This window comes from Hirundo rustica, chromosome 2, assembly GCF_015227805.2.
Source record: "Hirundo rustica isolate bHirRus1 chromosome 2, bHirRus1.pri.v3, whole genome shotgun sequence".
Lineage (NCBI taxonomy): Eukaryota > Metazoa > Chordata > Aves > Passeriformes > Hirundinidae > Hirundo > Hirundo rustica.
This window is the reverse complement of record NC_053451.1, coordinates 38651024-38795202: the sequence shown is the minus strand read 5'-3', so window position 1 is coordinate 38795202 and position 144179 is coordinate 38651024. Positions and strand designations below refer to the sequence as shown.

Genomic DNA, 144179 nt, shown 5'->3' with positions numbered 1-144179 from the left:
CCTCCACCCACCCATCACCCCAGGAAAACAGTGACTGCAGCGCTCTGGCCCTGCGAGCACTCAAGCACTTGCCCTGCCTTGCCTTGCTTTAATTTCCCCCTCTGGACTGTCTACGAGGACAAAAGCCTTGGGTTTCTGACTGCATCTCCGAGGCCGGTGGGATGGGGATGCTGAGGTGCCATGACCCCAACCCACCTGGGTCGCCCCCAAGCAACTGGGATGCACCTAAGGTCCTTGCCATAGGTTTCCTGTGGCTGATGCTGGCTGGAGAAAAGGGTTGATTCAGACTCAGGAGCAAGGTCTTGTTCCTGCTTTCTCCTCCTGCAGCAGCAGCAGCAGCCAGGCAGCACTTTGACAGGGAAGCAGGGAGAGACAGGGAAGGGCACCACACCCTCCTCTGGCAGCACAAGGACTGCTGCAGTATCTTGGAAATATTTTCTCCTCCATCAGATACAGTTATGGTAGAGCATTTGGGGTGTTTTTGTCAGTGTTGGAGGATGAATATATGGAACCACAAACAACATGATTGTTTCATTGAAACAGTTCATCATTTCCTTAGGAAACCGCTAAAATTACAAAGCAGAGTAAACATGAAGTAAGAAATGTGATACACTGGGGAAGTAAGGACAGAATAGGAGAAGTACCTAAAATTAAAGCAATCTGGAAATACTAAGGGCAGAAGTGACAAAATCCAGCACAGAAAGGAGTCCATTTTCTCCAAGGAGGTGGAAATCTGGTGCCGTATTAGGAAAGTACCTGCTGCTGCAGTTGGAATGGGTATCAGAGACACTGCACACCAGCATTAGACACCCTGGATTGCCTTGGGCTCTGTATGAGGATGAAAGGACAACTACTTTTTCCCTCTCACCCCACAACTTGTCTCTGAAATTAGGACCTGCTCCATAAAATTTGTCCCACTGCCACAGCAGGCATGGCTAGGTCAGGCCATGGAAGAATGGCAGGCAGGGTTTGAGTTTACCACTGATAGCATTTCATGCACACCTGCATTAAACAGAACACATTTTTATTTTTGTTTCATCTCCTAGAATTAGTAAGATCCATCCTACTCACTAAACCTGGAGAGGGATCTGTTCACTGCCCTTGTGTTACCTTCATGCAGAGTCAAGGGTACTCCTGGCACTGCTGGACACGTGAGGACCAAGTGGGTCAGGAAAAAGGGGAAAAACATCTAAATCCTCCTACAGATTTAGTCGTGACAATGGATTTCATTATTACATTATGTCCTCGACTTTCCACCCCCCCCCCTCCTCCTCCACAAACGCGTAATCACATCTCAGATCTCGGCAATAATGTCTTCGCCACGCTGACAAACACAGCAAAGAAACGGCGTTTGTTGAGGGCTAAGAAAGCTCTGCAACAACCCTGATTAGCCAGATCTCCCAGCTTGGGAGTGAGGGGCAAGTTCAGCTGGAGGTGATGGGGAAATATCCATGGAAAAAAAAGAACTAAAAGTAAGATCAGACTTCATAATTTGTTTTTCGTTGTTGTGCTGATGTTTGAGACACACGGTTGCTGCTTGCCTTGATGGGATTCATAGGTATAATCTTCACCTTTGCATGAAAGAATTTGGCTTTGCCTGTTTGAAACAGCCAAAGGTGCAGACGTGCCTGGGGATGACGGAGGCTCCATGCTGGGCTTCGAGCACGGGGCTCTGCGGCACAAGGCACGTGCATTTCCCAGAGGGCAACACCTCCCACACTTCAGCTGCCTTCACGTTCTCGTGGAACACATCACGCTAACACCAACAGCACGGTGCTTTTACAAAATGAGCCCTAAAACTGCTGGTGTGTGCACGAGGGCCGGGTGCAGCCCTGCTGCTGGCACCCTGTCCCACCATGGTGCCTGGGGCCAGGCTCCTGGGGGACAAGGAACACCGTGGGGCCAGCCCTCGCTCCACCAAAGAGCTTACACCTAAGGAGCTTACACCGCCGTGCAAGGCGGCACCAGGAGCAAGGGTTTAAGTTAAAAAGCAGGCACCGTGTGGGTCCAGAAACCCCCTGAGCTTCAGTGGGGTCATTTTGTTGTCACTTTCCACTGTTATTTCCTTGTCCCATTCCCCGCACCCTAATTTCTAAGATTCTGCTGCATCCCTCTGAATTCCGCTCCCTTGTTCCCCTTGTCCTCTCAGCTCTGGTGCTTCAGAGACACTGTTTTCCATGCTGCAAAAAGAGCTAAGAATAGCAAAAATGAGCAAACAACCCATCTACAGATCACTGCACTCCAAAAGCTGATGACTTTCAGGGGGTTTATCTTCTTGCCTCAGCAACACAACTGGCCCCTGTCATCTCGTGTCACCTTCTCCTGCCAGCTGCAGCCTCATGCAGCAGCTCCTCTTGAGCGCTTCTCTAAGCAATGGGATGAATGTGGGGAAAATCACCAAGGTTATGGTGCTTGGGCACTTTATGGTGCTGGATTCTTCAGAAACCCCTCAACAGGGCTGGGGGGAAGAGTCTCTCTTTACGAATGGTATATCTGCTGTTACAGGTACCTGCTCAAACCACAAATCCATCCTTAAGAGTGTGTGCGTCAGGAAGAGAGTATAGGTGAAGTGGGAAAGGGCTGACTTCCACCTGACTGCATATGATTATCTTTTCCAAATTAAGGAAGAAAAGCAGATTTTTTCACTGATGGACCAAGTCAGTAGAACCGTCTTGTTCAAGAAGCATGCTGCAGACTAAGGCTTTAGGATGTCATCCATTTTTTTAATCAATTATTTTTTTCCAAAGAAAATTCAGGTTTTCAGTTCATCAGAACTTTCACAGAAAGTTCCTTCTTTTTCCCTTAAAAAGGGTCTGCTTTGTGAAAGGGCTGATCATCTGCTTGGGCTGTGGCTCTTTGTGGCACCGCTCTTTCCCAAAGCAAGGTGGACACCAGGCTGGGTGGTTATTGATCTTCAATGGCAAATCAATGAGTCCCAGGACCTGAGTGCACTGAGTTAACTATGGTAGAATCTAAATGCTATCACAAATCTCTTTCTCAGGCCCAGGTTTGTCGCAAGATCACCGTGTCTCAAAAAATTTAATTCACGTCAAAAATGGAGATGATTTTCTCTGACCTTTGTGTAGAAGGTTTTGAGGGTGCCATGGCCATTGCTATCGACCTGAGCACATTTTCTGTGCTTGCCTGCATGTCTCTGTCCTCCACCGGGTCTTGGCACATGCACTGTCCCTCTGAGGATGGGCACACATTTTCCATACAGCCCCAAACAGAAGAGGATCCATGTCTGTGAGCAAACACTCAAAAAAAAAAAAATTAATCTCACATCTGCTGCAGGGCAGAGGTAACAATCATTTTATTTTGGGTCTTTAAATAGAATGCTACCTGAATGTTGAGACTGCAGAAGACTATTTCATGAACTTATCCTCTACTCTTTCTAAAAATGTCCTTCTACGCATCATATTCCCCTTTGAAACAAATGGTCAGCAGCAATAAAATTTTTTACTGAAGCAGCAAACCTCCACGCAAGGTTGGAACAATATCTGTGTTATTTACTCCAGCGTGAGTTATGATCTGCCTACTCCATACGCTGTTTTCTGTGTTTCCCATTGATGCAAATCAAAAGCCTGTGTTGTCCTTTTGCTGATTTAGTGCTTCATACACTCACTACACCAGGACCCATTTATTCTTTTTTTATACATATGTATAAAAAAGAATGTCACAAAAGAACCCATTTCTGAGTGAAAGATCTGACAGTGTTTGTGGCTGAGGGCTCTGCTCTGTGCTGTCCAGCTCCTGCACTGTGCAATAAGCGTGTTTCAGTGGAAATAAACAAATCCATAACACCCACGAAATGGGAGTAGCAGGTCCAGGAGGTACAGTAGGCTTGAAAATTGAGCAGGTCCTGAGAGGAATGGTAGCAATGAGAGGGGTTGATGCAAGGCCCCGTGTAGGACAGGGGACATGGCATGCCGGTTACCGAGACACACAAAGCAGTCACACGGAGAGAGAGGTTTCGCAGGGCAGAGGTCCTTCTCCGATCCGGCTCAAGGCTGAATCCAGGTGGAGAGAGAGCCTCTTTGTTTTATTTCTTCCTTTTTATACATTTGTGGGTCTAGCAGAAGATTGGCTTTTAGAGTTTTCACCTCTCAAGCCTACTGGCCAGACCAGCCATCAGTTACAATTGTTTTCAGGTTAGAAATATGCAAACAAAGGACAGAGAATGAAAAACAAAGGATTTGTTTATGTTACATATGTGGGAAAAAGGTAGAACTGCTTTTAATATTGTACCATAGCTAAAAGATCTGACTCCATTTTTATGAAAATTCAAAAAGCTTTAAAAACTCAGAAAAACCAGGGTAACACATGCCCACACCCCTGTGCCGAGGATCACGGTACTGATGCAGGTGCCATCACACAGGAGACCTCTTCTCATGGAAACATAGTATGATTTGGGTTGGAAGGGGCCTTAGACGTAATTTAATTCCAGCCTCCCTGCCACTGGCAGGGGTGCCACCCACAAGACCAAGCTGCTCTGTTCTTGTCAGCTTTCTTTGCTTGTTGTCTCCTTTTCCACCCAGGAGCTCCTGGGCAGCCTCAGGGAAGAGCAGGGAGGCAGTGGGACCTTGGGGACAGACAGCAGTGATGCAAGGACAGGGTGGGGGGCACAGCACTGAGCCCAGCAGCTTCTGCCCAGGCACAGACATTGGGAAACAGCTCTCGGGACTTCTCGGCTGACAGGGTGATACAACACACAGATCACTGTTGCTTCAGTCAGCGCAGTCTTACGGGGGCAATGTCCCAAGGCATGATGTTGATGGGACTGCCTAACTCCCATTGGAAGTAAACTGATCCTTCAGGCACCGGGAGGTCTGTGACAGTTGCTTGAAAGAGTTTTTCAGTTAGGGGGATTAATTCCCTAGTTATGTAATACTCCATTGCATGATTCCAGTGGGATTATGTCCATGTACTGCAAGTGAAGGCAAGCTCGCACCCAGCAGGGTGAGTTGATGTAAATCTGTGCTTTGGTTCCATGTGCCCCAGACTGCTTGAGACCTCTCATATGTTAAATGAGTTGAATGATGGAATGTTTTATGTGCAGCATGACTCAGTACTGCAGATCTGTCTCAGAGCAGTTCAGCACACCTATAATGTGACAGAGCAGAAGAAACAGTGGATTTACCTCATCAAAGCACTAAGGAACATCGTCTGTAGGTACTTTTGAGTCTAACCTACCCACAAGAGGCCTTTAATTTGTCATCCACTCACCACCAAGCACCACCACCAAGATCTCTTGACTTTTTCTCCTCCAGCCTGTATCTTGACAATACAGACTGCAGTAGTCATACTGGGTTTTGTCCGTTATTAATTTCAAATGGCTGAGAAATCCATCAAAGGCCAAGGCATCTACCCACATTCTCACCAGAACATAAAAAATATTTCCCACTGGTAATATGAATCAGTTTCCAGTTGTCTGGTAACAGTAACATTACAAACAAAGATTTTTGGAAACTTGTAGAGAGATAAATACCGCTAGGACTGTTTGCGTTATGTGAATTTTTCCCTTTTTACACACACATATAGATGGAAGGACTAATGTTACAAGTAATGGTGGTGTCTGGGTATACCACGCAGTGATAGCCAGCGGGGTTTTTTTAATGACATAATCATTGAATCAAAAAAAGGCATTGCTATTTTAGCTTTTTTTTTGCTTAATGGTCACAAAAATCTTAGCCTATAAATGCGTTCTTGGATAGAATAAAACCAAAGAGGCCTTATCTGAACTTCATGCAAAAGAAAAAAAAAAAAAAAATAACATAAAATTTGCAATTTCATAAGGGCAAATTAATTTCAAAGGAAACAAATTAAATTATCTCAATGACTTGGACATCAATGAAGCCTGAAATGTCTTTACATAAAAGGTGCAATACAGTTCTCTGGAGTACTGAAAATATGTGCTAGCGTTAGAAAGGAAAAAGGGGAATTTACAAGAAAAGCAGTTGATTTAGACCTTGCACAGGTTGTTAAAAAAATAGTAAAGTTCTTCAAATGAAAAGACAATTGAAAAATGAACATCTGAAAACAATATTAAAGGTACATAATGAAATTAATTATTTGCTGTCGTATAAGAAAAGCTGGTGTTAAATATAGGAAGAAAAAAGGATAATACAAAAGTGTGAGGACAGAAATGTTCATACATGATCTAGAAAAAACTTTTAAAACCTATGTGTCACTCAAAAGTTATGGTGTGGTGTCTGTGCCTAAAGGATTGAAGAGCCAGCATATGAAACTGCACAGGCAGAGCAAAGGAGACTTGCAAATTAGTCAAGCTGAAAGTAAGAGCAAATTAGTGCCTACTCTCAAGAGGGAAAAGCAAAGTAAAAAAGGCAACTGCAATGGCCTTGCTTCACAGCAACAGTGTATGAGGCAGGAAAATAAACTACATGGGTAGAAAAAAATTTAAAAGGGACATAGAAGGAAAAATGGACTAAAAAGCATTCAGATTTGTAAAAGTCATGCCAGATGAACTTCATCTCTGTCTCTGCTGCAACTGTTTTCTACACAGGGATCTGCAGGAAGTCTACTATCTGGTGTGATGCCACAGGAGAATTCATTATTTGGACCGGGGAAAATAGGGATTAGGCAAAGAATAGTAAAGCAGGGAGAGAGCTGATCAAAGAGGAGATAGCAGAGAGTAGTCCTGAAAGACACAACATCTGCAGGGAGGAAGGTCGTTACCAGGGTTCATCACAGATGATCCTTTGAACAGTTCTTACTGAATATTTCATCAATAACCTCAACAAAAATAAAGGAACGCATCGGTGAAATAACCTGATGTCACAATGCCAAAGAAGAGTGTTGATCAATAGGAGGAGATGAGTATCATTTGGAAAGACTAAAATCACCATGAGAACAGGAGCAAGAGAGGCAGAAATATGATTATATAGAATTGGAGGTCCTACACTCAGAGTAAGGAAGGATCTTTGCAGACTCGTACGAATTTTCTCTGAATCAGCTCAAAATCCTGTACTAAGGGAAAAACATGGATGTGCTAATCAACTGGAATAGGTGATAAATATAGTAAGGCTTTGAACAAGAGAAGTAAGATCAGATGCTGCTGCTGTGGCACTTCCAGTAGAAGGGGAGAGGTATTTTTACTATCTGGGAAATAGTGTAGTCTTCTGGCAAGTCATGTTCAAGAAAATGAAGTCAGATATGTGGAGGTGTAGGGGACTGCTGCTGGGAAGAAGACCCAGTTTTATGAGATGAGCTCAAAAATGTAACCTTAGTCAGGCTGATTAGCAGTACAAAAGCTCACTAGAGATTTGTTTGAGGTAAATGTGGGACGGAGCCAGAAAGATCCACTGAATTTAAAAGAAAATACTGGCGTAAGAACAAATGGGAACAAAATGACTGCAGAGCTGGAAATGCGGTTTCTCCTCAGAGGCATGAAGTTTTGGAACAGCCTTCCAGGAGAAGGACTGAGTTCAAAAACACAACTGCTTTCAGGGCAGGGTTAGTCCAGCCCTTGGAAGGGGTTGTAGGCCACGGCTGCTCCTGGTAGCAGAGAGAAGGCAGGGGTTGGATTTGGAGAGGCAGAAAACCTGCACTGCTGCTGCAGAGCTGATTACCAACCATTGCAGCGTTAACAGCTCAGTTTCAATGGGAATACACTCAAAAAAGGGAAAAACCTTCACTGAGTGTGTGTGTCAGCATCGTAAAAGTGCCTCTCTGTGCGTGTCTGTCACTTCTGATCCCAAGCAGCAGGGTGATTTGTAAGGTTTCCTGCACAAAAATTCTGGCAAAAAAATGGTTTCTAATAACTGCTAATAAGTGTTGCAAAATCATTGAAAAGAGCTGGTTTTTAGTGGTTCTTCCTTAAAATGCAGTTCACCAAAAATGCCATTGTAAAGGAGTGACAAAAGAAGTATAATTAGACATAAGAAAGGATCACAAGCGTTACTGGTACAGATTTAACAAGGCATGAAAATTAAAAGATAGTAATTTTGCAACAAGAAGAGTTAACACTGCAGACTGGGGACCCTTGTTCACGGAAGTAGTGATGGGGTTTTACAAATAGGGACTCTGAACACTGTGCTCCTGTTCGCATGACCATACTGAGAGAGCCACAGCTGAGAGCAGTCCAGCTACAAACAGCTCTGTTAGTTCAGCTCTGCTCACCTTGGGAATGCAATTTAAAGCACCGACCATGTCTAACAGCAAGGTTTAATTCAGACTGAAGACATGTAATCAAAATGCCTCCCTCTTGTCAGCTGAGCAGCTCTCCAGACTAATGAGCTCACCAGTTCAGTTTCCCCTCCACCTGGAAATTTGTTTGCTGCTGGCAAGTATCTGCTGAGGTACCCAAATATAGGATCAGAGCACGTGGGCAAGTAGAGACCTAATAGAAGAGTGTTGCCTTCTGGATAGATTGTAATGCTTAGGTGGGATATTCTTTACTGTGAGAGTAGTAAGGCATTGGAACAGTTTGCCCACAGAAGTTGCGGGTGCCCCATTCCGGGAAGAGTCGAAGTCCAGGCTGGATGGGGCTCTGAGCTACCTGGTCAAGTGGGAGGTGTCCCTGCCCATGGCAGGGGGATGGGAACTAGATGGTCTTTTCCAGCTCAAACCATTCTGTGATTCTATGACATGGCTATTCCAAGCACCTCACCTTGTCTGTGTGTGGGCCACTGACTCGAACTCTCATTTCCACCAGCCACAACAGGACCTCAGAGACCCACCTTGCACAGAGGCACCTTCAGTTAGAAGGGGTCAAACTATCTTCACCTAAACAAAGCTGTTCAATAATCTGGATCTGGCATCTACCCAAAACACCACCGCACGGAGCAGAGGAAGACAGACAATCTTTAGGCTTTGGAGAGAAAAATAAAACTTGTAAAAGTGCAACATTACTCTAAATACAAAAAATAATTTAAAAAAAAAAAAAAAGGAGGCCTGTTTAATAGGTTTGGTAATACTCAGAGTCAGACTGAGTCCACAGATCTAAAAGGTTTAAAAGCAAATGGAAGCCAGAGTCATGATATTCCTGGCAATCAGTTTTTACCACACTGTTAACTCAGTAGTTCCAGCTCTCGCAATTTTACAGTGATTATCCCTGAATTCCAGTTTCATAAGTTCCAGCTCCCTGAGTCTTGGGAATCAGCTCCTGAGAGTGCCAGCTTCTGTTTTTAACAGTTACAGGAGAAAAGCTCGAAAGTGTGACTTGAGCATATGCCAAAGATTGAAAAACAAAAAGTAAATAAAATGAATGCCAAATATTAATGCTTGTTTTTTATAAAAACCTAAACCACTCTCTATTTTAAAGCTAATCTCATGACTTTGGGGGCCTGGCTCCTTATTCCTGAAAGCCTGATATTGGCACGCTGTTAGCTCAGACACTCTTTCAAGAGGATTTGCTGAAACAGGCTGAAAGAGTTACAGTATTCTAGAATAATGGATCCCCGAGGAAAACTCAAGGAATGCTTATGCTCTGTAGAAAAGCTGGTAAATGGATAATTCTTGATCTCCTTCTTTCCAGATTAAAATAGCAGAGGAGGGAAAACAAAACTATCAGGAAGATGTGCCTGGACATGTAAGATGCAGAGCACAAGTAAACAGGATACCTGTCTTTGCAGCAGCTCAGAATATTGACACCACTCAAGGAGAAACAGCGTTTCTGGTTTTTGGTCTCCCAAGGGAGCTGGCATTTGAGAGGAGGTGCGTGGAGCAGGGTTGCAGGCAGAAAGCATTCTGAAGTGAAGTATCCTTCTTTGTTTCCCCTGCAAACTTGAGTTTGACACATTCAGAGGTAAGGTAGAGACCAGCAGAACAGTAGAATTTTGTGTCCCCATCAGTCTCCACATTTTTTTTTTCTTTGCCAAGGCAGCTCTCTGCCTTCAGAAGGGATTTCTGTCTCAGGCTTGTTATGACAAGAGCTCTGCAGAGGCTGTACAAAGCTCTGAACAAATTCTTTTCCAGTGCAGAGGACACCCCTAGGACCTGTCATGGACTGAGGGACATATTCCACCTGTCGGGTCATACGGAGCCACAACTCTTGGTCAGGGAATGGCCTGCTCTCAGGGCTCCTTTTAAGCCTAATGACCCCTGATGCAGCTTGTCCCTACCATCTACTTTCCTCTGCTCCAGAAGCCCACATACCAGATGCCACTTGTCATCTGCCAAACCAGCTGCAGAGCAGATGGGGCCACAGAGCAAGAGAGAGGTTCCGGCACTCTGTGAGAGGTTCCAGAACTGTGCTCCAAATGCAAGAGTGAGCCCCTCTTAGAGAGAAAGTGGGGAAGGAGACAGCAGCATGAGTCTCACACCGAGTGAGATCACACGGATAAAGTCCTTGGAGGGTATGAGGTGGATGTTCATGCCAGACCTGGAGCTGACTACAGCCACCGCAACTGAGGAGGAGACTCAGGACCCCATCTCCAACCCACATAAGCATCCCAGGATGCTTAATATGGATCAGATGGGGAAAGGGGCTTGGATGTGTTCCTTGGAGCAGTCAAGCCATGGAATATAGCAGGAAGCCTTCTCAACATGCCTGTGCAGAGGACAAACTTGACACTTCTGAGTTTGTAGCAGAGCACTAAATGGAAAACAGAGGCTGGGGAAAGACTTTTTTTTCCACCTCTGGTTTTGCGGAGGAGAAAACTAAAATTTTGTTCAAAAGCAGATTTGTGCCTGCAAACAGGATTTATTTTTAGAAGATTTTATAAGATTTATTTTTAATTTCATCCAGATGTTTATTTATAAAACAAATCAAGACTTATATCTAAACAGGCATCAAAGAAACCTTTTGGGAGTAGCTCTGTCAGTAGCAAAGGGTTTTAATGATCCACGAGGCAAGTGAATGGGTTTGAGGAGAGTCAGAGTGCCTTGGGGGAGCACATGCATGGATCCAATTAGGAGCCAATTCCAAGGTCACCCAGACACAACAGAAAAGGTGACTCCTTTGGGAGCAAGCTGCCAACTATTCCACATGGTGTGATGTGGGGAACTGTAGAGCATACACGCTTTCCCAAAGACAGTAACAGGAGAACTTCTGTCTTAAAGAGTGCCACGTGAGATACGCACCAGGGCAATTGCCTTGGATCATTTCCAAGCCCTGGAGAAAGTGTATGCCCTGGGCAGAACACACAAGGTACAGCTGTTGCCCCACGAGGATGAGTACTTGCTGCTGCCAGAGCCCCCATGCCAACACAAAGCCAGGGCTGTGTCCTGCTGGTGGGAGCCAGAAAGGGACAGATACTCCCAAGTCTTTCCATGATTTCCTTAATTCCCTTTCATGTAACATGAAAATTCCACCTGTCCTCACAGGAGGTGATATCTACTGCTGTGGCCCAACCTGAAGATACATGGACAAATCCTATTATCCCTCTGCAAATTTAATGGGACAAGTACTGATCTGTCACCTGAGCACCTATTCACATCATATGTTCATGAATGTATGTAATGGTCTGCTTGTTTTTTGGCTATTTATTTTTCCATTTCTCTTTTTGAATGTTTATTTACAATGTTTAAACTTTTCACCTTTCTGAAACTGGTTTCTATCCATTCTATCTATTTTTGTATCCAGTGGGTCAGGTAAGTCAATATAAATTAAGTCTTAGTTGCACAAGGTGTCTACTCCAGCTTGTTAACATACAATTAAACAGATCCTTTATCAAATCTGTGCATATTTGCTCATATGTGTCTCTTTCATTGACATCAAATTGACTGAGCTAAAAGGTGCATGCTAGTGTCGGAGTCAGAGGATTCCATTCAGATCTGTGCCTCAGCAGTTAAGGCTTTGGCTTTTGATGAAAAGTCACAGCATTTAGGACTTTCTGTGTCCTCCAGTGCTGTGCCCCGTGCTGTGGAGTAGGCATGATACAGGAATGAACCAGACTCCTCACTGATGGATCTTGTTTTCTGTGAGTGGGAGGCAGGAAGAGGCAGTATCTCTTTAAAAGGAAACAAGGAACACCCCAAGCTGGAGCAGAACTCCTCAGCAGCACGGGGTTTTCCTCTGAACATCTGCATCCTCCAGGGCAGTTCCAAGCAGCACGGAATGGCATGGACAAAGTGACAGCTTCCAAGACAGACTTTCTGGTGCCAGGGGACCAGGACCTCCTCTGCACCACATCCTCAGGGACATAACCAAGGAGCTGGCATCTGCTAGCTCATCTTCGCTTCATGGTGCCGCAGGAGTGTGGTCAAGCTGGCTGTGTCCTCACAAATAACCTTCTCCTGCCTGGCTGGCCCTGAAGTTGTGGGGAGGGGAAAACACAGTGTGGAAGAACTCACTGCTTTTGAAATGGGGCTGCTGGCAGGCCTGGGCACTGCAGTGCTGAGAGCAGCTGCAGGAAGTGTGGTTGCATGTGAAAACAAGCAGATTTGAAACAGTATTCACTCTGAGGGATTACACAAATAATACCCCAGTGACAATGGAGTTATTTACCCAGTTGACAGTATGAGGAAAGCATCTCCTTTTATCTACTTATGGTGGTTAGTGGGTTCATCTCTCTTACAGCCTCTGTTGCTACTTGCTGCTTCCCTTGATGCGACTCTCTGCTAGTTTTGTTCCAGCTTTCTTTAAAAAGATGTTTATTTGAGGAGGGTGTGGGCTTTGTGCCACAGAAGGGCAGCTGCAGAGACGCACAGAGAGCAGACCCACAGATGCTTGAGTCTGTGCACATTAGCTGCACAGTGAACAAGGAAAGCTCAGTCCGTCAGCCCACACTGAACAAAGGTGAACATTCCGTCTCGAATTTGCAATATGGGAGGAGCTGGGAGTATCTTCCCATTAAGAGTTGCCTATCACCTGCTCTGGTGTCTGGGATGACCACACCAGCTTACTCAGAAGGTTTTTGAAGTAGCTTCTTCATGTCCTCAATATACAGGGCACAGGCAGGAGTGTCTGAGTACATGCTAGGGATGGGACTGAAGTGCAAGGCTGTGGCTGAGCAGTTTGCAGCAGTTTGGATCCCTACAGGTGATGCTTCCTTTGGCTGCAGTGCAGACCCATACCCTGCCCAAGAGGTTGCCTGGGCATAGTATCCTGTCCCAGGGCTGAGGCAGTGGGAGGGGAAGATGATCCTACAAGCTTCTGAGAGATGTGAGAGCAAAACTGGGGGGGAATCTTCCTCAAAGAGCTGAAGTGCCCAGCACACAGGCTTCCCTACACCTTCAGGAGATATTTTTGCTTCTTTTGTTCGCACGTGTCTATTCTCGTCCATCCCCTATAAGTGTCACATATTGCCCGTGGTGCCTCACAAAGGCAGGCTTTGTAATGTTGTACAAACAATGACAGCAACAGATTAGGCTTCAAAATCTGCACTTGGGGGATCACTGCACAGTACACAGCTCTGCCACAAGCACCCTACAACTATGTTTATGGGAGGCTATCAGATCATTCACAACATCTGAGATGTAAACCCAGAAAAAGCCATGAGGCTGGAGCTCCTCCCTCTCTTCAGGGGAGGCACAAGGTAGACAGATCTGGAAGCTCTTACATTTGGTGGTAAAAACTATCCCATCATCTTTACAAAACACAGATATTACTGAAATGCGCAGACACTGGCCATTATCTATCCAGTTCAAGGATTCACCCCAGGCAACTAATCCTGACCACTGACCAGCTGGTGCGCCTGGTTTGCATCTCTCCTCCCCAGACCACACTCTCCCACTCACAGACATAGAGCTAGTTCAGTTTCCATGCAGCTCAGATGGGACCAGCAGCCGGGAAGGACTTTTATAATACGATCCACTGCAGCACCAATTCAAAGCCACCAAAACAGTCGTAAGGCAAACAGAAACCTTGGCCACTACAGGTCTGGGTAATAGGAGCAGTATTTATTACACTAAATTTAAGCCATCTGAAAACTAAAGATCAAGGCTAGACTAGTAATTCCGGATTCTTCTCTAGACAATTTGTAGTTACCTTCAGAGAGAGGCTCTGTGACATCTATGCTGAATTATACTTACAGAGTGCCTTTCTCCTTTGCCCAAAATCAGACCCTAAAAGTCTTAGAAATTTTACGCCAAACTTCTAATTTTCAAATAGGCAAAGGTAGATAAAATGAGTTCCAGTGACTTCCAATGGAACCCAATGAAATGTAAAACATTCAATCATCCATTCATTGAGTACATCGTCATGCCGTTAATTTTGTCTGAGACAACCTCTTTGCAACTGACTTTCTCATTGAAATTATCTCCCAATATCTTAAAAGTCTACTTCTAGAAGCCTTTTTATACTTTATTGTTGATTATTTAATTAATGACAAAGGAAAAAAAGAAAAGACTAGAAGCACCAAAATTTAAAAGGAAGGGCATTATGGTTGTTCCACCAAACTTACATGAAGCCAAGGCAGATTTTACTGAAGTGTCTTCTTGTCCTTCTGCACTGCTGAAAGGATTCATTGAGTGTTCTCTGACAAGTAATGACCTTCTCTCACCCACTCTCTGAGTTAGAGTCCTGGAGCCAGTTATAGGTTGTACTGGGGAGCTGTAAACACAAAGAAGTGCTGCTCTTTCAGTTACTAGAGACAAAAAAAAAAAAAAGAAAAAAAAAAATCTCATGACTTCCTGCTAACAGAAAGGAACATGTGTTTTCTATCTCCTGATAAAGAACCCAGTGATACCAAGCCTTGCTGGAGGAACGTCTGTGTTTTTTAATGGACACTTAAAACCTTCTCTCCACGACCCGATATTAATTTCACATCTAATATGTAATTCCACCAGTCTGCAGAGAATTCTTCTGTGGCTCATTAAATATTTGGTATGTATTTTTCAATTCCAAAAGACAGATCGAGAAATGAAAAATTTCTGCTCCCCAATCTACTCCCCAACTACCCACGAGTAGTTAGGGGAGCAGTGGGTATGGAGGGGGAAAGAGGTGAGCTGCAGAGCATCATGGAGACATGGAGCACCAAATGGAGAATCCTCACAAATCTGAGCTGAAAAAGCATAAGTAAAAGGGAATGAAAAAGTGGGGCCCTGCCTGGATAGAGAGAGAAGAAAAACTCCGTCTTTAATGATGGGGTAACTTGTCAACTTGTCAAGGAGAGAAAAGGAGCTGAGACCCCATCCTGTTCTTGCACACATCCAGAACTACCCTGCTAAGGATGATTGGAGATGGTTCCTGGAGAACAGGACAGTGTGTTTTGAAGTTCAATAAGTTTTTGGACAACACTCAGGCATGTGATGTAATTCTTGGGGTTGTACACTGCAGGGTCAGGATTTGAAATTCGTGATCCTTTGGGGCCCTTTCCTATTCAGGGTGTTCTATGATTCCAAAATATCTGAAATAGTGCCACTCAAAGGGATGTGAATAGATATGTATGCTTGGCAGTAACTTAAGTTGGAGCCACGACTCGGGTAGAGTTTCTGGGATAAGAAATGCACATTGAAATGAGAAATCCTTTCTCCAAATGGGAGTGACTGACCAGAAGTATTGATATGATGAGGAGATGACTAATAATATGAGATGGGCCCAAACCACAAGTATTAGGACTGAATTCAGATCTGGATCTAAGCGCAGTGACAAGAACAGCCAGCTCATACTGGGCAGGACTGAACTGTGAAGGCTGGATACAAATGAGGTCTTCTACAGTTTCAACCCAGAGATTTTGGATTGGCTTCTCCTTCACTTTACTAAAAGTGAAATTTATTAAAATAAATGGTGGCTGAATCTCCAAAAGTCTGAGGCTGAAATATGTTCCCACTACTGGTATGTTTACCTTCAACAAAACTGAATACCTGAACTTGTAGCACGGCTCAAGAATCCCACAGGAAAAGAAAACTTCTAGTAAGAAGCAGAAATATGCAGGAAGCACAGCTTCTTTGACAGAAATAGGCTCTTTCATGATGAATCCTATTAAACTCTAATATATAAAGGCAAGTGGGTAAGGGCGGAGACTCTTCTAAAGTTCACCTCAGGGTCACACTTAAAATGATGAAAGGGTGGAGGAAGAGACACTCCATTTTAGCTAAAGATTTTATTCTTTAATACATACCTTACATTATATATTCTCAGTGTCAGATGCAGGAAAAACATCCCCTATGGCTTCTTCCATATATTGAGTTACAGCTCATTATGTGGAGGAGAGGAGCTGCTAGCCTACAGCAGTCTCCAACTAGCCATATTGCAGTGGTGAATGAATTAGGTGGTCTCATTCTCTGACTCTTTAACCCTGAGAGGCATGTTGTCATGAAAGAACAAGAGACATTCTTCAGCTAAATAGTTGACACAGTTTTAATTAAAGAGAGGTCCCTACAGAGGAATCTCAATCAACGTCTGAGCCTTCTGGAAGCTCAAAGAAATTGGATAATCTGACTTTGAATTGGAATTTGACTTTGAAAGCAACTGGCTATGTTTCATTGAGTACCTATAGGAGACGGCTGCCTTCTGCATAACCAGGCAGATATTCATTTCATCGTGCATTATTTTTATTGCCAACTTCATGGCTTTTGATTGCACAACACAAAAGTGATAACAACACTGCAGGGCAGCAGGATGACTCATTAGGCATTACTGCTCACTGTTAGCAAAGCCTTTTCTATTTACCTAGGTGCTTATGTGGCCTTCATCTCCATGGTGTTTGAGTGCTTCCCAAACAAATAAAACTCTGTCTGTGCCCCTGCTCCCTCTGCAGACCCAGCTGCAGTTTTTGGCTGCCTCACAGCAGTGTGCAGAGATGTGGGGTGATCTGGGACCCATTGCTGTGTCCCAGGGTGCTGAGACTTGTACAGCATAATGCATGTCCTGTCCCTACTAGACATTTGCCAGCTGTGAGATGGAGACTGGGAGTACAGGCCCCCAGCAGAGAGGTAAATAGAGAATTCACATCGTGCCTGTTGGTGGCACTCACAAACATAAATAGCCTGTCTCCTTATAATTTTTTTTTAGGCTAATAAAGCTGATGTGTTCAGAAAAATCTTCCCTCGGCACAGATTTTACAAAGGGGAAGCGCCAAACTTGGCTCCTGACTCACTGGACATTAGGTATGCCTTGCACCTCATCCCAGGGCAACAGCAGAGAAAGCAGTGCATTTTCAGCCTCGTTCTGCATGGGCACATTCCTGGATCATGGGTCAGCAAGGAAAAATGAGGGTGGTAGCAAATGGGATTCCACCCACCTTGACCCTCGGGACCTGGCAGGAAACAGCTGCCTGCTGACTGCTGAAAATGGGGACAAGCTCTCTGGGGACAGCCTCTCACAAATGTGCATATTTGCCACCATGCCCTTGGGATGCTGGAGGAGAAAAACATCACCAACCTGCAGTCAAAGGAGAGGACAATATTCTCGAATCCAGGCTCGCCTGAACCCTGACAGCCCAAGCAAAAATCAGGTCTTGATGCTCATCTCTTGACCCTCAGCTTATAAAATCAACACTGAGCCTGAGGCATAGTTTTCAGGCAGTTTGGAGCAGTGAATTTAAATCCCCACTGCAGTCATGTCCAAGTACACGCTACTGCAGCTGAGTCTGGACCAGGAAATGTTGGCACAGAGGCTGATCTGTCACTCAGGCCAACCCTGATCCAACCCTGAGCTGTCCTACAACTCCGTGCATTTGATGCACGGCTGAGTTCAGGCACTGCAGGGGCAATCCTAAATCTGCAACATAGTCTTCCCAAAAGGCCAGATCATCCAGGTAACACCCACCTCTGGCAAAATGATGGCCCAGAACTCCTGATGGCACTAACATGTGCCACTAGGGCTGATTTGGACAGCATAGGACATGCTTTGTCTCCTCAGCCTCCTTCAGATCTGTACACGGGGACTGTGACAGTGTCAGGATGTGGCCAGTAGTGGTTCTTTGTCTTTTTCAATTTAAAGCCATTACCCTTTGTCCTATCACTACATGCCCTTGTCAGAAGTTGGCAAGATCTTCATAGCTATGCGGCAAGGATAAATAGCTTGAAGTTTCTAACCAAGTTTTATACCTCCCAAGTGCCTGCCCTTGAATTGCGCAGGGCAGTTGTGCTTGGTCATGTCATATCTGTCTCTGCAATGGACCGGAGCCATCTCATGAGGCTGGTCTTAGCATGGGGTTCCATTTGAGTCCTTGCAGAGGAGAGTGGGCAGCAAGAGTCAGTAATGTCAGCTCTGCAGGACCCCATGGACCTGCACAAGGACTGATGTCACCCGATCCTGCTGCCGAGCCACAGATGAATTCCTTCCTACGCAGGCATCAAGGAAAATAAAGCTCCTTAATTTGCAGAAGGAAGAAGATACCGAGATGTCCATGTCCTCTCCAGAGAGGCAGTAGTCTACACTTACTTATAAAGTTCAGGAAAGAACTGTTTTGGTTTGTTTTTATGAGAAAATAAGGTTTGAGTTTATGGGAATTCCATTAGGGACAATATCTCACAGTAGTAAAAGATTATAAAAGGGAATTACAGTTCAAACCAGTAAGTGTTACATTATGCACGGAGACACGTAGACTGTAGGGCTTAACAATACACCAAAGCCGCCAACACCGGAGCAAGGCAAAGGGCCTCCTTTTAAAATTCAGTTTAACAGTGCCTGACAGAGAATGAGTAATAATGTTAAGCAACGCAGAATGGACCATAAAACACTGCTATATGCAATAGCTATTATCCTGTGCTAATCTTCATATCGCATTATTTCCTCAAATAATCATAATATTTTGCCAACAGTCCCCTTATTCGTGCTCATTATTTCTCAGGCTGGCTTCCTTCACAAGGAATAGGGCTTGCACTAACAACGCCCTCGGGGTTTGCAAGCGAAGCCGCACTCAGCATAGCCAGAACAGAGGAAGTCTTTTCTTGGTCCGTTTCTTCATGCAATTACAATGCAGTAGAGAGATTTTCATGGAATAGAATAAAGAAATCCCTTATTATTACAAGCCTTTCAGGCACTGACCATTCTTCTGGTTTGTCCCCATCACATGTTTACTCCTCCTGTTCTCACTTCTCGTCAGTTGGGTTCTCTTGTTTGCATCTCTCTCGGTGCAGTCTCTGCTCTAACGTTGTACAGCGTGTTCCCGCTGAGAACTATCAGCTTTGACTTTCTACAAATAAAAACCCCTCTTGTTGTTATTTTGTCACACTTTCAGCTTCTTCTAAGTAACCAATTCACAACAATAAACCTCCTGGTTGCCATTACAGGCTGGCTGCCAAGCAGTTTAGATGCAATCTTGTGTTATGTTGTTTTTATAAAGGTTTCCCAAAATCCAGTGTGAATAGACTTGGGGTTTGTGACTTAAAGTAAAATATTTGCTTAATTTTGTATTCAAAATGTTACTATCCAGAGCTGGAAATGTGAATGTAATGATTTGAAGATCCTATGCCAGCACAAACAAACTTCTCGTGGAGCTCATGCACAAACTCAAATATCTTTTGTCTACATGAAGTAAGTTAAAATAAATAAGATCATCTAGTTCTTAGCATCTCCCCATCTACCCATGCATGTTCCCTACTCTCTGGCTTTACATTACAATTCCTGGCACAGGATCTGGGGGTTTTTGGATGATTTTTACAGCACCTAGGACAACAGGAGGGGAAAGTAAACAACAGTGAAGTGGCCATGTGAGACCATGATGGGCATGTGCGTCTTCCCTGTGGCCTGTGTCAGGGCAAATGCCTCATTTCTGCCCCACAGAAGACAAAGCCCTGGATGTTGATCAGACATGAGGGCCAGGCATAACACTGATAATAAGGCAGAGGGAGGAGGAGAGCCCAGGGTGGGAGCTGAGCAGCCTCTGACTGGGTTGAAGGAAGTAAAAATGGTCTTGAGCATTGCCAGGAGCAGAATGCAAGGTGTGCTTCAGAAAGCACTTGCTTGAAGTGGCCTCAGAAGGTAAAAGAATCCCTTATGTTTTCCTACAGCCTACTTTATGGCTTCTGTCACAACAGTGTCCAATCAATGAAGAAAGAATTGTTCTAGCAAGATTTTTCTTCCACTTGTACACTAACCAATTTATTGACTCATACGTGTTCCATCCATCTAATGACAACTCCACAGGTCTTTGTAGATTCCACGCAATAAATGTGTCAGCCATTAAGTTTCCCTCCTGTTTGGCTTTTGAGAAGATAGAAATTCCCACTTTCTGCAGTAAATTTCTGCTATAAATCCACAGATGTAATTGCACACAATGTAATTTCTGGCTCCTGGGCCTACATTCATCCTTGTCCAGCTATTCCTCTTGACTGAGTTGATTAGATTACAGACAAGGGCAGGCGCTCTAAATGCAAGGTCATGTAGCTTAAATTAAATCTAAGGAGCTGCAGTAACATATATATGTAATAGAACTTGGACATCTTTACTGTTGAAGAGGTGGGGACAAGGAGCTCAGCTGCCTCCGTCTGGTGTCATTTGGCCTTGAGAATGGTAAGGTGTCCTGGTCCTCCTCTGGAAATCCTTAGGGACCTGGTTCATACTATGGTTGCTCCCACAAGTCAGGTTGCTGGAGCCACTTGATGTTACCACAGGTACTGTGGAACCCGTGGGTGACATGCTGTCCCCAGCACTGCCACTGAGCAGCCAGGTAGAAGGAAAGAGAGTGACTGAGGAGCAGGCAGCAGCGCTGCCCTCTGTAAGTCACACTGCCTCTCACAGGACACCGTGTCTGGGCTGGCAGGTACCGTATTGTGTGGGGTATCACACTGGATGTGGAACAGGTAAACTTGGGCCAAAATCCAGAGGTTTCTTTCATACACTGAGCTCCTTGCCTACTGCAAAACAGGTTTAAACCTGTTATATTTTAAAAGGCTTGTTAGCCTGGTGTACCATGCAGTTATCTTACGCTACAGACAAAGCAGCTTGCAATTTTCTGGCTATTGTCTTCTTTTATTCCTTTAGAACAAATGGATGACAGAGTTACACAATATGTGACACACGCTGCTTATTTACCAGGAACAAAAAAGGCCCCTATTTCCCAACACACAGAAGAAACAGAACAAGCTTCTGTTTCCAGCCTTGGTCTGGCCAGCCATCATCCCAAAAGTAGTTTCTCACAAGTGCTCCTCTTCACTGCATTGTTTGCCATCCTCTCTGGTGTTTCTGCTTCTTCTCACCCCTCTGTATCTTATCCAACCAATGATTTCCACTTGGATCCAAACAATATTGTCCATGTTAACAAAAACTAGAAGTGAAAAACTGAGATTCATGGGAATTAGAATGAGAATGAAGCGATTTGGCAGAACTAGAACAGGGCTTCAGCTGAAAAGCCAACCTGACAAAGCCAGGGGAACAGGGCAAGAATGGTATGGAAAGGGTAGCTAAGCTGCATTTTTCTGATCTGATCTAGACAAAGAGCCAGGAGAAACAGCTCCTCAAGCAGAACAAATGCTGAATGCTCAGGCATTTCTTAAATGTCCTGCCATCCGCTTACAGCTCAAAACCAGAACAGTTCTGAGTATTTAACAAGAGCAACTAGAATTCTAGAGCTGGGTGTGAGATTCTGCTTCCAGGTAAGAACTCAGGCAGAATTAGAGCTGGCCTGCTGCATGAGGAGTGGAATAAGAGCTGTAACAGATTTGCTGCTAAAATAAACTGAATTAATGCTGGAGCCCCACAGCCTTGCCAGGCACCCTGGCTCAGCCCTCACCCCAAAACAGCCTGTTTTGGACAGCTACTGCCAATATTCAACTGCACAGAGCAACTTCACCATCAGTCAGTGTGGTTGATTCAGCAAAGGAAAAAAAGCTACCTGGCACTTAAGTCCTGGGAAGAAGCCAGGACCTTCTCTTTCTGAATCAAGCTTTTCCTCCAAGAGCACAAGTGCAGAGAAAGCTGCATGGCCTTTTACAGACTGGGAAAGTGGTGAGCAGTAGCAGACAAGCTGGAGTTAAAAACTGAGGCTGCTCACTCAAGAATTTGAGCTGAAGCAGAAAACATTGAAGTGGGTGTTACCATGGGATATGGGATGCTGCAGCTGGGCCCTGTGGAGTTAGGGGCACTGATCTCCCTTGGCAGAAGTCCCAGGGTCTCACTAGAGCTATCTGTGGGGAGGCAGAGCAATATCAGGCAGCAAGGCAGTGTCCTGGTGCTTCACCAGCCACCTGGGCCTGTGCAAGTCCAGCAGGTACAAATGCACTGGTGCTGGGGCGATGCTCTTCAAAGCAGAAAGGAGGAGGGCAAACTGGGAACATGAGGTAGGGAGGGAAACACCAAAGACAAGGGACAGAAGAATTAAAGGGGAAAAAGAGCTGAGGAAGAGTGGAGAAGAGCTGACACACATAAAAACAAAGGAAACATGATATCTAAACTAACAAACGAGGCGGGGAAAACCTGCCTTACAAGTGACTTTTCTTCCCTTTCACCTGCATGTGTCTTTTGACTACCATTGTTGGTCAAGATCAAGATCATAGTCACAAAATTTGCAGAGGAACATATCTGGGTTTTTATTCAAAGTCCACTCAGATCAACAAAAATCCTAATCAATAACCACAATTTTATTTGATCCAGGTGTAAAGGTCAGCCTGAATCAGAGCCCAGGTCAATCAAAGGACACAGCACAAGACGCTGCCAAAAGGAACATATTCATCCCAGGTGACTCATGCACAAGGTGGCTTTTTATTATTATCGTTGTTGTTGTTGTTGTTATTATTATTATTATTTTTCACACCCTTTATGGGATAAGACACACATTCTGTCTTGGGAACAGCTAGTAGCTGCTGATATATTGCTTAATGCCATGTCCCTGCTTACAAAATCGTGCCAGCTCCAACCCAGCCAGCTCAGCTCCCACCCCATGGATGCAACCTCACCCAGCATCAAAGTTCTTTCCTCAGACACACTCTTTATGCCTGTGGAGATTGGCCCTGAATGGTCCTATTCATTTTTCAGGAATGCTCAATGACCATCCAAAATATGCAGTTTATCACGCACCAAACCCATCCATATGACTGCTGGGAGGATTTGTTTGCAGGAATTTGACTGCTGGCATCCCTGTGAACAGAGTAGGGCAGAGATGCCTCTGCTTGGGACACCCTGGTGAATGTTTATGTCCACATAACTCTCTGATGATGGCTCTGTTCATGGATCAAACTTTCACAGGGATTGCAGGGTGAGAAGGGTGAGTGTGAGGATCAGCAGAACTCCATGGAGCTGGGCTGGACAAAGTCCTGGAGAACTCGTGTGGAAGCCCAGCTGAGTGCCAAAAGTCAAGGGCCAAGGGAGGGTTTGTAGCCCCCAGGAGGGGGACAGGGACCGGTTTTGCCAGAGCAGAAACTGCTGGGGTCAGGACTGGGTGGCCACAGGAGGTGACTGTCCACCTCCAGGTAGGAGTGATGTTTTGGGTGCGCAGAACAAGAGCAGAGATTGTATTCTACAGCAAACAAACCCTGGATGTGAAGAGAGTCAATACAGATGTAAATGCTCTGCCGTGCAGCCGATGCATGTCCACAAAGGTGGGAAGGGGCTGAACTCCCAGTCTCACACAGGAGATACAGTTAGGGGCTGTGCTCCTGAACCTTTGCTCACAGGATGTGAAAAAGAGAAATCTTGGCACCACCAGAGGAGAGGTAACCTGGAACAGCCTGGAACAAAATCTCTGCGTTTCCCATGCAGGGAGTAACTGGAAGTTTGACTACTTAAACTGAGGCAAACAAGGCAGACCCAGTGGAGGGACACGGGGTGTTTGTTGCCACTAGTGGTTTCTTTTCCCACAAAGAGCATAGACATGTTTCCCACCCCTGCACACCTGGGGCCAAACACCAAAGGACTGAGCCCCTCCTGTTCTCTGCACGCCACGTGGGCTGTGTGTGCCCTTGGGGCACTGGGCCACCCCCAGCTGCACCCCAATAGCCCCCGACAGTGGTCTGGCACAGGCACCCAGAGTATGCAGCACCTACAAGCTGCTAAAACACAGTTCCTCTCCAGGCCTTTCCCTGCTGGGACTGTCCTGACAAAAACAGCCTTGGAAAGGTTCCTGTTTGCAGCTTGAAATCCTTGATCAACTGCAAAACGAGATGAATTTGCTCTCTTGTGCAAAACTGTACCCCTCATGTGGCAGGTCCTCCTCCTTCTGTCACCCCCCGGCACTCACCCATCTTAATTCAGGTTAAGGCTGGTGGGAAATGACAAATCCTTTCCACATAAGTCTTAACACTGGCTGGAGTTTGTTGAGAAACGGTGGTGATTTATGGGGGATTAGCAGATCAGAGTCGAGGAATGTAAAGAGGTTTAGGCTAACTAAGTGGAACACTTAGAGCTGGGTCACGGAGAATTTGATGCAGGCTTAGGCCTCTTAAATGGTGTGCAATAAAAAGTGGAAGAGGGAAGCATGCATTTCCAATGCTCCTCGTAACATGGGAAGTTGTTTTCCTGTGTAACAATCTGGAGAAAAAGTTTGGCAGCCTTTTGTGTATTGCAATATTGTAGGTTCCTGGTTCCTAAATGCTAGCATAAACAAAACACTAAAGCTAAACAGCTTTTGTTTTGTTTTGTTTTGTTTTGTTTTGTTTGTTTGGTGGGGTTTTGTTTGTTTGTGTATTTTTATTGCTTGCAATCAGTCTTCCAGCAAATGGGAGACTAGTATGGTAGAAAAGGTAACAAAATCAGAAGGCAGCCAGTCTCTATGAGATCTTAAAAACAATGCAGTAAAAAAAGGGTTAATAGGACTTTTCTGTGGGATAAGAAATAGGAAAAGTAACCTTTTTTTGAGTTAGGATGTGTAAAGCAAGCAACAACCACCTTGTGCCTTGCTTTGATTTTTTTTTTTCTCCTTTGTTTTGCGGTTCTTGTAATTTTTACAGAGCACTGCATTGTAAGTAAGCACATGACACTTCCCGAAGCTTAGAGCTTAATTTCAAATCCCCAGACTCATAAACCAGCAGCCCCTTGCTGAGCTGTCAACAGCTGCCTTCTGCTTTTGGCTCAGCCCAAAACTTCCAGGCACATCACCGGCCCTGTCCATGGCCTGCACATCCCATCCCGCACAGAAGCAAAGTCCTGGCCTATCCCTGCACGGGACAGGAGAGAACAAGTGGTGAGTATCAGAGCAGCAATCAAATGCTGAGGTCCAGCAGGCCAGGTGAATAATTACAAATAGGCCAGCTCCAGTGAAATTATTTGAAGTGACGCAAGTCGGTGCAAAATAATATTCTTGTTAGAAGCCCTGACAAAGCCAGTGGTCTCACTGCAATTACTCATGGGAATTACATTACACAAAACAAGACCCTACTTATTGCAAAACATTTATATATTTTGCTTCCCTGTATTAAAATAATCTATTTATCCAGCTAGAGATGAATATTTCTTATGCGTTTTGCAATAAAACTTCAGAGCACTCCCAGATGGTTCTCTTCCTGAATAACCCTCTTTATTTTTTTGTAAAGCCAAAATTTCCTTTAATTTCACCAACTGCAAGACAAGAAGAAGAGCAATTAAGTTTAACCATATAAACTTTTTAATGTGGTTTTAGGGGATTCTTTAATGTTCACATGTTAGCAGATAAGCCACGCATCCACCCATCCACTTAATTACAGGCCTAGTACCTCCAGTCACTGTGTTTTTTAATTTCATTTGCTGCCCAGTTAGAATCTGAGGAAACCTTTGCCATAACATGCCTACCACCTGCAACTTCGGCTATCTTCACTATAAAGCTCCAAAATGAGCAGTCCTTTACCACTGTGAGACACTTTGAGAAGGTTTATTTTACAGAACGTCATCCTTTATCCTAACCTAGAGGACAAGAAGCAGCATTTTTGTATTCTGAATTTCAGGCAGAGATAAATACAGAGAGTTAAACAATTACCTTTTACCTCCACTAAATGCAATCAGCACTTTCAAAAGTGCCCAGCGATTCTCACTTGACTTTGCTTCCAGGTGCACAACTCAAGACAATTTGAGAGGACTTATTTCTTGAGACTGGGGTGGGAACTCTGAACTTCCCAACCTGGACACCTTGCTGATTCACACTCATCTGAAGAAAAAACTAGACCCAAGATAGACACAGAAGGGCCAAGCAATGAAATCCATCATCCCAAAGGAAGCCCTTCCTTCCTAACCAGGCAGGGCAACACTTCTCATTCCAGCCCTTTGGATCATTAATTGCAAATAATTCAGTCAAACTTTACTGGCTACAATATTTCAAGCCATCCTTCAGTGACAGAGCAATGTGTGCTTGCATAACAATCTTTAAATTACCATGGACTTGACTGAGCAAGGCTTCTGTAAGTGGACATTAGAAAAAGCTTGAGCTCAGTGTAATGGGGTGAGACATTCACCAGCTAGATGTGAAGGTGAGTGGCAGCAGCACAACCAGAATACTAAAAAAGAAATAGATCTAATTAACATGTGGCTCTTGCGCTCACTTATTGGGCCACTGCTGGAAATGTCAGGGATCATTTATCTGACCCCAAAGAGGGCAAACACAACTTGCTAAAATGAGTTTCACTTGGGGAAAAAAAAAATTATATTAGCACAAGTCATTAAAACTGATAGGGCTCAAATGCAGGGCCTTAAAGAAGCTGATGAATGCTCATCTGTGATGCCCCATACAGAAAACTGCGTGTCCACCACACAACGAGAATTTTTGCCGTTTGACACCAGTGTCAGTAGAACCACGGCAAAGATGAGAAGGTGGCCTCTGGCTCCTTGGCTGCTTAAGACCAGTGCCATGCTGAAGCAGATACTGAAAGCCTTTTTCCTCCCTCTTCACCACCAGCTCCCACGGCATAAATGCAAAACTGACTTAACACAAAATCCATCCGGGGAAATCCATACAGCTTAGTGCTTCAGACCCAGGGACTGCACTGCCAGTGACATCGGCATAAACCTCAAAGAGGGCGTCACTGAAGCTTTTGCTTGGCCTGCGACAAAGCACCGTGCAGGAAGGATTAAGCACGGAACTGGATCAGGCAAGCAGCAGTGTTTAACCTCAGTTTGGCAATAGAGTGGATGGGGTGGGAAGTGCGGCGCAAGGTATGATGCTTTTGTAAGAAACCACAGCTGGTGTCACTGCTGGAACATGCAGAAGGGCTTGGAGGATGGACACTCCTACCCTTGGGGTGCTATGCTCCAACCAGAAACCACCTCACTCCTGGAATCTGGACTGGGGGAGAAGAAAGGCCTTCATAATGTTCCGACATGACCCTCAGGGCACAGCAACCCAGACTTGGTAAAAGAGGTGCTTTGCATTAGGAAAGGTGAATGGTAATGATACAGTGAACACAGGGAGAGCAGTCCCAGCCCTGGACCTGCTGCAAGCACTGGCAAACATCACCTCACAAGATAAGCTGCCCCCAAAAAGCTTATTTGAACACACGGAACCAGGACAGAGTTGGCAGGAGACCAAGTCTGGTACCCCATCACACAGGTTAATTTTCCATGCGCTAGAAACACTTTCACTTTTAGGCTTTCTCTACCACTGTGCCTGGCAGGCTGTGGTATTTTCTCCTTGCACCCACGCTGTGAAAGGTACAGTGTTAATACGTTCCTACAGAGATAATTTTGAGGCACATCTATGCCAAAAGTCCTCCGTCACGGGTATTCAGAAGCCCAACACCTATGGACAACTTACGCAAGGTCCCACAAGGAGTATGTGGCAAGACACAGTTGGGGACTTTGACCGGTACCAGCCAAGCCCTAGCTTTGTAGTGACTGGCCAAATTGCTGCCCCACGTGCTGCCTCTCGGCTAACAGGTACAACTGTTGCAAGTCTTAATTAATCAATATCTGTTAAGACTCTCAGGTGGAAGTTCCTCCAGATGTAAACAGTCCAAAATCAATCCCATACTTACTCATCAGGGCAAGGACTATGGTAAGATGGATGTGTTTGCACTGCTCTTAGTGACTAGAGCCTCAGCTCCAACTTGGGATCAGGGTTCTACGGCAGTATGAACACAGAAGAGTAATGATTACCAGGAGTGGGGTTCTTGAAAGGCTCCATCTCTCACAGCACAGGTTTTTGACAGTCAGTGACTCAATGTTCTGTCTTTCATAACCATAATGACTCACAGCCCCAGGATGGAGAATGAGTGCAATACAGTGAGTGCTATTGTTTCCAGAGCCCATCAAAATAAGCAAGGTCATTTTCAGCGTTTAAAAGAAAATGACAAGCTGATGGATTACTGTGTGGTGGGGGAAAAATGCATGGGAAAAATAAGAAGAGAGATGGGTAAATTTTCAGATAACAAAGTTCACAAGGATTTGCAAAACACAAATTTTATAACCACAAGCAAGACAGATCAGAAGTTTGACTTTGATACCATTTGCTCTGCTATAAATCAAGATTACCCCATGTGGATATATAATGGGGTAAGTCTGGCATAAAACAAGAGAAGGATCAGGCTTTGAGTGCCAAGTGCATCTGGGTACCTTCTGCATTACCTAACACTGTGAGGATGAGAGAGACTGTGCCTCACCACTGTGCTGCCTTACAACTTAGACACACATCTTTGGATAAGTAAATTATCTCTGAACACGTAGGAAGGATGACTTGGATGCAGAAGGTAGCTACAAGCTGTAACAATCCCTGGGTTACGTCCCAAAACATCTGCAGCCCCTCAAATCAGATGTCAGGGTTAGTGGTTGAGATGGCTGATGCAACATAGTCTTGAATTAGTAAGGTAGAGCTTACATAGCTGAAGAGCTATGCTGATCTCTGAACAAGGGGGGCTGTGATTTTTTTATGTGTTCCAAAAACAGAAACCTGCTTGGCTAAGGGGTCTTGTTTCTCAGAATTTTTGATTATCTGCCAGGAGGTCACTGGGTACTCAGTACACCTGAAAATCAGACCATTTGAATGATGCCATCAGGAAGAAGAGCCTCTTTAGTGGGACTGATCCTGTGGTCTTGTCTGATACACAAGATTTCTGAAGATAGCTCCCACAAGAATGAGTTTTATGCATGGATGTTACACACAAGTGAGTCTCATCCCTCTCTTTCGCAGAGTTCCTGTATACAATTTGGTTTCTGTCTTTCACATGGTAAGTCACAGCAGAAGAGACAATCAATCCATCTCATCTGATTGACAACTGGACAGCATTTCTATCCTTCTTAAGAGGACACAGAATACTCTTTCCCAACAGAGAAGCATTTTGGCCAGTAGCATGCCCAGATCAGTTTCTTAGATCAGAGGAAAGCTGCTCCCTTCTGTTGGTGTCATGTGGCCTGATCCTGGCTGCCCCTGCTCATGCAAAATGCCACTGGTGGATATTCCACCGTGCTGGGGCTCCTCAGGGGAAAGGGTCTGCTTTGGAACACAGTGACAAGTGCTGAGGGGTGAATGCTAGCTAAAGCTTTCCAGCCTGGGTGGAAGAGCAAGCATAGCCCAGCATGCCACAGAGGAATCTGTGATTTGGTGAGAGGCAGCTCCCACCCAGACCCCAGCCACTGGAAAAGGCTTGTCTTACATCCTGTTTGCAGAGGGGGCACTGATATCTCAGAGAGAAGACCACAAAAAGTTGTGAAATGCAGCCTGTACGGTCATTGATGTGTGATGCCTTTTAGCGTCCCCTTGTGCTGCATGCAGAGCCACGAGCCTTTTGCATCACCCTTGGGAAGAGGAAATAGCACCTACAAACTTTAAGCCTGAAGAAGAACAAGGGACAAATTTGACATTTGACTCTCAGTGATAGGCACTACCTAGGTAAATATTTGTAGAAGATAGCTCTGGCTCTTTGAACAAGGAAGGGAAGTGGAGGGACAGGGACTTGCCCAAGGTCAGCCAGGCAATCTGCAGCAGCCCCAAAGACCTTTGGGTTCCAACCCTCACACTCCAGACAGGGCCATGTTTCACCAAGAGCTTCACACCTCACTTTGACTGTCTCATGTTTTCTTCCTCATCTGTGCTTGGAAGAAGCTTGCTTTGAAATCCTGGATGTTATCCCAGTTTCTCAGATCATGTTTCTGTTGTTGTGAGTAGTGCTTCTGGGTGCAGTTGCTTAGATCACTGAGTCCAAAGAATCTGAGATATGGGAATAATGTCAGCCTTCAAAACATTTAATCAGCAAGTCATTGCCCTCACCTATAGAAAATACCATAAACCTTGTACAGTTCTTTGTGTCTGATTCACAGATCACCAAGAACTGGCATACAAACAAGTATTTAATGGAAAACTAGAAGTTACTTCTCCATAACATTTGGAGTAGGTCACTGGGATTTCCAAGGCATAGTGTTCTACCTGGAATAAAAGGAAGGGCACACATTAATACCTGGTATATTGTTGGCTGAAGTTTCGCATCCACCAGAAGAGAGAATGAAGCTAACTAACATTTGGATGAAGAAGAAAGTAAGCCATATTTTCCCATGGATAAGTTCTGCTCAGAGGTCGAATATGACTTAACACTGTGCTTGTCGACAGCCAATGACAATTGTCATTGTCTCCTCTGGTCTTTGGGCAGGCACACAGTCTGGAAGGACCAAAATGGCCCCAGCATGATACAGACATTTCAAGACCCCACCAGGGAGATTTTACTTTTGGTTTTCAGTGTTTTCTAAGTGGGAACCAGGTGTTACAGTCACAGTACAGAAACCTCATAAAATCCCACATCAAGCCTTGCTTATCTAAATATGAAAACCAGCTCCTGCTATGTGATACTTTGTGATCTACATTTTACCTGAAGCCTGTAGATAATTTGCAATGATGTGCTCAGTCTGCACACCAGCCACCAACACTCACCAGCCCACTCCTTACACACAGGAGCAATGATCAGCAGAGGGAGAGAGGAAGGAGAACTCCATTCTGCTGGGAGAAGCTCCCAGAAACCTGTCTTTTACTATTAAATAATTGCTGTTAAGCACAAGCCTCCTTGTCCCATCAAGAGTCCTCTTTTTTTCCAGATATGAGGTGAAGAATGTCAGCAATGTTGAATCAGTTAATGCACCCACATTGTTTTCCTAGAGTTTCACATCACCTTTGGGGTTTTACTGTATCCCTGGTGTGTTCACTTTGTCTTCTGCTTGGCCTGGGAGGCTCCTTGAGGCACGGAGAGTATCTGGCTGCTTGCTGCGCTCCTTCCCTTCTCACCAGCACCAGAGCTTTGAGAAGTTCTCTGCATGCCATGTTTCTGTGGTCCAGAGCCTAGCCAAGAAGCCAGACACAGCTCCTGCACCTGTGCTGGTGCTGCCTCGGACTGCCAGGCGGCTTCCCACCGGTGCTGGGCATGACCCACTCTGACAAACACAACACTGGAAACAGCAGGGACAAGTGCATTTCTTCTCAAAACTTAGGTCAGGTTTTGCCTCTTCATATTTGGAGCTTTAATCTGTGGACATCTGAGCCTTTTCTGACTGTATTTCACTTGAAATCAATAAAAACAATCAAGACACTTGAGGTTTCCAGGGTGAAAATTCAACACGGGGAAGGGTTTTGGTTTTTTGAAGCAAAAAGATTCAGTGTTGGGATGGAAAAGCCTTGGGGAGCTAGAAAGTTTTGTACACCCCTTTCCAAAAGGTGTAAGCCTGTGAATATAATGTGGAGAAGTTCATTTGTGAGAGGGCTCCTCTGGTAACATCAGTGGCTTTATCCAGGTCTGCCAATAGCTAATAGACACCACCAGGAAAGCAGGATGGATGTTCAGCTAGCGACCCAGTGGGGCCATCAGCTGTCTGGAATGAACCAGAAAGGCACTGCTGATATGGCATGTGGGTGATCCAATACAACCAGAACAGTAAATAATGAGACCATTACACAAAGAAATTAGGATCCATTCAAACAAAATATGCTTTAATAAGGCCTGATTTGTATCTGCCAGTGTACAGAGAAAAGCTCAGATGATTCAGAGCATTTAGGACCAGAAAAGAGAAGCATCCCTCCAAAGCATGGAGCGAGAGGGGTTAAATGACCTTTGGATATTTAATCAAGAGAATGGTGATTACAACAAGGAAGGTGATTTTACCTCTTCATATGAATTTGATAAGTACCATAGAACTGCATCTGAGTTAGATGTCAGCATTTTCAAAGGGCTTTTGAAAAAAATTATAGAGGTGGCAAAAAATACTAACATAAACAATGTGAGGGTAAGGAGAAGATCCTGCAAGGAGAATTTTGTGAGTCTTGTGCTGCACAATTTATCAGGAAGAAAATTGAGAGGCAGCTCTGACTGGAATGGTTAAGGACCTTTGCCAAGAAAAATGGGGGTCTGGGCTGTTGTGCTCAGCAGGACATGGAAAGACATACAGAACTGGAAACCCCTGTTCAGAAGGATCAAAAGGGAGTCAAAATGTGTGAGGTGTGCTTTATCCAGATGTCAGTAACTGGCCTCAACAGGGAGGTAGCAAGCTGATTGCTCAGTGGCCTGGGACTATTTGAAAAAATGCTAGACAAAATTTAAGCCCAATTAGCTGACCTGCATTCCAGAACATCAGGGATTGCTCTGTGCAGCGACAGGTGTTGCTGCAGTCTGTGGAAAGGGAGGAGAAAAGTGCGGAGCAGGGTCAGATGAGCCTTCATAAGAACAGCTTCACATCCAAGACACAGCATCAGTTCTCCCAGTCTTGTAAATGCAATTAGCAACACCTTGGCAGCAATTAGCAATGATTTTTATTTTTGGTTTAATCCTTAAAAAAATAATAAATGTATTTTATATCAAGTAGCTAAAGGTGTTACCTACCTGGCAAGAGGATGAATTACTCATGCTCTGGTGGAAAGGGAACCTCAGTAGCAAGGGCAGAAGGGGAATTTGTCGTCTGTCAGCAATGGGAAGTATAGGCATCTGTGGCTTCTCCAGTATGCCCTGTACTGCTCTTCTGGATTACTTCTAGCATGGTCTCACAGTAGAAAACCTCTGAAGAAATTGTTAGACAGAAATCAGATCATGAATGTAGACGGAACTATTGATGAGACCTGAGTGGTACAACAGGACTTTAGGGATACTTCAGTGGAGAAAAACTAGATACCTAAGCTGATTCTGAGCTGGCACCCTATGTCTCAGAATAGTGGGAGTTATAACCCAAGGGAAAAAGCAGCACTGACAACAGCTTGGGGAGTTTTTCCACCAATTAAGCAAAGATTTTGCTGTGTGCCCCTGTGAACAACTTCATACACCCAATCTGGAAGATACCCAAGCTCTTGAACAAGAATTGTTTGTTGTGTTTAATATGAAAAAAACTCACTGGTGAAAAGTCCAGTGTAGCCCAGTAAAATATCTGAAACAGCTGAACTGAGGCATATTCTTCCTGCCTGCAAGTAAATTCCATTTTGCCTGAAGCTGATGGCAACAGGCAGTATATGTTCTGCTATGAGAGTTTAGGAGGACAACAGTTCAAAAAGTATCCAAAGATTGATTGAACTCAGAGTTCAAAAACTTGAAGCAGCACAAATAACACCCTTTCTGCTTCTTACAAGCAGTTGGTTAGGATAGCAACTGCCTCTTCCCTAACACACAGCTGTTTTGGGGCTCCAGGTCCAAACTACTGGCACACAGTTTAGGAACCAGGTCCTCTTGCTCCAGCTGAATATGTCTCCTTCCATGTCCTGTTCCACCTGATTGCCTCAGGAGCTGGGCAGAGCTCAGAACTGATCCTCCACCACAGCTGGCTGAATTTGATCATTAAAAGTGGGACATTTAGGGTCCCTGACTAGCTCCCACCGGTTACAGCAGGCCATCTAGTCTGAATCTGTGCAGGAATGAGACAAATATTTGAAGGACAAGTTAGTCCTGTTTCAATGAGAAAACAATGGTTTCTTACACAGTTCATCACATATGCTTGCAGGTTTGGTCATCATCAAAACTATTGTGACCAGCCTGGATGGACATGGCCATCCTGCACCCTGCCAAAATCCCTTTATGTTTTGTGTGGCAGAACCTCACTGTTTACACCTCACCACCCTGTCCAGGAGAGCTGGGTCGACTTTAAGCAAACTGCCTGGTAAAATCAGACATTAGTGTCACACTACTTAAAAAATCTGCTTCCAGCACAGGCTGATCCCCACTGTGGCTGCTTCCACTTTCTCAGGCCCTAAATGACCTTATTTACTTTGGTTCCCCTTTCTTCAGGTGTTGGTCTTTGATTCTTTATGTCTGCTCCAAAATAGAAACACTGCTGGATCTCCCTCTTCACTGTGAATCCAGGAAATATTCAGCTGTAAGCATGAATTTTTCTGTGGCAGCTCGCAGGAAACTGAGTTCATAGCAAGTCCCAGTTAGTATCAGCCACACCGCAGTCTAGGATTGCTTTCATTATTCTCACAAGTGCCATCTGCAGATGGAGAATGGCTTCTTGCTCTCTGAGCCCTGAAATGCTGAATGACTACAGAATAGGACTACAGACTGATTTTTTTCCTTCAGTTCCTTCATTTTTTCCCTTTATCCAAATTTAGCTGGGATCATCTGTTCTGGGACCTTGCCTAAACTAGATGACATTGGCATTGGTGGTTTTTACTTGGTCCACTCCTCAAGATCTTTTCACAACTGCCTTAAGTGGACATAAAGAAGTGACAGATTCGGTGAATGGGCTTAGGAAGCTTCAATTTTCTTAACAGATCACATCAGTGATGTGATCCTGTTCATATCTTCCTTGCTTGCCTCCAGTTCCTCTACACTGTCTGTTAGACTTAAGCCACTTCCGCGGCTGACTTTCCCCCTCTTCACCACAAATCAATTAATGCAAAACCAGCACAAGATGGGAGCTGCTGTGAGTTACCAGGGAAACAGGAGATGGAAAACCATGGAGCAGTTTTATGCCTTTCCCCAGACAAAGTTCCACTCTGCAGACTCTTCCTTGCCAAGTGACTCGGTGCAAGGAAGTTCCTGTCGCTCCAGGAGTATGGAAACACACCACTTTCCTCCTTACTAGGGCTGTCTCCACAGGCTCACCCATGCAGTTTACTCATGTTTAGGTCTCAGAGAAACAGGACCATTTCACTCTTGGCCCTGTGTCTTCAACAAACCCAAACCAGGGATGAAATGAACTACAGGTGTGTGATAGAAAATGACAAGTGTAGCCACAGCATGGTTGTCTGCTGAAATGTAAGCGCTTGGCTCTTTCATATCTCACATTCAACACTAAGCACCAGAGCAGAACTGGTAAAGTGAATGTCCTTCCAGCACTGTCCTTCAGAATGTCCTTGACCCATCTGCATCAGTATTATCCACTATTTATGGCAAACAAGCATCTGCCATTCTGTCCAAAGCAGAGATAAAGAGTACTCTGAGAGAAAAGGAGAAAGAGTAAGAGCCCACGTGCGTGATGCCTTCTTTACCAGAGGGATTTGGGGCTTTGGAGGAGCACAAGGTGAAATGCACCAGCATAAGGCAATGAGCCAGTTTGTGTAATCCATATGTTTCAATGCCTGAATGGCTGCTGTCCTTGACCCAGGGGTACAAGCTCCAGCCTTCATCTTGGTTTGTAGCTGTACCAACGAGCCTGGACTGGACAGTCCAAAGGGGATGCACAAGATGGTAACACTCTTCTGGTGCCAACATGTCTCCATCACATTAACTCATTAACCATCTAGGCTTGGCATATCCATTTGACCAATCAGACAGTTGGTATAAACAAACTACTGTTTCAGAAAGCTTAGAAATAAGCTTTTCTCACAGTCAGTTTGTCCAAACAGGATTTCTTATACCTTCTTTTGAAGCAGCTTAAGTTGGTCTTTCACTGTTGTTCCCTCACCTGTGCCAAAACCCCAAAGTGAGAGAGACCAAGTATTCATATAGTTGGCAAGCGGGACTACCCAAAAGGGGTGATGTTAATGACCTACAGCCCCTTCTCACCTCTAAACTGCCATGCCAGTGACTGCTGCCTCTTGGCTGCTGTCACCTCACTGTTGTCCTGGGGGCTTAGCAGAGGACCTAATGGAGGACCCAAGAGCACCACAATCACCTGAGTCAGTAGGATGAGGCACCCACCCAGACACCCTCAGATCAAAGAAGATCCAGGAAAGACCTCACATTTCTTGTGCTTCCCCCCCAAGGTTGCTGGACCACTCTGTTCATTCCCTCAGGGTGGAAGGATGCAGCAACCTCAAATCTTATTCCAAATATTTCTCCACTTAAATACTCTTAAAAGCAAATAATAACAGCTAAGCACCAAGAACCAGATCCTCTATGAGGATTTACCTGAAGGAATACCAGACATGTAACAGGATCTCTAACTGCAGTCTGCAAAACATTGGCACGCTATGCTCAGATCCTCAGCTTCTGTTCTCAGATTGCCACAGCATAATGCACCCCATTTTGGGGTTTTTTTTCCTGTAGTGGAGAGACAAACCCTGTTTGTAAGAGTTGTTTTCACCACTTAGCTTTGCACAATGGTGATAAAACCAAGTGGGAGTCTTAATTTCTTGAGCCAAACCTGAACTCCCTAAAATCAAATTTGGACTGGCAGTGTTTACATAGGACAACATGTGGTCCTTCTGCTCTGGTGTGTGAGGCAAGCATCAATAGTTCTCAGCTCTGGAGAGAGAAAATAAGAAGTACTTTAATTGCATGGGTCTTAATTGCATGGATCTTACTTTCATTTCCTTTACTTTTTTGGTTTATTATATGTGTCAAACCCACTACAAACCACAGAGTTTTACATTTGTTACAGCCTGCCACTTCTAGAAGAGATCTAGGCTTTCAATATTCTCCAAAAATTTCTTGGAATATTTTGGTTTTCTTATGGGTTTCTCTTCCTGCAGGTGAAATTCAAGCATATATCTTCAGTGGCTTCACAGGGGCTCAGAACTGCATCTTGCTCTCTACGTCTCATTCCACCCCACAACTCTAAGGCTAGAGCAAGTACCCCAAAGGTCAACACAGTTGACCTTTAGTGGAACTTGGATCAATATCTGTCCCTCATATGCACTTTCCACCTTCTGTTGAAAAGTTCTTTATGGACTGCCAGGGTCTCTTCGCTGGTGGGCTGGCTTTAAAATGTTTCTCTTCTTGGTAGTAAACTGCCTTTTCCACCGTTTCCTCTGGTAATATCTAGATTTTGTAGGCTACCTTCATAGGTGGTCTAATTTAGGCCAGATGTGCACAGTTGTTAACAAATCCATGGTGATGTATAAAAGTACTACATTTAGAAACACCTAATAGGGTATTTGAATAGCAAAAATAAAAATTAAAAAAAAAGAAAAAAAAAAAAAAAAGAAAAAAAGAAAAAAAGAAAAAAAAGAAAATTAAGCTCTGTTCTGTAAGTCCATGCAATGCCAGTAAAATACTGGGGGGAAAACTTGGGAAAAGGTGGCTTTTTCTGGCTGCTGAAACCAGCATCAGGATTTGGGTAAAACAAACAAGTGGGAAGTAACCCTGATAGTAAATCATCCCAAACACAGATGCCCAGCTGAATGTTATACAAGCTCAGAGGCGCTTTGAGATCCAAGCTCAACAAATCACTCCAGATTCAGTTGTCATATTCTTTGGGATAACACCTTAGGAAACCTAGGTGAACAGAGCAATGCATTTTTTCAATCCCATTTGAAGCATTCCAGCTGTAATCCTAAAACTCCTTTTCAGACAAGCATTTGCTGACCTCCAGAAAATACTTACTGCAATTGCTGAAAATGCTCAGTAGTTTTCCTGAGTCTGCATCCCCTGGGATGATGGACTAAATCTGGCCTCAACCTTAACAAGAAAAGAGTTTGTGAATGCTGACTAGCAAGCTCACCTTTGCATACCTGTTGAGGCTAGCTGTCTAAAGAGACTCTTCCTCATAATGGCACAGGATGTGAGGTGCACAGCTGTTCAAGAAATGCACAAAATTCATTAAGCAGCGAATGCTTCCCAAGCTGTAACCACCTGAGCCCCCAACATACACACTTAGAAGGTGAAGGTTGATGTCCTATAATACCAGAAAAGAGACATTTCCCTAAACTGCCTTAAAATCTTGGAAAATTTGTGTTGTCCTTCATTACACGAAGTTTGTTGTGAATGTATTTGAAAGAAGCCAGAAGAAGGGCAGAACATGGGGCCACAGCCCACTTCAACATTTTAGTGTTTTTTCCTTAAAGGACATAAAGACTGAACCCAAAATCTAGGTAAGGATATCCCGGGGTTAGCAATAGTTGAGATTCCTGTAAACTTTGCCAATTAATTCTTTCCTTCTAAAGTCAGGAAATAAATCACCAACCTTCGAATCAATCTTTTTTACCTTACCCCACCTCCAGTGTGATCATCTAAACTTTTATCTGGAAAAAGCCAGTAGGTGGTTCACAGGTAGATTTCTTTTTCTTGCCACTGCTCTATCAGCACATGTAGAGAGCTAGAAACAAAACCAGAATGCAACCATGAACCTAATTCAGGTTTGTGAATTAAACTAAAGAAAAGGATGAAAATACCACCCGGCTGGCTACTCAGCAGGGACTCTCTGAGCTAGTCTTCATGAGCTCTCAGCATATGCTTTTTCCTTAAACTGGTCTTGAACTGCCATAGATGGGAGCAGCACTATCTTAATTTACCCCAGATGGACATTTTCATTTCCACCCCTCTTTCTTTCTCTTTTCTCTGCACCACAAATTTTAACCAAGTCCAGACTCTGAGAGCCTCTGGCTCCATTCCTACAAGCCTGAAAAAATTTACAATATTCAGAAGCTGCAGTAAACAGAAGCTGAAGATAGTGATGTTCACTGCTGATCCAGAGAGGATTCGTAAAATAGCAGGAGCCTTATGACAAAAGCATGTGAGCACAAGCAGATGACTGTAACAGCACTGCATTCTGATACTATCTATGATTTGTTAAATACCCAGTTGCCCAGATGGCTCACAGAACCAAAAATACATTTTCAGGATTTTTAAACCTAACTAGGAATTTTATGCATGCCATAATTTTTATACCTTTGATTTTTCCCTTCCCCCTTCCAGGTCCTAGTAATTTACTGTACATATGGTACATTACTGTTATTTTAACCGATGCTGTTTGTCAAATTAATCTTGAAATCATTCTCTCAGCTTAAGTGATTTTGCTGTCTGTGAGCTGAAACAGTGTAAGGAGGTAGTACGATAATTTGAATATTTTGTAAGCTTTCGGTCCCACATCTTCCATAATCCTGTAATTACTCAAACTGCATGGTCAAAGTGCTACTGTGCCTCCTGTCCAAGAGGCTGAACGTACACCTGAAGTCCAGCACCTCTTGTGATGGTATTTTTCACACGTCTTACCATAGACATGTGGACTAGCACCAATTTAATGGTGATAACACTTCATGCCTTTGCAGTGTTCTGCATTTCCAAAGGACTGCCTAAGCAGCAGTTAACTCGGTGCAGCATCAGAGTACAGCAGGTGGGTCGGTATGTGCTGTGATTACCTGACGGAGGGGAAAGTGCAGCACTGGGGCTGAGTGAGCTGCAGCAGTGCCCCCAGTCCTGCTCCCACGGGCAGGGACGGCTCCACTGAGCTGCTGAGCAGAGCTGTGTTTCAACAGCATTCCCTGGGAAGCAAGAAGAGCCAGCAGTCCCAGCAAAGCCCTGTGAGGATGAAGCTCTCCATTGCCACCCAATTCAACTTGTGCATGACAAGGTGTTGGCCCATTGCTGTCTTCTCCAGAAGACAAGGAACGAGATTATCCTTATTGAAGAGGAAAAGGCACCAGACAGCGTAAGGATTCCTTCCCTCGGGATACTGTTACATGAAATATTGTGACAAGATATAACTTGCTAACTTTTATTGGTGGAATCACAGGTTGAGTTGATAAAGGCTGTAAGGCTCATCCAAGAGATTCCCAGAAAGCATCAGAATGGCCTTATACATGGCACTTTGACTCACAGACTCAAACAACGGGAAAAATAGAACAACACATGGTTGGACAAGGGTTAAATGCTAGCAATGATAAATTTCAGATCAAAGGATAACCAGGGAAACATCCTCAGATCAGATCCCATGATATTTAACTTTCTTGACTATGACATGGAAAAAAATTATTTTAAAAAGTTGATAGCATAAATATATGCACAATAGCAACTAATGAGGACAGTACATCACTGACAGAGTAAATATCTAACAACAAAGACTATTGGTTTTATATAAAAGCAGGGAATGCTAAGGAAAACAATTATTAAGGCCACACGTGGGTACATAAAAACTTGCAGCCAAAAGCAAATGAAGCCAAAGTGATTGAGCAAACATAAAAATGCTGAGTGCCTCATGCAGGTATTGAAACAACAAAGTGTTGGCTATTCTCATGGGCAAACCTACCACAAGATCCAATGTCTATAAGCTGGCGTTCGGCACACCCAGAGTAGAAAGGTTTAATAGTGAGAGGTCATTAATTGCCATGGAGAATTCTTTGTCAAAGGAAAGTTTAAACTCAGGGCTCGTGTTCTTCCACAGGAGTCATGCCTTAGTTCTGGTTGATTCAGGGAAGTCAAAGATTTAAATGTTCTGGCTTCAGTGAGTGACCAGAACTTGTAATATGCCCTGGAGATCAGGGACTAGACGTAATTTCTAAACTTTGCAGACTCTTAATTCAGAAAACCAAGCAGATGAGTGCTCTCCAGTTATGTGAGCGCTGGGTTCGTAACTGTACCCTGAATTGCAGCTAACTCCCAAGGTAAGACCTGGGTGATAGCGTAATAACTCTCTTCCTTCTCAAAACACTTAAAAGCATGAGAAGTTAGAAATTCAGGGGATCCTGTGAACTAACATGAGGACTTTAAGGTAAAAAATCCATTTTAAAAGTGGAATAAATTTCTTATTTTTTCCATCTAAAAGTTAGAAGTGAAAAGAGTTGCAGATTGAGACAGCTTCATGAGGATGTCTGCCACATGAGGTGCACATCTGAGCTGCGTATCAAAATTCCTCCATACCCACTGAGATCTAGAGATCTAGATCTTGATTTACATGGTGCAGGGGTTTGGTACATCCCAGGGTATCCTGCCTACCCTCCATCTTCTACTCCAGAAAGTTTCAGGTCAAGCTCCAATCTGCCCACCCTGTATATGAGTATCTTGATACCCAAATCATCTCCTATACCACTACATGTCATGAGTAGACAATCAGGTCTTACCCCAGCCAATGGAGACCAGAGACTAATTCAGGTTTCCTGTAAGCAGCTATCTGTATGTGCCCATCTGAATCTCTCTCTAGGCTCCATTGGTACAGGGATTAGGTCTTCCCTGATTACAGTTAGAGTTTGGACACCCCATTCACGTAGTCAATACCTAAAAGCAGGTGTCTGAATCAGCAGCTGCATCCCACTCTCAAGGTTAAATTTTATTGCCCATCATAAATATTTTGCTCCATGTGATGCGCCCCTGACTGTCCCGCTTCCCCCCCAGCCATCACTCGTTGGGGCACTCATATCCACCAGACTCTTGCCGGTGTCTCACATACCCTCAAGGGTCTCAAATGACACAAAATGCTGGTTTCAGATAGCCTAGTAATGACTTTAGTGATCACTTAGTCCTCAGTGTAAGGTTGTTGTCTAGGTCTTCTGGGCCACTGAGGAAAAACAAGAAATAAAATCAGAAGATGATCAATTCCATCTGCTTTAGGTATCTTTTTTGGTATTACTTGTTTTACAGTACACCAGCCTCACAATATGTTATTGTTTTAATCGAATCTTGAACACGCAAAACCTTTTGTAAACTCCATTTTCCTCAATTCCTATCCGTGTCTTCTTGTCTAAGAACCTGCCTCGCACTGACAGAACAATTTTCTATAGTCCAACAATCAGCCAAAACAGACAAATAAGAGTTGACATTTGAAACTTTCTTCCTTTTCCTTTTCAGCTGGTGGGAATTATTTGCTGACCACACAGAAATGGATCCAACCATCTTATAAAGGAGGTATGAGAAAGGGAAACAACTCAACAAAAGGCAAGCATTTAGAGAAATATCCATTTCTGTGGTTAAGCCAAAGCCCTCTCTTAAAAGCAACAAAATACAAGAAATAATCGTTCATCAAAACAAAATGGAAAAGGAACCCTGTAGCAGATTCCTTCATCTCATGATGGGCCTTCATGCAGAGACTTCCCAGTGCTCCAGATGCCTTCAAGCCATGCCCAGTGTGACATGGGCAGAGGGAAGGGGGCAGCAATGGCAATGCCATAGTGGCCCAGGGACCATCCATTAGCACAGCCAGTCATCATCCAGATCATCCAGACCCCCATCCAGGGCTGGGCTGGGCTGGGTGTGCTGAGCAGGCACACAGTTGAAGCCTTCTCTAGCTCATTTTGGAGCACAGACATGCCCTATGCCTTCAGTCCTGGCCCTAGCACATGGAAATAATGCTAACAGCACTTCCATTGTCCTCAGCCAAGAGTTATATCATTCTAGTCTTTTTAACAGGAAATATATGTCTTTCTTCATTTGCTTGCTGGCATCCAATATTTTAGAGCTCCTCACTTTGTAAGCTTCATCTCCGACTTTAAAGATCAGACGTTCTCTTAAAAGGCAATGGTTGATGTTAATGCAAGATCACTTGTCTCCTGAACAAAAAGCTTTAATGCTTTAAAGCAGCAGATACTCAAGAACAACCCGCAGATTGAGCTCTGTCTGCCAAGCATCCACTGGTGTCGGTGTGGAGGAAGGATGACAAGAACTCGGTCCACAGTCCTAAACCCAGGCATGGGCCCATGTAAACAGCATGTCCATCTGTAAACAGCAATTTTCCTGTTCCTGTGTTACCTCTGGAGCTAATGATACGTTGAACCTGTTTTGGCTTTAAACATTTCTAAAGATCTTACATGATAAAGATCTTCGTGTTGGAAATGACAACATTTGCACTACTAATACTCTGTGTGTGTCTAAATATTTGAAACAGATACATGCATTAATGAAAGAGAAAGGGAAAAATAAAATTTCCCTCCTGCCCTGTTGCTTGAGACTAGTTTTTCATTATTAATAAAACAAGGTCTTGATGAACTACAAATTGCAATGATTGGGACTCTGATAATCTGTATGCTGAAAGTTGCACACAAAGCTATAAATACAGAAGGGGCAAAACCAGTGATCTCAGCAAGGCAACTGCCAGTAGGTGAGCTAATGAAGCAGACACAATTATTAACATCACTTCTGCAGTCCTGTTGAGTACTGGTTGAAATAGGAAAGACCATTATCACATTGACATCATCTCAGTCCTTGCAAGCACTCTTCTAAAGAAAAATAAGTTGGAAGGGTCTGCCAAGCTTAATGGATCTTTGTTCAGGAGTCTTTTTGGTGCATAGATGGACTTCTTTCTAAATTATAGGGGTTAAAAGCGGGTAATTCTGAGAATATATCTCTGAGGAACCTTTCAGACTTTTGCTCAGACACTACTTGAAATCCACTCCACCTGCAGGAGGCATAGCATTAGGATTTTACTGCACAAATGCTTGATGCCATGTGTCATACATGGCAGAGCCATGCTTGGATCCAGTCTCTATAAATCAGTGTAAACGCTTGGTTAATACAATAACCAAGACCACCCCTATGAGGAGCAGCTGAGGGAGCTGGAGATATTTAACCTGAAGAAAAGGAAGCTCAGGGGGTACATTATTGATCTCTACAACTGCCTGAAAGTATGTGTGGGTCTTTTCCCAGGTAACAAGTGCCAGGACAAGAGGAAATTACCTCATGTTGTGCCAGGGGAGACTTAGATTAGATATTAGGAAAATCTTCTTCACTGAAAGGATGGTCAGACTTCGAAATAGACTTCCCAGATAAGTGTTGGAGTTGCCACGCCTTGAAGTATTCAAAAAGTGTGTGGATGTGACATTTGGGGGCATGGTTTAGTGGTGAACATGGTGGTGCTGGATTATTGTTGGACTTGATGAACTTAGTAGTATTTTCCAACATAAATGATTCTATGATAAGCTAATTGTGGGAGGAAACCTAAAAGGGGCCAAACCACTTTATGTCACTCAACTCTTAACACGCATTTTGTGCATCTTCCTTCAAAAAGAAAATCCCTAGTGCAGTAAGAGAAGGTAATATTAACATAAGATATTCCTCAAAGGCCCTTTTTTCTTAAGTTAAATCTTTCTTTCCTTAAGTTCAACTGCCCAGGACTAAAGGAAGACATCCAGTTAATGAATTTTCAACATCTCTAGCAATCATGTAAATTACATTTGCTGGAACTAAAAACGTCATGACTTTAAGGTCTGCCATGCCTCAATTTGACAGTCAAAGATGATGTCAGTGGTCTTTGAAGAAGGCTGAGAATTTACCTTTTCTGGTCACATAAAATTCCCTTTTTTCTGTCCCGCATGGTCAAACCTCATTGGACCTCAACCTCGTATTTGCTCCATAATTCACAATTTTGTCTAGTCTGCTTTTCTGTGTGTAATTGTATGGGTGAGTGGGAGAAGCATTTCTGAATGTGGGGTAAGGAGTGAAGCAGTTTTGTGTCAGGTTGATCTTACTTCACTGACTGGCTCCTGCTGACAGCCTCACAGGAGGTTTGGGAGTGAGAGAGGCACCCTTAGGAGATGAAATTGTGTGGCTGAGCAGAGCAACGGTGATCAAAGGTACACAATGAATTTATAAGGATCACTGCCTCTGATTTTGTGTGTGTGTAAGGTGTATTATTTATATCCATGCACGGTGTAATACATGCACATTGATGGTTAAAAGGATCATTGCCATGTAGCCTATATTTTATAATTTTTTATGGTCTGCTCAGCCTTGGATCAGTGTATACATCGAAACATACGAGTAAGTGCTGTCTAATAGATTGCAGACCTCTGTGAAAAACCACTATCAGTGTTTCAGCAGCGCATGGTACATGTGTCAGAGAAGTGCACTGTCAGCAGGACAGCGTCTGGGCATCTATCCACATTTTCCTTAGTTTTAAAAGAGCCAGAAACCTTTTAGAGGCCTTGATCAAAATAGGATAAATAAAAACTAGGTTAAGCATTGTAGTTCTCGGTGCAGCGTCTTTCATTGTGCATAAAGTGTCTATTTGTGGGCATGGAGACCGAGCCTGAGCACTTCTTGGGCACTTAGTGGGAATTCATCCCCACAGTCTCCTACCCTGCTGCCAAGAGCAAACTGTACCTCCTGCGGCAAGCTTCAAGGAAAAGATCTGCAAAGCTACAAAGCAAACAAGTGAAAAATAAAATACACCTCCAAAGCACAATACCACAATACTCTTCCCGCATATCCAGATTGCTTTTCACTTTTGTTTCCTGCTCCCTTCACACTCCTACAGCCTTGTAGTGCAAAGGTATGGGCAGAATTTACCTGCTGCTACATTTGGGGTGTGTTTAGACCAGCCTGCTTCCACAAGATATAAAAAGCACTGGGTGCAGGGGGAGAAGAGGCAGGAAGTCAAACAAGGAGGCTGAGAAGATGCAAAGTAAGGTTAGATGTACCCTATATACCTGGCATTGGGTGCTTCCTCCCAAAACTGGGAATATGGTCAGTCAACAGCTGCCAAAACAGATGCCATGTTATCAGCATTGCTGAGTAATGAGGTATGCTGGGGGCAGGGGGAGGGAGGACAGAAAATGGACCATGAAACAATCCTTTTAGGTCTGAAGTTCTTCAGACCAATGGAAATTCTGTCACTGATTTCCCTGACCTCTGGATTAGGATTTCCATCCACTGAGGAGCACCAGCTGTGTCAAGGTTGAAACAAAAGCTGCAAGATTTCTCATTAAGCTCAGCTGGACAGATTGCTGTACCAGAGTGGACCTCCCAGCTCCACCAGGACTAGCTGAGCTTCTCAAATTAGCCCATATATTTGCCCAAGTTTTGCCCAAGTGTTAATGACTCAGGGATCACCGGGGAACAGAAAGGCTGATCAGCGTTAAAAATCCTGCATCCTGTCTCGGCATGAGGAACTGGTTCCATCTACCCTTGGTGAGTGAGGAGGCATCAGAACTCAAACCTCTTGCTTCTTGGTCTTATATCTTGCTTCTGGGATCTGTCTTGTGTTTGTTCTCACATGGTCAGCAGCTCTGCCTGTATTCCAGCTTGGAAAGGAGGCTCAACCACCCCATCCTGCTATGGTAACTCAGTCTCTGACCTGCTGCTGTCAAATGTCTAGATAGTGACCGACCTTCTGGTGAAAATCCAAATACACCTAGCTGCTTCCTGCGTTGTGCTGCCTTGCTGCTTCTGTGGCTTCTGTCCTACCCTGTAACACATGCCAGGCATGGACTGGATGTGGGACCCCTCTGGGGTGTCAGCATGAGTGCCAGGGACAAGTAGGGAACAAACATGTCTCCTTCCAGGACACCACATGCAGTGATCCTTGCTCAAAGGCATCCTCCACATCCTAGCACTGTGGCCTCCCCTCAACGCCTGGTTTAAAGCAGCAATCCACACAGGGACGGGTGACAGGCTCCGTGCAACACCAGACAGAACTATTCACATCCCTTCAGTGCCTTTCTGAGGTGTACAGACTCCTTGGTGGCTGCAGGAAGAAACACAAGCAGAGGGAAAGAGCTGCAAATGGCTCAAAGGGATGTATTGCAGCCAAAACTGAAGAGATTCCTAGACTTTTTTATGAGGCAGACCACGCTCAAAGAACACATGGGGTAAGGGGTTCTTTGCTTTGGAGAAGCTCATAGTATTGTTAAAATATAGATGATAAATGCAGTTTTCAAAGCTTTCTAATGAAGTTGGAAGCATGGGAGCAGGCAGGGTCCTCAGCACATTGCAGGGGTTAAATTATATTTTCACCAGTAAATCCCAGTGTTCTTCAGGACAATAACACCCACTCATGGAGAGGGAAATTGAGACAGCTCACAGCCGCTCTGCAGGGTGCTGAGCATAAGGAGGGGACACAGGGGACTACCGCACTCTAGCCTTCTGCTAGGATTTATGAAAGCAAACCCCGGAAATTCTAGTCTGTCCCATCCTAAAAGGGAGAGCACCTCCTTGGATTTAAACACTAAGATTAAACAGATCCTTCCTGCTCGCTGTATCCCAGCACAGAAAAACAATACTCATTTTGCAAAGCCATTAGCTCCAGAGGCTGCATCAATAAAATGATAAAATGTAGCAGAGTTGCTGGCAGGTACAGCATGAGGTGCCTGGGCTCCCTGAGGCACCAGGATTACCTGCAGTCCCCAAGGAAAAGCTCAAGATGCTACTGGAATGAAATCACCCGACAGGGAATGGTGACACACATGGCTGCAAGGAAGGGAAATTTAGGAACTATGACTTAGGCTGCAGGTATGGTAACACCCAGTTTGTTTGGTGCCCTTTAAAGCACACTCTGTATGGAATGGTAAGAAGAAAATAAAGACTGAAAAGTCAGAGGTTCTTTCAGAGCAGGAGAGGATGAATCACAGGTCAATAATGAGTGGTGCAGAGCACATGCTCCCGAATGCTCTTTCCTGTGTATTGTCAATCAATGGTTCCTGTGCCCTGGTGGGCCAGGCATCGCTCCAAAATGGGTTTTGTACTCCCAGAGGTGTCAGCAGTCCCTGCTGGGCTCCGCTGGGCTGGTTAGCTAATGAACCACTCTTGCAACTCCAGGAACATAGGAAGTTGGTTGAAATAAAGAAGATGGATATTTTTCAAAGGAATTGATTTTTTCCAATGGCTAAGCAGCCTGAAGAACTTAGAGATACCATTCTGTCAATACGCTTAGCAGAATTAAAAATCACATAGCGGTTGTATTGATAAGAGCTCCATCTGCAATTAGCAGAACAACTGCAATTACTAACAGGCACAAACTGCCTTCACTTCAGGATATTGCAGCCAAGTTAAGGTAGACCTGGAAAGAACAGCTGCTTTTTTTTTTTTTTTTTTTTTTTTTTTTTTTTTTTTTTTTTTTTTTTTTTTTTTTTCAGAAATGACTAAAATGTCTTAAAATTATTTTGTCTCAAATTGGTTATAAGATCAAAATCTCAAATATATTACATCTGAACAACTCATTCAGACTACCTCAATGGAAAAGCTTGTGTCAAGGCATCCTGCACAGTTATTTCTTTAATATTGATCATGATTGTATTTATGTGTTGAAGCATACCAGCATAAATACAGCTTCCCTCCAAATGCTGAGGAGCTTTTTTAGGACTGTACTAAATAATATGGAAGGTATTCCATGAACTGGACTTAGCCAAAGAAAAAAATTACTTCAGTATATACCTTGGAAAATCAACTTGGAAAAGGAGGTCCAAACTCCCTGGAGAGATGCCTCTCGCCATTGATGTCCATTGGGACTCTGAGTTGTTGACCACTATCCTGTGGATGTGACCATCCAACCAATTCTTCCACCAGACAGTCCACCAACCAAATCTTTCTTTCTCCAATTTAGAGAGAGGCCGTTGTGGGAGACTGTGTCAAAGGCTGTGCAGAAGTCCAGGTAGATGACACCTCTAGCCCTTCCCTTGACTACTGTTGTAATCATTCTAGCACAGAAGGCCACTAGGTTGGTCAGGCAGGTCCTGATCTTGATGAAGCTATGAAGAAGAAGAAGAAAAAGATCTTGAAAGTCAAACAAAGTATTTCAAATTACATTTGAAATGGAAAATCCAACTTCCTACTTCCAAACATATCTCAATCACCATTTAAAAAAATCTCATCACATCCTCATCAGAGGCCGCCACCACACAGCCTCTGCTGCTGTCTCACCTCTTCATTCTTCTATCTTTCTCTTGGTGTCTCCTCTTCAATTCTCAGTCTCTGGGATCACACAAGTGTCCCCACTCAGCTTTAGCCATTACTTTGTCACACTCTCCCCATTCTGCCCCTCCTGGGTGCTACCATCCCCTGCTACCCAGCCCTCTGCTGATTCCCTCTCCCAGCGGTGGGGTTCTGGGCACCCTGGGAGGACTCTGACGCACTGTGTAGGTGTGTACCTCTCCTGGGCACTGGGCCCTGCCACCCATCCCTCACAGGGGATGCCAATATGATACTCGAGGGCAAAACAGGACATCATAACATGAACACCACAAAGAAGAAATCAGGAGGTATTTTTGCCAGTGCTTTCTTCAGGGTAGGGATAGGCCTGTCACATTTGAGCTGTCTTAACTCTGTTTTCTTGGAATGCTGCTTTTCAGGCAATTCTATATTCTGGCTGTAAACCTACAGCAGCAGATCTGGAAAGATGACTGGGGTACGTGCTCCTGCAGAGCTCAGCGATGCCAGGAATCCCTCCACCTTGCAGAGTTTATTTCAGTTTCTGTCTGACAGGCGGAGTGCCATTTGCTCTTTTTCAGTGAAAGAGGTTTAGAGGTAAGCTATCCTTTCCTGACAGCATGCTCTCCTTCCTCCCCCACGCTCCCCCTTACCCCTGCCAAACTGGATGAACTGGATATCTTCCCAAGATACACCCCGAATTTTAAAGCACTGTGCTGCTGACACGGTCTAATTCACATCTCCCTTCAGCTCCTCCATGTGCAGCGACACAAACTCTCATTGACTTGCAGAAGGGTGGGCATCCTGGCTGGCCTGAGGTTTTGCACAGCCCAGGAGGCAGGCTGTGTGCCAGCAGGAGCAGCTGGGCAGATCCAGGTAGATGTTTGTCTCCGGGGCATGAGCCAGCAACAGAACTGGAGGCAGCACTGCCCTGTCTGCAAGCTTGTGCATTCTTCATGGGAAGCTCGTTCAGGCTATCAGTCATATTCCTCTTCTATACTCACAGTTTCCACCAGCATCATGAGAGGTTTATGGTATATTGTCAGAGGGAGCTGGGGGCTGGAAATCACTGTAGCAGGAAGAGCGGCCCATATCCTTCCAGGATGGGTTTGGTGCCCTTGACTGGGAGAAGACGAATACTTCACACTGGTGTGGGAGAAAATTGATTCAAATTTAAATAGGGAGATCATGAGGACCAAAGACAGGCTGCTCTGCAGCATCTCTCCCTCCTCCTCTTGGGGTCTGGTGAAAGCCCTGCTTTACTCTCATCCTTGGAAACCCTTGTCCCCTGCACCCAAACCTCCTCAAGGACAGGACAGCACCACCTGAGGTTTCGAGGCCCTGCACAGGCTTTGGTCTCTGGACCAAATATACAAGAGATATTTTTGTCGCACAACCTCAGTATTAACTTACTCAACTGATGTGGAAAGAAATAGGGTCATATTTTGAGAATGGTTGTGCAAATAACAGCTCTGAAAAATCTCATTAATTATTTTAGCTTTTACTCTATTTGATCTGTGATCTGCCAGTACCCAGTCTGAACTTTAAAGCAAATGAGTAAGTGTACTTTTTCATACAACACATAATTAAATTGTGGCACTTGGTGGCATGAATGTTGGAGGACAATAGTTCAGACAAGTTCATAAAGCACAGATCTACCAAGGGCTGCTGAAAGTAATGTTCTGGGTGCAACCTCCAGGCCAAGATCTTGGCTTTGCTTTTATCTCTTTGCTTTTATCTCTTCGCTTGAACTCCTGCTATGAACTAGACTGAGTGTGGACTGAGCTGTGTGGACTTTTGCTCTGGCTGCAGAAGATGGTCCTTCCCTCCACACACACAGCATCTCTGCTATGAACATAAAGGTCATTTTTCTCCAGTGCACCTTACTCTGTAGAGCCACACTTTAGGTCTGACATTACCTTGCTCTGGAGGGGTATTTGTTTGCTTAGGTTTTGGTTGGTTTTGTTTTGAAGAGTAATGCAGTTAAATAAAAAGAAATGCAGGCTGGACTCTTCCACTATTCATCAGAGTTAAGCAATCCCAAGCAAAAGCCAGGTTGGCCTTAGTGGGAGTTTCACGTGTTACACGTTCCTCAAGGAAAACTGCTCCAACAGAGCCAATCTGTAGCCTCAACACCAGGAGCCCATGCCTCTGACTCTCCCAGGGGTGATGACATGGAACTCACCTGTGGCGGCTTCAGCCACTGTCCAGCACGCACTCCCCTCTGCCACGGGCTCAAGGTGGGGCATGCAGGAGGAGTAAGGCAGCTAACCCAGGCACAGCACAGGAGGGTCTGCAGGCTGCAAGAAAAAGGAGAGGAAGGTCAGATGGAAGAGTGGAATCAGAATAGGAAATGAGTACATTAGGTTGGATTTTCTCTTCACAGACAGTTGTACACAGCAAAATGTGCAGGGACACAGGGATGGTGATAGCCCAGCAGAGAGCCCATGGGGCCAGTGGAGATGTGCTCAGCCGTGCCAGTGACATGCTGATGTGTGATGCACCCTGGGGCTGACTCATCCCCGTGGTACTTTGGTGGATCCCCTTTGTTGTCACAGGAGCAGCATCAGCACAAAACAAGGAATCACACAGCAGCAATTTTGGGAGCTGGGGAGCAGTGTTTCCACTGGAATTGGACTGTTTGCTATGGTCTTTGCCGTGAAGAATAAATAAGACTGTGACATGAATTGAACTTTTAAACCCAGACCATTCAAGTGGTTTGAAATTAGGGCTGTCTTAATTAAATATGAAAGGCTATTTACACCATTAAGCTACCCTTTGATGCAGTTAAAAGTTATAAGGTAGAGAAACCAAAACCTGTAAGTTTGGAGATGTAGTTGTTTCACCTCAGTGGAACACAAGTTGCCTACAAAATTGATGTTTACAATAGGAACAAAGCACCCTCAGATAAAGGCAGAAAACCCTGTATACCTGTGGAGAGAACTGGTAACAGGGTGCTTGAGTAAAAATCCCTAATTCTGCAGGGCATACCAAAATGAGGTTTTTTGTGCTGCTTTCTGTTGATTTAAAATGAGGTGACACAGAGACAGATTAGCTCAAACCACAGACATTGTAAATTGCAATTTGGTCTCAAAAGCTGAAATGCTTTGATCTGTGATCCAGTTGGGGCCAAAGTGAAGATAATTTAAAGAGGGGGAAACACATACAAGGGAAAAAGAGATTTGACATAAACAACTTTTTCTCAAATTACAGTAGCTGACCTGAATAAGTCTTTGCCATTATTTTCATCAGATTTTAATGATGTCCACCAGGGAAGTTGTACAGCGGCATCCCCACGGGGAGATTCTAAGACAAAACGTGGCAGTCTCTGTTATGTTCATTAAATACAAGTATAGAAAGAATTCCATCTTTGCTGCCCAGTTGGAGGCTCGTATTTGTACTGGTCTCTCTGTGAGAAGTGTGGTAATAGATTTTGTAGCTGATACATAAGGATTTTTTTTTTTTTTTTAATAGAGCAAGAAGATCTAAGATTTGGCAGCTTGGAAAGGCCTTAAGGTTTAAGAATATGCTTAAAGTTAAGTAGGTGAGTTGATGTGTGCTGAAGCAAGAGAGAAACTCTCCTGCTCTCTGGAGAAAAAGATTATCCATTTCTCCTTTGGTCCTTTTGGAAAGGTTTCTACTCCAGACAGCCCACCCCCCCAGTTCACACAGCAGGTTGTGGAGTAAAAATCTGGCTCATTTTCTCAGGGACGTGATCTCCTCTCACTGCTCTTCATGCAATCTTCTGATCTTATTAAGTCTTTTGCAACATCTGTCTTTTAAAATAATGTTTTGTTTTCACCTTGTGAGCAGACCACCTTTGTGCCCTGACACATGTTTCACAATTCCTGCTTTTGCCAATGTGACAGGGTGAGTCACAGCAGGGGAAGTTTTCTAGTAAGGGGCTGAGCCTGACCACCCACACAAGCTGGGCTGAGGCCGGGAAGTGGCCCCTGAACAGCTGGAAGTCTCTTCAGGCAGCAGCTCAGGCGCTGGGGCGGGAGCTGCGCTGGAGGATGATCCACATCTTTCCCAAACATTTGTGTGAGCCGCCTCAAGGCCCCACTTCATCCCAACATCAGATTACATCCAGAGGAGCTTCGTCTGGAGCAGAGCAAAGATGTCAGATTTGTTTTGTTTGCCACAGGTGGTTTAAAGCCAGAGGGTTTTTCTACTTCTCCGTGTGTAAATAAAGTGCACCAAAGCCCTCGTCCCACTGGCCTCGCTTCTGCCTAGCAAGCATTAGCACAGCCATGTGAAGAACTTTTCCAGATCCATCAGTGCTACTTTTTCCTTTATTGGAGGCACAGTCACACCTGTATTCGTTTGTACTGCTTTTCAGAGGCTTGCCAGCACAGTGTTGCGTTGCCTTGCATCACAAGAATGTCCTTTCAGATGAGAAAGGAGCCCTGGACTGGCTGGGATTATCCCAGGCGGGGGGCAGAAGGTTTTTGGCTGATGTTCCTGGTGGCGGCATTCTGTGATACAAGGTCTAGTCCCGTGTCTGTCACGGAACTGAGTCGACGCACATCGCAAATCACTTGGTTGCTTTGTCTCAGCTTCCCTTTGGCAAAAAACCAGCGCTCATATATCCCAGGATAATTGCACTGTTTAATGAGACATGGCCCTTGTCTCGCTCCTCTTTCTTTAATTGCTCCTACTGAGGACAGACTCCCCTTAGAGTGGGATGAGCAGGATTTAGTGCAGTATTTGCACAGACCTGTGGAATGAAATGCTGCTAGCAAAGTGTTTGGGTGGGAGAGTAAAGATTAACTATTTTGAAAAAGGCTCAATTTGGAGAGATTGATAATTTAAATTTAGATACCAATCCAACATATTGCTGAACTAGATACCACTCTTTTGTGTGCAATTCCACTCTTACCACTCATGTGCTTAAAATTAAGCGTACGCTTAAATGCTTTGCCAGAGGAGGTCTTCAGAGCTCCATTAGCACTGTATGTTTTTGCTCTAAATTCACTGTAATTGTTTCCCATTGAATAGATGCTTACTGAGTAAGATATAAAAAGAGCATGGGAACAAAGGGGCCCCCAATCTGAGACTTTGATCCGCATATTATTCAAATACATAATGACTGCTTTGATTTATGGATTTATAATTCTATTGAGGCATTCCGGAGATTACCCAAAACATTCCAGCTCCAATCTATGCTGAAGGGTGATACCAGACCCCCTGCCTGGAATTAGATGGATGAAATTTAGTTGCTTGTTTACTGCTGAGATTACATCACAGATTGCAGGATAAGAGCGAACTGCATGGCCAGGCACAAACTTATATTTGGTGTTAATTAAAAGGTTTTTTCCCCTGTCACCCAAGAAAAGCATCTGAAAGTAGAGACTATTCTACCCACAGTATATAGAGTTTTGGCAGTGTAACAAGACAGCAGACTACGTGGTGGGTGTTTTGAAAGAAGGAGCAGATGGCGGATTGCTAGCACAAAGATTTAGCAGTGCATTTAGAAAACAGATTATTTTGGAAGATGAGAAATTATGAGCATGATTAGCCCCCTCCCTCCCCTTTACTCCCACTCCCCTCCCCAAACATATCCCCACAAGATGTTAGGTTGGCCATGCGCTGTAGGAGTGACTCAGCTCTGACACTGAGTAAGACTTTTGCAAGAATTCAAATAGGTGACAGCTGTTAAAAAAAAAAAAAAAAAATAATAATAATAAATATCCCTGCTTTTCACTTGCATCAATACAAGTTTGGATTTTTGAATTCATTTCACCTTACACAGCAGACCCACCTTGCTGGTAACAGAGAGGATTACTAGTAAAGGGACATGGCCTGCAAGAGGGTCTCTTCCCAGACAGTGGGGAAGTACCACACAGCTCAGAACATTGTCTTGCTGCTTGCTCCCCATCTACCACCACTCCAGTGGGTAGAGGAGCTTCTCAGTCAGTGGGAACTCAGATCTAGGATGGGGACTCACTTTCATACCTCCCTGGCTACAAAATTTCCTTTCTTCCAGTCATTATGTTTGGTTATATTAAGAGACTCAGGTGTGGGATGGAGTGTGGCAGCTCTGCTGTGTGGGCAAGAGGAAAGAATGTGACTTCATTAAGTGCTGAATCCCTAATGCAATCCATAGAGTTTGGCTTCTGTGAGAGAAAGAACAGCATCAGAAATGGGGGCAGCTGGTACTCATATACTCTAAGGAACCTTCTAGCTGCATAAGGAGTCCTCTCTTTCTTTAAAGAGATGGTCTTATCATGGGGAGAGATGAAGGGCTTGTACTGCAAATGGATGAAATCCCTGGCAGCTTGAGACAAACCAATTTTGACAACTTCCTCCCCAATTCTGGGACTCTGGCAGCAGGACTTAGTGGTTAGCCAGAGACCAGCCTAAGGAGTGACTGCATTCACATGTACCACTGTTTGGCCACAGTGACAAAAGGGGATTTAAGAAGGGCGTAAGAGGGGCAGTAGTATAATGCCTGGACAGCCCTTCAGTGTGAGACAAGGAGGAGGACCTGGGCAGAAAATATGAGTTCTTTTCTGGTATGGTGATACAAGGTCACTCCTGTTACCAACTTCTTTGCTTATCAGCTGCCTCCCATCAGAGGCTGCTGTCACTGGTGCAATTACAGGGACCCAAGATGAACATCAGCCACAGAGTCTTGTGTCTTCAGTCCCAGTGGCACCTTGAAAAAAAGGTAAGGGAAACCACAGAGACAATGCATCCTGCATAAAGAGTTTTATTTTGGTTCTTTATAGTTCATCCTCTCAGGATCTTAAATCCTTGCAATACAAGGATGGAATTCACCTAGAGACTTGGAGATCACTTTGGATTGTTTCAATCCTAAATAAGAATTTTAAAGTAAAACAGGTATATTGCATTCTGAAGGTGCCTGTTTCGTCCAACAAGCATCAAAAGATTCCCAGAGAAATCAGCTCAGATATAGATTATTACTGTAGACTTTTAAACGGAGTGAGATAAATGCAACCCAAAAATCCTCATTAACTACAAGAAATGTTCCCTTGGTGGAAAAATCAGCAACCTACAATCCAAAAAATGAAAGTAGTGTGCTACCTACACACAAGAATGGTATTGAATATGCCTGTCATTTAGCAGTAGACCAGGATTTAAGACCATTAGGGGGAAGAGGAAAACTGTACTGATCACTGAAGGGAGATTGTCTTCAGAGATGAAAATGTCTACTTCAGCATGAAATGACACTGGATTTAATGTGTTGTTTCCCCAGGTGTACCATCTGCTTAGTTCATGTCACTTCATATCTTAAATGAATTCTTTGGTGCAGTGACACTGGACATGGTCACTTGGGGCAGTGGCCACCTGCCTGGAGATGAGAGACCTGGGAAGGCAGTTCTTAAAAGGCAGTGTGCCCTTCTTAAAAGGCAGCATGAATATTCTGTTCAACAAAGCAGCTATGCATCAGTGATTAGCAACCCCTGAATGTTTGGATCTCATTTTCAGGTGGGGAGTGGAGTGTAGTAAATTAGATCTTACATTGTGCATGAACCACTATCACAGCATTTCAGAGGGGAGGCACAACTCTCACACTATGGCTTTGTCCTTCTCAATATCCAGAATTCTGTCAGAAGTTTCTTCTGATCTTAGATAGACCAATAAGTCTGGATGGTCTTGCTCTCGCAGAAAAGCCAGGCTCTTATAATGAGGAAAGGAATTGCTTTTTTTGTGGATAGGACTGATTTGGTGGTGGAACAAACTCACTAAGTAACACAGTACTCATCTTCTCCTGTAAAGTGTGGACAACAGTTACCCCTTAGATAGTGTAGATGTTGGGGAAAAAAAGAAAATATCTTGCATCTGTATCATCTGTGGTAGATGAAAGCTGGTGGAGAACATCAGGTCCTTGACTTAGAAATGGTCAGCATTGTTTTTGAGCAAGACAGTCTGATTTTGCTTTGAAGGAGTCAATAAAGTAATTTTTGCTCAAGAAGTCATTGCAGAGTATTTGTAATCCTGGTCACACTCAGAACATTTTCTTTTTGGGATCAGATTGTGAAGAAGCAGGTCTCAGAGGAGCCAAGTGCCTTTGCTCTCCTTCACCCTCCCCAATCTCCTTCTGGCCCTGTGTAAAATGCAGAGCTGGCTTAGAAACCTGCTTTTGGAGATTTGTGAACACTAACAACATACAGCCATTGGGCTGATTGCTGGTTGAAAACTTTCCAACTATTTTTTTGTTGCTTTCCTTGGGCGTGGGGGTGTTGGCTTTGGGTTTTTTTACCCTGAAAATGCTGACCTGACACAAAGAAAACATACTTTGAGAATGGGATGATTTTGACAATACTTTGACAGAAACCAGGCAATTTTCCAATACTTGCCACTTGCCAGGTGGGTTTCCAAACCCTCTCTGCTTCTTGTCGGCTCATGCACAGCACCCCTGGCAGGCTGCCCTGCTGAATCCCAGACACAAGGATCATGGGTACGCCAAGTTCCTGGAGCTTCCCTCTGCTGCATAGAAAGACCCTGGCAAAGGTGACTGATCTCAGGGCTGCCATGCTAAGAAAGCCATCCTCCCCGAGCCTTCTCTCTCAGAGTCTTGGGAATACTTGTAGATGGTTGACACACAAAATACTGTCTAAAAGTTTTCTCAAATGACTTTCGGAATTTCACCATTGCAAATGTTCATTTATTTTGGAGTAAACTTTTTGTTTGTTTGTTTGTTTTTTGGGTTTTTTTGTTTTTGTTTTTTTTGTCTCATCTATGAAGCTTAACATGTAATAAAATGTAGATCCATCTGTTCAAATTACTGGTTACTTCTGACTCTATCAGCAGTGAGGTATTGCTGCACTGCCTGCAAACGCTGCAGTGACAGCAGATAGACACAACCTCTTCTCAGCAGCTTCATTCTTTCTTCCTGGGAGATCTCCACAAACGGTCCCACTTCCCATACATCCTCCCAAAGGGCCCTTGACTGTGGGACATAACAAGATGTTAATCCTGACAATCTCCCTTGTTCCCTGGGACCAAAAGGAAAGGCTGATCAGCAAGATGCAACATTCTTTTCTTTTTATCAGTCTACAGTGGCCAAAGTCCAGGTGCTGGACCAGTCTCTGGTCTGGAGAACACAGCGCAGCTTCTACATGGGACCCACTGGTACACTGCCAAGGATAATCCAAAGGGAACCCAGTGGAGGCAAGGTGAGGGTGATTATGGCAACATGGAGGTGTGGTGAAAGCCATGACGGCTGCTTTGACTACTCTGTTACATGTTCTCTTAACTCAGAGAAAGCATGCAATCCAGAACTGATTTTAGACTCCCTGATTTTTCCTTGGCGGTTTGAATAGAGCAGAGGCACAGACAGATCTGCAGTTAGGGTCTGCCCAGCAGGCTGTGAAAAGGGGCAGCCCATCTCTTCCATTCTTTTCTCACCTGTAATCCGGTGACTGCAATGCCCCACAGTGTTTGATCTATGCTGCAGTCAGAGGCCTGCAAGAGCTTGACTCTGCGGCGCGGCATCTTCTCTCTAACCAAGTGTGTGAAACACGCTGCTTCCCAAGAGGAATTTGAGGGGAAAAAAAAAAGAAAAAAGAAAATGCCTCAAAAAACAAAGAAACAAACAAACCTACATTAAAAAAATCTTAAGCCAGCCTGATATTTTTGTATTGAGGGAGGAGGATCTTGGGGACTTCATATGCTGCAATGCCAAGCCAGGGAGCAGCCAGGAGTCGCTCACTGGTACAGGGCTGGGCTGGCAGCTGATTGAAATCATTTGCTTCACTCTTTAAAGAAAAACTTGAAAGGCTCCACCACGGGGGAATAAAAACACAAAAGCGGTGGTATGAGGAGCTGGCTAAAGGGACAGAGACAGGCTGCAAGCTGGGGTTAGGCAGGTGAAGCCTATTAAATGGGCAGATCAATCAATACCCCTTTTAATGGGAGGGAAAGATCAATCTTTTTCTCTGCAAGAGCAATGAATCTGTTGAAGTTTATAGAGCACAGCTCTGATGAGGAGTGCCTGAGGGAGCTGGGGCTGTTTAATCTGGAGAAAACGTGACTGAAGGGAGTCCTTATTGACCTAGGAAAGGAGGTTGTAGTGAGGTAGGGGTTCAGTCTCTTTTCTCGAGGGACAAGCAATAGGGCAAGGGGAAATAGCCTCAAGATGCACCGGGGAGATTTAGTTTGGATGTTAGGAAGAATTTCTTGACCAAAAAGGTTGTCAAGCACTGGATCAGGCTGCCTGGGGAAGTGGTGGAGTCATCACCCCTGGGGCTATTTAAATGATGTGTAGATGTAGCACTGGGGACATGTATAGTAGTGGACTTGGCAGTGCAAAGAATTCTGTGTTTCTATGATTCTGTGGCTTACTCCTACCCCAGCCTAGCCAGCTGGTACTTACAGCCCCTACCACAGTGCCTGGGGCTCTGCACCGTCCATGTTTCTTGGGGCAGGGAGGAGGAAAGTGACTGTCAGCCATGCTGGTGGAACTTGTTAAAAAGCTGTGCTCTTAGACAAACAGAGTTAGGTACAGCATCTGGTTTTCATCAAAATCAAGTGAAAGCGAGACATCCTTGTGATTTATACCTGAATTTGAGGAGGCCACTCTCCTGTTTCCCACAAGAGTCAAGGGCTTCTTTCAGTAAGCAGATGTGGTCTCTCCTAATTGGAGATTAGCTCCAGCCCTGCCACGTTGCTTCAGAGATGTTCCTAACGGTGTTTTGTGAGGATCCTTGTCCATGGGCAAGCAGAAAGCCCATAAGCCTCAGGAGACTAGCTTTCAACAGTGGCTCGTTCTCAACCTACTTAACTCGGAAAGCTCCCGGGCACAGGCCAGTGTGCCCGCCTGCTTGCACAGCCCCCACAGAAACGTGCAGTGCTCTAGACGTGATTTTTATTCAGAGTCATGAAAATAGCCCATCCAGTCAGACAGGCACAGCTTTGTATTGTTAGGAGCTGGTTCCACTGGGGAATTTTTTGAATTCAGATTGCCCAACTCCAGCTCGGCAGGGCTGGGTGCCAAGGTATTTGGGCACAAAACGGTCAAGTGAGGTTTCATTCTTTTTTTGTAGACAGACAATATTTTTATGCCCCGTCATGGCTGGGCAATCAAAACAGCAATTAGGTTGCATCAGCAGATGTGCTTGCTTTTAGTGACTGTCGGTCTCAGCAGCGCACAAGCTATATTCTGTTTGGTACAAAGATCTTTTCATTTCCAAATAAAACTTGGGCCTTTACAGCGCTTTGTCAACCATCTGAAAAGCTGAGCAGGGGTGGCATTTGCTTTTAGCACTCTCAGCCTAGGAAAGTGCAGATGTTTATCTTTAGAACTGCTGTAAGGTGAGCAGAAAATGGAGACCTTGAACCTGCTCGGCAAAGGCAGAGCACAGCGTGTGCCCTTGCTCACAGCTCTGGAGAGGAACAATAGAGCAGATTCTGTTTTTACATCAGCAGAAAAACAGCCCAGCTTCCTAGGTCTGGCCAGCACAGCTCCGTTTCGTTATTCTCTCTCCTGGTGTGGTCTGGCCCAAATTTAAGCAGCTGCTCTGAGAGTCACCTAACATCCCTCTGTGTCTGGGGACAGTGATGGTGCTGCAGGACGAGTAACCTGCCATGGGCCCTCCAGATCCACAAGAGAAATGGTGACTCACATGGTCCTGAGCATCTGAAACAGAAAGGGATAAACCATCTGCTGAGGACTCCTGCTTCTGCAGGTGACCGGAGGAGATGGGCCACCAAAATGCGTCACTTGGCTTACAGATCACCAAATTAGATGTCAAGAATCCTATCTTCTACCTATACCGAGCATCTGCACCCACAATTTCCCAATCGCCTTGCATTCCCAAATCCACCAAGCAGCAATGAAACTTGCTGGTACCTGTCACTTTGGAAAGCTAAGTTTCAGCCATGCCTCAAGCTTCACAGGAATTTTTGCAGGTTGGAGCAGCTAGGGGATTAAGTGCAATAATACACATTAATTTCACTCAGATTAGCTGAGGTGCAGCAATGAAGAAGTCTAGGAGAGATATTTGTCTCTTGTTGGCTCAGGTCATCATGGGTGCAGCCACATGTCCATCCTGGCACCAAGGGAGCAGAGGAACATCCACCAACCAACACAGGCACCTTGTTTTACAGCTCACCACCCTGGAAAGATGGTGCAAGGAGGCAGTGCAGGAAAAACCTCAGCTTTGGAAAGCACAAAGGAAAATGGAGCTCCATTTTCATTTGAGCTTCTTTGGCATTATTAGAACATGAACAGTTTTAACAGCATGGTAATCTTTGGGTTGTCTGTAGGCTGCCCATGAGGGAAACAGTTTCAGCTCTTCATGTTATGTCATTTCTAATAATGTTTGAAATTAAGTTATAAACCTTATTTTTTTTATATTGATTTACTTCTGTTATATTCATTTTATTATTTTTTCTGCCTATCTCTCCTCCCAGGTCTGTGTATGTGTTTGAGGTGAGGATGGTCAGCTTGTACAAAGTATATCCTTCATTGGATGCTAATGGGACTGGCTCAAAAATGAATTTCAAATCTGAGGTGCGAACCAAGGCAAGGTAAGGTTACCTGAGAGTTTCTTACTGACTTCAGAAGAATGCTGGATACTTCTTATATGTAAGAAACAAAACTCTGAGCCTTCCAGCTTTGATCTTGGCCCATGAATTAATCACTGCCTGTTGCAGTGGCCAAATCACCAGCTTTGTGGCGAACATGGGATGATCCAGAGAAAGGGTTCATGAACGCTGAGAGGGCAGAGACTTCTCCATGTGAAGATGAGGGCTCAAAGCTAGGGATAATGGAGTGGGTTGTGACGTATGAGCCCAGCACTGAGAGCCAAAAGCGGACTTTCTCACCCATGTATGTGGCCATTGCAGGCAGATTTCATCAGTTGCAATTTAAAAGGTATCAAGCTCTTTCCTAATATCATCTGTCTTTATAAGTAACTACTGCAGTCAACAAAGGGCCGTTCTGGGATCTCAGAAAGGATAGGAACTAGAACTCAGAGCTGGAAATGGCAGGACAGACTTGAGACAGCAGTCAGGTTGGCTGTCTGGGGCACCCCTTAAACTTCTGCAGCACCCTGAATCCTCATCACCTCCTGCAAGGCTGGGGCAGTCGGGCCAGGTGCAGGGGCTTGGGTGAAGTTCTTCCATTTATTAAATGGATGGAGGATCTCAGCTGTTCAGCCTCCTTTGGGTAGAGTGGTGTTTGGGACTCCCTGCTTGAGGATTTTTTTTAGTATAAATTCAGTTTTTAAGTTGCCTAAGCTTTTTGGTGGGTTTTTTTGGGTTTTTTTGTTGGTTTTTTTTTTTTTTTGGGGGGGGGTGTTTTGGTTTTTTTGTTTTTGTTTTTGTTTTGTTTATTTTGTTGTTTGGTTTTTTTTAAATCCTACCTCATTCTTGTGTGATGGACAAATGCAGAGAGTAAGCAGAGGAATTGCAGCACCCTCTAAATACTTTGTGAGTCATTTGTGCGCCTCTCCACCCTCTATGTACCAACAGCTACAGCAGGAGTGACCAGAGGCCAGCCAGAGGAGCCGGTAGCAAGGTGCTACCTTTGCATACATTCAGTAACAGCAGCCATTTGAACACCTATACTCCATTGTGGATTTTTCAAATAAGGTTTACATCCAAGGAGCTGCTTTATTTGCAACAACTAGGCAGAAACATGGTCAAGAAGGGCTTCTCATAACAGTGGTTGTTACAAAAGTACTGCTGTTCAAAGTCTCCATCTCACTTGTCAGATATTATCCCTTTAGATGATGATTTTGCAGCATCACTGGTATATCCTGTGTGATACCCTAAACTAAAAAGCGTCTCTGCTGTCAATTGATTTTCCTGCTGGTGGGAAAGAGCTCACAGTACAACCTAAGTAAGGGTAAAGTCACATCAAGTAGTTTCTAGAGTGCACCACTTTAGAAAGATTCAAAAGTTCAGTTTTGAACTTTTGTTCAAAAGTGCTGTGACCTGTGCTGTGACCTGTGCCAAGTCACTTCATCTTCTCATGTTTCTTTTTCTGTTCCAACCTTTTTGCATTTATCTCTACAGCTTGTGAGCTGGGCAGATGAGTTTCATTATGTTTGTACAATCCATACTAAACCAAAGCCGTCAGCCTGATTTGTGCCTCTTGGCACTGCCAACATTACTAGTTCTTGGGGATTTACTGAAGGTCTGCATGTTTGGAGGCCGTCATGAAGTCTCCAACATCTTGGGATGTTGCACTGAATTAATATTTCATTTAAAAGAAAAGTGGATTTTCAGGCAAGCTTGAAAATGCATCCACTAGAAATTCATACTTGAGAATGTATGCAGAGGTGAGGTGTTGTTATTTTTAACATTTGGTGCTAGCAGAATGGCAGCAACACAAAAAGGGCACAAATGACATAGCCACAGTAAAAGCAGTAGAGTCAAAATGTTCTGTTGCAAAGGCACAAGACAAGCAAACATCTAATTACCATGTTTTAACAGTACGGAAAACCAGTGAATTTACCAGGAATTACATAATATATCTGCATATTCTGCTTACAAAGGAGGATGCTGCCATACAAAGGCTGTGGGGTTGTCGGTGGGGTTTTTTTTACCCTTTTTATCAGGCCAGCCCCACGCTTCTCTGCACTCTGCCGCACATGATGCTGGCGGCCCAGCACACCTCCCCTCCTCCAAACAGCACTGCTGAGCCAAAATCTGCCTGGTCCCTATGTGCTGTGCAGGGCAACCCTCCAGAGAGGAAGAAAAGGGGCTGGCAAGGAGGAAACATAGACTTTCTATTTTATTGTAGTTGATTTCATGGCTAGCTTCTCATGGAGTGCGGTGGCCTGCTAGCCTGCCGCCTAAATGGGGATAATGAGTCATTATTCTGCTAACAACAATGTGCATCTTTATTTAATTCTCCTCCTAGAACCCTGGATGCCAGCAGGTGTTGCAGACTGCCCAGGGTGGGTGACAGGGAGCGACCTCCAAGCAGCTGGGGTCAGTGCTGGGTGCCCTGGGAGGGTGTGCGTACACCACGCCAGAAAGGTGACAGAACCCAAAAGCCACCTCACATATGGACCTTTTGGATAGCTTCTGGGAAGGGAATCACCACCCCTGAGGGCTGACCACAGTGCAATGCACTTGGGAGATGTGGGAAGCCCAGGGGCAGGGGTCCGGTCCACAGCCAGATGCCTCCCATTGTTTTCATTTTCATGAATAAAATACAAAAGCAGGTTTCTGGAATTGCCCCTCCCAAAGAGAGAGGTGAAATTAGTTGCCCTAGGGTGACTCTTGGAACGTGTGGCAAAGTCCAGCCTGCAGGCAGGTTTGTGAAGGGAGAGAGATGAGACCTTCCCCAGATCTTATCCACCTGCACATTGTACCTTGAGACTACAGAGGGGGAAAAAAATTAACTTACAAATAATTTGATAAATTTAATCTTGAGGTAAGCAATTCAGTAAATTCAGTCTTGAGGCAAGCAAGTCAAACAGCTCACTTTGGTAGCTTTGTGCTCATATCCATCCTTGCTCGGTAGTTCCTGAGTTTCCCATTTTATCTGATGCTGAGGGGGTGCCCAGTGCAGCTCCACAGTGCCAGCCACAGCTGTGCTGTGCTCCACAAAGGACACCTGCTCCCGTCCCAGCACTGCTGCAACCTGGCATCAGCCCTCGCTGTGCTGCCGTGCTGCGTACAAACCATTACATGCAATAACAAGTACAGCGCTGCTTGAACCTTAGCACACAGAAGCAAAAAACCAAAACAATAAATGCATTTTCCACAAGGGCAGAGGCAGCAGCCTTTGAATAGGAATTGCTGGATCGGCTTATGATTCAGCTGGCTGCTCCCAGAGCACTTCAGCACGTGCTCAGCCTAGGATGGCGACTCCGTTGGCTTTGTTGGCCTCCGAGCGAAACGCACGCAGAGAAGCATCGTAAAGGCGTGGGACACGGGAGAGGCCTGCAGCGCTGGCAGGGCAGGGGGGATGTGTTGCCCACACACCCTCTCCACAGGCGATGCGGTCACCCCAGCACGGGCAGCCCCTCCAGTGTGATGTGGCGGGCCAGGGGCGGCCCGTGCCGCTCCCAGGGCTGGCGTGGCGCGGGGTGACACGCACGGGGCTTGCGGGATGCGTTTCGCCACTCGGGTCAAGCCCTGCCTGTTGGAGTGGGAGGAGGGAACCAGCCCAGGCGCCAAAATGTCTCTGACTCGGCTTAGATCATAGTTATAATGTTTTTCTGCATACAGATCTACGTAAATAGAAAGAAACCATTCATCTCAGCTGAGAGGACTGGCAGTCTTTGGAGTCACCCTGTCCACTGATATCCAGCCACCTTATTTTTTGCCCACTCTTTGATTTCTGCCCTCCTCCCCCCACCAGCACTGTTCCCAGGGCATCATCTTCATGAAACAGCTCTTTGTTCGTAGGTGCCTGAAGCCAACGCGCCTCTTTGACTGGCTGCCTCATTTCACACCGACACCCTTAACTGCTGGTTTCATCTTCCTGGTAGCGATCGTCTCAGATGGAGTTTCAGTATCACTGCCTCTCATCTGCGGCTTGAGAGTCCCATTTTCACCAGCCAAAAGCCAAAAGCCTTGCACTTGCCTGACCTCTGCAATTACCAGCAGGACTCTTGCTTCACGGCGCTGCAGCCTCTGGCCATGGGGAACCTTTGGAGCAGGAGCCATTTGGATAAGCCGCAGGAGAGCTAGAAACAGCAAAGTTTGCTTAAAATGTCTGGTTCTTCCGGCAGTTTCTTTCAAATTCACTGCTGCGACCTCACTTGCTGTGAAGTACAGTTTTGATTACAGTGTTATTTGAATGCTGCCTGTGATAGCAGAATGCCTGTCCTGACCTCTGGAGGATCTTCCTGTTTTCTTTTTTGCTTCTTAATCAAAGAGGAAAGTTGCTAGCCACCCCAGGCTGCAAGTCTGACGTGGGTCTCCATGTACAGAAGTGTAAAAGAGAGCACTAAACACAACTATTTGAGGATTTTTCCCTTCCAATGCATATTTGTGCAAGAACTTTATGCAAATCTCCTGGTGCTGCTCGGGATATTCTCCTAGGTGCACACTACCTCTGGTTTTCATTATGCCATGAGCATGTGTCTGACTTCAGCCAGAAGTTTTTAGTAGCTTTTCAGCAAACCCCAAACATTTGCCAATACCTTCAGCAGTGTGAGGAGTCCACAGCATGCACCTCTTCTTAGAACGTGGAGAGCAAGGCACGGTAATACAACAGATTGTGTGGGAAAATGGCAAGCTCAGATAACTTCAGGCGCACTGTGCATGGCCTGCTGGGTTCTTCCCTTAATGCTATTATCAAGAGTTCATCAGCCACATCAGCTTTGTCTTCAGTTTTAGTATTTTCCTGTTTTACTTTCTCTGCCTCTTATCGAGTACAGACACTGTTCTTTGATAACTCCACAGATAATTGCTCTTTCTGGACTTATATTTTCACCATTCATGAAGCACCTTACATGAGTGGATCTCCACATACTTCAGGAAGCTCTGGAAGGGAATATCTGGAGGCAGATGGGTTCTGATTCACGAGCACCTCACGCTGCGCTTCATAGTAATATAAATTTCAAAGACCTGCAAAGCAACTCAGCATGTGGGAAAGGAGAATCCAATTTCACAGAATTACAAATCCCATCTGCTGGTGGGCACTGTGTCTCTGGAAAACAATTCTCATGCAGAAGACACAAGATGTCTGTAGTAGTTCCAGAAGGCAGCAGTCAGCTGTCCCAGCCCGCCATGCCTTTTTTCAGCAGTGAGCCTCATGCCCAGAGGCAGCAGAGGCTTGGTCTCAAGTACCAGGTGGTTTAGGAAGATGACAGACTTTTTAGCATGTAGTATGCTCACTGCCACCATGGTGCCAAAGTGCCCACCCCAGACAGGTGCCTCCAAAGCAGCTGAGCAGCATCCCTTCTTGCTTCTGAATAATCTCTCATGTCCATCATCCCAGTGGGAAAAGAAAAACATGCTACAGACAGGACATGCCTTGTTTGGTTTTTTTACCAGACAATATTTTTTCCAGTCTTTTTCATATTAAATGTCAGCTTCTCTGCTTTGGGACAGCTAGCTACAGGTGTGCAAACCCAAAGATGTGATTTATTCACTTGCAACCCTCTCCCCCACCCATAGCCAAACCAATTGGCAATGCTCTAACAACAGCTGCACGTGGCAGTTCAGAACACAACCAAGAAAATTACCTGGCACAGTTGCAAGATGTTCACCGCACTGACAAACAGTTACCAACCACTTTCTTCTGCTCTACAAGCTTAATCATGTTAGAGACACCGCTTAGAAACCACATCCTTCTGTTACAGTATGACTCGTCGCCGCCGCTTACGACGCACTTTCTGATTAAATGCATTGAATGCCATGTCTTATCACAGAGGGAAGTCGCTGTGGATGTTCAGAGGATCCCTAGTCTGCACAGAAGATACTTTGCCCACCAGCTGCAGAATCTCACTTCAGGCACCAGAACCTCCTTTGCCTTTAGCCAAGTGCTATCCTTATCCAACAGTAGACTGCTTGGCACTCTTTCTCCAGCGCTTTTGTCTCACACATTACTTGCTCGATAGCACATCACTGCTACTTTACCCAAAGGAAATCGAACAATCTTGCCAGAGAAGCAAGGGAAGAAATCCACTTCTCATAAACTGACTAGGAAGAGGCAAATCCTCTGCGTATCAGCAGGAAGGTGCCTATGAATAGCCACTGTGTAAACACAGATTGCATATTGCAGAATGACATCGAGTGTAGTTACCGCCAGCCATCTCTTCCTGAAATTCAATAGATGATATTTATACCCAGCCTTTGAGGTTTAGCATGCTTCAGCACAAATATACATTTATTAATATCACATAACACCGGGCCGTATTGACTCTTAATGGGTCTTATGCCACTCACAGATACACATTTTTTCCTGGACTGTCATGCTTGAAATAAGTTAAGCCAAGAGTAAATGATCTTTCAATAGAGTAAGTAAAATATCTAAGGCCACATTCAGCATTATTTTCCTTACTTCCCTTCACCAAAGTGGTATTTATAGAGGGGGCTGCATTCTGCTCAGCAGTACATTAATGCTAATGATATACTCTAGTGGTTATAGCAGAGTTGAGATCGACAAAATAGGGAGTGGGATTTTGGCCCAACATTCTCAGAATAGGAGTACTAGGACTAGAGTTATTCCAGGGAAGAATTTGGTCCATACTCTTTCTGAAACAAGGGAGCCAAATAGTGCAAAAAAGGAAGCTGTTCTGAAGTCTGTTCACAAGAAAATCCATGACCTCCAGTGATTTAGAATCCAGCTAAAGGAAGGTTTAAGTTCTAGAGCAATACAACCTGACTAAAATAAGTTATTTCTCCCTGTAAAATGACCTTCTAATACAAATAAGGACAAATAAAATTCTTAAGACTTGACCTTGCTGTGGAAATATGATCCTTTTATGTTTTCCATCTCAGACCCTGTACAAAGACATCACTTCACCCATAAAGAAGTCTCTGCTTCTACTTTCCAGTATTCTCACAAATCTTCATCAATATAAGTGCTTCAGTGACCATAGCAAATAGTTCAGTCTGTGTGCCTGAGGTTCAGTTATCCCAGACAGATCTGAAAGTTAGCAGAGCGAGATGCAATGACCCATGGTTTTATTATTTTATTTGCCCAAACAGGAGCAGAGTTATGCCATTTCCAGCTCAGAAGACCCAGCACTGAAGCAGTGACAGCCTAGGTTTCACCAGCAGAGCAAGGTGCATTAATTACATCCTTTTTCCCTCCAAGACTGACCCTTCCTTTCCCCTCTCCTGACATTACAATTAGAGCTCACCCCTACTGCAACACGGGGCTGAAACAGGTCAGGGAGTCTTCAAAGAAAAATCTACATGCAGGAGTCATGAATTTCCATCCAGTGGCAGACAACCAGCAGGCTAGAGCAGGCAGAAGCAGAAAGGAGTTGGCTGATGTTGGTCCAGGGAAGCTGCTGCTCCTTTTCTCTCGCTCTGCAGTGCCAGATGGCCGGTCCCATCCTGGTTGCTGCATTTTGGTGTGTCACAGCAGGCCCTGCCTAGCTGTGCAGGACGGAGGGAGGCAGAAGTGCCAAGGTTAGCAGGTTGTGAAGCTCCGCACAGACAAATTGTGCTGCTGATTCAGTCAGCCAACTCCCCTGCAGGGGTCTTTCTTTAAGGCTGAATCTCAACACCTCTCCTGCCCAAGAACATCCCCAGCATCCAGACAGAGATGAATGAAAGAAGAAAGTACACCATGCAAACAAGCCTTCAGCGCTTAGCTGATTCTGCTTGGGAAGATCCCATGTGCTAACTGCCTCCACTCACACACCCAGCTCCTTCTAACTGTGGTACCTTCTGAGAAAATCCCACTTGCACTGACGCTGATTTTTCAGGGTGCAACCATTGGAAAAATAATGAAATAGGGTAAAAATATTTTTTAAATAAAAATAAGCCAAGTCCATATCAGACGCATATCTTTCAGCACTTAGCCCTTCTTTGTCTAAAAACAAGAAATAAAACTCTGCCCTAATTTAGCCTGATCTTCCAACATAAATATGTTCATATCTCATGTGTTTCAATGAGAAATGGAGCTAAACTATGTGTCATATGCCAAAAGCTGCTAAGTTTTGTATTTGTTTTTTTTTGTATTTGTAATTTGTGTTTGAAAATAATGAAAGCCATAACTTTGCCAGTGAATACAGGAAGCTAATTTCACTTATCAGGTCCATCGTCAAAGTAGCATCATGCTGTACCAAGTGTTTCATTTGCAAAATACAAACAGACAAGTTCTGCTGCTTGAGAAAGATTACTATTTTTCAGTCAGACAAAGACATTTGTGTGCTTTGCATCGGCCAGGCACAAAACTGAGCCAAAGCAGTGGGAGGAAACAGGCAGCAAAGCCCCAGGTTCCAGTTCTCTTCCCCAGCCTGCCTCCTGCTTGCCCTCTTCTGGCTCCTTGAACTCTGGCTTTTGAACTCTTGGCCTCATGGTATCCTGGCTGCAAAAGGAAAGCTCGAGGTGTTTTACCCAGCCTGTCCTACGCAGCTGTGTTTAGGCTGAGCTCTTCAGTGATCCACATTGTAGCTGGGAGCCAAGGCAGGAGCTCCCACCTTCCACCCAAAGGCCAGCAGCATTTCCCCCTTCTTGAGGAAATCTTGCCGCTGATCCACAGTGCCAGAGGACACTTACATCTCACAGAGATGTCCCAACTGCAGCTTTGATGCAGGCACACATATTTAGGAGAGAGACAAAACCTCAGGCACATCCTTACCAGGGCTGGAACTGGTGCCTTTCCTTGAGACCTGGACTTGTCCCCGCTCCACATGTGTGACCCCTGGTATCCCTGTCTGCCCCATGAACTCCACCTCCAGTCCTGGAGGGAGGAGTGTTTTCTGTCCCCTCAGGTAGTCCTGCTGCTGTGGTTAAGTGTGTTCTGTAGGACTACCGTCAATATTAATAGGAATACATTACAAGGGATTACTTGCAAATCTCCTTTTGCAAGGACTTAGACCAGGCTGCCTTTGTCCTGATTTTCAGATATGTTTTGTTTTGTTTTGTTTTGTTTTGTTTTGTTTTGTTTTGTTTTGTTTTGTTGGGTTTATTTTTTTTTTCCATTTAATATATTTCCCCTCTGTATCACTCCCCAAAACTGTACAGGCTGAAACACTTCCAACTTTAAGTTGAAGCATAAAGCATTTTTTTCCCCAGATGATCCCTATTTATGGACTTGCAGCACTGGCCAGCGTGGTCTCAGAAGGCTGAATTGAAGTAAACAACATGTTGAAATATATTTTGTGAATTATCATGCAAACCACAGAAGAACGTGAAGAGAGAGAGAAGAGGTTTCTTGGTTGGGTAGTGATTTAATGTTTTCTGTCAAAGAAATCAGATATTAAAAAAGCCTATTAGGTCACTGGGCTCAGCTTCCCTGGGGCAGGCCATAATTGTTTCTTATGATAAACATAATTTCAAGTGCTTTATCTAGTTAGGGTTTAAACCTTGCAAATGAAAAGGTGTGTACCCCCACCCTGAAGGAAGAATTCCGCAAACTATCACATCTCCCTGTCTCACACAATTATCTGAACACCCATTTGGAAGATTAGGATGTGTAATACTAAGGATGGGAAGTCATTTAATAGTGGCAGAGTATGTGTAACATCACTCAGGGCACAAACTTTATCTGTTGCTCTTCCTTCCCTTAACAACATAATATAAATGCTGTGCAAATGACATTAGAAGAGTGCAACAAAAAATATGATAGTGAAGGCAGGACAGTCACTGGTTTGATATAATGTCTATGGGCTGGACTTTTGGCCTGAAGAAGCTACATCTATTTGCCTGTGTATACATCTTCAGTATGGCTTTGCTGGATGACTCATGAAGAAATGAGAAATGTAAGGCATGTGACATGTGTCAATCAGCTCATTTAATCATAGCACTTTACCGTGGCAGCCAGAGAGCCGGGTAAGGCTCCAGAGCTGGGTGCTCAGGTATGCTCTCTCTTCCTGCTTCTGGGCAAAACCTGAGCATCTTTTAATTTCATATGGGATTTCTAGTCTTGCAGCAATCCAGTCAGAGTTACTGCATGGCAGCTGCCCCCTCCCGTCCTCTCTCTCCAAGCTGCTGGATGTCTATGAATAACAAACGTTTCCACTGCTTAACGAGTTCAATTTTACAGCACTTGATCTTGTCAATCTAGCCCTTTCAGGAAGCATCAAGCTGTTCAATAATGTATGAACAACAAAAGCACTGCACACTTGTAGGGTAGGTGCATAATTTAGGGAAGGATCAGGTAGATTTTCTGAGTGTTCCATAGCACCTGCACAGCATATTGCCACCAGGCTGACTGTTCTGGGACACACAATATGGTCGCTGCAGTCAATCTACAGATCACCGTATTGCTCTTGAAAAAAGTTATCACTCCGTGCTCCCTTGCACAAAGGTTGTGCAGCAGATGGTTGTTGGGTGTGATGCTCTCTGGAAGGCAGTGGAGATGTATTTTGCCCACATTCCACGTGGAAATACGGCAGCCTCAGCAGGGGTTCACAGCTGGGATCACACTGCTAAAACACAGCATGAGTATATGCTCTGGGGGATGAAGGCAGCTCACCGTTTGGATGCATCTGTGTCTCTCAGACAACCTGTGTGGACAACATTAACTTGAAGGCTGCGTAAGGCGTTAGGAGAAATTCAACCTTCTAGCATAGGCCATCACATCTCAGCCACTCCTGTGGCAAGGGCAGCAGTCCACGCCTGGCTGCAGTGTGTCTGCCAAAAATGCAACTGATGATTTCAGGAGGCAGAGTAATCCTTACTTCCTTTGGAAGTTTGTTCCTGCCTTGTTGTTTCATCATAGTGTTTGTTTTTTTAAACTTTGAGAAAGTTATGATCATTGATGATAAAAATCTGTTTAAACCGGTAACCACTTGTACAAATCTATCCCAGCAGGTCAGTAATCTCTGTGAAAGGATGTCATGGTCTCAAGGCAGTATGCTCTGTATCATCAAGATTTAAAAAAATCTCCACCTTTCCCTTACACAGCAAGTTCACAGCGTGTCTAGGTGACCTCAGCAGAGACAACTGATTGGGTTTACAGAACTGACAATCTTTGCAAAATTTCCAGGCTATGCTACTTGTAACTCAAGTACCTCTTAATTTCAGCATTCTGCTTTCCTTTATGACTCAGTAGCTGGGCAAGAACTGAAGGAAGTCCATAGCAGCACATGGCAAGTGAGGTACAATTGAATCATAAAAACTACCAGACAATTGTGAAGGGACCACTGGGTATTTTTGCATACTTTGTTTGAGCAATAAGCTTACAAGGAGAACTTTCAAGAATGTGGATGTGTTCACCAAGAAACCAGCTTGTACAAAGACAGGCTTTTATTCTGGAGAACTTATGCATATGTTTAACTCAAAATGGAATAATCCAAGAGCTCAAAATCAGGCCCACATGCACAAGACTTTGCAGGCAGCAGATGCTGTAAACAGAGCACAAAACCAGCATTTTACAGGAGCATTGTCACACAGAGCCCAGCAACTCACTTCCAAATACGACATCTAGAAAGACTTCAGGTGTCTTGAAAATTGTCATATTGTCTCTAGTCTATACATGAATTTTCTAAGACTGATACTGGGTAAGCACTGGCCCTGTTAAGTACATGTCTGATCTCTATTAGCACTAAAACTCTTTATTAAAAAACATTGCAGAGGGGGGGAAATGAACTACAGAAAAGATACCAAATAGAATTTTTGTTTAGGGCAAAAAAGGGTTTCAGGCAACTTCTGTTTGCTGCATTGTTTCCAAAAACAATGAAACACTTCCAAAGTTTATGTTTCTCTTGACATTTCTCAGATACCAAAGTACTGAAAGGCAAGACTGGGAGCCACAAAGGTACTTAAGTGCTTCTTGTTTAATTAAGGGTTAGTCAACCAAATACTTAAGCATCTAGGCATGCATGTTCTGCTTTCTTTCACAAGACATTCGTGGCAGAACAGAGACTAGACACCAAATTTTTTGAATTTTAAACTGCCTTAAAAGTCAGCCTAACTTTCACACCTGGCTAATGGAAAATTTTCCTGGGTTTAATGGACTGTGCTGAAGATCTGAATTTGTCACTCAAGGCAGAAATAATTTCCGCAGGGGAATGGGACCCAAGCAGGTTTCTAAGAATGTTTAGTCATGTGTACTTGCCACCGTAGATATAAAATAAATGAATGGATGCTACTACTGAAATCTGAGTATTTGCAAATGTTCCAATCTTAAATATTAGGGGTAACTCAGCCAAAATCTTTCTCTTACCTGTTTTTCAAACTTATCTGCTACCATCCTTGCCAATGGGTTTGAGTTTTGAACCAGACACTTTAACAGCAAATTACTCAAAGTGGTCTTACTTGAGATGAAGAGTAAATTCCCCTTTGCTCGTGGCTTAATAACACTGATCCTCTACCATTTCTTTTAAAATTTTCTATTTTATATAACATTATCATGGAGTTCAGCAAGAAATAAACGGCTGTTTACATCATTCACATAGTTTGCTTAAATTTTAGCATTACATTCAGACTACATGATGAAAACTAACCTGTTTGGCTACCCTTTTCCCCTGGTTTAATAGTGTGTGGGATTCAGACATGGCACAGCAAGTGCCGGCACTCAGGCAAACTGTTTTCTCACATTGGGATGCCATTTCTTGTACAATGTCTAGGGAAAAAAACAAAACAAAACAAAACAAAACAAAACAAAACAAAACAACAACATAAAACCCAACCCCCTTCCATGTATTCCTCCTCTCGAAGCATTTTGTATGGCTGCCTGTGACTGTAACATTTGGATGCATTCCCAACAGTGGAGTCCACAGAGTTTCTGTCTGATGAAGGCTGCTCTGCCTGAGGAAAAGGTCCCTTTTCAAATGGATGGGAGGGAAAGGATGGAGGAGAACGTTTCTGTGGATGTGGTTTTACTTATGGTGGCAAAGTCTGATCTGAGAAACTTTTCAGTAGTTCTCAAAGACAGATCTAGGTTTAATCAGTCTCCTTTAAGATATGTAAATTACTAATTGCATTGTGCCCTTTTTAGTCAGCCAGTTGACTAAATTATACAACACTTCATTTTGCAAAAATAGAAAGTACTCCCAGGCAAAGCAAATCACAGTTCTCAAGCAGCTGATTTAAAATTCTTTCTCCGAGAGAAACCTTGAAAACAATGTAACAACCCAAATCTGCTTAGAAATTTTGTAGAGTAATATCATTCCGTTCCCATTAAAAAATAAAAATTAAAATCCTTCTATAAATCATCTTTCAACGCAGGAGTTATATAACGCTCGACATTTAATGAACTTTTATTGACGTCGGTGGAACTACTTCTGCTGAAGCTCCTCTGCGCGCACTTAAAAGCTACAGAGCACACAGGCAAGGGAAAATGCAGAGATGCCGTGATGCAAAAAAAAGAGGCTCATACCCAGCTCTCCGAGGCTGCAGATAATAGATTCGCCTCTGTCCTAATTATGCACTCCATCTCCGTGCATTAGCATGGAGCCTAGAAATCCTGACTCATCATCCCTAACAATCGCGGCGACCTGAGGCAAACACACACACACACACACACACACACACACACACACACACGCTCTCATGCGTGCTCCCAGCTTCCCTCAGAGCAAACACCTCATCCTGCTCCGCCTGGCAGTCGTGTCCCTGCATGTGCGACCCGCCGCTCCGGCAGGGAGAGCAGCTCTCCCCCCGCCCCGGGAACCGGGCCATCTCCAGAGGATGGGGATGGCGATGGCCGGGGCCTGGGTCTGGCTGCGGGGTCGGCAGGCAGGCGGGGTGGGGAGCTGAGCCCGGCACCTCATCACACCGGTGCCCCAAAAGGGGACTCTCGGGGACGCTCCGGGGGGAGCGGGAGCGAGAGCGGGCCGGGCCCGGGGGAGGCGCGGCCGCCGGGACCCCGGCCCTGGGGGCGTGGCCTCTGCCCCGGCTTTGCATGGCGCCCACCCTATTGGCCAGCGGAGGGCACGCGCCGAGGCCCCGGCCCCGCCCCCCTCTGCCCAAGGCTGCCCGGAGACGCCGCCGGCCACGCCCCTCCGCGGCGCCGGCCACGCCTCTCGCCGCGCCCCCTCTCTCAGGCTGCCCGGAGATGGGAGCCGGAGCGGGCGCTGCCCATTGGCCGGCGGCGGGCGGCTCTCCGCGATTGGGCGGCGTTGGCGGCGGCGGGCGGGGCGGGCGGCGCGGATTGGCGGGGCCCGCGGGGGTGTGCGCGGGGGGCGGTGGCGCGGAGCGAGCGCTGGGGCCGCGGCCGGGGATGGGGGCGGCCGGCGGCGCGGGCAGCTGAGCGGCGCGGAGCGTCCTGGGCCTCCCCGTCCCGCCCGGCCGTCGCCGCCATCCCCGCCACCATGAACCGCCTCGGCTCCGGACCCGTGGGCAGCGCCGCCGCCGGCCGCCCGCCGCCGGGCAGTACCGGGTGTGCGGCAATTGCCGGAAGGTGCCGAGACAGGTATCGGGGGGCGGCCGCACGGAGGCGGCGGGAGATGCGGGAGACGCTGGTGGGGTTGATCGGGGGAGCGAGGGGCAGCGGGGCAGAGACTCGGCGGGGTGGGACACGTACTGCGACGGTGGCGTGAGGAGAAACGGGCAATAGGGCAGCGGTGGGGCGGAGGGATGGAGGGAGGCAGTGGGGCGGGGGCTTCCCGGGAGGTGAGTGCCTGGGGAGTGCGGGGTGGCGGAGGGGTGTGGGGCGAGGGGAACCCAGGGGGTGCCGAGGGGTGCCGAGTCCCGCGCCCCCATCGCCCCCGTCCTCATTGGGACGGCTGTCACTTGCCCTTGTCCCGGGCTGCCCCCCTGCATGCCGAGGGTTTGGGGGGCGCTCGGCCTTCCCGATGGCTTTGGGGGGGGGCTTGACTTGGCGCCCAGCCGCGCTCATAAAGTTTAATATCCACGAATTTCACCGGCGAAATCCATCACCGCGGTCTCCGTCGAGCCTTTGTGCGGGGGGGGGTGGGGGGGGGGTGTGTGGAATCTGAGATCAGAGCTTTAAAAATGTAAGAAAAGCGGCAAAGAATTGCCAGCCCCCCGCCCCCCAGTCGGCCAAACCGCAACCCCGCAGTGCCCGGCCGCTTCCCTGCGGATCCCCCGTGCCCCCCGAGGGGTGCGGCGGCGGCGCCCCCTGCTCCCGACATCTGCCTCGCGGGGAGCGGTAGTGGAGGTGCTTTTTGTTTGTCCAGTGCAAATGAATTAAAATTGCTGAGCTGTTCAAACTCGCCGAGTCTCCGAGCGCCCAAGATGAACGCGACGCCGGTTCTGGTTTTATTTTAATTCAATCTCTCCCAACACACTTTGCTCAAGGTTGGTTCTCGCAAATGCTAAGAAAGCCTGTAAGTCAATGAGCTCAAATATTTGCGCTCTTTGTCCAAAAACTGTTTTTCTTCCTCTGTGGGTCAGGCCAAGTGCCAATCAAAGTTGTTTTTCAAGCCTCTCTTCCCTGCAGTAGGACTGCTTTCTTCTTTCTTCCTTTTTTTTTTTTTTTTTTTTTTTTTTTTTTTTTTTTTTTTTAAAAAAAAAAAAAAAAAAAAAGCGCGTTTGGTTTTTGGAAAGGAGGTGTGTATTTAGGGGAGGGGGAGGAGAAACGTTAAAAATCGGTCAGGGAGAGAAGCAGATCTTAAAAATCCTGTTTCTTGAATATTTTAATGGAAACAAAATCTTATTAAATGTGCATGCTTGGTATGTGTAGTTATTTTTTCCATAAACTCTTGGATCATATTACAGTTGATACTTGGTGCTCAGCTCTTAGCTCAGCTTGCGAGAAATGTAATGGATCAGAGAAGCACACATCAGCAGAGTCTGATTTTTAACTGCTTCGTTGCTGGACCAAATCCCTTCTTGTCTTTAGCTTGCTGCTGTTCCCACTTTAAGAAAAACAAGTACTTAAAACAGAGAAGTTCTCTGGGGTTAAAGCCTGAAACAGCTTCAGACTTGACTTGTGTCTAAAGACATACAAATTAACCAATGCCAAATATGTCTGTAGAACAAGCAGGGAGGGAGCTTGCTTTGTTCTGCCAAATAATCAAAATGTTTTGTTGACAAATAAAGTGGTGCTTGGCACCACTTGTAGATCTAAAATTAAATTTAAGTTACTGATTTTTTTTGAAGGCGTATTCCCATCCTGCTGGGTAGGACGCCTTTTGTATATCTCTTTAATATCAGTGGGAGGTAAGAGGTGGGTACAGGGTCAGATGGTACTTTTCTGGTAACGGGAAACTCACTGGATTTGATTTATTGGTGTATTTTTATTTTAGTTTAAAGTAGTTTGGGGATAATGATGAAACATAGGAACCCAGCTGGGTCTGTTGAGGAAGGCAACTTAATGCTGCTCTGTTTTGGCTGTGGTCATTTCAATCATACAAAATTGGGGAAGAATAAAGAAACTGAGTGACAGCCCACGAAACCCTCTTGAAGCATAGGTGTTCTGTGCTTTCAGTGGTGGTACTGGGACATTCTATCTCTGTTGTAGGCTTGACAGTAAAAATAGAAATGCAAAGCTTCTGACTACATCTGTCATTATTTAAAAGTTGGTGTAATAAAAATCACTGTAGATTTTAACCTTTTGCACCTCATTGGCAAGCATACAGGTAGAAAACATGAGGAAAAAACCAAAACAAAACGCTTGATGGAAGCGAGATGCAAATTTGACCTGAGTCTCAGAGTAATAATCTTCAGATAAGTGCTGCCTCATCTGTTCTTTTGATGGTATTGGGGTTTGGGTTTGTTTTTTTTAATGTTCATGTGATAATATACTGGAAAAAATAATTGGCCTTGAAACATGTTGAATCTCTTCTGCCCTCCTCTGTTTTAAGTCTTTATTTGAAGTCGTTTGAATGCTCACAGTTTAGATAGAGCTGTTGTTAGAATCGTAAGGGGCAAAGCTTTCAACTCAGTGGCATATAATGAGATTTGAAATAGTCTAGCAGGTTTTGGATTCTCATGGGTGAAGGTAAGCTTCTCTTTCAGCTGCGAAACAGGAAAAGCTAGACGCAGCGCTTTATGCTTCGTCCAATTTCAGATTAATCAAAGTTACATTTTATTATGGAAAGTTCTATGAGGGCAGCACTGAGAATCTTGCTCAGGATTAATGGGTTGAATTTGCCTATGAAGAGGGCTTCTCATATTAAAAGGATACAATTTCCAGTCGGGTTTATTGTTATGGTACTCTTTAGATAATCAGATCTACTTGCAGAACAATTGTGGCTAATCAGAAGGGCTTGGACAGTCATAGATACAACAACTGCATCATTATTTGGTTTAGGAGAAAACAGAAAAAGGACAACCAGTAAGAGGTGATGCTGCCTTGGGTTTGGTGAATGAGCTTGTCGAACAGACAACCAAGGCTAATGCTTTTAATGAGTTTAAAATAAATGGAAGAATGACCAAAACAAGATGAATAGCTCTGGTTCATGGGATGGATGGACAGCCTTTGTAACAAAACTGTGCAATTCCAGTAGGGGAAAGTGCTTCACAGGGCAGAGGAGTGCTGTTGCCAGGTCTTTCGTAGAGGTGGCTGAGAGTTGCTGTCACTTCAGTAACCAGGACAGCTCCCTTTGAAAATGCAACATGTAGAGGGGTCCCTGGGCAGGAGAGCTCCAGGTTGTTATCCTTGAGCCTGCTGGAAACACAAGGTTCTCCTGCCTAAACAAAATCAATATCCCAAGCAAGAAAGAGGAGATTATATAGGAAGAGCTCAGTATTTCTTTGGATAAATAACTGCTTCAGGAAGGCTTTTAGGAATAAGCAAAAAGTCTTCACGGGATGGGAAATTCCTGATATGTCAGGAAATGTAAGGGCAGGGAGGATTTGCCAACTGTTCAAGTTTGGTTGCAAATTGCAAAGCATGTGAAGTAAAAGGTTCTTTTACGTGTACATACAAGACGGTTGGACAGAAAGTAAAAACATGGTTCCAGGATTAAATGTTTGGTTTGTGTTAGATTTCAGCGAGGGAGATAGAAGGGCAGTGGCAAGATGGGTGACGGAGGAGTGTGGTTTAGAAGCAACCTTCAGTGTTGGCAAGGTGGAAGTGGACCCAACTTAGCTGACCCTCCTGGCTTGAGCCAGTGTCTGTGCTGGAGGGCAGCATAAAGGCATAGGAAATCCAGGACTTCCCTGGTATTTAGACCTACCCAATCAGGGTGATCCTGTGAGAGGAGAAATGTCCATAAAAATGATGGACATAATTTGCTCCTCATCCTCCCATGCCTGTCTCCTTCCTTAGTGCAACTCTCAATACTATACAAAGTTACTAAAGCAAATATGAAAAAAAAAAAATTATGACATGATATCACCAGAAGCAGGTCATGCTAGACTAATGCAGTGGTTTTCTAATGATAAAACAGCTGCTAGAGTGTCCTCTTCCATAAGCTTTGAATGGACTAAAACTACACTGTGGTCATTAAACTTCTGAAGTAACATCAAAGGTTGAACTTGACACTGCAACTCAATGCAATTTGAATGTTTGTCTTTCCTCACATCAAATGTTCTAAATACCAAAAAGTTTAACTGGGTTTGAAAACTATTTGGGCAAATTCATAACAGAAAAATTAAACACATGTAAATATGAAATAGCAGCACCTCTCAGTATAGTTTCTGTGTGCTTTCCTGGCTGTTACATCTATCCTGTTGCCCCCTGGCAGTGATGGGTTACTGGGCAGGAGGGACCTTTGATCTGACACAGTTGGTCTATTTTTCTGTTCCTGTTAATTACAGTGACTGGAAGCTGATGAGAATGGAAATTATGGTGGGCCATGCTGAAAGGAGAAGTCACCGTGCTGAGAGGAAAATACAAGTGATAAATGTTGTTGGTCCACGGAGAGGGGGACATTTAATGGAGAGCTGGGAGATCTTGAGCACTGGCATAGTTAAAGTGGTGTGAAATCCAGCAGTGTGACATGTGAGAGTTACAGGCTTGGCTGTTTGCTGCTCATCACTTTTAATGAGAGCAGCTCCTTGGAAGGAGCAGGGAGAAGGATGTCGATGCAGGAGGACCTGACCTTACTGTCACCCTGCAGAGCTGTGGTGTTGAAGAGGAGGGAAGCTGGGAAGGATGGATCCTAATTCAGCAGGCACTGAGGGGAGCTGGCTGGGTGCTGGGGGAAAGTGATTCTACAGAAGGAAACAAAACATGTTTGGGTTTTTAATCCAGCAGAAACAAAGGCTGAGAGGGGATATGATCAATGTCTATAAAGACATCTCGTGGCAAGAGCAAGTGTGGAGAAATTAGCTCAAGAGTAGATGGATGTAATATGGTCATAAATACATTTTGGCTGGAAAATTGAAGTGTCCACAGGTATGAGGATCTGGAAGAGTTTGTTCTAGGTCTGATGCTGCCAAAAAAAGCACCCACTTTTAAGACAGAAAAATGTATGAATATCGTTAAATGATGTGGTGCTTACAATAGCAGCAGCCTAGGCTCAGGGAGTTGAGGTCATATCCAAAAAAAAAAAAAAAAATACTCACTTTCATTCACATTATTGTTCTGTGTGGGTGAGTAAGAAAGTAGCCCAAAAGTGAACCAAAAATAGTTTAATGTCAGGTCTCATAAGCCTGTGTAAGCTAAAATATGTGTCACCATGAGTCATGAAGATGCATGGAGATGCTGCTACCTGCACTGTAAAAATCAAGAGGCCTTTCAAGGATATCTCAGCTGTTTTGAGGGAACTCAACCCGATTCAATTTATTCTGAGCACAGGCAAATCGAAGTTGCTATGCCTTTGCTTGGAAAACACCCTGGGTTTTCCACAATGCAGCATCTCTGTTGTTGTTGTTGTTGAGTTGCATAGTCTAGTTGGCTTTGGAAATCTCATCAACAAACCTTGGCTGTCACAGAGAATCTTAATTTGTAAAACCAAATTATGTCTTCTATATTTTGATGCCTCTTAATAATAATCTCTCTTCACATTGTAGAGGATGTGAGGAGCTGCCTAGATGGCTTTAAATTTCCAATGTGTTTCTTCCTAAAGGAGTTCTCAAATTATTTGCAAAGTCTGTAATGAAAAATCAACTCTGTTTGCACTGGTTCTAATTTTAGCAACGTTCTGTTGTGTAAAACATTGTGTCTGCCTTCAGTGTTTGTGTCTTCCAGTCCCCTGGAGGACTGGTGAAACGTGGTGAAACCAGCTCACATCACTCCTCCTCCAACTAATCCTGCATGCGCATCTTGGGGGACGAGCTGGAACTTTCAGGAACCAAAAATGTAAAGCTATAAACCAAAAGCAACAAACCAGACTTCTTCGGGCAGTTAAAGCTGACGGCAACAGGCCCCTCACTCTCACTCTCGTAATTCATTTTTATTTTTTCCTGAAAGATCTGATAAAAAAACTCCCAACAAACTAACAACTAAGAATAAGATTATTTTCTGTGAAATAAATGCAGTGAAAATCCAGAGCTGGCTGATTTCTCTCCTTCCCCATCTTCACGAGTGTTTCAATAATTGGGATCCTTTCAGAACCTGATCCATTTAACTGATTGTTCTCCTATCCCCAGTGTGGAGTCTTTGTGTCCTGAAATCAAAGGGCAGTATGGCTCTGTGCACATGTATGCTGGTCCTCAGGCTGACTGGGTTCTCCTACTTTTGCCTTAAAAACTACTGTAAATAAATTTCCTTGTGTTTTCCTAGTTTTACTGGCTGAAAATGAGATGGCAGAACTATTAAATTTTCATTAGACCTGTAATGAGAGTAGCATGAGTGAAATGAACCTCTGGTGAACGACGCTGTTTTGCAATGAAAAGCTGTAAGAGGTGGCCTTGTAGCAGCCATACTCATTTAGAACAGTCATTCTATTTAAAAAAAAACAAAAGCAAAAACACAGTCTTCCCTGAATTACAGGGAGGGAATGGAGGTGAGAAAGGAAAGAAAGTTGGCAGGAGGATTTTCTTCAAAAGAAACTTTGAGGTTTAGTGTTGGGAGTGGGTTAGCCAAGTGTGGAGGTGTCCTCTGCTAAGATTTACTTCTGCTGGTGGGAGTGGAGCGTTGCATTAGCCAAATCACAGGCTGTGGTTTGGAGATGTGGACTCTGTGAATATTTACTTTAAATTTATGCATATTACTTAATTAGGCCTTCAAATCTCACATCTCTTTAAATGGCAGTATTTTGAAATCTGAAAAAAAAATAATACGGTTCATTAAGCATCCTTGATTTTCCCTCTCTCCCACATTGATGAGGGAGCTGCTAATACTCATTTAGTTCTTTATTTGAACCATTTTTTTTTCTGGCTAGGGAGATTTGAGAAAGAAGATAGCGGTATAATTCTCCCCTGGCTGTGCATAGCTGGGGTCTGGAGATTTTATTATCAGATTTCCATTTACAGGGCTGGAGAATAATGAGAGATCTCAAGCATAGTTTGCGTGTCCAGGCTGAATATTGGCTTTTGTCTAAGTGGGTCAGGATGGACCAGGGGGAAATGGGGCATTTTCAGCAGAAAAGAAATTTGAATTGTCAGGAGGGAGACCTCAGTTAATGAGAAATTGCACCTCATCATCTTTGGAAAAATCTGTATGGAAATAATTTATGCTGTTTAATTTCTCTGTTCTTTGCAGGTGTTCCTGTTTGTATGCAGAGGTGCTTCCCATTGCTGTCTCTGCAGCCCAGCCTGGTAGTCTTTGTGCTCTGAGTATAAGCTATAGGGAATGTAATGCAAATGAGTCAAATTGTGAAGTGCCATTGCAGGGAGGTAGGGATACTCTCCACAAACAATTTTTTTCTGATTGCCCATCAGTCTGTAGTGAAATACATTACAGATAGTTCAAGAAATTTTATGCAGTTCTTGGTATGCCATCCTGGGCAGACCAGTGTTACTGATAATAGGGGAGGCCATGATCAAGGGCTATTAATTTTAAATGTCTCTCTTAATCACTAGTTTCAAATTTTTATTATAGGATGCTTCTTGCATATCAGACATTAGATAACTATCACTTGGGGCAAAATACTGGTATAGATTGTAGTGAATATTATATGTTTATGAAGCGGAGAAACTATTTTGCCCGTGTTACAGACCATATCAACCACTGATTTTTCAAATATCTTCATTCTCACATCTTTCTTAAATTGACAGGAGTGTGTTTTGAAGCATGGGCTTTTTTCTTGTAGGGCATAATCTTTGTGGCAGTCATAGACAAGTTAAGGAGAGGCTGAACTGGGTGTAGGTGATGGTGTTTAGGTAAGAGACAGAAGTCAGTGCTCTTAATCTAGCGAGATATCTTCATTCTTTCCTGAATGTCCCTGGTTACCTGAAGTAGGGTAAGATAAATAAACAGGTACAGCCTCCTGATTAATCCCCTTTTGTTGTTGTTAATGACTCTGATATTACCCTTAAGGTAAGCACCTTGTTTTGTTAGACTAGTAATGGATTTCTAATGGATTCTGAGCTCAGCCCCCAACCTTTTGAACTTGGTAATAGTGTGAGGCTACCTGCAGTCCCATTCCTCAGGGGATCAGGTGGTAAGAAATAATAATGGAGTGGAATATGAAGTATTCCGGGTTTCATGTGTTGGGAGTAGGCTGGAACAGAAATAATAAGTCTTTATCACAAGGGAATATGGTGTGGTCAGTGTGTGGACCACCCTTTGTCTTGTGGTTTAAGTCTTCCAACATACACAAATGTTAGGATAACGTGTGAAAACCAGCAGGAATTGCATTCATGAGAATTCTTTGGAGTCACAGATCTCTGTTACCTCTGCAAGTGCAAAAGATGTTTGAAAGAAAAGTGAAAGGTAGCTTGAAAATCAGGTTTTCATCTATTCAGAATGAGCAAGAAAGTCATAAATACAATAAATATATCTCAATTGCTGCAGTTTGGAATCAAAATGCATAATTGTGCATCTCTTTTAAGCATATTGAGTTTCAAATTAGTTTTGTCATGAAACTGGAGAGAAATGTAAATTCTTTCAGAGTCAGTTGACACTTTATAGGATGGATTAAAATTGTTCCTTAGAAAGGAGGAATAGTTGCAAGAATGACTCCTCACTTAACATTTTCAAATGAAAAATTCATGCTTCTGAGCAATTGCACATAACCTCAGTAAAATGAAGTTATGTTCATGACAGTGAAAGAATACAAGCTGTCTTGGTGTAAACCATTCTAGAGCAGTACACAGCTGCTTACTCAAAATCATCATTTATTTGTCTCTGGGCAGTTTATTATTGCATTGGATTTGCTCTGGCTGATACTAACAAAACAATTGAAAGCTAGCATATGTTCTCTCTTCCATATGAATTCTGCAGTTAAAAACTGTTTAATAAGACAGTCTTAACAGTGTTGAACCTAATTTAATAGCATGTGCTTGTAAATATGTTTAATATCTCCTGCTGTAGCATGTGGTAAAGGGAATATAGTTACATTATTGTCTAAATGTATCTGGAGGGGTTTTGGCCATATGGTTCTAAATCTGTTTTAAAGTAATTATGCCTATTAACTAAAAAAATAAAAAATATTCCCCTCTGAGTTGATTGACATTCCTCTCAGTAAAGCACCCTCATTGCTGATTAGAGGTGTGGAAATAGTAATTTGTTCTAGCGTTTAGAAATTTGATTAGACCTCTAATGAAATGGAGCGCCTACGTGCTGTCTAAATATTCTACCTGACACCAGCTGGATCTCATCCAATGTGGAAGAACACTTGAAATGTTGCTTTACTACAATATGTTTTGTGTCTTGAAGTCAACATGCTGCCTGCGTGCAAATACCCACTGGCTATTCAGCAGGCAGAGCAAACCTTGTGCCTCCCTGGAAATCAGCATCAAGGTGTGATTGTTCCAGTGAGCACTGATGGCTCAACTGCAATATGTGACTTAGAGTTAGAAAATGAAGGCAACTGTTCACAGAGAAGCACCCATACTACTGACTGTAAGCTGGACTTCAGGTGGTTGTGCACATGTTACACACAACTGGATGTGTGTATGAGGTAGAAACACACTGAAGTTCCCAATTTGTCCCTGTTGTTGTCTAGAAAAAAGCTGACAACAACACACTATAGATAAGAATTTAAAGTTGAAGCACCACTTTTCTCTCCCTGTTATGAGCTGACTCGTTCAGTTCTCTCCAAAAGCTGATTGCAACATCCATTATGTGCAGTGGCAGCTGTTTGACCACCCATGTTTTTTAAATCCTCTTTAATTCAGTTGCAGCCATTTTCACTCTAGACCACCATGGCTAGAAAACCCTAAACTGGGACTCTGTTAGTATCCTGTGGTGCAAGCTTCCAGTCCCAAGTGGTAGGAGACATATCAAAATACTTTAGGAACACTTGAGGTTCTTGCTGTTCAATAGTCAGCAGTTCATTTTGACTAGTTACCTTCTCTCTATGAAATCCAGAAGACAGGGTCTAATGCTTCTCACTAGAATCAGACATGGCCTTTTGTGTTCTTTCTTGTGTTCTGTTTTTTGAGAGGTTCTTTCAGTTCTGTTTCTCCACCATATTTAATATTTTTACATTTTGCTGTTGCCACATTTAAACAAATGCAGTGGAAAGGTTGGATCAGAAGAACTCCTGACTACTTTATGCCGTATTAATGCTTCAGAAAATATTTTCATCTTCTTTTCCCTCCAGAAAACCCAAACAAACTGTTCAATTACATTTGTATTTTAAGTTTGGTGTTACTGGGGAAAGACTGGATGAGGCAGTAATGTTTGGGGTCATTCAAGTAGAATCTGCTTTGAAATAAGTCACTTTTATTCCAGCAATTTAAAACTTGTCTCGCTTCTGTGCTGGTGCTTGACAAGTAGTTAGGAGGAAAGGTGTGTTGGTTGAAAAGGTCAACTTAACGTAATTAAAGGCTGAAGGAGCCTGCAGCTGGCACTGTAGTTCTTCAGGAGAGATGGAGCTTGCTGCCTCTTCCACCAGGGCAGGTCCAAGTGGAAGGAAAGCAGGCTGCAGCCATGGAGGGTATGCTGGAAACATCTTTCACACATGGCTTAGAAAAGCAAGAGGTGAGTGCAGGTGGAAGGAGGGTCTCCCTCCATACCCCTGCTTTTTAGGCCACTTGTGCAAAAGGTATTAGATAAAGGTGTAGTTACTTGACCTATTTATCCAACAGAAACTTGCCATACAAGCAAAAGCAGTTTGACTATCCAGTGCTGTTGCTGTTTTGTATGGGACACTCCTTTGAGTTAAGCTGTGCCTCATGAATACATAGAGGCAGCATCCAGCCATCCCAAATGATTAATTTGTCTTGTTTGAGAAGGTAGGTCTATGGCATCAGTTCTTGTTTCCCAGAAAAGTTGGACAAAAAATTGCATGGTCTCACCTCTGTCTGTATAGAGGTAAGGCTGGTGCAAGTAAAGGCTGTGAATGTGACTCGTTGGAGCTCGGCTTACTCTGTTGAAAAGTCTCAATTTGAGGTCAAGTCAACTGGAAAGCAATGGAAAACCTTATTAGGCGGTGTGTGTTAATCACTCTTCCATGGCTACAAAAGTCTTTATTCAAGCAGGGTATAAAATAAGTGAGTTTATTATTTCTTCATTACTTGCTGGTGCTTTTTTTTTTTTTTTTTTTTTTTTTAAGAGTTGTTAAGTCACCAAACTGTAGCAAAAGGCCGCTTAGTAAAAGTGTAGGCAGTACTCTGAGAAAATGGTAGCACCTGCCAGCAGGGGCTGGAGGTAAATCTGAAGTTCTGTCAGTCTGCTGGCCTGGGTGGCTGGAGAGGGCAGGAGTAGCTGATCTGTCTCTGGACAGGTCCTGTATTTACATGCAATAAATCTTCTCTAACAGTTAGGAGTCTTCATTTTTGAAAATCAGCATATCTTTTAAGCTCCGTCATGAAAATACATTAGTATCCTAGGTCTTTGCTGCCACCAGCTCTGCTACATTAAGTCAGTGTGTTTTGGAGATTGTATCTCACTAATGACTCACTTTGGTAAGATGTAGCTTAAGATGCAAAATGTTCTCTGAAAAAAAAAAAAAAAAAAAAAAAAGAAGAAGAAGAAAGGGGAAGAAACTGCCTGACTGCAAGAATTCTTATGGTCGTTCCAGCACGTCAGTGGCTTGCAAATGTGCTACTGAGATGAAGCCTTTCCCGTCTGTCTCTTACCCAGACTTTCCCAGACTAATCAAATGTAAAACACTGTGTCAGCTCCCTGCTCGTTGTAAAACAGTCTCCTGCCTTTGCAAACAAGACTCCTTGGAGAAGTCATTTGTTCTAATTGGTGACCATTTTAGGATTTCCTATCAGGTAAAAAATCAAAAGGGCTCACTCTTGGTTTTCCCTCTGTGGCCCTAGCACCTGTACTATTTTTCTGGACTTCCTTCAGGGAGATAGTATAAGAAGACCTACTTCAGTAAACTCAGAAGCATGATGTGGATGCCACCTCCTTCTGAAAAATGCTTACAAGTCAACTAATCAAAAGAGTCTTAAGCTCCTGACTTAGACAGCAAGGCGCTTGCTCTTGGAAATTGTACCTTTAGGCTAGAGGTAAAGCGTGTTAGTCAGGGAGATTTTATTTTCGTCTGGCACACTCTCTCTGTTTGAGTCATCAACCAAAGAAAGATGGCAAGAAAAGGTGCTTTTCTTAAAGCAGGAGGATATTGCTCCTCTTGGATGTCCAGGAGGGCTATCCCTTCCCAGGCGGAGCGAGGAGAGCAGCTTCAGCGTGCCTTGCATTATTTGAACTGTTGCAAAGATGGTCAGTGATCATCAGTCGTACACAAGCATTTGTCCAAGAAACTTGTACCAAGGGGGCTTCTCATTTTCTTTTAAAAGCTTTTCAATGGATTAACTTGAAATTTAAGGAAGATCAGCCACAAATTTTGGTATGGATTAGAAAGCTTATAACAGGCTCATGTTTTAATATTTTGATGTTTTCTTGAATGTTACTGCAAACAGCTTAAAGTTCTTCATGGTGAGGTAACATAGCCAATATATGCTTATATTTTTCCAGTACCATCTATCTAAACAAATATTATCTGCCCATCAGGTGAGTAGTGAAGGTTCATAAGTAAATTGTCTTTATGTTTTAAGGTTTAGGCTTTTTTTTTTTCTTCACTTTTTTCAAATCTAAACTGAGGAAATTTCTGATGGGACGCATTCAGAAAAGGGGAATAATAACACTGGCTTCCTAAAACCATGTTAGTAAAGAGCTGAAGTGTAATGTACTTCAGATTCTGAAGTAAATTATAAGATACCACCTGTGTTGAGCAGGCAGTGTAGGAATGTGCTCACCCAAGCACTAAGGAGCTCCATTAAATGGCCTGCATCATCTACACTGTATTAGCACATTGCTTATTTCTGTGATGGTCTAGTTTAGCTAAAAGGCCTCCTTGCTTGGGGGATGCCAATTCCTATCTCAGTGAGAAAATAGGTTCCATTTTTAAATAAGACTTAAAGAATAAGTAGTATTTTTGAACCAATTTTTTGCAGATATATGAGAGCATTAGGGCAGACACAGTGGGTCGGGTTGAAACTTGGACTCCAGTCTCTGGCAGTGGCCAAGGGAAGATATTGAAGAAAGGAGACACGAAATGGAGCAATTTGTTATGTACTCCCACAGCACTATCTCCCAGGCTCCCAAGTGTTTGCTTCCTGAGCTGAAGGTGAATTTTCCATATTTAATAACCTTTTTTGTATTTCTCTTCCCTGAACTTGAACACTTCACTTTTAAACACACACTGGCTTTTTGTCCGTAGCATCTTACAGCAAGGATTTCCACAGCTTAGTTGCACATTATGGAAAAGGCTAAGTACCTCTGCTTGAGCTCGTCGCCCGCTGGCTGGTTCATAATCTTTTTATTGGAGGTGGCAGAAGCACACTATGCATGAACTGTGACAGCAAGGAGGCAATCAATTAAAATTATTTGACATGCTTGTGACAGCAGCATCAGCAGTTCAGAGTTGCTGTTTCCAGGACTCAAATTACTGTGTTTCACGATCCTGTATGAAAAAGAGAGCTGAAAACTAGCTGAGAGAGCTCCAGTACTGAGCCGAGCATATTTTCCTCTTTAATCTGTGTGACAGGATTCTGTTTTCTGAATTTTTGCGAGTTACTTGCATGATACTTAAGATAGTTCCTGCATACAGATTCAGAATAACTGCTATGATCATTTGGTACATAAAAGGTATGGGAATAGCAGTTTGAAAGCCCATGCTTGTGCCATTTGCTTGACTTTCTTATGTCTCTGAATAGAATTTGGTTTTATGTAGTACTTGGTTAGTGAAAGGTGCTTGTGAGTGTATGTCTACAGAAGCATTTACTACTGATCAAAGAGATGGTGTCCTAGAAATTTTTATTGAGCTGAAAATACTACAAGGACACAGACTTACCAAAAGGGAGTCTTGGCAGGGACACATGTTAAGTTCATTTCTGGAGTATGGGGCTTCTGCTCACATCCCTAGTCCCTAAAGTGCAACGAAGAGGTGCCTGTGATACGCTCTAGGTAGCAAAATGTGTGTCTGCAGTGGGTTTGCTGCTCTTCTGATAAAATTCAGACTTCCCACCCATGTGTCCTGGTTCAGTGGCAGATCAGGGGAGCAGGCAGAGTGCACCTCCTACTGAATTTTAAAAGAACAACTACAAGAAGAGTAAGCTATATGGTGATATTGCAGGGTGAAAAGTAGTGGAAATGCCTGGGAAGCTGGATTGTGTGATCCAAAATCTCATAGTTACAGGTCAAACAGGTTTTCACATTGAAATGGTCCTCAGCCTTTGCCTACTTGAGTTAAATTCTGTGGTGGGTTTCCATGGCTTGTGTTTGATAGTCTGTAAACATGAAATGCTTGACTTTAGTCACAAACGTTGCTTGAATAACACCTCAGGCAGCAAAATACTTCATACACTCTCAAGTGCAGGAGACCTTGTTGCTGTTGATAGTCTGTCATGCAGGTAAGTTGAAGCTGAGAAGGAAACAATTTTAGTGAGCTGGTGCAGAGGTCAAAGCCCAGCTTTCTTCCCTGGAGCTGTGGGGGACTGAGATGCTAATCAGAGGAGGATGTTGTTGTTATTTTTTCCATTAAAGTGCAAAGGTAGGACTCCATACTTGCTGTGAGCAGATCTCTTTATGTTCACTCCAAGCCGTCAACTTCATCCTTTCAAATAGAAACTCAGCAGTGGCTGACTTAACATTTGTCTGGTTTCTCAAGCCTGTTGTGCAGCAGAGCTTCATGTGCCTGCCTGGCTTAGGAACTGTTTACCAAAGACTTCTTCAAAACCAGTGAAGCCAAGAACTTCCTTAAAACTGGCCTGTAGAAGAGCAGCAGTTGTGCTAGTGACTGCAGTATAGGCATAACCTCAAGAGTCTCACCTTGGTAAAAATCCAAATCCTAATGCTTTAGGGCACACTGTGCCTAAAATGTCTCTCTCTCTCTGCTGTTTGTTGCAATGAATGCAACACCAGTAACTAAGAGGAGAGACGAGAGAATGCAGCCTTGATGACGGTCCCTAGTTAAAAATTCACCCAGTCTGTTTTTATAGTAACATGTAGTTAAATGCATCTTCTTCTCTATAAACCCTTGGTGATGATGGTCTCTGCTGAAACACTGTAGCACTTGAGGATTGTCTAGCATGAATTGCAGTAGAGTCCTTTCAAGACTTTCTTTAAAAAATTGTCTGAGTGTTGTGTAGTGTACTGCCCTTACATTAATTTAGCGTTTCAATCATTTTTCATCTTTGAAATACTTGGAAAAACTAAAACCAAACAAAAAAACACCACACCCTGGGCCACTTTCTTAACAGTAGGAGGATACAATTATGTATTTACAGTATGGATGAATACTATTCTCTTTTGCTTGCTTACAAGGCATGTCTTTTTAGACAATACTTCTATTAAAAATTCGGTAGAGCATTCTTGGGAGACAGTTTTGCCAGAGATACATGATGGATTTGCATAACCCCCGGGGTCTTTCTCTCTTTTTGTTTTTTAATCTCCAACTGGCAGTATGCCCAATAAATCAACTGTGTGTGTGTTTATGAATTGAAGTATTTAACCATTCAATTACTGTATTGTAAAGAGGCTGTGCTCTCAGTCATTAATTTAGGCATTAATTCAGGCCTGTCAAAGCAGCTGCTGTTCTATCTGCACTTTCTAGCAAACATTTGTTGTACCTGTTGGCAGTGTTCTTCTGCATGGATCCAGTGGGGAAGTCGATCCGGTCTCTCCATAAGAGGATGGAGGGAGGCCACATGTGTGACCACAGGCACTACCCTTGCCCACGCTGAGCCTGCCCACGCAGCCTCCTGAGCACATGGGACCCTTCTGGCAGAGTGAAACCAGGCTTGGTTAGCCCAGGCAGGACAAGGCAGCCCTCTGCATGGAGGCAGGGGATTAAAGGATATGCTGTGGCGCTTCAGAGAGCCTTTCTTAGCACGCAGCGCTCCTGTCCTGGCTGATGAGGAGGCAAGTTAATTCAGTGCAGTTTTGCCAACTTAATGGCTAAAGGCTATGTTCTCCAAACTAGATAATACTGGTCTGTCTCAGTATGTCAGATGTGGACTAAACCTGAAAATGGAAGGGAGCCAAGGAACAGATGAAACAAGTCCCAGCTAAAACCACTGAAGTTTTCTAACTTTTGCTCTTAATTTCTGGTGCTGTTGAAACATAGAAAATGCTCTTCTGCCGTGCTTGTAGTGTATTGAGTCATCTAGACATTCACTCACAAGATCTTCTGTCCTGAGGGCAGTTCTTGAGGAGCACACAAACTCCAGTGTTACTGCTGGGTGTGCAGGGAGGGAAGGAGGTGAAGTTCTCCACGGGTGGACGAGAGAAGCATTGTTTCTCCTTTTTTCTATTTTCCCCATAAGTTTGGCTTTGGTTTTTTGTTTGGTTTTGGAGTGGTTTTTTGAAGGCTGAAGTAGACCAGAAGACTATTTGTTTTCTGGTGGTGATAGGTGTTTTGCTGGTCTTCAGACCAATACCTGGTTAGCCATGGAGTCCTGTTAGTCTATGGTGGAAATTCAGGCTTTTGCATGACACAAAGTTGTTTGCATGAGTTGTTCTCATCTTGAGTTAGACACCACCTTCCTTTTTTTCATTTTAACCAGCAGGCAGCTGGCTGACTCTGATTTGGGTGCCTGTGTTTGGTCAGTTGAGTTTCATCCTTGGTATCTGAGAATGATTGGTGCATGAATAAGAAGTCAGACTTTGAGGCTTGGCTTATATTAAATGGAAGTGATTCTCAAGCAACAAGGAAGTAGAAAAAGTAGCTGTTTGTCTCTCATCCTTTTCAGATGTTCATAATCAATATTTAGTTTTGGCTTGGAACCATTAATTGAGCAAATTTTCTTGTGAAGGTCTTTCCATTTTTCTATTTAGAAGCCTCAGACTTACTTACACAGCTAGATGTACTCTGAACTTCAGCCAATATTAAGTTACAGGTGTGTCTTTAACTTGATACGTTTAGATCTATTCTGACCTTAAAAAAAATTGCGAAATACAGTTCAGGTTTCTTAAATAGTGCTTTTCAGCATACTTGTCACTCTGACGTTTGACTTATGGACCTCGTCTGTCTGCTCCCAGTTGCAGTTGGAGGTTGGTTTTGGTTGATAGGAATGATCTCCTGGACAAGGAGAGAGGTGCAGCAGTAGGAGCAGTAAGGATGCAGATGTAGGTTTGCTTTATGGAAAAGGCATTAGGTTTTTCTGCCAGTAACTTTGTGTTCGCTGCTGAGTTTTTCTCCCATGGGCCGAGTGTACCGGATATCTTTCAAAGAGCGAGGAACCATTGGGGGACTTCTGCCTGACCATCCATCTTGGGGGGGTAGAAGTTGCTGACCTTTGGTTTCTAATTAGTGTGGATTGTGTTCTTAATAGCTGGTAGAGGGATGGGAACTTGGGATAGGCTTCCTTTTATTGTGTGAAATCCAAAAGGGCTGTAACCTGTTACCAGAGCAAAAGCTCTCCATCAATTGTACTGCACTGGCTCTCTTCCCAGCTCTTTGCACCACTTCATCAGCTGTGAGGCACAAAGATGCCAAATTCTTAATGTTAAAAGTTACTGGTTTAAGTATTTTGAAATGCTGTTCCATTTAAAAAAGATTTCCTGCTGTTTGACTTCCTCTGCTAATTTTCATCTTTATGGCTTAGTTTGCATTTTTGGAGTTGGACAGTCTGTTAAGAGGAAGAAACTGTTGCAAAATCGTTTGAAATACCCCTAACAAATGACCGTAGGCTAGGACTTTTGCTTTGTGAACTCTCAACTTTTTGACATTGTTTGTTCTGAACATTTCTTTTATTGCTTCTGGAGTTATATCCTGGGTTTAATTATAGGAATGGGTCAGCTGTAAGGAGGAGTTCTGCACTGTCAGCAAATAAAGTGTTATGCATCATTCAAGTCATTGCTCTTCACACTTTTGGCTTTTCTTTTTCTACAGATATTGTTTTGAATAACAGGACACCAAGGTTTACCCTTCAAATGTGTATCTAAATTTTTGAAGTTGCAGTGCAAACTTCACGTGAGGTGAATTGTAGATATGTTCTGAAGCTAGCAAGCTCCCAATTTTATTACATTAGATGTCATAAACAGATTTTTTTTTTTCTTTAAAGAATGGTACATCAATAAATTGTTGTCAATGAATGTCAAAATTTCAGAGCTTTGCTGAATATACTTCTTTGTTCTTGTCAATCAGAGTCTCCCAGGAGAACTGACATGTGAAGACAGGTAAACTGTGACTATTGAGTTTTCATTTTTGTCAGCAAGAGTGTGTAGTTTTAACTAATACATTAATCCTCTGCAAATTTACAGCAAATAATAAAGTTACCGCCTAAAATGAGTTGGATCCATCCTAAACTTCTGCCACATATCGAAACTGCTCTTCCTCTGCCAAAGTTGGGTGGCTGAATTAAAATGCATCTTGGCATGCACAGAAATAAGCAAAATCCTTCCTGCATCCTAAGGAAGAGTTTGAATAAAAGTACATGCTAAGACACAACCAGTGTTCAGATAGCACTTTTTTTTTAATGCTTTCTTCTGTTTTCAGTGAGAATGGAATAAGCAGATGGTCCAGTATGACTGTATGACTAAAATTGTGTTACAATTTACTGAAAATCAGAGCATTTGACTGTAATTAGAGCCAGTCGAGGTAGACCCTGTTTCAGGATCCAGGAACCAAAAGTGAAAATGTGTTCAGTAACAACAGTGGGAGTAGGAAAAACCAGTTTGTAGGTAGGGTTTTAACCACCAGCAGCAGCAAATAGTGCTGCTTGTAATGTGAACTAAAGTTCAAGGCATTTATGTCTGTCAGCTGAAAACCGAATGTGAGCTCCATAACATTAAGTCTGTGAGACTGAATTGGTGTATTTTGAGTTTGAAGAACTGTAAGATAAAGCTGAGACTGGGAAAAAAAACCACAATTCCTTTGGGAAGATTTAGCCCCAGATAGGGAATCCTAAATCTAGTTCTCCACTCCAACCCAGTGACAGACTTGATTCAGATTATTGCTGCAGATGATAGTGAGTATTTTAAAGAGGTAGACCACTGAAGTTAAATAATAAAGGTCCTTACAAATGCTAGATGGTAGCAAAATTGCTTGTAGGTTGTAATGTAAGAAAAAGTGTAATAAATAAGTTACTCATTACTTTCCACCCAAAAATACATTTCTGCTTGTTTATGAAAAAAAGAGTTTGTTCCTCAGGAGAAGCTAATTTTGGGATGCCCTTAGGATTTATATTTGAACTTGTGTCGTTTCTTATCCCGATGTCTGGACAGTGGTGGCAGGTGTTGTGAGAGTGGGGGGTCTGAGTCCCTTCCTGAGTGCTTCCCGGACACTTGCACTGAACTGGGAGCTTGCAGGGACACAAGTGGCAGCGTTGCCATGGCTCACAATAGTCCCTCTTGAATGTTTTTTCCCTGTGATTCCCCTCCCCCCTGCCCCCATCCCGCTGAAGCATGACCACCTTGATGTCAAGTGCAGGATGAATTAGATTTTATGTGCTGTGTGTATAGGAAGCCCCCATGCACGCATAGCAGTGCAACCACTTACTTCTTTCCCATCTTTTCTGAGTACGTAGATATTCAGAAGTACCTCCTAAAGCAGCTTTTGACCAGCCCCACCGGCTGGCGCTTCCATTCTCAAACAAAACAGCCTCCTTTTACAGCTTGCCAAAAATAGCCATTTCTTCAAAGCCTGAGGACACGGTGATTCATGCGGCAGTGAGGAGGAAGAAAGGTTATTGCTTTTGCTTTATGTTTTGTGAGGAAAGCTGCGGTGCTGCCCAGTGCCAGCTGGGCTCACGCTCGCTCCCCCTTAGCCTTCACGGCCACATCACCAACCCCAGTGGCTCTGGCATTCCTCGCTCTGCCACCGCAGCCTGGCAGCTGTTTGAGATGCAGGTGCCGCATCCCAGTGCCCATCTTGGCTCTGGAGGGAAGGGTGTGCAGCCACAACTGAAAATAAACCCGTGAGACGCCAAGTTGCAGATTTGTGTCTGTGGGTTTGTGCAGAGCTCGCCCAAGGACAAAGGTATTTCTCCCAGTTTATAGCTGGGCAAAGGGGAAATGCTCCTACTTTGTCACCGTTCCGATTCCTGATGAAGCTCCCGACACCACTGCAAGTGTGGTTTAAGGACAGGAAGAAGTCACAGGCAGAGCTTACGTAGGATTTTTCATGGATTCCTGCATCAGCTCTCCCGTGCTGCGCAGAGGCCTCGTTCCGCTCTCTGACACCGCAGTGTGACGGTGACGCTGCTGCTAAACCTGCTCCGAGGCTCTGGCTTGCAGCAGCCCCGCTCTCAGGAACCTGCTCACGGCACACTTTTTTCTGCTTTGAGGGCCTTCATCATCTCATTCCTTCTGAGGAAACAGCCCTCAAAAAGGTACCAGTCTTAACGTAAATGGAAGTTGTTCTTACTCCAGCAATGTGTTCCTGGAGGATCATGAAGCAGAAAATGACTGGTAGACGTGCGTGCAGCATTTTAGTTGCTGAGCAACCTGTTTCTTGCTTCAGCCTCTTAGCAAAAGAATCCAGTCTCAAATAAGATATCTGGGACCCTTGCTGACTCAGTCATAGTGTAACCTGCAAAGATTATTTGGACTAGAAAACAAAATGGCTTTCTTGGAAAACAAGAAGCTTTGTAAGAATTTTCACCATGAAGGACCCTACGTCTGCACTGTTCCTTTCTAATTCCCATATACCATTTTTTATGTTTGGGTTCTTGGGCAGACCTTAAATCATTGTTCTAGATAAAGCATGCCCAGAAGCAGTGGTTCTTATCTACAGCTCAACAAAGCCAACATTATCTTTCTCAATGCTTGTAAACTTCACATGTTTTTATTAATAGCATCCGGAGGACTTGTGCAACCGGATGATGTTTGCTCCTTTTGTCCTCACAAGCTTGTTTTAACCAGTTTTAGTAAAATAAAAGCTTTGGCTAGAAGGCAAAATAATCTTTCTTGTTGATGGAAGGTAAGAATATACACTTCTAATATCAAAAAAACCCAGCTCCCTGTAAGTGTCTAGTGATAAGACTCATCAACGTGAATGATCATGTTTGGGCTTTTGGGGTTTTGTTTTTGTTTGTATTTTATTTTTTTCCAGGCTTGTTGTGGGGGTTTTTTGTTTGGTTTTTTGGTTTGTTTGTTTGTTTTGTTTGGTTTGGTTTTTTGTTTGTTTGTTTTGTTTTTTTTTTTTTTTAATTGCCACCATCCAAAAGGAGTTTGATTTTGCTCTTTTTGTAGTAGATTAACACACATTTTTCATGTCTGACTATCTCCTGGACTTTCTGTCATCATTCACAGGAATTAACTGTTGATACTTACCTATATTCATCCACCCAAGTACTGTTTCCTCCTTTCCTCAGCAGTAGCTTATCTGCAGGCTCAAAAGAGTAATAGCAGTCACCCTGAATGGGAAAACAGGGGCATGGAGCCCAGATCCTTGCTAGAAGAAACAAAGGGATTTTTTTGCCATGGTCTGGCCTCAAGGACCAGCTTTGCAGAGCTGGAAGAAGGTGCAGATCAGGCAGCGGCGTGGAGAAAGTTCAGCTCTGGTTTAGACCTGTGCTCCAATGAAAGCTGATGGTGTACAGGTATCCAAGTTGTGTCACTCACACAAGCTACTTCCTCCAGATTATTTAGTGTGAAATAAAGTTTAAACTGTAATTTCCAGATATCCTTCATAAAACAACTAAAATCCAAGCTTGGATCCAATCTTGGAAAGCATTTCTTCTTTTTTAATGTTGGCAAAAATGACTGGCTACTGGCAAGACTGTGTATTTGAAGGCAGAAGATGTCTTCCTGTGTCTTGTGTAACAGTGTGAGGAAGGGGTTGCATGTGCAGATACCAGGACTCTCTTCACCATTTCTTCATACTTTAGATTGGGTACTTTTTTATACATGAGAAGTGTTTTACAAGATTTTGAAGCTGTGACAGTAGGCAGCAGATGCAGGAAGTTGTCTCCTGGCTGCTGGGCTTCATGCAGTTGATCCAGCTTATTTCTGCATCTTTTAGCAGCTAATTGTTCTAAAGTCACAAATTCAATTGTCCTGCAAGAGTTTGCTTTGGAACATCTTTCCTGAATAATCATTGCTGATTTTTGCATGTTATTTCTTAATCTAATTTAGAAAGGACAGGATGTTTTTAAGGATCAGGACAATAGTTACGCAGCTCCAGTGGCTTAATTTTCCTGCGTTGAAATCAGTGGCCTGTTCATTATGGAACTGGCACTGCTGTTTGTGCACACAGCAGTTAAGCTTAACACCCCCCTGGTAGAGGTATTTAAGAGTCATTTGTTGTGGAAAACTTCAGACTTTTATGTTAGGGGCACGAAATACTTAGTATGCAAATCCGATACTGCTGTTTATGGATGACATATTAAGAGTCACCAACACTGTGGTTGCAGTTAGGGACTTGAGACAAGTGTGCAGCCAGCCAGATAGGTGGAAAATAACCATAGAGAGGAAAAGAAGAAAAGACTAGAAGCAACTGCTTTGAATTATTGCAAGGGAAATTCAGATTAGACTTTAGGAAAACTTTAACAGTCTGAGGAATTAGTCACTGAAATAAATTACCCATGGAGAGGAAGGAACCTCCAGGAGAGTTGGACCAACATTGGTCAGGAATCATGTGGACAGTGTTGGTCCTGCTCCTGATGAGTTGGAGGAGCAGGCAGCCTCCCCAGGTCCCCTTTACCCCTCTGGCTGGCAGCACAGTTTATCTTAGTCCAGTTTCTTATCCCCAGTAAATCAAAAAAGTCCTCTGGCTCTTGTTACGCTATCAGCTTGTTCTGTACTAAATATATCCTCCTGCCTTGTAGCTGGGGTTTGCACACCAAGGTTCGTGCTGCGTGCAGTGTGCTCCAGGCTCGGCAGCGAGCAAGGCTGCCTTTTCGTCAGGTTTCTAAAAAATGCATGTAACTGGGTCTTGGTGGTTTGCTTTTCATGCCAATATTTGGAACATAAAGTTCCTATGCTCATCACAACACTAAGGATCTCATCAGATGCTGATATTGAAAAGAACCAGCATCTTGCTTATAATTTCCTGAGTGTGGGGTTTTTTTCCCCCCTCTGTTTTTAAACTTCCATTCAATCCAGTAAAATGGCTAATCTTAGCATCGTGGCAGATGTTTTGTTGCTATTGTCTGTGTATCTTCAAACTGTAAATGAACTGGGATTAGATTTTTGGGGGTTGTTTCTGCCTTACCCAAAACTGGTGCTGTTCCTTGCCAAAATGAATGCTATTCCTTCAAGCAAAGTACAGGGGATGCAATGCTGATCTAATGTGGTGTGGTGCCATACATCCTCAGGCTTTGAGAAGAGAATTGAATCCAGACCTTGAAGCTCTCATCTTGTGAAGTGAATATGTAATTCCTGACAGTGACTGAGTTATGTGACTGTTTTGCAGGAGAAGAGGGTACAAGTCTCCCCGCCGTTGACAAGAGGACCAAGTGCCTTTATACCAGAGAATGAAGTAAGTTTGCAGTTGGCTGGGCTTGGTGATAGTTTTGAAAATAATGACACCGAAGGATGGTTCTATGACCATGCTTGTTCCATGGTACCTAGATGAGCTCCCTTGAAAGGCAAAAGCAATGGTTTCTCTGGAGCAGGTGCCAGTGGGTAAGATCCACCCCATTCTTTCACACAAGTGGTACTGTTTGACACCTCTTCTGTTACCAGCGTTCCCAGAGACAGCCATGAGTGACAGCTCTGCTCTTCTCGCTGGGTGTGAACACAATATTTGTAATGTCAGACCTGAGGGGAGGCCTGTCCAGTATTGCAGCAATGTGATTATGTAGTTCTCAGAGCAGTGCCTGACCCTCAGTTTGAGAGAACCTGCAAATGTGACTTCACTCCTTACACTGTAGCTGTGGCTCTTGAGAGAATTTTTGGTTGAAAGGTAGGAGTGGGTTTCAGCCTCGAGATTTCTGCCATGACAAATGCCGACGGTGGTTTGTTAAACAAACAACTACCTTTCTCCCTCATTCCTTGTCATGAAATGGTACAGTGAACAGAGAGGATTTAGTGACAGAATAGTAACACACTGAAGTGATAATAGCACTACTGGTGTCAAAGGCTGCTTTATTGTTGCAATGGAAAGAATATGGGCAGAGAAATAATGACTTTAATTGTAAAGGTTCCTAATAACATGCCATGAGTCTTTGAAAGCAGAATTTTTTTTTAAAATTATGCCTGTGGATGGAAATAAATCAGGAGGAAGTACATGCACAGTATGAAGAGGATAGTAATGGAGATGGAGATAAAGCTTAGAAATAATCATATGGCATATTGCTATGCATAACATAGCAACAGCACAGTCCTACAGGATTATATTTTGATTCTGTCAGCAGAATTTCTTTCTATAACTTGCAGTGTTACAAGTGTGACAAGCTGGAGAAGATTAGAAACCTTACCAGAGACACAAAAAGTATGATTTCTCCAAGAAAGCTCTAAATGAGACAAGAATCTCTTAAATACATGGGAGATACACTTGTTGAAGACTAAGGGGGACTCCTAGGAGTGGAGCAAGGTATATACAGGGAGATAAAATGGTCTCTGATGTGTGAATAAAACTCTGATGCTAAAAACATTATTGAGGACAACTGAGAAGGCATCGGTTTGGGTATAAAACACAGAAAAGCTGCCATAGAGGAGATACACATGTAAAAATGATGGAGCTGCCTATCTGTGTAGCTGCTTCTCCCCTTTCTTTCCAGGCCCACAAATTAAACCAGGAAAGTACAGTGGGGAGAAATGAAAATGTAGTATGTTGTTTTGTGTTTCTTTGTATGTAACTTCTATATAAGATCTGATAGAAAAGTATTTGAGACATGGTCCACTCATCAACCCATCATAAAGAAGAAAATTTCAAAAAGAAGATATTTTAAATAGAGTATTTCGTCAAAAGCATTGTGCTTCTTGGTTTTAGGCACTCGCTAGCTTCATGTGCAGTAAAACAACTAAAATATGTTCTCGTTTCATGGTGTTTCCAATAGTAAGCTGGCTGGTTTATTACTGCACAGTGTCAGAATAAATACTGGGTATTCTAGTCTTGTGCTTGTAACTTCTGTGGTGAACATGTTGAGAACGGCTGTTTCTGGTGATAAACACTGAGTAATAGCACTCATACTGTGTCAGGGCTTGCAATGCAAGAGCTACTTACTGTTCTGCTGTTTCATTTCATCTTGTGCCCAAGGTTTGGATTGCTTGGAATAATTAAAGAACAGCTTTCGTTTAAAGAAAGCATTAAATTCCTATTCTAAATAATACCTGAATGTTATGGACAAATTAGCATTTGATCTCCTCTTCAATTATGCAAGCATAGAAGAGATAGATTGCCAGGCTGTTTCTATAATTTGGTTACATAATCCAGTTCCTCTCCATTAATTTTGAAATTGATTTTAGGGCTGAGCGCTCTGGTGATGTGTGTCTGTACAGGTTGTCTTCCATAAAGAATTTGCTTTCCATTTAGCTCTTACTTCCAGCTCTCTGTACAGGTTTGATTTCAGCATCTTGCCACTTCCTCTGTTTCAAGAAAATGTATTAAAAATTTGGTTTGGCTTTTTAGAAATATAAAAAATAACAGAGGTTCAGTGTAAAGTGCTCTTCAGTTCTCAGTATACAAGTAGGATCGGTGTGTGTGTATTTGCACTCATGCAGGCATGTATGTTTGCAAATACACACCCAGAACTCCATCATTGTATTTAAGTCCGGGCACAGATAAACCTTTCATACCACAGCGTGTTTCTCGCCCGGGCTAAAGCTAGAGAAAATCTCTCCCTCTGTTAACACTTCTCCATCTTCTTTTCAAGGTTATGCAAGCAAACGGTTTGGATGAACGTACTAATCTTCTTGTGGAAGAATATTCTACGTCTGGTCGCCTGGACAACATCACCCAGGTCATGAGTATCCATACTCAATACCTGGAGTCTTTCCTCCGCAGCCAGTTCTACATGCTGCGCATGGATGGGCCCCTCCCTTTGCCCTACAGGCACTACATTGCCATCATGGTACGTACCAACAGGCTGCGTACCTCCGCCTGCAACTCTGACTTCTGTATGTAAAGAAAGAAGAAAAAAAGGAAGAATGTAGAAAGGAGAAATTAGGGTGGTATTTTGACAGAGGCTGTATTTTTGTTGTAGATTTTTATCACAATAAAACATGCCTAGCCGGAAGGTTTTCAGTGAGAAGGGAGAATCGGCAACCTACGTCATTCCCTGTTTCCCGCAGTGATGCATCTCTCACGTGCCCACATCACTGTGCAGCAGTAGCATGAGATGCAGTGGGCTCAAGTCACAAGAAATTCCAGATGGACAGTAGGAAAACGGTTCTCTCTGCGAGGATGTTGAGATGTTGCAGCAGGAACCAAGAAATGTTCTGTGATCTCTGAGGGTGAAGATTTTGTCTGGACAAGGCTCCGAGCAGCAAGTTCCAAGTCAGCTCTGTGAGCCAAGGGTTCTCTTCTAGTGATCACTTCCCACCCAAATTATATTTTGCAATTCAGGGTAAAAAAAATGTATTTTTATTGGAGAATCCTCCATACTGTATAGAAATGCATTGCAATGCCTTTGCACAAAGGTTTTTGGAATGACGTTGTACTTCTGTTTTGTGTTATTAACCTGTCTCCCACCCGCAGCAAAACCAGATTACACACTGATGTGCTGCACTCTTCACTCTGTGTTTAATTATTCCAGGCTGCTGCCAGACATCAGTGTTCCTACCTAATAAATATGCACGTTGATGAGTTTCTGAAGACTGGCGGGATTGCAGAGTGGTTGAACGGTTTAGAATACATTCCCCAAAGGCTGAAAAATCTGAACGAAATAAACAAACTTCTTGCACACCGGCCCTGGCTGATCACGAAAGAGCACATCCAGGTACCTCTTCAGTCATGCCCTGTAAATACCAGTAAATGTCTGGTAAAAAGAACTGCCAAGAACTGTGCCAGTGCCTGCTTAGGCTTCATTACCCTGAGTTAAAAAGTTCAGGGAAGTACTAGCGCACCAAACAAGCTGATTCTCCTCTGTGACAAGGCCAATAAGGTTTTCTTTTTAGGAATAGCATTGGCTAAAACAGCCCAGAAGAAAAGAAGTAATATATTAGGTGGTTTTTTTTATCTCTTTTTTTATCCAATGAGAGTTTGTGTGCAAGGGGAATATGGTATTATTGAAAGAAAGAATCGATCCCTAGTTGAAATGTGTAGTGTTTTACAGAAAACTTGGGGGCCAAAAGAAATTTTATATTTACACTTTTTTTATTCTCATTTCAGAAACTTGTCAAGACTGGGGAAAATAATTGGTCTCTTCCTGAACTGGTGCATGCTGTTGTCCTGTTGGCACATTATCATGCTTTGGCAAGTTTTGTATTTGGTAGTGGCATTAATCCAGAGAGAGATCCGGATACATCTAATGGAGTCAGACTTATAGCAGTCAACAACTTCTGTGTCTGTGATCTTGCCAATGACAACAACATAGAAAATGCATCCCTCACAAGTAGCAACTTTGGGGTTAGTGTTGCAAGAAAATTCTTTTGCTTGCCTCTGTTTTGCATTAGAAAGCTTTCTTCCATTCTTTCCTGTTTAAATTTTAGTTTGAAATTTTTTTGTCTACTTTACAGGAATGCTTGAGTCTGATAATTCTTACATACACTCTGGCAATTTCCAGTGTAATCTGTAGAAAACCACGCTGTAACAGTGGATGGTAGTCAGAGCAATGTGATTTTGATAGTTAATTTCACCACCCATCAGGCAAGATTAAAACTTCTCTTTCAGCAGAAAGCTTAAAGTCACAGTTTCTTTAGACAGTGTGGCATTGACTGGAGCATTGTTCCACCCATATTCCTAGCAGAGGAAGTGAAAAGAAAAATGAAAAAAATATAGAAGTAGTAGTAGTAATAATAATAATAATAATAATTTTTCCTTCAAGGCCTACAGTCATGAAACAGTTTGAAACCCTTCCATGTAGATGGGAGGAAATGTCTGAAATAAAATTATCTAATTCTTCATGCTGGTGTTCCAATCTTGAATCAACAGAGGACTTTGATTACTAGTCAATTAACTTGATTAAATTGATTACTAGTCAATTAACTGGACATTTTTTTCCTGAAAGTTGCTCTAGAATGCTTTTGAAGATATGCCCTCGAATTAATGCCAACAGATGAATTAGCCTCATTGCCTTTGATGGAAGATCAGGATTATGAGCAGAGTAGCTAGATACAATTATTACAATTAGCAGTAGAATGTGAGCATGTCATCACTCAGTTCAATCACTGTATCTTAAATTTCTGAGCTGTAAAACATGCCAGCTCATGCCATGGAGGTGCCTTACTCCCCATTTGTAGTGGGCAGAGCATTGCTTCTGACTGTGCTTATTGCTAAGCAGTGAGAAGTCTGCTAGAAATAATCGTAACTATGGGCAAAAGATCAGACTCAAAAAGATGGAAAGGAAAAACCAAATAATTTATCTTATGAAAAATCTGAATGATAGGTAGAGGGCACCCAAAACTTTGACACATTTCCAGTAAAAATAGCTCTTTTTTCCTCACAAAAGTAAGAAAAAGAGTCAACATAGTGGCTATTTTGGTCACACATAATGAAAGAAAAGTACTGCTTTGCCGTCTCAGGTTGTGTTTCTGTAAGGCAGTGTTGCACTGCATCTCTTCAGAAGCGTATTTTGCATTATCAGTGGACTGAATATAGTGACCTTAGTATGAAAAGTTGTTTTATGAGAGATGCAGGGCACGCAGATGGATTTCCCTGAGCTATCTATGCAGTGGAATATGAGTGACTGTGGTTTCCACACTCAAACGCCACCTCTTCGCTGTTAATCCCACTGCAGTGAATTACTGCAGCAGGCTGCATTAACACTTCCAGCTCCTGTTTTCCTGCTGTCTGAGAGCTGTTAGTATGTGGCAAAATGCTTTCTGGCTTGAGATTTTGTGTTTGCTGCTGCTGTCTGGTTTTGAGAGCGTTTGTTTTCTCGCATGAAATCCGAAGATGGCCCACGTTGTCTATCTTCTAATTTTGCAGAATGTTATGGTGTTTTTGCAGATTGCAGATTCTTTAAGTGAGCTGGAGGCCCTGATGGAAAGGATGAAGAGACTTCAAGAAGATAAAGAGGACGAAGAAGCCTCTCAGGAAGAAATGGCAACTCGCTTTGAGAAGGAGAAGAAAGAGAGTCTGCTAGTAATTAGTGGAGGTATTTGTGCTTTTCCAGTGCAATTTTGTTTGTGCTTTTTAAGAAATAAATGCTTGAGGCGAGTTCAGTGACTGAAACTTTTTCTGTCCATTCCTTTACTCTGGCTCTTCGTGTAAGAGGAATGCAGTAAGGGTGTCTTACCTTTTGCCTCATCACCTTAGGATTTCTTGTTTGACAAATAACATCATCATTTCTACTACTTGAAATTTAGCCTTTGTATATTAAAAAAAAAAGGCCTGTAGGCTTCCTTAAAAAGTAGGGTGTACATTTTTCTTTCTTTATATGTTCTGTATCATCAAAATAATTAATTTATTAATTATAATTAATAAATTAGTAATAAATATTCAGTAATATTTCACAGGTGTAGCTTCTGTGGGTTTAGAACTTCAGTGACACTCATAAGTAGCTTTCAGATATGACATTTAGTTTAGGAATTAGATAATGAGACTCAACTAATTTACCATTTACTGGCCACCTGGAAAGAACATTTCCAACTTTCTGCTTTAAGGGATCATACTGCTGTGCTGTTCCACTGCCTATCTTGTGAAAGACATTGATAGCATGCTTTTATTCTTAAATTATTTTCCAAATTTTGAGCTGAAACCTTCTTTTCCCGTACTCTTCATATGCTTTGGAGGCCTTCATCTCTAGCAAACTACAGAATGAAGTCAGCTTCATACAGAGAGGAAGGTGTTTTTTTCCCCAAAGAAAGTGTTAGAAGAAAGAGTATTATTAAGACAATCAGCATCTCTAGGTATTTCCTCATAGTAGAAGCTACTTGAAGATGATTGTGTGTGTCTTTTTAAAATGTGAACACTAAAATGCTTCACATTTTACTGCACTGTTCTTAGTGAATTTAGATCTCCACAGCTTCAGACCAAATGTGTTTAAAAGGATCAATGGGTTTGTGCAAAGAACCCAAAAGGAAGGAAGAATGTACTGAGGATCAGAAGAGAGATTGTTTTGTGGCTCTCTAGGAACATGGAAAAATCTCTGAAAGAAGATACATTCAGCAACATTAAGCTAGATGTTTTAAAAAGGATAATGTGAATTCTTGCTGTATTTTCCTTTGGTCAGGCAGTATCAGCAGTGCAGATAAATGGACGCTCATTGCAGTTCCATTATCAAATCAGGACTTCCATGAAATCCAGCCCTTGTCAGGGCACAGGAGTGTATGTGTACAGGTTTTTTTATTCTTCGCTGAGAATTTACTGTAGCAGGTGTTGTCCAAGCTTCTTCCTACACAGTTATGTTTTGATTGTTTAATGAGGCAAAGAGGAGATAAAGCACTTCTGCAATTCTTAGAGTAACTGCCTTTTCAAGGTGCTAACAGTGGACATATGGCAACTGTTCTGTCAATGCATGTGGAAGCAAGCCATGATTTTAACATCAGGGTCAAATGCAGTCAGCTATGCAGTAGTTAACTTCTGCAGAGGTAGTTACAACAATCAAGCCACCTGTTTATTCGGGAGGGAAAGATTGATTCCTGATAGAGAACCTGCCTGTGCTTAGCGATATGTTCTGGAGCTCTTTGAAGATGCTTAGTTACTACAGCTCCTGGCAGAAATTCACCCTGGTGTACTGTAGAGCTCTTTGCTTTCATATAATCTTCAGCTGATATTTACCAGTGGAGAGTTGTGCTGCTTTCTGGTGCTCATACTCCAGCTTACAGAACAGAGCTGGTGTGATTCCTGACAAAGGCTGCTCAGTACAACAATCCTGCTGTCAAGGATCCACTTTTTTGTTTCTTATGCTAACACAGTGATTTTGCTAATGATGTTCATATTCCTGACTGAAGATAGCTAACCTCCCTCAGAAGTCAACAGAGAGAAAAGGAAACCTCCAGACAGAATTCTAGCCCGTCTTTTTTTGTAGAAGTACATTAGATGTCTGGTATAGGCTGACATTTAATGGGGTCAATGGAGGCAATATATCCAATACAAGCAAATGAGAATTGAAGTGTTTCTTTCCTTTGTCCCACTCTTCTCCTTTGCATAACTTCTCAAGTTGTCCTTAGTCCTGTAGTAGAGTGGTAGTTGGAAGTCAGTGTTAACTCATGTTCTTGCCTAAAGCAAAGCATTTTGCTGTTTTATTCCCAGCATTTGATGATGAAATAGTTTCTACAGATGTCTCCCGATATGTTGAAGATCCTGGGTTTGGGTACAAAGACTTTGCAAGGCGAGGAGAAGACCATCTGCCAACATTCAGAGCTCAGGTACCATCTCTTTAAAATACATTCACTCGAAGAATGTTTATATATCTCACTACAGAGCATAAAGTGGTTTTAGTGGGGCATGTTTGTTCCATGCTCATTTTCTTGTCCTGTTCATTAAATGACTCATAATCTTACATAAATCTCCCTGAGATGGAGTCTCACTATTTATCAATCTCCAGAAAGGCAATACTTGGCTTTCCACCTTACTTCAGTTATTACCAGTATTAATATTTGAAAACTGTAAAGCATATCTGAAATAAAAGGGAAAGATAGAACAGCAAGAATTTCTTTCCAATCCCTCCAGTTGTTGTAGAAAAAAGTCCACTGGAGCAACTCTTTATTCCTGTCATTTTACCAAGTACTCTCTGTCCAGAGATTTATTCAATACTTGAATATATATAGGTCTGTGAGAGTGATTTGGGGAGTATTGTTCTCATATGTGCTCCAAATCTCTGGACTTGGAATGCTGTGAAAGAAAAGGAATTCCTAAAGATGATTACTGAAGTTTTTGCTATATTTTAATGCATTTTTCTCAGTGCTGTTGGAAGAACAGAATATACATTTTACCTGTACATTGTCTTATATATTGACATCCTTTGCCATGACCAGAATCATGAACTCTGTATTTTATATAACAGGAGGGACATTCTGGGTGGTTCTGTTCTATCTTACAGAGCACATTCATAAGCAGTCTAGAAGTAAATGGAAAGCAATGGAAAAAATCTTCTAAAAAATCAGAGAACTGTAATTAAAATGACAGTGGGTGCAGGAAAACTCTGTGGTCAGAAGATGTATCTAAGACAATAAATAAAAAATCCACGATTGCTCTCAGGAAATGTATTTAGCTTTATAGCAGTCTCTGCTGAACTGGATAATTTATTCTGTGGTCTTTATATGAGCCTGAAGTAGGTTATTACTGCCAAAAAGAATAAGGCATAGTCAGTGCCTATAAATCAAACAATCTGCCTAACTACTTTAGGAGCAGCAGGCTCCCTTGGAAAAAGGCTCCGAAGAACTAGAAATTGGAACTGAAACATCTCTGCTCTTAAATAAATAGGACAGCTTCTGGCTTCCATTCAAAGGAGTCACCTTGATAATTTAACTTTATTTTGTCCTGCTCTTAGCAGTTGGATGTGTATGCCCACAGCCTCCCAAATTCTATGCTATTAAAGATACTTAAATTGCAGTAGCATCCCAAACACCTGCAATAAGCCTAATTCTTACTCTGATAAAACAAAACTGCCTTTGTCTCTATGGTTTTAAATTTATCCATAGAAAAAAAGATATTCTATAGACAGAAGAATGTCTTTAAGTCTGTTTTTGATGGGGCGGTTTCACTGATATAGGGATTGATTGCTGTTAGTCAACAGCGCTTTCTGCTCTTTGGGCCCTCTGGCTCTCAAGGGCTTTTGTGATGCCCTGGACACCTTTCCAGGGCTGTATGGGTATGGCATATTTCTCACAAGCCTTACAGTCTTTTGTACTGGCAGCCAGAGGCCAAACCTGATGTTGTAACAAGTTTTAAATGTCATTGATGCCTCTGTGAGACAATGGAGCACTGTTATGCTCTTCCCTGCTGTCCTACTCAGGGGGACAGGACAGCAGACATGCTTCAAGGTGTCCAGTTGAGGACCCTGGCCTGGCAGTACCTTTGGAAAAGAGCCAGAAACAGGAAGAACATGGAGATGAGGCCCTCAATTGTAAAGATGCCATCAGTGGTGGGATGATAGAGCACTTGACAAGGATGTGGGCACGCTCTCACCTTCCATGTGACGGCAGTGCAGAGTGCCCTTGCTCCCTGCTCTGGAGCAGGATGGTTCTTGCTGCTGTGCCACCACTCTGCAAAGATTTCCTATTCCTCGTATGAGCAAGCAGGCTTTTATCTTGCAGTCCAGGTGCTTGTCTAAGACCAAAGCAGCCTGCATTTTATCCGTTTTTTCAGGGATGGTTCAGCACTTTATCCAATGATTGTACATCCTGGCTGGAACGAAAGACTCCATCTCTGCTTGGAGCTAAGCACCAAAGCCTTCAAGAAGAAAAAGTTTTTAAACTTAAAGGCCAATCCCACATGGAATGATACTGGTCAGAAAGGCAAAACAGAAGAAGAATCCCTAAGCACTTTAGGAGAAACTTGGGGCTTTTTTCTCCTGTAGGCTAGTGAGACCCAGGGCTGGGATGTCGCAACATAATATTCATTGCCAAGAATTCTGGGGGAATGGAGCAGGTGATGTGGGTGAAGGTTTCAAAATGCAAACTTTTGTAAGGGAATAAAGTCATAACTATCAGACAACAAAAACTGTTGAATTGTAGAGAAGATGACATTGGGATTCACTTCATTTGTGCTTTTATATATTTTCTTCTCTTCCTGCAGGACTATACTTGGGAAAATCATGGCTTTTCCCTTGTAAACAGGCTTTATTCTGATATTGGGCATCTCCTGGATGAGAAGTTTCGGATGGTGTATAACCTCACATATAACACTATGGCAACACATGAAGATGTTGATACAACTACGCTAAGAAGAGCTTTATTTAACTATGTCCACTGTATGTATGGAATCAGGTAAGGACAAAAATTCCCTGGCTTAGGAGTACATTTTAAAACTATGTAAACAGAAAAATAAACCATGTGTAAAGCATAATTTTAGACTGGGTGTTTAAAGTGGACATGGTGCCTCTGTCTGGAAGTTAGTGTGGTTTTGCTGGCATATCAGTATAATTTTTCCTTCCAGTGCAGAAAATTAGTCAGGATGGAAATTTTTACAGAAATGTCTTCTCTGAGGCCAGCTTGTATCCTTCATTCAAGAAAGACAACATCCCTAAGCAAGTTCACAGACAGCACCAAGTTGGGCAGTATTGATTTGCTGGAAGGAGGTAGGAAGACACTACAGCTCTGGATAGGCTGGATCAGTGGGCTGAAGCCAATTATATGAGGTTCAGTGATGCCAAGTGCCACGTCCTGCACTTGGGCCACAACAACCCCAGGCAGCACTACAGGCTAGGGGCAGTGTCTGGGAAGCTGCTCAGTGAAAAATTCCCTGGGGGTGCTGGACCACAGCAGCTGATCCAGGGTGTGCCCAGGTGGCCAAGAAGGCCAATGGCATCCTGGCCTGGATCAGCCGTGGTGTGGCCAGCAGGAGCAGGGCAGGGATTGTCCCCTGTACTGGGCACTGGTAGAGCCACACCTTGAATCCTCTGTTCAGTTCTGGGCCCCTCACTACAGGAAGGACATTGAGGGGCAGGAGCATGTCCAGAGATGGGAAACAAGGCTGGGGAAGGGTCTGGAGCACAAGTCCTGTGAGGAGCAGCTGAAGGAGCTGGGGGTGTTTAGTCTGGAGACTCAGAGGGCTCCTTATCACTGTCTACAACAACTTGAGGAGACTGTAGCCAGGTGGGGATCAGCCTCTTCTCCCAGGTAACAAGTGATAGGATGAGAACAAATCATCCAAGCACCAGGGGATGTTTAGTATGGATGTTAGGGAAAATTTCTTTGCAGAAAGATTTGGAAACATCCTTGGAAGTGTTCATAAAATGGGTGATAGGGCGCATGGTTTTATGGTGAACATAGTGGTGGTTTAGGGTTTACCACTGGATTTGATGATCTTAAAGGTCTTTTCCAACCTTAACAATTCTATGATCCTACTAAGCCTTTCAGATCCTCTCTTAACACGTGGTTTTTGGTCATGTATGAGAAATGTTCCAGTTCCCAGGCTTAAGAGAACATAACGCTGCAAAAGACAATGCTTATAGAAACTTAGTCAAACAGAATGATTGCTTCTGTTCTGTAGGTATGATGACTATGATTATGGAGAAGTTAATCAGCTACTTGAACGCAGCCTGAAGGTTTACATAAAGACAGTGACCTGCTACCCAGAGAGAACTACCAAGCGCATGTACGATAGTTATTGGCGTCAGTTCAAGCACTCGGAGAAGGTGTGTGTTCCAAAGCCAAAGTGGCTTCACAGAGACCCCTGTGGTCTTTGAAAATAAAAATATGGGGACACCGGAAATGGCAGCATCTGTCACATGAACTGTTTTAAATCAGAGAAAAACAAATGAGAATCATTTCTTGAGTTTTAGATACCAATTTGACAAAAATACTTCTTAGTGTGTTGGAAATACTTTTTTTATTATAGTACTAGTGGTGGTGGTAGTAGTAGTATTTTGATTCCGTTCTTCCTAAAATCGAATGGATAACTGTAAAAGAAAAGTGGATAAACTTGAGAATGCAGAAGTGGTCAACTATGCCAATAGTTGGGATTTGGAGGTCAAGAAATACCTAAACTCATATATATATATATACACTTTAGGGTGTTTTTCAGCAATAAAAATGTCAACGTGCCTTCAGCTATCACATTAAATGCTTCCTGAGAAGGGTTCAGTGCATGGGTGCCTGCTAGCCTATCTAGCATGGAAACTGTTCCTTATTGTGTGCTCCGATATAAGGGTCACAGGTAGTCGTAAAGAGAACCAACTATAATTTAGAAAGAACTGCTGCCATTAGAAAACTAAGAAAGGTTTAAAGGTGGCATCTCAGACGGAAGATTGCTTAAAGCAGCAGTTGAGGCTAGTTCCTTGCAATCCTGGGATGTTGTCCATATTGGCATTACTGTCTCTGGAGGACCTATAGTCCTGCAGCAGGGCACAGGGAGAAGAGACAAAGTTCTCTTGCAGCCATACTTTACTAAAGGTCAGAAATTTCAGCCTGAATGAACAAACCACGTTGCATTCAGAGGCAAGCTAAATGGCTGATGTAATTTTTTACAGGTTCACGTCAATCTGCTTCTGATGGAAGCTCGGATGCAAGCCGAACTTCTGTATGCCCTTCGTGCCATAACTCGTCACTTAACCTGAAGCACCCGCTGGCCAGGAGTACAGGGGCTTTTACTGAGTATGTAAAGACCTTTTGAAATAGATACACACCAGAAGCTGTTTGTGATGTAGCATCAGGTTATTCAATTCTCTAGTGTCAAAGTTTAGCCGTGCTTCTTGGCGGCTGTAATGTGCAATGACGTGTTTTATTTTCTTGATGCTTAACATTACTAATGATAACAAAAGTAACACTGAGGAGCGCTACTCTGCATTGTTTCCGGCCGGATTTCTGCACAGTGGTCAGGATCCTGAAACTGGTTTTATTGTATCCAATCCTAGCGCTTTGTTCTTTGAGCACTGGAGTGAAGTGCTTAGAGACTTCTTTTTCCAAGCAATCATTTTTCAGATGAGTGGAGTCCAGCAGAAGATCGGTCCTGCCTGTCCTGAGAACGTCCCACCACGTCGTGACTCGCGACAGAGACGCGCGGGCTGTGCTGCATCAAATTGCCCGCTGGATTCTCCTGTGGGCCCTGGAGACTGCTGCCAGGCACTGTCTTACTACAGCAATTGGAGGTGATGCGAGATGTGGATGCAAACATCGAGCACACTTTAATGTGAAATTGATCTTGATAAATCCTACAGCATGCTACTGAAGTGCGAAATTCATCCTCTTTGTCCCGCCCCTTCACAAAGAGAAGAGGCCTCACGATTTGCCATTTCAGCCACGCTTACTGTGTTTCAATCATGCATAGTCTTGTTTTACTACAGTCACCCTCAGTTGTCCTGACAATATCCATGCTCATCATGTGTTGCGATTTGTTTAGTTGGCACCTATAAAATTAATACACAGGCTGACCAAAAATAGGGTTGTGGGGTTTTTTGCACTCTCTTCTTTATCAATGTTTTAACTAAGGAAGTAAAGGAAGGCTAGTATATCTATTTCGTATTGGATGTATAGAAATTATTTCCCATAACTTTTTCATAGCATGAAATTGTAATATTCAAAGTTTTAAAAGTTTCTATGCATTAGTGTGAGTGAACAAAAGAAAAGTGCAATATTTAAAAAGAAAGCAAGCTTTTTTCCCTGACATGCCACTGCTAAAGTGTCCTTCTTATATAGCCATAAAGAAATTTAAAAACCAAATTTCTTTATTGTCTAAGGCCTAGCAGTTCTGTTTTAGCTTTTACGGCTTAAGACAACCTAATACTGAGATGCCAAAGCATCCCCAAAACAAAGCATTTTTGGACAACCAGTAATATTGGGGAAGGGAAGAAATAAGCTGCCAAAAATGTCACACTTTTGTGCTGTTTTCTGTTGCTTTTGACTAATTTTTGAGAGCACAAAATGTTGATATTTATAGCTTTATTTTGTATTGCATTTAATGAACCAGTGAAGTGCCTAAAGAGATGCTTAAACTTACCCAGTAGAACACAAGTTAACTGCTTCAACTTTTGTCTGTTGGTTTGGACTTTTCATATTTCTTTTGAGGAGGGTGACCTTTATTTCTGTTGTATACATTCAAAACTAACTGGACAGATTTATTTTTAATGTTCTGTTGGACTGTAGAAGTTAATGCAGGACTTTTTTTTTCATTGGTGATTGCAGAGTAGTGAGAAAAAAATACTACCAGTCATATTTTGACACTTTTCATTTACAAAGCCATGGACCAGGTACTCTACTAAAGTTAGTTTTCTCTTTTCTTCCCTCTTCCTGATCCTTGCTTTGACTTTGCATGTTGGTTTTTCTGCTTTATCTGTCTGTTCCAGATTGGAAAGCCCAATGATTGTACACTTTTCTGCACTTTCAGACTGCAGACTCTGCATGTGAAAACCTTTTGAGGAAGAAATCAGTGATTTTTTTTTTTAAATGTCATCTTGGCTTTTTAGAAAACTACCCAACAGCCAGCGCTGGTCCGTCTTCTAGACAGCATTGGGTAGAACATCAGATTTATTTATCTTGTATAGCTAACTGCAAAGATTTCTCAGAAATACTGAGATGCTCATATGTGTGAACTTAGATTTGCTTTCTAAATTGTTATGATCCTTTTCCCCCACTCTTGTGATTGTAGTGGCCATACCTAATGGCTTCTGCTGAGAGAAGTTTTCATGCAATACTTTAGGTTTTTTTCAAGTGATGGGAACTGTTCAGTACTACTTTACATTTCTTTGCATTGAAAATTCAAGTAGTTCTCAAGAAGCACAGTTGAGCTCTGGAAAGGAGGTGAAACTAGATTTGGGTAACGAATATGATGGCTTCGTTTCCCCTCAGAAATGCAAAGACTTCTGGAGTAGGTTGAGTTTTACATTTGGAAACATGAGTGCCTTTACTTCTTTCCTCATGAAATATACTTGCCAGCTCAAATGCCTTCATGAGCAAAGTACATGAGCAGATTTGAAATACAGAAACCATAAATGGATTGCTTCATAAAACTTGTAGTAAGCCAGTGTTTTGGTTTGGTTTTTTTAAGTGCCATATCAAGTCCCATATGGCCTGCAAGACATTCCATCGTAGGAAATGTCATTGTACAACTAGTTTGCTCTTTCTCTCTTTTTATTTCTTTAATTTTAAATGCAAACTTGAAACATCTGGAAATATTTTCCACGTGGCATTTTTTTTTCCAAGTATTGCATTTACAGTGCAACAATTTATAGCCTAGTTTTTATACACAAATTTGGAATTTTTAATAGATGTCTGTTCAGAGTAGGCGTTTAAAGTCAGACAACGCGACCGTACACTTTATGCGCGCTTTACGTTCACACTGTGCCAGCTGTTAATGTGCAGGTGTTCTTGGATTGTTTTGCATTTTTAAAGCATGCATCGATGTGAATCTTCACACTTTGTTCATTAGTGTTTTTTCAAGAGTACCATAATCATTGGAAGCGTAGATCGTCTCCCTCTGTGTTCCTTCACTGGAACTGGTAATTACCAGCATTCATGTTAGTCCTCTAAATCCCAGCCGTGACCAACATAAAAACAAAGTGTACAGTCTCCTTTCTGCTGAAGAGAAAACTTGACAGGTCCAAGTTAACCAGCTAGCACAGGGCACACTGTGCGCAGGGAACAGAGCTTTTGAGCATGAACAGTTTCTTATCATTGCAGAGTCACTTAAAATGTGTGTTGCTGTAGAGTATGTCCTTGCTGAGATTGCTCTATGTTTTTGGTAATGAAGAGAAGTGAAAAAGGTGCCAACTGGAGAAAGCATTTGCATTTCCCAGAACACTCTACCCACAGCTGAACTTCATGAGACTATCGTCATACAAGAACAGAAATAATTGTTAAAACCGAAATGATAATTTTAATTTTGGGTGCAGTTTGTGCAGATAGCTACTACAGCTAGTGCTGTGGTGTCCTATGAGAATTTTGGGGAGCTGTAGATGGATTTATTTTTATCAGGGCTGAATTGAAACATATATCCTTTGTCCAAAAGCCTTCATTAAAATGAAAATCACAGAATCGTAGAATTTGCTGAGTTGGAAGAGGCCCACAAGAATCATCAAGTCCAACTCCTGACCTGGCACAGGACAGGCCCAAGAATCACACCAGGTGCTTGAGAGCATTGCCCAAATGCTTCTAGAACCCTCTCAGGCTTCCCTGGGGAGCCTGTTCCAGTGCCCAACCACTCTCTGGGGGAAGAAACTTTTCCTGATATCCAACCTAAACCTCCCCTGACTCAGTTTCAGGCCATTCCCTTGAGTCCTGTCACTGAGTACCACTTGGAGGAGATCAGTGCCTACCCCTCTTCCCCTCACCAGGCAGCTGTAACTGCAGTGACGTCTCCCCTCAGTCTCCTCCAGGCTGAACAGAGCAAGGGACCTCAGCCACCACATACAGCTTCCCCTCAAGGCCCTTCACTATCCTGTGGCCCTCCTTTGGACACTCTCCAATAGTTTCATATCTTATATTGTGGTGCCCAAAGCAGCGCACAGGACATGAGGTGAAAGCAGAGCAGAGCAGGACAATCCCCTCCCTTGCCCAACACCTTGATCCTTGAAAAGGATGTACTTCAGCTGTGAGAGTTAAAGAATTACCACTATCAGCTCTTCCTGTGTATTAAAAAAAAAAAAAAAGCTTTAAGGACAGGAAAATCAGTGATTGCAGTGGTTGTAAACAATTACAAATGTAAGCATAATTTTAGAACAGATCAGAAAGAACAAAAAGGAAAAGATTTTGTTGCTCTGTTACTTGAGTGCAGAAAGTCAAAGCACCAGATTCTTCAAGTGTTTTTTGGGGGTTTTTTTTGTAGTGATATTGTTATTTTCATGGGATTTGGAAAAAGCAGCTAGCTGCCTAAATTTCAATGGGGATTTAAGCACCCAGGCACTCAGCAAAATCCTAGAAGATGCCCACTTGAATGTTTGAGTCAGGTTTTTAAAGAAACTGAGTCACCTAAATAAAATAGAATAAAAGTAATCTCCATAGAGACTAACGAAATAATATGTACCAGATTCATGTGAATTGCAGTGATTGTTAATGAAATTAGTTGTTTTGGGGACTTAATGTAGACTTAGAGGAATCTCTCCTAAAGCAGTTAAACTGTAAGCCACTGCTCTTGCAGAACAGATTCTCGATGTTTCTCATGCATGTGTGTTTTCCATGAACATAGGCATACATTTCAGGCTCATGATCCAGAACTTGAACTCCCTTTCAGAAGAGCTGGGTTATTTAACCTCTACTTGCAGAAAATATTAATTGGTGGTAGTAAGTGGATAGCATGTGCCTGAACTAAAATTTTTTGGATCAAAAGAAATACTCTAAATCTTCTTGATCTCAAGTGATGTTCTTTCAGTTACTTTATGAAGATGTTTGGATCCTTCTCCCATAAATAAGGGGTGATGTTGCACAAAAAAAAAAGGAAGAGGGGAGTGGATTCATTGTAAATTAACTTTCCCAGAGCAGATCTGAATATAAAGCTGTAAGAATTAGTTGCTGTTAGCAGTCATTCCAAGGGCTGGACAAAATGTCAGTTTTCATTACCTGAACTTTGGGTTTACTGTTCTTCATGCTCCCCAGCACTATGTTTGTCTGAAGAGATGCATCCACCAGCTTTCCTATATTTGGGGATTATAAGTGAAACATTTTATCTCCAAATGAAAATTAATATAGTAGTTCATTCCTACTGCATAGATTACAGGTGTGAGAAATGGAGAGAGCACAGTAGTATGAGGAAACTTCAGGAGCATCTTGATCAGTGTTAATTTATTCCTTAGAGCACATTTCCTGGCAGGTGGCCGTGCTGCTGCTCCCCCAATATCAGGTCTCTCTTGCAGATATTTAATCCTTTGCTGCTCATCAGGGGAAAAATTGTCATTTTCCAACCTGCCACCATCCCTTTCCTGCATCAAGTGCTTCCTGTCTTCCCAACCCCAAGTAGCCTCCCAGCTGCAGGGACAACCTCCCAGCCCTAGGGACAACCAGCCTTAACCTTGAAACAAGGTTCCTCTATCACTGCTTGTTGTTAAGTGCAGAGGCTCTTTCTCACATTTAGAAACACTTAATTGCCATACTAGATTATTTCTGGACAGGAAAATGCTAAATGTGGTTCAAAAGGATGAAACTCAGTATTTGCTAAGTATTGTGTCAAAGCTATCTCTGGAGTTACAGTAAAAATCCAGTGGATCCACTAAGGAAATGCTTTCTTGGGTGAAACGCCCCACGCTTGAGCTATTCAGCTGTTCAGGTTTCTCAGAGGGACATCTAACAGGGAATTTGAGGTCCCCTTCTGCCAGGCAGGCTTACAGGGCCATCAGGTTGGCAGCCCCTTGGGTGCCTTGCAGCCAGGCAGACTGCATGCAGCCTCTGGAAGGAGTGGATTTGGGTTTTTCATTCATCTATGGGGAAAAATCCAAATGCACATTGTGGAGTAGCTGCTGGAAACAGAATTGGATGTTGCTAGGGTACTGAGTATCATCAGGGCTTGTGGAAAATGGAAACCTTGTTCCTGACAGTAGTTAGAAGTGCTGGAGATGCCAGTTGCTATAATTGTGGGGAGTAAGCCGTGCTGTGGGCATCAGGAGGCATCAGGAGGCGCTCCCAAGGGGACACAGCCAGCGCAGGAGGAGTTGAGGTACTCGTCAGCTGAAGAAAATTCACTGATGTGTCTGAGAGGTTCTTTTGTGTGCCTGTGCAGAGGGGAGGTGGTGGAGGATGCCTCCTTCCAAGGTGTCCAGAGGGCTTCTTTGGGAATAGAGCTGGGACCCTTTCCTTACTCTAGAGGTGGAGCAGGGGAAGGGAACCGTTCTCCCCAAGAAAAACTTGCTGCTGTTCAATTGCATTTTCTTGTCCCCATCAGCCCTTTGAAGGGAGTTTTGAGGCAAAATGGATCAATCACTAAGCATTGTGTCTCCAGCTGAAGAGTCTGTGGGGCAGCAACAGCAGCAGCTCCAAACACCAACAGTCCAAAACTGTGTCTCATTCCTCACTTCATGCTCATGTCGTGCCACCAGACCCAAACCTCTTCCCTCCAGCCCAGCTGCCGCATGCCCTGGCAGCTGCAGGAGCAGCCCGCTCATGGTGGTGGGTGATGTGGCCACTTTTAGGGGGAAAATAATAATATTCAGGCTACAGCCCTTGGACTCTGTGAGGCAGTGCAGTCAGAGGTCTTTTCACGACTGTGACCAGAACTGGATATGAACTGTAGCTTAAAAAAATAGGAATTTCATAAACTTGAAATCTCTCGGTTCTACCCTTTTCTCCTTTTGCTGGAAAGCCACACGATGAATGTATATGCTTTACCTTTCTATCCAACATAACTGAAAATCAGACTGCCAACTCCTTGTTTTGTATTAGCCTTTTATTTTAAAAAAAAAAAGAAAAGTTTGTGAGCAATATATGTAGCATGCTGTGAATGTCTGTTTTGATCTTTATAGTTACTCTTTAATCCATCAGTATTAACACCAGTTCTTTTTTGTGTTCCCCTTGGTACTTCGTATGCAGTGTAAGCAGAAGCTGTGATCGGCTTTGCAGTCCTGTGCCATGTTACTGTAACTCCTTGATTTTTTAGGAAGCACCTGACTGTGGGCCACCCTGGGGCAGGTAGCGTGCCCGTACACGACTGCCACTTTTAGGTCTCTTGTACTATGTATAGTTCTAAGTAGAATAAGCTTTTTAACAGAATATTGATGCGGTTTATGAGTCACGCAGGCTGCAAGTGTCTGGTGAGTGAGAGTCTTTGTATTTATAGTCATTGGGGTTTGGTTTTTTGTTTTGTTGTTTTGTTGTTATTTTTTTTTTTAATTCATAAAGTAGCAAACTTGATAAACATAGCCACTTTAAACTGCTCTTGCTAAACAGACCCTGCTGTAGATAAAATACCACTGTAGATACAGGGAGAAGCACCGGCCGACCTCTCTGGACTGTGGGTGTGCTGAGCCCCTCTCTGCACAGCGCACGGCCTGGGCCCCACGGCCACCCTGCGTGTGAGCACGCCTGCACCCAGAGGCGGCCGAGGCTGGGCCTGGCGTCCCTTCCAGCCCCCGCGCCCGTAAGCCGCTGCTGGCTGCCCCCCACACTGCTCACCAGCGCACGGGGCCGGCGTGAGAGGGATGGACAGACCGGCTGATGGAGCACAGACGCGGTCGCGGCACTTCCGCGGCCAAAGAGCTCCCAAGCCTCTCTGGAGTGCAAAAGTCATCCCTTGATTTGCTGGCTGCGGAGCCTGGCACATGGGGGTAGGAGCAGCGTTGGCGGCCGTGGGTCTGAGCCCCCTTGGCCGGGGCCGCAGGCAGGGCAGCGCCGTGCCCAGAGAGGGGCGTTTCAGTGCATCTCCCACCTCTGACCCCCTGCACGGGGGGCAAATTGTACCCAGCCCAGCAGCTGTCAGCCTCTGGCCTGCCTGTGCTACGGCCCTGCGGGTGCTCTGGGACCGAGGGCTAAGGGCAAAGCTCTGCAGCTCCCTCCCACCGCCAGGGAGGGAGGAAGTGTGGTAGCTCTGTGGGTCCCACAGTCCCTACAGCATCCTGTGGGCAGGTGGCACATCTCCTGTCCTGAGCTCTGGAGACAGGCCACGGGCTCCATGCTCGCGCGGGAGGTTTGCCTGCAAGGTGAGGCAGCTGCTAGGAGCCCACTGTGGGTTCCCACAGCGGCTTTTATCATTTCTTTCCTATTGTTGCTGGTTGGGTTTGTTGTTTTTTTTGTTTTTTATTTGAAAGGACAGACTGACCTAGCGGGATGGAATTTTTTGTGTGTGACTTTTGTTAGTTTTTAAGTTACCCGACTTGAATTTATCTGAACAGATGCAGAAGGAACTTTCTTTTTTTGTGAGTTAAGAGACAAAAACGCATTTTTAAACAAAGGAATCATGTATTAACATTTTAACAGCAATTCATAAATCTGCACTTTTTATGAGGTTTTGAAAAATCTATTTATAGGTACGGAACAATGGGGTTTGTTTAAAACTGTATCGCATTTATACTTGCTGAAATTACTTTCATTGTTATCAGTAGGAATTTCATTGGTTAAATAAAATGGATAAAACCTGACTCCTGTTTGAGCCATCATTTGCCACATGCTGGGGAACACATCTCTAGAGCAGAGCATCCTGTGTTTTGGGACAGCTCCAGTCCTCGAAGTGTCCTTCCTCTCCATGCCTTTACAGCGGATTTTAATTTATGCATCATTCAATACAGAGATTGTTTAATCGCTCTTCCAGGGAGACCTGGGCAAACCCCAGAGCAGAAGTGGGTGAGAGCCATAAAAACAGGAAGGGCATGCAAAGGTGAGAGGAAATGTGTGCTGAGGGTGCTGGCTCAAGGCAGTGCCAAGCTTACCTAGCAGTCAAATTGCCCCCAAGCCCCAGGTCCTGCCCTGTGCCCCATCCAGTCCCAGAGAAGGGTGACGTAGTGCTGAGGGCTCACCGGGGAAGTTTGTCCTGGGGAAGATGATCATTTCCCCTCAGAAAAACTAAACTAGTTAACACAAGCTGCAGACCTGGGATGTTTCGGGTGCAACTTTACCTCCAGCTGCAAGATGCACAGATCACAATAAAATAAATAACATGTATGTATTTAAATATCTGCACGTGTATAAAGTGCTTATTTATCTGCTCTCAGTGGGAGTTCCAAAACACTGGAAATATCTGTCATCTTAGGTCCAGGCCCCTTGGTACAGGTGATGTGGCTGTCACCTCCAGTCACCAGAGCAGCCAGGGACTGGGAGGGTGACCATGTTGCCAGCACCATCACGAAAAATGTAAAGATCTTGCAGTATTCCTCAAAGGCAAGGGCTGCTGGGGAATTCTTGCTTTAGACCCTAGAAGTCCAGAGCATGGGGGATCAGCAGGGCATGGCAGTGCCACCCTCAAGTGAGCCCTGCCCTGATTTTGGTCCCTGCTCACACCCAGTGTGTGGTGTGAGTGCTCAGATGGTGGTACCCAGCTGAGGTAGAGTTCCTGTTCCCCCGCACCCCATCCTCACCTCTCCAGCTGGTTTCCCGCAGGAAATTCAGAGCCAAAAACATTAGTGTGTTGGTGACTGCCCAAGACCTCCTTAACCATCCTCCTGGGCCACCATTCTGCTGCCATTTATCCCCTGCGCCCACACTGGAGACCAAGGGGTGGTGGCAGACCATGACCATGTCACAGGGATGCTCCTGTGCCCACACCGAGTGGCTGTGGGACAATCTCCCTGCAGCCCATAGGTGACCCCTGTGGGACGTCCCTGGGACCTGGCACAGGGCCATGGCCGAGATAAAGGTAGGCAGCCCTGCATGGGTTGGGAATTGGGGCATGATCTGAAGCATTACAGGGTTTGGGGATGGACAAAATTATCCTTCATCACTGGAGCCAGAGAGCCTGTTCACTTGTCCTTGATCGCACCTGAAAGTTGATTGTAGCCAGGTGCAGGTCAGACTTGTCTCCCAGGTAGCAAGTGACAGGACAAGAGGAAATGGCCTCAGGTTGCACCAGGGGAAGTTTAGTTTGGAGATTAAGAAAAATTTGTTTACTGAAAGGATGGTCAGGCATTGGAGCAGACTGTTTAGGGAACTGGTGAATCACCACCTTGGAAGAGGTCAAGGAACATATGGATGTGGCACTTGGGACACAGTTTAGTGGTGCATTTGCTAGTGCTGTGTCAATGGTAGGACTCAATGATCTTAGAGGTCTCTTCCAACCATAATGCTTTTATCTGGGCAGTCCTCCCTTAACTGCTGTGGTGATGAGCCTCAGATTTGCACCCCTCTGACACCAGGACAGCCACTGTTACCATTCGAGCCTCTCCTGCAGCCATGGGCTCTGTGCCCTCACAGATCCATGAGAAGGCAGCCCCTTGCCCTACATCAGACACTCACCTCATTTTTGCAGTGTAGTGGTGTTTTCCAGTGCAGGCTGTCACCGCCAGTGCAAAGGTGTATTTGCCTCCTGCAGATGCCTGAGCATGAGGGATGAACTCAATCCACCCCACAAATGTGCATGTTTTCCATTAACTCAAAAAATGGGCCAAGCTCTTTGGGAGCTGGGTCCAAAGCACACAGGTCAGGCCCAGCCGTGTGGCTGAGGTGCCCACAGTGGTTAATCCCGTCTGTTTCAATGGTGCCACACACAACCCTCCCCACCGCCACCCAAACGCGGCTGCGAGCACTGCGGGCCGTGTCCAGCAGCACTCAGGAGGCATCAGACCCTGGTATTAGTTCTACTTGCATGGAAGCATTTAGAGACCCAAGAGCCTTCCAGGGGGCTGTGGGAAAGACCATCCCACCTGTACCATCATCTGGGTGAGCCACGTCGATGGACACCTCAAGGATCTTCAAGGGTGGGACAAGCCACCAACCCCAGCTAAGTTCCATTGGTCCCAGCTTTAGGCATCCAGCTGAGGTGCTCAGGTGAAAGCCAGGTGGCATAATTATACCGAGCACAGGGACCCTGGGCGTGCAGAGAAGAAATTTTAAATGCCTACATTTAGATGGCATAAATCCAGAAAGTGATGTCTCCATGAGCCTATTGTATCATCCATCCCTCTGGAGCTGCTTCACTCATGTCAGCAGCTTGTTGGTGTCAGGATCAAGCAGACACCATTCTCCAGTCCTTACTCTTCACTGTTTAGCTACTTGCCACTTGGTTTCACAGAATCATAGAACACATGGGTTGGAAGGGACCTTTAAAGGCCACACATAGCTCAATCTGGAACATCTTCAACTGGATCAGGTTGCTCAGATGCCAGCCTAACCTTGAATGTTTCCAGGGCTGGGGTACCTACTGCCTCTCCGGACAACCTGTACCGTGGTTTTACTCATTGTAATTTACCTTCATTTTAAGAGAAATTTCTTCCTTTTGTTTAGTCTGATGTTCTTCTTCCACATTTCCTCCCCTGCCACCAGCATGGTCCTTCCCACCTGCTGCAGCTCCTGGCATTGGTCCATAACTATCTTCTACCAGCAGGTACTGAAGATTTGGAAAAGTCACACAGTGACATCTGCTCCAGATGTCTATTCTTCACCATGTTAAAACAGATTAAAACATCAACTTTATTAATAAAGATGATGCTGCAGAAGAATTTGAAACCTCTGCTTCAGTTTTGCAGGCAATTTTGCTGCTGGCTCAGTAGAAAATGGCTTCCACCCCCCAGGAATACTGTCACAATTTCAGTATTTTTGGAAAGGAGACAGGATTTTTTCACCCTTACAAACAGAGGAAAATCACACATATGCTAAGATGAGCCATGGCTGGAGGATATGCCTCTGAGACAGAAAGAGCCACGTTCACATGCCAAACCTGCTGTTAGGCAGGAGTGGGCGCTGAATGCCCACATCCAAACTGCTAATCCAGACTCTGGGCTGCTCTTGGATGTTTCCTGTCCTTCTTCCAACCTGGACTTGAAAAATATTTTCCACTAAAAATGGTAAATTGCCATGAAAAGAACCCTGTATGATAAATCACCCCATTCTGACAGAATATAGTTCCTTGGAGACTTTCCAACCAGCCGTAACACTACCGCCACTGGAAAGTCTTTAGGCGTTTCTGCTTGGCTGGAAACACCAGTTCTGTGGAAATCAATAGCAGATGTTACCCAGTGTGAGATCCACTGCAGTAAGTCCAACAGCCCAGGAGTCTGGGCAGCAAAGAGAAATCATCCCTTGCCAAACCCACAGTATCGCAACCTCAGTAATACACACACACACCCTGGACACACCTCACACTCCTTGCTCCCAGACAATCCCTCCTGGCCAAACGAGTTACACTGGTATTTATTTTCCAATACCTTTTTCATTTTCTGGCACTGACTACGCTGGAGAGATAACCTGTGAGCAAGCATGGCTCAGTTCCCTGCTAAACAGGAGCAGCTCCCTGATCAGAGGGAGGGACAGAGCTGCTGATGGAGTTCCATGCAAGGTGAGCAGCTTCAAAACATGCAATGGTAGCAGAGGTGTGACCCAGAGGGCCTGAAATTGAGGGGTTGTCCTGCAGGGCTACTGAGTCCCTCTGCTATTACGGGTGCCCAGCCCCAGGGTGGATGCAGCAGAGACAAGGGTCACCTCGAGGTGCAGAGGCCCCTGTGTCAAAACTTGGGGTGATCTGGTTAACACAGGGACACCTTCCACTAGGCCACATTCATCAAAGCCCCATCCAACATGCCAACTTGACCTTGACCATTCCCAGTGATGGGGCATCCACAGCTTCTCCAGGCAACCTGCACCAGTGCCTCACCAGTTCCTGCAGACTTGAGACAGATGCAGACTCAGCTGCAGGGGTTCACGTGCCCAAAGAGAGGTACCTGCAAAATGCAGGTGCCAACATCTGGTTTATTCACCACAGGGCTTCATACTTTCAGTGGAGTATAATTACCTGTTAGGGAAGGTAAGGAAGTTGTGACAAAGCCATTCTAGGGACCAGCACTGCACAAGAGGGAGTTTCTCCCCGTGAGCTGTGAAGAACTGTGCTGCTGTGCAGTGATTTCTGTATGAAAACTGGCTATTGTGCTGCACCCCAGGGGCACCTCACTGTATCTCAAGAATAAAACAGTCCCTTCTCCTGGCACACACACAGTCATATGCACTGCCTGCAACACCTCAGCTTTTACCAACTTATTCTGCAACTTAATTAATTGTCTTAGAGTGCTCAGAGAAGAGAAGGTGTTTAAAAAGCACACAAGAGCCATTAATATCAGATGTCAAGCTGTTACAAGGAAAAACTGTGCTGTCGGTGTTCTCCTGATTAGTCAGGACGCCCTAGGTTGTATTATATCATTTGCAACTATGACAGAGAGTGATACCAGCCCCTCTTAGGAAAAGTCATTTTATTTTGTTGAAGCCATATGTTTCCAAGGACAGAGTAAAGCTCGGGAGCCATAAATCATGCTTAGATAAGAAGAATCTCAAATGGTGTTTTTTTGCAGGATGTTGCTTGTCCTGTGATAATTGCTTGATGTTCAAGGCAGATTTCCCACTGCCTGCTCAGACACACAGCACAGAAGAGAAATGCCCCATGCCAGTTACTGTTCTTAGCATTTGAAATCTGAGCATGCTAAGACGATTTTAATAATACTGTTGCACACCTGCCCTAATCCTATAGAGCTGCAGCACCTTAGATTTCAAGGATAGTCCACTTGCTGTCAGAAGTCATGGCTGCGGCAGAGACGCGCTGGCCTGAGCTAGGTGGGGTAGCAATGGCGGTGGCAAAGTGACAGTGCAGACCTCCTGAAGTGCCTCAATTTCCTGCTTATCAGCACGTGAGCTCCCACATCACTGCGCCTGCAGAGCTGCACTGGAGATGCTGCTGGACATGGAATGCAGAAGCTGCTGGGCTCAGGTGTAGGGAAGCTGCTCTGGGCACAGAGCCCTCAGGAAGTGCATGGCTGGCTGCTGTGCAGTGCCACACAGCTAAGATGAGCCAGAGATAAGGCCACAGAGAACGTGCAAGGCAGCTGTGGGGGGCAGTTACGCCTTCTCCCCAGTGCTTGGACTGCACTAGAAAGCTGCTGCCATCACATGAGCCTTCAGAGGCTGCTGGGGATCCTGGAGACCCCAGGCTGGAGCTCCTGTCACCCACCCTAGCATCCCCTGAGGCTTGAGCTGGCTTCTTTCCTGCCTTAACAGCTGCCATGTAGCCCTAGAGGAGCACCAGGATTGAGACAGGGTCTCCTGAAGGAGTGGGAAATCAGCTCCACATCTGTCTTTAAAGCAGACCACGTTTGAGTGGGCGGACATGCAAAGTCCAGTTTGGGGAGCATCCACTGGCTGCTCTCTGCCTGGCAGAAGCAGTGACCTTGCCCCTGCACCCAACATTCCTATAGCAAAACACCACTGACTTTACCCAAGTACAACCCATAGCGGCACACAGAAGCTGCCTTTCCTTTTGAACAAAGCCAGTTCTGCTTGCAGACGGACTCTCTTTCTCCATAAACCAGCAATGGCCCATGAAGGATGAGACAAGGACTCATCGTCTCTTTCCCACTCATGCCACTGCTTCCCCACTTTGTCACCACTGTTGGCATCCCCAACTTTGCCATTTGCATCACTGCTGAACAGGGTGCCACCTGGCCAGGACGTGCTGGGCTGGGATGTGCACACACATCTGGTTGCATTGCACACAGCCCCTGAGCTAAAGAAACAACTCTGTCCCATCATGAACCCAGCCAAACCTCCTTTTCTCTCTGAATCCATCCACGCCAGCTCAGCCTTGCTGCAGGCTACATGGTGCAGAGAGGCAAAGCTGCAATGTTAGTAACTTCTTCAACCCAGGACAGGCTACCACCAACACAGCACCCCTCAGAGGACAGCACCAGCTTGCTCACTCCTGGGAGTCATTATGGGATGCTATGGTAGACCAGGGGATGACACCAAGCTGGCGCTGGAGGGAGGGACACAGCGGGGTGTGAAAGGAAGGAACCACGAATGTAGGACTCCCAAATGTCACTTTGAGTCCAGCCAAAGTAAATGCTGCTGAGACAGGAAGCCTCCCTTCTGCCGGTAACTGCACCAGGAGACCCAAAGCCCCTTGCTGAGCCGAGCTCCAGGGAAGGGTAGGACTACTGTGCCCTTCTCCAGCAGTGGCAGAGGTCTCTGTGCCCCTCATCTGGCTGCAAACACTTGCAGGTGCCCTGCAAAGCCCAGATGTGTGCCCCAGCTCCAGGGCTGCAGATTGTGGGGGACATGGCTCATGCTGGCAGAGGGAAGAAGGGGTAAGGAGTGAGCAGAGAGGATGAGCAGTGCAGAAGAGAAGTCAGTTCCACCTCTGACATTAAGGTGCCCCTCTGTGCATGGGCTTACCAGGTGGGTCTTCACACAGCAAAACAAGTGCTGCAGCCCGGGATCTCTCCTGCTTCTCCTCCCACCTGAGAGTTCACAGTCCCCTGTGTACTTCAGAAGCTGACAGCTCTTCAGGGAGACAGGGCAGGGGGCAAGAGATTTGAATCCAAAAGTGCAGCTCCCACATTGTCTGGGCATTGGGGTTGACATGAGGCCTTCAGGGCTAAGACATTCATGGGCTTAGACCTTCAAGGAACACCACATCTTGAAGATTCAGGGCTCAGACCTTGCTGCTGTGGACCAGACAGCAAGGAAGGGTTGGGGGAAGATGACCTTGGTATGGCTAAGGAAAAATGCTTTCCCATCATGCAAAAAAAAAAAAAAAAAAAAAAAAAAAAAAAAAAAAAAAGGCAGTATGCCTTTCCTTGCAGCAAGATCCATGCAATTTCAGATGTCTGCAAAGGCCTGAAGACTATGAGACTATGAGATATACCCAGCTGCATCCCCTCCACCAGTGGGACAGCAGAGAAATGAGCAATGCAGCCAACAGCAGTACCTTGCTCCCATTGCACCCTGCTCCCTGCTGTTTCCCAACCCCAAGTCCTTGCACTCTTGCCTCCTTCATCCTGTCATCAAGTCCCACTAATCTTCTGTAACTCATGTCCTCCTCTAACCACCACCACCTGCTCCTTGGAAGAGATGGGTTTTCGCAGAGCTCACTGTAACTGCATAGATCTCAGTGTCTTCATAGCCAGAAAGAAATTACCTCATACCGCATTTAGTGTGCATTTCCCAGAGGAAGCATCATGACACCTGCAAACCACAGCAACGTTGTGGCCCGCACTGATAAAACCCGAACGTTTTACAACAGACAGAACCCAAGTCACAGTGGTGGCGGCCCCGAGCGACATTGCCTTGGCCCTCCTCGTTATTCCTCAGTCAGTTCATTTTTATTAATGTCACTACAATAAATACCAGAATGAAATTGACAGCATTTGGCCACGTATCTTAAAGCATTGCCCCACTCCTCCTTCATTCCATGTATTTGCAGCCTCGGTTTCCGTCCCTATCAGTCGCCAGAAGAGCCCTTAGGGATAAACCGTTTGACGATGTGACTAGCCAGGTAATAAAAGCCGTGCAGAACCGCGGCTGTGGCATCGATGACCAGCGAGAAGGTGCCCCCGAGCCCGGTGGCCACGTCTTTAAGGACAGAGGGAATGGCACAGATGGTGTGGTAAGGGAAAGCAGCAAGGTGAAGGACGAACCCCACGGGGATGCTCAGGATCCTGTAGGTGAGGGACAACACATCTTGAACAATTTGCAGGAAGCCCAGGAAGATGTTGATGATGACCCTCCCAACATCATAGGGGATGCTGATGAGCACCATGCTGACGGCTTTAAGGTAGGACACCATCCCATTCCACAGGCTGTAGACTCCACCCAGAATCGTACCAACAACTCGCTTTACGACAAGCCACAGAAAATAAAACACGAATTTCACCAGCTCCACAAAGATGTAGATGATGAGTTCCAGAAGTTTGATGAAAGGGGTAGCAATGATGCCAGCCACTCTTCTCACCCAGCCACTCTCTTTGGTCTCCCGGTTGTTACTTGTTCCCGCTTGCTCTCCAGAGCGGATCTGACTGAGAACTTGAAATACTGCTTCTCTTTTCTCCCGGCTTTGTTTGTCTTCCCCACAGCTGCCCTTGAACAAGTGAACTCCCGGTAGAAGCTGCTTCTCCAGCTCTCTCACTGTGAGGTCTGCCAAGCTGTTTTCATCGTTGATTTTTTTCACTAGTCCCAGGGACCATCCCTCTGGAGCATCACAGCAGGCCGCCAGCCAGAGGCTCTCTGGCACTGACACCTTGCCTTTAACTTGGACACTGGAAGGAATTGCACCTACAAGGAGATATAGATGATTCATCTTGGAACAGTGAGGGATCAGAGCTTGCTCCATTACCTTCTCAATGTCTCTGTGCCAGCTTTTGCTCAGAGCTGGGCTCAGAGGGACAGCATTTGTGAGTGTGTAAGTGGCCACCTGGAAATCCTCCTCATTAAGAAAACTGGGATTGAGAAGGCCTCTCTCGTAGCCAGAGCCCACGTAGTCTGAGGTCAGGGCTTGATTTGCACCAAGGTTGGCCACAGTGTCACCAATATCGGCTTCATGCACCATTTCATGCAAGTCATTTTCTGGATCATCTATCTGAAAGAGCAGAGAGAAGTGTTACTGCATGCAAGTCACCTTCCTAGAAAACAATGTGTAATACGGGCCTTCATGTATACTTTTTGTTAGGACTACTAGTACATGCCATGCCTTGGATTAGATCCTGCACCCTCTCCGTACTTTCCTTGAAGTGCTTCAGAGAAGTGTATTCTCTACTTAGCTTCTCTGCCAAACACATTGCTTTAGGTTCCAAAGGATATTTGCAGCTCTCCAGCCTGGTACACAGCACAGAATTCAAAATCTCACCAGGCACCATATACCAAGCCTCTAAATTGTAATTTGTCCTAGAACAGATTTTTAAGACCAATAGGTGGCTAGATTTGGGGCCATGTCTTCACCTCCTGCTGTGGTGGTACGTGCAGTTCACTTAAGAACCTAACCACGGCGCCTTAAGCTCCTCTGAACTATCAAATCCAAGCCATGGGGAAAGAAAAAAAAACAAATAAGCCATGGTGTGTAAGATGTCTAGAGAAGGCATTTACCTCTCACCACTTATTGTGTAAGAAGCGAGGATGAAGCCAGACATCAAGTCAGATGACCTGAACTACCCCACCTTGAACAAGAGATGCAGCAGTGAGCCCCTAGGGCTGGTCATCAGTAACCTGACCCTCATGTAATTAATAGTCTGAACCTCATCCTTAATGACCACACCAAAGGTCCTTCATGGAATCTGTGCTACCTGCTCATGTCTGCAGTTCCCATGCAGTGGAGCCAGAGGTAGCAATCACTGCAGCGGGAATTTGTCCTGGAGCTACGCACCAGGGAAGGGGGCCGGCAGAGGCAGTAAAGAGCAGTGGGAGGAGAAGCACTAAATGTCAGGGTGTGTTCGGGTCTTTCTCAGGTGGCCACAGCCCTGTCTGATCCACACTCATTCCTACTGGCACTGCCTGCAGCCGCTCCAGAGGGCTGCGCCAAATTGTCATTTTGTTCCTCAAATTAGAGAGTGAACATCTTGGTAGAAGTTCAGGGGTGGCAGACGATCTCTGGCAGTCACTGCCTTCTGTAGTCTCTGTTTCAGAGGGTGTGGCCCTCAGGTCCTAGCACTGTGCTGGCCCAATTAAACCTTTTGCCTTTGCCCCTGGCCTATAAATTGTTTACTGCGCTATCTAATATGCACTTTGGAGACATCTATGGCAGACAGTTCATAGCCTACCTTGAATCATTGCCAGGTCATCCATCCTTGTCTCTTGACCACCCTGCAGTGCACTTGGACAGATATCCAATCATGTCTTTGCAACCTTACACAGAGTTTGCATCCTCTTAGTGCCACATCACCTCCTCACAGTTCTGCACCAGCCTGTCCTGAGAGTTAGGGTGAAAGGGCCAGTGTCAGAACTGTTCAGCACCCTCACCTGGGAACTGAGCTCTGGCTGGCCTCCTGCATCAGCCAAACCCCTGCGCTCAAGACACAGGGCTCCCTCTGCACCAGGCTTGGTCACAGTGCCAAGCTTGGCTGTTGCAGAGGGCTGCATTGCCCCACCTCCTGCTAAGGAGGTTTCTTGCTCTCTTTTTTGAAGCATATGATGCTTATTGCTTCAGGACTGGGAAGATCATAGCGGGTCCCATGTGCTGATGCACAGGTCACAGCTTTTTCTAAATGCACTGCTTAAGAAAGACTTATTCTGCACTTTTGCTGCCTTATTCTGCTCCTCTTGCTCAGTCACCCCAAACCACAGGGAGCAGCTGTCTGATGAGGCCAGACATTTTGCATTCCACAAAATCTCTCTCTTCCTGCCCCCCCTTCCCTTGCCATTCTCCCCTTCTGATGAGATGATGGTGTGCCATGGGACAAACGCTGCACCCAGTGTGTTTAATGGCATGGAAGAGGTGAGGGAGGTTGGGCATAGATGTGAGGCTGTGCCCAGGAACTGTCCTCAGTGCTAGGACCCTTTGGAGTTTTACACCCTCTCAGAGACTCATCCCATCTCGCTCCCATGGTGAGTGCTGCCATACTACAAGGACACATAGACCCTAAGATGGATCACTTCTGCCTCCTGGCAGAAATTGCCAACCTACATGAAGCAGAATAAAATTTTCTCTCTCCCTATGAGCTGCTGCATGCAAACCTTGAGGAGTCCCTGGTTACCTGTCCAGTTGCAGGCCTTTGCACATACCATTGAGATTGTTTGGGTCCAATTAAAAAAGAATATGATAAAAATGCAACTGTGTGCTGACCATGTGTAAGGCTCTGACATCACCTATATAATAACTCCTATTATGGTTTGTAATAACTGGTGTGTACCTGAGGTTTTCATGCCTCCTCCAGCTCAGTCCCAAAGGCAGGCCATGTCAGCACTGCGTCTAATCTGCATTGCAAGATACCTTTCCTCACTGCTTCAAAAAGCTTCTGCCTTGTGTCACCCCAAAACGTATCTACGTTCATGGAGTCAGCCATAAAGCCACCTGTCCAAACAGCTCAGGGCAAAATCCAAGCAGACAGGTAAACTCCTTACCATAGAAAGGAGATTTAAAAATACCTCATGTGCCTGAAGCCTGTACGGATGTCAGCACATAACAATATTGATGTGTGTCATCAAGCAGAGGGTGCAGTTTCACAGATGAGACAGAGGCAGAGGGGGATTAAAAGTATTGCAACACACAGTTATTAGGGCAGGCAGCTTCCATGGAGTTTGGTCATTTAACAAGGCAGGACACGGCCACCCCCCACCTTCCCCACCCTGCTATGTAGCGTCCCTAAAGTTCAGCTTCCCTCTCCCACTGCCTTCCTCAGGCACGCTTTGATTGGAAAGGAAATGTTTGATCCAACCTTAGTGTGGGATTCATACCTCAGGGAAAATGCACACTGCATCTCATGCTGAAGTTTCTGTAGTAGGACATTCATGAGTGGCTCTAGAAGTGTCTGTTCTCTTGACTCTCTACCAAGAGAGATTGCAAGGGCAGCTCAGAGGCAGCTGCACTACAGCTGGGCCAGAATCCCACCTTGGTCATCTGCCTGGTGGTAGCCACTAACCAAATGAAAACACACGGTAATTCATCCAGCCCCTCACAAATTAGGATGGAAAAAGCAACTCCAGAGTTTTCCAGCTCTCTCTAAGCTACAGAAAGAATCAAACACAGAGATTTTCAGAGAACCAAAATGGAATGAGGTAAAAGACACCTAAGTGACTTGCTCTCAACCCCCAGGAAATCTGTGGCAGTGCAGGTTTTCAGACCTGCGCCTTGGGGAGTCCCATCAGTACCCTGCTCATCAGCCTATCCTTCCTGCACTCTAATTTTTCACTAATTGCTGAATTAATTGTTTCCAGCTGCCAATCCACTGTGGGTGGCACTGACATTCCTCACACTTCTCACCCAATTACTGCCTCGGTGCTACATTTGGCATTTGTTTCTCAGGCAGACATTCCTGAGGAGGGAGTGAGACAGTGCCCTCACCGCTTACATCATTATACCTCCAAAAACACATGAGACAACCTTGAGTCCCTCACTGGAGTGCTGAGAGTGTTTTTATAGTGATTTCTTTCCATTTGCTGTGTGTCTGCATCTCCATGTGTAAGCACATGGCACGGTGCAGCTGAGCCAGCTCATACCCAGCTATCCCTGTCTTGGCAAGGAAATTACCCAGAAAATCGGAGATATGAGCTCACTGGGCCATGCTGCAGAGCAGGTGCTGCTAAAGGCTCCCTTCAGCAGCCATCTGACCTGGCCTTGGTAGAACATGCATAATGGGTGTGAAAGCTCTTCCCCACTCTCTCCTCCAAGTGGCAGTGTCTGAGAGAGCTGTATGCACTTATTTCTTGAGTTATTGGAGCTTTTCATAATTTTGATTTACATATTCTTCTGCATTTTTTTGGGGGGGGGGTTTGTTTGTTTGTTTTTTGTTTCTTTTTGTTTGTTTGTTTTTGGTTTGTTTTTTGTTGTTGTTTTGTTTTGTTTTGTTTTGTTTTTTGTCCTAGTCCTTTTCTGTCTCAGTATGAGGTTCCTCCAGGGAACTGCAGAGTTGCTAACTCCTGCCTCTGAGACAGATGCATTTCACTAGCGGATGAAGGAGACCCATTAGTGTCAACTAAGAACTAAGAGAGGTTGCTCTGGAGAAGCCAGAGCAAATAAAGGTAGCACCTGCCCTATTATTTCTGAGGCTGGAGAAGGTTGTGGTGTCAGGACACACCAGGTTTGGGACTCAGGAGTGCTGGCAGGAACCAAGACAAGATGAGGAGTCAAAAGGGATGGAGCAGGAAGGGCAGAGAAGCCAGCTAAAAGGAGGTCCAGGGGAACCAAAGTTACTAGGTGGGGGGTGGGGGAGAGGCTGCCCATCGCCCCATGGCAGGAACAGCTTCTGAGCCTACCTAGGTAGGTTGGGGGAGCTGGACCACAAGAAGCAGGAGAGACGTGGGGGATAGAGGTGATGAAGGGTGTCACTGGCCAAGACATTTGGGAAAGGATCTCATCTCTGCTGTTTTACCTTGCCTCCATGACACTGACCAAAGATTCTTGCCAGCCTAGGTCCCCTTTGCAGTTAAATATTTGCCACCCTCCCACAACTCATTAATGACAGAGCCTGCAAAAAGTTTCCTCTGTTTTAAAAGGGTGAGCTCCCACAGCTTGCCTGTGGAGTGGAAGGAGCTCAGATCAAAAGGCCCTTAGAAAATCCTGCAACTCAAAACCCATCCCAAAGAGCCAGAAGACAGTCCAGGCTGAAGATAACCATGTAGTATCTCCTGTCTTCAGTGCCTGTGGCCTTAGTATCTCATCACCACACATGAGGAAAATAAGCACAGCATTCTCCTGGCAGAGGGGTGAGCTTTGATTGTGGCAACATCCAGTAGCTGAGGGCCACACTCCTAACACACTGCTCTGACACTGCAGCCATTCCTGCCCTAACAAAGCACCTTTGCACACTGACAATCTTTCCTGAGCTCAGCAGTTGGGGTAGCCTGATGTTGCTACAATATTCCTCATTAACACCGCTGAAAAATCTAAAACATGGGGCGGGGAGGAAAGGAGAGCTGAAGTTCTCTTAGGGCACCACCAGTTTTTAAAGGATTTTTTAAAGGATTTCCTTTAAATGAAACAGCCTGAAGGCCTTGCTTAAACATGCCAAGTGTCAGGGGAGACAAAAACCACTGAGGCTCTGGCAAAATTCGTTTTATACTGCTTACTTCTGACCTGACTGAAGCCCTGCACGCCCCAGGACACAGCAACTCGTTTTCCTACCTCAGTCTGCAACACTGGGACACACTCAAAAGCTGCAGCATCAACTTGGTGAACCACAAATGGATGCTTTATCTCTGGTCAGTGAAGCTGAAGAACCCCTATAAACACTGTGATCATACTGGCAACAGAACAAACCTGAACGTGACACTGTGATATTTAACCCACCAGCAGCGCTCCCTGCCCACAAGAGCTGGCTGGGCAGGACAAACACATCACTGGGGTCAGAGAGGGCTTTCCTCTACCCTGGCACTGCACATCCATGCAGCAGCCTCTCTGTTTTCATTATAAGCTCCCTGGGACAAGAAACTATTTGTTTGCTCAGTCGCAAGCACAAAAATAAGTTCTGCTCACGCTAAATTCATACCAACAGAAGTTCGACAAGTTTCCTGCCTCCTTTGCAAAATCCTAACCCCAGCTTCACCCCAGAGGAAACGTTCTCCAGGAACGGTCGCTTTACAGCAAAGGAAAAGCCGCCTTACCTGCGGTTCAACCAGCCAGTTCTCCTCCCCACTTTGAGCTGGCTTTGTAAACTTAAAAGCTGAATAAAGAGGGATTTTGTCCTTAGTACTGTAGAGGGTTGCAAAGCGCGGCTCTTTGTTGTACTGCTGACAGATTTTCACGTGGAACGGCTCCGTAAATCCTTCTGGTGGGACTTGTCCAGGGAAGAACACGTTACACTCGGCAAAACCAGTTTCATCCTCTCTTACGACTCTGCCCTGGGAAAGGCCGGGGAAAACTGAGATGCAAAGCAAGAATACAATTGACGTCTTCATGGTCCACTCCCTGGAGCCGAGGGAAGCCCGGTCTGCCTCCGCTGGGTACGGCAAAGGACCGACGCTCAGAGTCCATGCAGCGGCGAAGCCGGAGCGCGTCTGGAATTCGGGCGTAGCGTGCGAGGGAAATGAAACCTGAAACCACAGCCGATCCCTTCGGGCGGCCAGCGCGTTCTGCCGCCGGCGAACGTGAAACCGAACGTGCGCCGGGCTGCTGTGACACCAGTGCCCGCAGGACGGGATGCCAAGCAACCTGAAATCATCGGGGCTCGCCGGGAAGAGGAGGAGGGACGCCTATGGCAGCGGCGGGGCCGGAGCTGAGCGGCACCGGCCGTCCAGGCTCGGGCTCGGCGCCGGCGGGGGTGTGGTGTGCTGCATTGCAGCAGTCCCCGGCAGGAATTTTGGCTGACACAGCCAGAAATGTTCCTGAGGCTGTCAGAGGGGATGCTGCAAAGTCAGATTCACCACCCCAAAGAAGGTATTAGCTGTCCTCTCCAGCTGTGAGCCTGGCCAAAGGAGAGGGAGAGAAAGAAAAGAGATGGCGACATTGGAGCTGCTGGGAGCCCCCTTTGTCCCTTTCTGGGGTGTTTGTCGTCACTATTGCTGCCAGCCACATCCTGCTTAGGTGCTTGGGAACGGCATTCAGCTCCCATCTCTCCTGGCACTGTATGGGAGACTGTATCAAAACCTCCCAGTATCCCCTTATCTTGGGAGACCCTCTCTCAGAAGAGATTAACAACAGGCAGAAGGATGAAGACCTTCAGATCACATACCCCTAAGCAGCATCCACCACAGAACATTTTGGCCACACCTATGGAACTGGCAAAAAACGGAAATGAAGCTGCTCCTCTGAGTTCATGTTCAGCAGAGTAACCATCCACCCACTGCTGGGCACAAGCAGTATTCCTTCAGTGACGGGGAAAATTAATGTTCTCAAAACAGTGGAGATGGAAAGGAGATTACAGAGCAGTACCTTGGAGTCAAGAAAAGGTAGGATTTTCCCACCCAAGAAGTGAGAGCTGATCAGCTGTGTTGCCAACAACTAAAAAAAATCCTAGATGCCAATGGAGCACAAGACCTTTTTATAATACTTGAAATAATACTTGAATAATACTTTTATAATACTTGAAATAATAATTTCAAAGCAAAAAAACTCCCAAGTGCTACCATCCCACAAGTGCTTTCCAGACAAGGTAAGGTTATGTCCATATTGAAATTATGAAGTGGGACAGTGAGTGGTTAAAGTGCCTGCCCAGGGTCAGAGAAGGAGTCTGTGAAAGGCTAAAAATAGACTGCACTGTATGACTATCATTCCTCTACTCAGGGATGACTTCTGGAAGTATCAAGACAAGGAAACACGTCAACACCTCTTGGTGTGGTGATATCAGCTAGGAGAGACAGAGGCAGGCTGGACAGGCTGGGGAACAACAGGAAATGCAGTGAGTGGGCTTGGGTTTGGTCCAGCCAGTTGACTGGTCACCCAGCCGTGCCAGAAGGAGTTAGTCATGTTCAGGAAAGGTGATGGAAAGCACAGACGTAAAATTTCATTTTTCCTGTATGTAAAAAGGCTCCTGGAAAATCAAGAACTGAAGCTGAACCTTTGCTGTTAGGTGCTTTTCTGACCCCTTCAGACTTGCAATTACCTGGGCAGCAGAAGAAAATATTTTCATAAGCACAGTGAGCCTGGCTACTTAGGCAAAGCTAGGTCAGACAATGAATTTAAACACCCCACTTCAAGGCTGGCGTGCATTACCTCAGGAGGGGCATGGTCCCAGTCCAATGAAAAGGCAGCTTGAGGTGTCTCAAGATGTGCATGACAGCAGGCACTAGCAGCCTGAACAGATCAATGGCTTCCACCAGGAAACATCCTGCCTCTGTCCTGGACCGGCAAACCAACGTCTTGCCTCAAAGTGGCACCTCTGTCTTATCAGATGTACAGCCCCAAGTTGTCTTCTGAGCCTCAAGGTTTTTATGAGCTTTTGGGAAATTCTGAGGAGTTCTTTCCTTTCAGGGTGTGAGGCTGGGGTCTGTCTGCCAATTCAGCTCAGCATCTACCAGCAAGCAGATAAACCTGACTCATCCTGAGGAGCAGGAGCTTCAGGTTCTCACCTCCCATGAGGAGCGTCAGTTGAAAGACAGCAATGGAGTTCCACTCCTCTGCTCCCAGTCCGATTTTCTGTCCAAGCCAGGTCCCTTTCAAGTTTCTATCAAATTTAAGATAGCTGTTGTGACCTTGAGCACAGAGCTGTGTATTTTTTTCTCTTGCTAACATCACTATTACTAAAGGGCCTAGTGCCATCATCATGCTGTGGCACTTACCATGCTGAAAAAGACAAAAGGACGGCTCTGCCCTGGGAAGGTTACATTCTCAGCCAAGGGACCTCAGGCAGAGGACTCAAACACAGTGAGATGGAGTTGGCCAGAGGTTTTGATGACTGGGTGCTGCAGTAACTTGTCTGCCATCAGATGCTTTTACAGGCATCACAAGGAGTGATGGCTGTAGGCAGTGATAGGGAGCGATGCCTGTAGGGGAGGATGCCAAAAGGAGTATTAAGGTCAGATTCAGAGCAGCCCTAAGGATGCTGATGTGAGCAGAAGGGCTCTGGCAAAATACACATTGGGTTGGCAATGGGCAGTGTGAGCTGGTGGTGTCAGCATGAGCTGCAGCAGCAGCATGGCCTCACGGGACCTGGGGCTGCCTTCTCCAAACCCATCGAGGGGTGACAGTGCAATAAGCTGAGCAGTGTCAACAGTGCAGGCAAGAACCTGATGTTTCATGTGGTGGAGCAGAGGGAACTCAGGGAGGATGCAGAGTGATGTGGCCAAAGAGACACACGAGAAAAGTGATCATTGAACAGCAGAATATCCCAAATTGGAAGGGATGCACAAGGATCATGAGTCCAACTCTTAGACCTGCACAGGACACCCCAAAAGTCACACCATGTGCCTGACAGCATTGTCCAAACACTTCTTGAACTCTGTCAGGCTTGGTGCTGTGACCACTGTCCTGGGGAGCCTGTTCCAGTGCTCAAACACCCCCTGGGGGAAGAAACTTTTCCTGATATCCAACCCAAACCTCCCCTGACACAGCTTCAGCCCATTCCCATGGGTCCTGTCACTGGTCACCACAGAGAAGAGATCAGTGCCTGCCCCTCCACCTCCCCCATAAGGAAGCTGATCACTCAGTGGCAGGCAGAGGAGTGTGGGAGACAAGAGAAGCTGTAGACAACAAACTGTATAGACACAGGTTTTGCAAGGCATGGCAGAGGTAAATGTGTTGGGGAAAATTAAGAGAGGTTGGAGAGAAGGAAGGGCAAGAAAAGAGGTAAGGATTAAGAATATGTTATTTACGTGTAGGAAAAGGAAGATATTGAGCAAAAATTGGAGTTGAGGAGGATCTGCATTCTTGAAAATCTGGGGTGTTAAGAAAAGGTGAAGAAGGTAAACAAATGGAAAAAGGCATGAGGAAACCCAGGAGGCAGGTTGTGACAGGTCAAGTGAGATGATGACAGAAATCTGAGGAAAGTCTCTTGTGATAAGAAAATGAGGAGAAAATATGAGGAGGAATAAGGGGAAAGGAGAATAAAAGGTTTACATCCGTCTTTATTGTCTTGACATAGATGAGCAGTCTTCCTGTTCTCCAAGGGTCATAAGCATCAGGAACAATGTCTCAAAAAGATAAATACCTCCCTGGAAAACAAACCTGAAAAGCATGTCAGCATCCAAACTGTACCCATTAAGAAGCTGCCAGGCTTGTTTGCCTGCTTTCCCACACTGCTTCTCCAGCACTCTCTGTTCACACAACTGACACTGGATTTGCTACAAATAGAAAATCTATCCCCTCACATGCTTGACCCCTCTACCCTAGTCTTTCAAAACATTCTTGACTCCAAATATTTTTCCAGGCAGGATCTCCAGTCTCCCACATGGCCTCTGTGAGACTCTAGTGTTATATGTGACTGTTTCTTGCTCCTGAGAAGGAAAGGAAGAAGACAGTGTCTCCAAGGGCAAGCAGTCACAGGAGAGACACTGTTTGTTTAGCAGGCATACCAAGCTTGGACTTGGAGCACAACAGTGCCAGCAGACACGCCATGGCATGTCAGAGAGCACATCTGCCTCCTCACTCTCTCATGGGGAAACAGTCTCTTTTTAAAATTAGCTTAAAAACTTGCTCTGGGAAGGGAGCCCAGTGCTGAGCTACAGTGAAAAGCAAGAGTGAAACAATTTTCCTATTGTAACTAAGAGATTCAAGGGCAAGGGGAGGGGGTGGGCAGAAGGACAACAAACTCTTTAGGGAAGAGCTTAAAAACACATTTTTGGGATTTTGATTCCCACCTAAAATGAGGTTTTGATGCCAGTCTCTGCTGCCTTTTGTCTTCACATCTTCCCCACAGTGTCCCTGGTGCTGGTGAAGATTGGCCTCCACTGGCACTGCTTTGTTGCTCCAATCTGCCATGAGGCTCACTAGCAAGGGTGGCCTCTGAGAGGCCACAAACTGCCTCAGACTGCCAGGGATGCTGATCTGGCTCCTCTGCTTCTTCACTCGCATTGTCTCCTGTCCAGACTCAGTGTCCATCCATCACAGGCAGTGGAAGCCCTGAAGTGGTGTCACAGTTGAAATCAGAAGAAAAAAAGAGCATGAAGTTTTAAACAAAAAATTATAGAGGAGGTTGTTCATGGTGTACAATCAGAGGAAAAGGGTAGTAACTGGGAAGAGTGAAGCACCCAAACTGCTCTATGGATGGTAACACCATTAGAACAGAGACATTTTCCCATTTTGTACAAAAACTTGCACAGTGGAAGACTGACAGGCACCTTGTAAACCATGAAGTATACATGCTTTGCATAAATACTGAATAAAATTAATAAAATCCAAAGGCTGTTTCCTTTGGCATTTTATCGCAGTCTTCATACCCAAGAGATGTCTGTTAATCTTCAGATTGTTTAAAAGTAGCACAATGACAATCCCATGCTAGACAGCAAAAGCAGCATGGATATAGATTAGCAGTATAAGGCAATGTTTTTATTAGTGCAGATGATTATCTGTCAAAATGAGCTATTTAGAGACGTGCTGAAAGCCCCAGTACTTCCGTTCTTTAAATTAGGAGGTGCTTCTTAACTTCGTGATAACAACTAAAAAAAAGAGTTGATGTTTCAACTGTAATGGCCCTTGTTTTACGGATTGTCAGTTAGTCAGAGCCACAACAGTTCTTACACATGTTAAATCTGTTTTGGACAGGGAAGTTATCCATTTACATACTTTTCTTCTCAGTATTAATACTGATCTTTTACTGTTTGTTTTATTTTACATTTTCAAAAGTGAGCTGTGATTCAGTCAATGCTGAGAGCTTGCCGTGCTACATGCTGCCCAAAACAAGGTGTGAGACAGCTCCTGTCAGTCTGCATTGACAAAAGACTGGTCAGTGGGAAGAAAATTAGAGGCACAGGCTTGTTAGGCTTGCATCATCTTCAGAAGAGGGAAGGAGAAAGCCATAACCCTTGAGAAAGCTAAACCTGCTGGCAGGATTCAGAACCTCTAATCAAGAGGCTAGCCACACCCAGGCCTGCCTGTCTCCAGAAACACCACTGTGTTTTGGAACCAAGGAGTAATAGGAGGAGTGACATGTTCTGCATTAAAGGTTTGGTTAGACCTGATAGATGGATATGAGGTTCCAGCTGCTCCCCAGCTCTGGCACCCTCTGTGCCACTCAGATTGGCAGTGGAGATGCCCCCACTATGGAGCCCGGTCATCCCAACGGCCAAAGTAGAGAGGGAGGGAGGCACCACAAGGCTCTGACTTGCATCATTCTGCATGGCCAGGCAAGGATGAGATGGCATCCTCCAGATGTGTCTCTGCCTCTGCACCTGCTTTAAAGTGAACCCAGGATGTCCACAGCTGGTCAGACAAACCTCAGGCAGGATCTAATGTACTCCTGCGACCACAGAGACTTAGCCCATGAAAAATAAAATGTGTTGGCTGTTTGAGAGAAGACTGAGCAGCTCTTTCTCCAATCTCATTTCAGGCCTTGGCTTGCTACTGAAATATGTGTTGCAACTGCTCTAGGCATAAACGTGATATCATATTTTCCACATATGTTGCCTCTTGGCCAGTACTACCAAGTACTGAAAAATTCAAATGTGGAAAACACAATCACCAGTCCCAGGATCCCGTCACTACCATAAGTAGAGGGCTCAGATTGTGCCCTTAGAATTCACAGAATAGCATCGGAGCATGACAGCCAGGACAGGGTATTTCCTCTAAAATGAAAGAGCAGCAGTGCTTTTAGTCACACTGACAGCAGGGTGGAAGGCAGTACTGGCCTCAAACTAGACCTCTAAGCAAACAGGTGGCTGTTGGAACTGCAGGTTAAATTACAAGTGCAAAACACAAAGCCCCTGAGGAACGGTAACTTTGTCTCTCTCCCTCTTAAGCTCAGTTCAGTATCTAGGAAATTGAGGTTTAGATCTTATCTCCATCACAAGGCAGAAGAGGTTTGGCCTCAAATGTCTCCTGCCTGTAAGAGCCAGTGACAGAAGTCACTGTTCTGCTCCCCTGGGTGGCTTGCCACTGAACTCTGCACAAGTAGTCAGGAGAATCACCTTCTGTCCTTTAGTTCTGTAGTGAAAGCACAAGAGCAAGAGTCTCGCTGTCCAGCCTGGACCACTCTGCTTACAGTCCCTCTGAACGGCAGCCTCTATGCCAGTGCCAGGACATGGTGCTCTCAATCTCCTCTGCGCAGCAGCCAAAGGAACCAGAACTCCCCTGAGAGCACCGCAGCCTTCTAACTTCCCTCCAGCACAAGGGCTGTGTAACTACTCCACATGTTCTTAACTGAGCATTCTTACACCTGATGAGAAGCACTTTGAAGTCTACAGGGCTCATAGCTGGCAAAGACTGCAGGGCCTGGAGTTGCTGGAGTAGGCAGGCTCCAGCACAGTGAAAACTTGAAGGTGGGGGGAGAAGTAAATAGTGGGACACATTCATCACACGCCAAACATTTCTTTGCAAGCCCTACTCCCACAGGCACCAGCTCTATCGGTCTTCCCTCCACAGCTGCTCATGAACTGCTATGCCCTGGTAAGTGGGACTCCCCACCAGTGGGATGCAGCACATTGCACAGGACCAGGACTCTTCCCTCTATTCCCGCTTAAATTTTTACCTCCAAGGAGAGCAAAGCCAGTTTATTAGGGACACAGTAAGATAGTACTGGATAGGAGCGATGAGGTCAAGCTGCTCAATGTGCACGTATTTGCAGAGACAGATGTGAGATGTGGCTGCTTTCACCATGCTCATGGCAGGACAAGGAGAACAGCAAAAGGGAGGGAAATGCAAAGCTTTGATGCAATTTTTAATCCTCAACAGCAATGATACAGAAACGACGTCTTGACAAGATGAGGCATGTCTGCAGAGGTGTTTGCAGCACACACACCTTCTTGGTGTGCCCCAAGTCTTCAGGGGAGCATGCAATGCCCCGTTCAAAAGGCCTCCTGCTTACCCCCACAGTGGAGCTCCATGTTCACCTGAAGGAACCAGCCACCAGAAATCCTGAACCAACCAATTCTGCTAATCGTGTTTTTATACTTCTAACCAACTGAACCCTCCCTGTTTTTCTGCACAATTCACAAAACAGAGATTAAAACCCAGGAATGGAACAAGTTTTGCCAGGCTAGTGTCATCTGCAAGTGGCTTCAGTGAGAGTTACTGATCTTGTAGGAGCAGACTGCTTTATCCTTAGTCTGAGACCCACAACAGGACCCAGTTTACAAATCTTGCTCAAATAGAGGTGATGGTTCTGATGGCAAAATTAAACGTCAAAGCCCCACGGGCTTTGTAATATAGGAAATCAAATTTTAGAGCCTGCTCTTAAATGGAACATTACACCTATAAGATGCAGAGCAAAAGCCTTTGATCCATTATCTGTGGTTTTATAAAAAGGAAAATGCACAAGATTTGGTGAGAGGGGGTGATTTTGTCAAGGTCTCCTGGCTAGTGGCAGTGCTAGGAAGAAAATAACAGTTTCCTGAGTGCCAGCCCTCTGCACTGACATAGTTCCACAAAAGCAAAATGCTCCCTTAAGGCCTCAGCAGCTAAAATACTGTGAATTTGCAATCAAGAACTAAAAGAAAAACAACCTGTTTGATCCCACTTGTGGGGATTTCATTGTTTTTCAAGCTCTTGTTCTTTGTTTCCATCTGAATCAGAATAAACTCACTTCTGCCCACGTCTGAAAGAAACAATGTGACTGGTTAAAACTCTTCCAAAGCCCGAGTGGCCTCATTACTGGGCAAACCCTTTGCACAGTGTGCTAATTCAATAAATAAAGGATAACTAAAGGTTATCACAGTGGTTAAGAGAACCCACTGCTGGCTGAAACCAACTAAAAATCCTCTTAGGTAAGAACACATGTTATATTCATGTGGCATCTTTGGAGGTAGTAGAAATTGATCCTATGGCTGACCTTCTTTTCAATGGGTTTGAGGACTGCACTACTGAGATGTTGCTGGAAAGGAAGCTAAATTGTGTTTTAGCTTGGTCAGGATGACATACAGCTGTTTTACTTTTCTTATAAATTCTTCCTTGTATTCTTGGTATGGAGACTGGAGATAAATTAGGAGATTCTATGCTTCCACACTGGCTTCTCTATTCCTTAGACCCCTGTTTACAAAAAGTACTTACCTGCATCTTGAAGCTTTTAGTAACTGAAATTTTAAATCCAGAAGGATATCATCTAACTTAACCTCATCTTTGGAGCATAACTACTCACGTAGTTTTACATTGTATACTCCACATCCTCTGCTTGCCTTTGCAAATTACTAATGAAATATAGAGCAGGATTTTCTGGGATTGCTCAAGCAAGTGAATGAATCACCTCCCAGAGGAACCTGTCACTGTCCACTGAACAGACAAAGGGCCCTAAAGATTTGCCTAGACTGGATACCTCACTTACCTGGAACTGTATGAGAGTAATTCTAAAGCTAAGGGAGAAATGCACATAAACTGAGGACTGATTCAGACAGGAAATATTGACAAAGCAATAAAACATTAAAAAACTTACAGAGTGTACCAGTTCCTGATGTTATTGCTAAAAGTTATAGCTGCAGCTGACTGCTACAGAAACAAGGTCATCTCCACTCCACCCTGACTAAAAAACGCTCTTGTGGAATACTTCACTGGTTTCTTTATTCCACATCTACACAAAGAGAGAAGTAAAGTGAGAGGGTCCAAAGCCACAGCCACTGTGGTACATGGACAGCCAGCTCTTCCTTCCGTATAACACCAGTTTCCAAAATCTGGGCACCATGCTACTGAGACTCCTCCCAGCCAGACTGAGTCATCGTCAGCCAGCATTAAGGAAAGGATAAAATTAGCTTGGCTATTAGAAATGTTTGGTTAATAAATAAAACAGTAGGACAGTTTTGCTTAACAGTGGATGCAACCATAGACAGAGGTATGTCCTGGCCGCTTGCCTGGATGTAAATA

At 44.4% G+C, this 144179-nt stretch overlaps 2 protein-coding genes across 2 annotated transcripts; one reads left to right on the top strand and one right to left on the bottom strand.

Moving 5' to 3' along the window:
* The first annotated feature begins 75118 nt into the window (after positions 1 to 75118).
* On the top strand, positions 75119 to 119829 carry SESN3 (sestrin 3). Its single transcript, XM_040054591.1, has 10 exons — positions 75119 to 75232; positions 98538 to 98603; positions 100942 to 101139; positions 101824 to 102006; positions 102399 to 102635; positions 104178 to 104325; positions 106425 to 106540; positions 108912 to 109102; positions 110328 to 110472; positions 111307 to 119829. The coding sequence occupies exons 3-10, from the start codon at positions 100945 to 100947 to the stop codon at positions 111391 to 111393; spliced, it is 1302 nt and encodes a 433-aa protein (XP_039910525.1). The 5' UTR covers positions 75119 to 75232; positions 98538 to 98603; positions 100942 to 100944; the 3' UTR covers positions 111394 to 119829.
* Positions 119830 to 127457: 7628 nt separating this feature from the next.
* Positions 127458 to 135123, bottom strand: ENDOD1 (endonuclease domain containing 1). The gene is made up of 2 exons (XM_040055778.2): positions 134405 to 135123; positions 127458 to 128732 (listed from the first exon to the last, which is right to left on the bottom strand). Exons 1-2 carry the CDS (start codon positions 134696 to 134698, stop codon positions 127599 to 127601), a joined length of 1428 nt encoding a protein of 475 aa, XP_039911712.1. The 5' UTR covers positions 134699 to 135123; the 3' UTR covers positions 127458 to 127598.
* Between the last annotated feature and the right edge of the window lie 9056 nt (positions 135124 to 144179).

What these genes read in the sequence shown, in the direction of transcription:
- SESN3 (XM_040054591.1), top strand. Translation starts at nt 100,945, where the DNA reads ATGCAAGCAAACGGTTTGGATGAACGTACTAATCTTCTTGTGGAAGAA. An exon ending in TCACAAGTAGCAACTTTGGG is followed by an intron (nt 102,636 to 104,177) that starts GTTAGTGTTGCA and finishes GTGTTTTTGCAG; the next exon opens with ATTGCAGATTCTTTAAGTGA. An exon ending in TGCCAACATTCAGAGCTCAG is followed by an intron (nt 106,541 to 108,911) that starts GTACCATCTCTT and finishes CTCTTCCTGCAG; the next exon opens with GACTATACTTGGGAAAATCA.
- ENDOD1 (XM_040055778.2), bottom strand. Translation starts at nt 134,698, where the DNA reads ATGAAGACGTCAATTGTATTCTTGCTTTGCATCTCAGTTTTCCCCGGC. An exon ending in ACTGGCTGGTTGAACCGCAG is followed by an intron (nt 128,733 to 134,404) that starts GTAAGGCGGCTT and finishes CTGCTCTTTCAG; the next exon opens with ATAGATGATCCAGAAAATGA.